The sequence below is a fragment of the Nuphar pumila genome, chromosome 1 (genome assembly GCF_984573655.1).
Source record: "Nuphar pumila chromosome 1, dmNupPumi1.hap1.1, whole genome shotgun sequence".
NCBI lineage: Eukaryota > Viridiplantae > Streptophyta > Magnoliopsida > Nymphaeales > Nymphaeaceae > Nuphar > Nuphar pumila.
In genome coordinates, this window is record NC_143249.1 from 139926137 (window position 1) to 140070315 (window position 144179).

The window sequence follows — 144179 nt, forward strand, 5'->3', positions numbered from 1 at the left end:
TGAATCTTAGAACAAGAGAAAGAAAAAAAAAAATCATTATTAGAAATAATAACAGTCACTACATGAGTCAATCACATACAAATTACAAATACATACAGATCTGTGATAGCCATCAAATGCAAAAATAAATAGAGCCAATGCTTCAGAAAGAGCAAACAACTATTGTTAACAATCGTCTCCATCAGCACAAGAGGCATGCAATTTGTTGTGAAAAGCAATAGTGATAATTCTCTATCTTGCTTTGATTGCAACTTATGTCAACCTGAGCTGTAAAACAGAAAAAAAAAAAACAACATATCCGGAACGGGTATGTTGTGTATGGTGTTCTTGGGTCAGAGAGAAGATGCTCCTGGCTGCTACAATCCAAGTAGGCAAGGTAAACAAGCACACTCATAGACTTTGACCATGGAAAGTGTCTACTCAACAATGATTTAATTGTGTCACTCTAGAAAGTGGTCCAAGATTGGAAGACATATAACCAAAATGGGCTTTACAGCTGCAATTGAGTGGAAACAATCGATATCAAAATATAAGGTGACAAGCACCAAAAATGAATTTGGAGTGGAATAACTAATAAAATTGACGTATATGAGCAACAAATGTGGGATCACTGCTACATAAGTGAAATGATCAAGGAAAGCAAGTCAGATAATATTTCCTGTAGAAAACTGCCATCTACTCTACAAAATTTCTAATAACAAACTGAAAGGTTTGAAGAGGAGGCAACAAAGACTGCTTTCCTCTATGATGCATGCAGAAATCAAACAAGTAAAACATATAGCAAGTCAGGTTGAAGATGATAGTAACAACAAAAGAAGAAAGCACAAAAATGAGACAGAAAAAGTCAATCTCTGGTAGTAAAGTACTACCACAACTGAAAACAGTGCCTCTGCAAACAGCATCTGCAAGACAAATTCTAGTCAGTAGTAAGAGAAAAAGAAGCACAACCACAAATTAAGAAAGGCATAAACAGAGGCAAAGAAGAAACTGAACTGCATCTTTGGACCATGAAGTTCTATTTCACGTTTTCATTACTATAAGCATCAGATGCGATACATTTTTAGCTGATTTACATGATCTAATCACATAGAGTGGCAGCAAAATTCTTGACAGACACTAAGCAAAACATGACAAAATTGTGGAAATACAAAGGTCTAATTGCAAGCTTATTGCCTTTAAAGCTAAAAACTGCAGACTAATCACATTTAAGGCATAAGGAAGGAGGAGAGAAGGTTTTCTTTTCTGAAGAAGATAGCATACACAGAAATGTAGAAACGTTTACATGCATTGACTGTTAACCAAAGAAACAATCAATAAGAATTAACACCTTCATTTTGCAGAAAGTGACTTTTTTTGTCTAAAATGGACCACCCATTGCTAAGAACCATATTGAGAAATGGTTATACCTGAAGAGGTATTCCTGTAATCAAAAGGCGATAGTCGGTGGTGTAGAGCCTCATAGTTTTTGACAAAAGAGAGAGTTCTCATTTTTAATGCGATGGGCCTCATCAATTATAACATAACGCCAGCTAAAACGACGCAAGCATGATTTTAGCTTCGACTAAAGCACCTATGTATATATATACATATATATATATATATATATATATATATATAATGAATCCTAATGGCATATAAACCAGCATATATTACTGTACCTCAGGATGGGGAGCCACGCTTGGTTGCAGGGAGGATGAGCATCGTAGCCTTTTGTCTATTTGCTCCATCTCAAAATATTTCAGTTACTTGAGTGGCCTGAGTTGGTTTGCTTAGGATATAGTTGATTCATCACAAAGTCATGGTGAGACCCAGATTGCGATCCCATGTAACAGTTGGGGAAGATAGAACAACGAAAGGTTCAAGTACTATGTAATTGAAGGGTTTTGAACTCTTCCTCTTGAGCCTGCTAGTTGCTCCGTGGTCAAGACTCATACAGAGCATGTACCCTCTCCAGATGCATACTAAAGCCTCCCTCCCTTGAGTTTTGCAGACACTTTGGAAGGAGGAAGGAGGAAGCAGAAGAAGGGCAGAAAGAGGGATGAAGAATGGATGATACCCGAGCCGAGAGGGGTGAAGACCGATCAGAGAGAATGAAGGAGGATGCTGGGGTGAAGAAGCGGTCCCTTTGGAGGAATAATGGGGTTTGTTAAATAGGGGAAGAGGGAAGAACCAGGAAGGTGATTCGGTTGGCGATGAAGGGCTTAGGGAGGATCCGGGCGATGGAGGATGCGGAGGTTAGCGATGGATGGCTTGGGTGAAGCCTCTGGAGGGTTCGGTGGAAGGAGGAACGCACATGGGGTCAGCCATGGAGGGTTTGGGCGAGGGTTTTGGAGGAAGGGTTTGCGAGAGGGAAGGAGAAGGTTCGTAACCCATCTCACTCCTTTACAAAGAAGAGACCCTCAAAAAAAAGTTTTGTAAAAAGGGTCCTCCAAATTTATAAATTTTCAAGAAAAAGGCTTGTTTCAAAAGTTTATCCTCGAAAAGGGTTTTTCTTAAAGCCATTTTGGTAATTTTCTTTCTGTTTTGAATTTTTGTTGTTTCCTTCATTTTCTATATATATATATATATATATTTGTTTTTTTTTTATATTTTTTGGAATAAAAATCCTAAAATTTACGAAAAAGCAAGGATTTAAACCAATAAATTTTTTTGTATTTTTGGAGAAATATTTACAAAAGAAGGTTTTAAAAGCTATTTTGAGGAAATTTCTTCAAAAAATGGGTTTGGACCCAAGTTTTGAGAAAATGTTCGAGTTTTGAAACTCGAATCAAGAAATACAACGCGATGGACTCAAATGGATGCCGGATGGACTGTTTGAGCTATTTAAAAACTATTTTTGGTATTTTCTGTAATTTTAATTTGAAAATCGAACAACGAGACTCAGATTTGGATCTGGACAATGGATCCGGATCCGAAATCAATTTAAACATATAAAATAAATTTAATTTCACTAAAACTTGAGAAATATATTGGAATTTAGATTTAAAAGTGACTTAATTGCTTAGAAAATGATATCAGGGGCAAAAAAGGGATATTTAAAAGATTTTGAAAAATTTGGGGTGTTCACAAACATGCCATGTTCTCTTTTATGGATGGATATTTCGGCTATAACCAGATTAAGTTGGCCGCCCGCGACCAATCAAAAACTTCCTTTACTACGCCTTGGGGCACTTTCTGCTATACAGTCATGCCATTTGGACTCAAGAATGTAGGAGCAACGTATCAACGAGCAATGGCTGTTATCTTTCATGATCAAATGCCCAAAATCATGGATGCATATGTTGATTATATTCTCGTGAAATCCAAAGAGGAAGAAGATCACATTGAAGCTCTTGATCAAGTGTTTAAATGACTCATTCTTTATAAGTTAAGGCTTAACCCTCAAAAGTGTGTTTTTGGAGTCGAATCAGGCAAACTGTTGAGGTTTCTGGTCAGCAAAAAGGGAATCAAAGTTGACCCAGCCAAAGCAAAGGCTATCATTGATATGTCACCCTCGACAAATCTCAAAGAATTGCGTAGCCTTCAAGGGCGCATGTAATCAATCCGACGATTTATTTCCAACTTGGCAATGAGATGTGAGCCTTTCAACCACTTACTCAGAAAAGAAGTGAAGTTTGAATGGGGACCAGAATGTCAGCAATCGTTCGATCAGATCAAGAAGTATCTCACCAATTCTCCTATATTAAAGCCGCCAGAATTAGGGAAACCCCTTTTGTTATACATCTGAGTTAATCAAGTCGCATGTGGTGGATTCTTGGCACAATACAAAAAAGGCAGCTTGATAGAGCACACCATTTATTATGTGAGTAAGACTTTCATAGACTATGAAAAGAAATACTCTTAAATAGAGAAGACCTGCCTAGCCTTGGTATGGATGTGTCAGAAGCTAAGACACTACCTGCTGACATCTGAAGTCAAAATCTTGTCTAAACTCAATCCTCTCAAGTACATCTTAGAACAACCTTTTCTCAATGGATGAGTCGCCAAATGGCAAGTCTTACTGATGCAGTATGACTTAGAATATGTTTCACAACAATCAATCAAAGGTCAAGCAATTGCAGATCAATTGGCAGATTTTCCTTTGGCAGAAGGAGTGAAAGCCGAAGATGACTTCCCCGATGAGAAAATATGCAATATCCAGCAATATCCTATCTGAAATTTATTTTTCGACGGTTCCAAGAATATGGCTGGAATAGGCATTGGTATCCTATTAATCACTCCTGAGAAAGATATGATTCCATTTTCTCTCAAGTTAGATTTTCAATGCACCCACAATATGGCTGAGTATGAAGCCCTGATTCAAGGTCTAAAGATTCTACTAGATTTCAATGTTAAGAGAGTGCATGCTTACGACGACTCATTACTCGTTGTCAATCAAGTCCGAGCCCAATGGCAAGTGAAAGATCAAAAGCTATTTCCTTATAAGAAAATTGTTTCAGCTCCTGTCAGCAAATTTGAAGAATTTCAACTTTTCCATATCAAGAGAGATTTTAATCAAGTGGCTGATAGTCTAGCCAGCCCAGGCTCCATTATGGCATTCAAGAATGGAAAATCTTGTTGTTCCTTCGAAATTGGCAGACTTGACCAACCTGCCTTCCTTCCAACAGAACAAGTAAACCAAGCTGAACAAAAGAAGAAACCTTGGTATTACAATATCAAAACTTTCATAGAAACCAGTGAATTTCTTCCAGAACTCTCAAAGAAAGAGCAGCGAGCAATCCAACGTATGTCTACCCGATGTTTCATTCTGGCTAATATCCTCTATCACCGTGGATTCAGTTCAGAGTATTCCAGATGCTTAGACAAAGACGAAGCCAAAGAAGTCGTGCGAGAAGCACACGAAGGCATCTGTGGTGGCCACGTCGGCTACCAAACCCTTGTCAAGCAGATCATCAGAGCAGGTTACTACTGGAAGACTATGCAGCAAGACTGTTGCCATTTTGTGAAGAAATATATCCAATGTCAGATACATGCACCCTCTATTCATGCTCCAACAACATATTTGTAATTTGTTGTCTCTCCATGGCCGTTCTCTATGTTGGCCTTTGATGTCGTAGGTCCCATCACTCCTTCTGCTTCAAATGACCACAAATACTTGTCGCAATAGAATATTTCACCAAGTGGGTAGAAGCTATCACTCTCCACACAGTAGAAGGCCGGCACATGGTCTCTTTTATTCACAAGAGCATCCTTTGTCGTTTCGGCATCCCACATGACATCGTGTCAGATAATGATAGTCATTTCAAGAATGAAAGGATGAAGACATTCTGCTCAAAGTTTAAAATCTATCATCATTTTTCTGCCCCATACTATCCTCAAGGGAATGGTCAGGTAGAAGCTACCAACAAGATCTTAATTCGTATCTTGAAGCGAACTGTAGAAACAGGCTGTGACTAGCATGAGAAGATCCACGATGCACTATGGGCTTACCGGACCACCATTCGCACTCCAACAAATGCTACTCCATCAGAATTGGTCTATGGAACATAAGTAGTATTACCTCTGCATGTTCAGAAGCCCGCTTTGAAATTTGCATCACTTCTAGAACTACATCTTGATCAATATCAGCAACATCGATTAATTCAGCTAGACTTGCTCGACGAGAGAAGGCTAAAAGCAGCAGAACATGCTCAATCCTATCGCCAGAGAATAGCCAGGCAGTACGCAAAATATGTCATCGAGAGGAAATTCAAAGTCAATGATCTAGTGTTTCGATCCACAACTTATCTCAAGCATCATACTGGCGGCAAATGGTCGCCAAATTGGGAAGGTCCCTATGTAGTCAAAGAAGCATTACCCCACAACTCATATCGACTCATCAATGCCGATGGGGCAGAATTACCAGATCTCATTAATGCTCGACACTTGAAAAAGTTCTATACTTGAAGCAGTTATTCTTCTTTTGTAATCTTCCTAATCTCTTCAATAAGGATGAAACTTTCTTTTCCCAGTTACACTGGGGCATTTTAAAATTTTTGTTTTGTATGCAGGCAGGATAAACAAAATCCTCATTTTACACACTTGTGCATTCACGCACATCAATTTGCATTTACTTGCATCCAACTGCATTAACATCAATTTGGTCAGTATTGGGAGTTCAACAAACAGTCCCATCACAATTCCTAATTGTTATTCAAAATTGAAAAATAATCATTAGTACTGAACCAAAATCCAGTGCTCGGACTGGTATTATTTCAAAATTCGGTGCTCGAACTGGTATTATTTCAAAAAACCAGTGCTCGAACTGGTACATTTCAAAATCCAACTTTCAAGTTGATCTATATTTTCCTTTGAAAAACCAAGTTCCGACTCAGGTTTTCGTTCAAATTATTTTTCCTTTGAAAAACCGAGTTCCGACTCGAGTTTTCCTTTAAATTATTTTTTCTTTGAAGATTCGAGTTTCGACTCGGGTTTTCCTTCAAATTATTTTTTCTTTGAAGATCCGAGTTCCGACTGGGGTTTTCCTTTAAATTATTTTTTTTTTCTTTGAAGATCCGAGTTCTGACTCGGGTTTTCCTTCAAATTATTTTTCCTTTGAAGATCCGAGTTCCGACTCGGGTTTTCCTTTAAATTATTTTTTTTCTTTGAAGATCCGAGTTCCGACTCGGGTTTTCCTTTAAATCATTTTTTCTTTGAAAGATCTTAGTTCTGACTCGGGTCTTTTCTCAAATTATATTTCCTTTGTTGATCTGAGTTTCGACTCATGATCTTTTTACTTTATTCGAGCTCTGACTCGAGCTCTTCATTCTCCTGTGTTGATTCGGGTTCCAACTCGTGATCTCTTTACCTTATTCAAGCTCTGACCCGAGCCATTTATTCTCCTATGTTGATCCAAGTCATTTCGATCCTCAAGGTCAGTCAATTTCTAAAATTTGACCTTTTGCCCACCAATTTCCAATTCAAATCTTTGAATCATTCAAATTTCCAATTTCGACCGTCAGGTCATCCAATTTCTAATTTTGACCTCCAGATCATCCAATTTCCAATTTCGACCTTCAGGTCACTCAATTCTCAATTCTGACCCCCAGGTCATACAACTTCGACCTTTGGGTCAACCAATTCTCAATTTCGACCGTTAGGTCATCCAATTTCAAACCTTCGGGTTACCAATTCTATCTCAATTATTTTCGACTTGCAGGTCACCTTTGCCAATCATGGTCGTATTCATTCCGACTATTGGCCCAATATCCAAATTTCAATCATTTTCTCATGTGAAAGACCCTTTTAGGGAGAGTTCGAGGGAGCTCGTTCTTTTCGCATGCTATCCAATTCGTTCACCTAGCCCCTTTTCAGGGAGAGTTTGAAGGGACTCACGTCCTCGTGAACCGTTTGCAAAACAATTTCTAATTTCACACAAGGAACCCTTTTATAGGGAGAGGCTCGACGGAGACTCGCTTTTCTTGTGACCCCCCAATTTTCATACTAGGCCATTTTCGTCATGGAGGACCCTCTTTTTTCTGGGAGAGTGTAATGGACTCGTTCCTTCATGACCCAATTTTTTGACCTCACTATTATCGGCCCCCTTTCCATAAGAGAAGCCTAATATGAGGGAGCTTTGACAAAAGCTTAATTTCTCTTCGAAAGTTCATTTTGCAAACACCTCCTCTTCAGGGAAGAGAGGAGTAACTTCCATTTCCCATTCAGGTAAGGGCTAAGCCTGAGTCTTCTCCTTTGGGGAAAGGAGAGGATAATTTTCGTCACGGATGTGTTGAGCCGGATCTCAAATGCTCTCTTTCACCAAGGATTTCAAGAAAATTTTGTCAATTTGTCAATCAATTATTTGTTGATTTCAGAATCTTTACTCAGTTTACCTTCAGTAGTACTTCCAAAAGAGCGAAACTTTTGCGAGGAAAGATTCAAAAATTCAAATTCTTTCCATTGGCCAACCAAAAGGATGAAGGATAAATCCTTGATATGGCCAAAAAAGAAAATTCAATGTTATTGCAAAGCCATAAATGATTGATATTGATCACAGTTATGGCACATCTCTAAAGATTATTCTTGTAAAGATGAGGCAGTGAAAATATCCTGAGCGCTAGAAAAAGAGAGAATTCACCCGTCCTGTCTCCTCAAAATCACCTAAGCTGTAATTAAATATCCGCAAAAGGAATCCCTCAATTGTCGTCAAGATGAAGGCGAATTAAGCGAGTAGACCCTCGGGGCCAAAGAAGATTTGAAACATCTTCAAGATGACGGAGTTTGTGATAGAGCCTTCCAGGGAAAGTCCAAAGCATTGTCGAGATGAAGGCAGATGCGATGAACCTCCCGACAATCCCTAAAAGATATGTAATTTCCGCTATCATCCAAAGATTTTCAATCCATGAGCTAATATCATTAACATGACCCCTGGAGCAAAGAAGGATTGAAACATCTCCAAGTTGAAGGAGTTTGAGACGTACCCTTTCAAAGAGAGAGAGAGAGAGAGGAAAAGAAAGAAAGAAAAGTCAAGACATCTCCAAAATATAAGAGGATGTCACCGAAACCCAAGAGAGCCCAAAAGAGTGCAGAAAGATTATCATGAGAGAAGCTCCCAAGATATCAAACTGCCAAATCTATCAAGAATCTTCTTTAAATTTGTGAAATTCTATTATCAATATCCTTTCATCAATTGCTTTTATAATATCAAATTCTCTTTCCTGTTCATATCAAGGAAATCATTAGCTTCCTTAAAGAATGTCAATCGCAAGCAATTTGAATTCAGCATCTTGATTCTATGAAGTCAATCTCGTTTGGAGGTAATACTTCAGGTAGAAAAAAAGAAATATTCTTGCAACAATGTGCATCATTTTCAAATACTTTGAATCAACAGAATTCTCAACATTTTGACAATATTTTCTAGCTATCCCGACGTGAAGTGAGAGCTTGATGTCCATTTTTGATACATCTTGACACCAATTTTTAATCCCTCTTTAGGACTTGATTACTAAAGTTTTCAAGATTCCTTCCCTTCTTTTTATAATTTGAGAGTGTGAGCTCTCAAATTCGCACACTTCCTTGTGTCCCCACTGTCCCACCATAGATAGTCCCATTTTGGTTCGAGGTCGAACTACCAATCATTTTATCGCAAAAGGCAATTTCAAAAGCTATTTAGTCTCAGCAATGAGACACCCAAGATTAATCCCTTTTCAAGCTTTAGGGACCCCATTTTCCTTTCTTTTGCAAAAAAAAAAACCTGTCGGATTTATTGTGCAAAATCCGAAGGTCCCATCAGGGTTTCTTCCTTTGAGGATTCCATTCATTTTCCGCCCGATCAGGATAAGGGTATAAATCTGAGCCTCATTTGATGAGGTATTCCATTTTTCGCCCGATCATGTTAAGGGTACAAACCTGAGCCTCATTTGATGAAGTATTTCATTTTTTGCCCAATCAGGTTAAGGGTATAAACCTGAGCCTCATTTGATGAGGTATTCCATTTTCCGCCCAATCAAGATAAGGGTACAAACCTGAGCCTCATTTGATGAGGTATTTCATTTTCCGCCTGTGATCATCGCAAAATTTTTTCCTCTTTTGGTATTTCTCTCTCTTCCTTCTCTTTTTCCTTTCTAACCTCTATTTCCTCCTTTTTGAAGGGAGAAAATAAAAGATAGAAAAGAAGAGAAAAGAAAAGAAAGAAGAGAGAGAAACTCTTTTGCAGGGTCTCACTTGACCTTGATTTGAAAATATTTAGCAAATAACTCGCCTCCGTTTTGAAAATATTTGCGGAAAAAATTGGTAGACGGGGCTCGCTCGTCGGTACGAGGTTTGACCGTTCATGGCGCCTTTACGAGGGGTAATCGAACCAAGGGTCAAATTTATGCCTTTTTGCTTTGCTAAAATATCATCCAAGAATTTATTCTAAGTCTAAATGCACAAAGAATCATGCTTATGCAATGCAAGGATGTATGCTCTTTTCAAAAAAATGTTTTGTAAATTTCCAAGTTTTCTGAGATGAACTTGATAATGGAGTGAAGAAATGATTTCTGAATGGTTGAATCTAACTTAGAATTTGAGATAGATCAGAGAAGTTCTAAGTCTTTGAAATAATCAGAGTCGGGAAAAATAAATCTTTGAATCTGAGAAAATTGATTTGAAGATTTAGAGAAAAAGAAATGAAGTTTCAAAGTCAGAAATGAACTTTGAATTTTGAACCTGGATTTAGGAGAGGAGATGAAATTTGGAGTGGAATTGAATTCCATATTTAGAATTTGAAATCAGGATCTAAATGGTATTAAAAATAGAAATGGATTTAAGAAATCCAGATGGGATTTAAAAATGGAATTGGATTTGAAATCTGAAAATTAAGGTAGATTTGGATTTGAAATATGGAATTTGGGAATGGAATTGGATTTGAAATCTGGAATTCAAGATGAAATTTGAATCCAAAGTCTGAGTTTTAAATGGAGTTTGGATCTGAAGTCTGAGATCCAAAAATGGAATTAGATTCTGGATCCTAAAATGGAATTTGTGAAGTCTGAGATCCAAGATAGAGTTGGATTCTGGATCCTAAAATGGAATCGAATCTGAAGTCTGAGATCCAAGATGGAGTTGGATTCTGGATCCTGAAATGGATTTTGGATTTGAAGTCTGAGATCTAAGATGGAATTGAATTCTGGATCCTAAAATGGAATTGGATCTGAAGTCTGAGATCCAAAGAGTGGAGTTTGCTTTTGGAAAGCTGGATCCAAATTGGGATTAGGATCTAACTTTTGATTTTTGGATTTTGAAAGTCCAAATGGGACTTTTGAAGATGGATCTGGGTTTTGAAAACCCAGATTTGAATTTAAAACTTTAAATTTTGAGATTCAGAATCAATCTCAAACTTTGAACTTTGAAGGTAAGACAATAAACTTGATTTTGAATGAATCAGAAACTTCAAAGTTTAATCTGAACTTTGAAGTTTTGAATTGTGATTGAATTGGAAATTGAAGTTTTGAATCTGACATGAAATTGGAAATTTCAAAGTCAATTTGGACTTTGGAATTGAATTCTGAATCTTGAAAATGAGATAGAATTCCAAAGTTGAATTGAACTTGGAAATTTGATTTGAAATTTAGAAATTGAATCTTGAATATACAAAATGAATTTCAAAGTCAAATTGGACTTTGAATTTGGAATCAGAAGATGAATCAGAGATCTCAAAGTTAAATTGAACTTTGAAAATTAAATTTGGAAATGAAATTTTGAATATAAAATTGAATTTGAAATTCCAAAGTCAATTTGGACTTTGAATTTAAAGTTAGAATCTGAAGATAGTATTTGAATTTACAAGAGTTGAAAATTGATTTGAGAAGTGAAGAAGATATATAAAGGAAATCACTTGGATTTCTGAAAAAGAATTTTGAAAATATGATGCAATTCTATCCTAAATCATGAATGAATTTAAAAAATTTGAAATTGGATTTTGAAAAGCATATCTCATTCTTTAAATGAATTTAAAATAAGATTGAAAATATAATACATCCTTGACTATGGTCATTGAATGTACTATATAATAATCATATCTAAATTCAAATGAAGAATAAAATACATTTTGGTGCTTTTATAGAGTTTAGAATGAAATTAATTCTCAATATATCCTGACCATTGATATGTGTATTGAATCAATTTTAGACTAAACTCTGATAAAAGAGGAAAATATTTAAAGAAAATATGATGAATTTTGAAAAGGATCCAGTGTGGATCCAATATTATTTTATAAAAGATAAAAATCCTAAGTTTTGTTACATCCTGACTATGGCCATTGATGTAAATCATCAACTTAGGATTAATTACCTTTTGCAAAATGGTGCACGTGCCATTCATGTTTCACCATTGTGAGATTTTAGAAAATAAAAGGGCAAAAAAAAAAACATGAAAATAAGCAATTTAATGACATTTACAATGCTCATTTTATCTAAAAGCTGGAAATGTAAATTCTCATTAAGACCTAACTTATTACAATATATAAAATTGAATTTGCAACTCCAAGTAATGATATTTTCCCCATATTCCCTGCAAAACACTTGATTAGTATGAAAATGGAGAAAAATTGCACATATCATATGAATATCAATGGTAAAGATGCTCACATGCCAAGGTATTTAAGATCTAAAGTATAGGAATATGAAAGGATGTATACCTATATATATATATGTATATGTATATGGGTGGAATGGTGAGTAGTTGAAACTGGAATGAGCATGGAAGGTGAGTATATGGCATATGAAGGTAACACTGCTAGAAATGTTATAGTGAAGGAAAGGATGGCTGTGATGTGATAATGTGGCAATGTATGAGACTTCTGCAATAGACAACAGTATTAACATGCAATGGAGGCATCAATATGAATGGACAATGTGTTTAGCAGGAAAGAAATGAATGGGTGGGGTTGTATGCTGTTGCAGAAAATATACACAAGGTAAGGTATATATTACAGGTGATAGGTAGCTGAGTATGAGAGATAGGTTCTGGGGAATAGGCAGCAGAAGTGTGCAAGGGTGTTATGGGTATCTATGACAATCCTTGTCCAGTTAAAAGTAACGGGGTGAACTCTAGTGCAAGGGCTGATACAGAGGGCTTGGCAGGAGATTACTGCCACATAGGTGAAAAAAGATGCAGCAGTGCTTAGCGCTGCTGTACATGCAAAATGAGCCACAACAGTACTAAAACACTGTTGTAGGCACATAAGAGGGCCATAGGTGATGGTGGCAATGTAGGATAAGACAATGGTTCATATGGTAGCAGCAGTTGGTAAGCATTTTGGTGAAGGGTGGCTGGAAGAGGATGGCGGCAGGTTGATGGGCAACTGAATGAGATGATGCCACGAAGAGATGTGATAAAGTGGGGGAAGATGGTGGCATGTACAACAGCTCTTTACGTGGCTGCAGGTGTAAGAAGAAGCCTAACAATGCTTTCTTTTTTTGTACTGATGTAGGCTCAAAGAGACTGCAGTGGTGTTGCTGCAAATAATACTGTAGCAGGGTGCTGGTTAAGTGGAAATGTGGCAATGGGTAACGTAAGTGACTGTGGGTATGAGGCAGAGCTGATGGGAACTGCAAATGACTGATATGTGATAAATTGTCCGCGGCATATAGGGAAAATACTGACAGGAATAAAGTGGATATCAGAGGCCATGGTATGGTTTAACATAAAACACTAAATATAGAGAAAGAAAACCAAATGCCAAGAGGCTATAACGTTATATGATGTAAACCTGATGCCTAATCTTAGATCGACTTTTTATTTTGCAGGGAATCAGAAGTATGATGTAAAAAAACTTAATATGATTTACAACAACTTTACATAATATCAACATACCTTGAATGGACACGCCTCAATGTAACTTCAGTCAATTTATCAAGCTTTCTCCAGCCATCACGGCAACTGTTTCTGGTTAGCTATGCAGGCGATATATCAGATTTCAAAATACAAGAAATAGTACAATTGCACTCAAGGTGACGACCTCCCTGAACATGCCTTAGGTTTGATATCCACGAGAGCACAAATTTGCTTCTCATTTATTGGCAGACACTTTAATCACTAAGAGGTCCCTGGCCTTCATTGATTCCGTAAGGAGGATCTCACCAATTGGGAGTTCTAGTGTTTTTGCTTTTTATCAAAGGACCTACAGAAATATCTTCAAAATTTTCCTTCCACTGAAAATCAGTAAGGTCAACATGAGGGGTACCTCCATTGTGCTACAAGTTACATTAATGCCGATACAGATGAGACTTGAAGCCCTGTTGATTGTGATCTTCAGAGGGCCAGAATTGGATTTGCAGGTGGAGATCAATGATAATTGTGAACTAATAAAGAGTTATGACAATCCAAATGCAGAGAACATGCAGGTCCCTGTAACATAGAAGAAAATGGTAAATGTAGAAATAAAAAGCAAAGGATTACAGACTGTTAAAGAAAATAATAGAGAAACATATGAAACAATTTTTTTTAATTAAAGCATTTCACAGTGACTGGCCTCTGTATTTTCATGGTCATGGGTAAGCAAATCTTTATTTAATCGATCAATTTGGGAATTGATTTCCATGTCTGACACTTAGCAGATCAAACCCTTTCGTGAAACATAGAAATTCTAGACTTCTCAAGATATCGGCATTTGATATTAGCAGAGGCAAGGGAGCTCGCAGAGCCTATCTCTTGTGGCCCAAATTAACGCTGGTTTATCCTAATAGCTAGACTTCATGATCGAATCAGTCATTCACCTTCATTCTCAAACTTCACCCTGGAGATTTGGATCTCCTTCGCTTAATCAGAGAGGGAAGATGGAATCAAGCGAAGAGGGGAGGGATAGATATGACAAAACCCATAGAAGTGCTGGAGATACATGAAGTCTTGACACGATGCCCATCGGTTATCAGAGAGATTAATGGAAGATAAACTAGATAAACAATGGATTAAATTGTAAGGTTAAACTAAATATAGAAATTAGGGAGAAGATAAAAAGCAATTTAATGATTTCCCTGAAATACTGCTTTGCATCCTATGGTATACAGGAATAAATAGGAATAGGAATGGCGTAGGGATTGTTATGAGTCGTCAGTTTATAGATAATGTAGTTGAGGTTCGTAGGAAGGGTGATAGAATTTTACTTATTAAATTAGTATTAGGTACGGATATTATTAATATTATTAGTGTTTATGCACCTCAAGTAGGTTTAGATGATTCCATTAAGCATCAATTTTGGGAAGATTTAGATGGAGTAGTACAAGGGATATCTTATGGAGAAAAGCTTTTCATCGGCGGTGACCTTAATGGACATGTAGGCATTAGTAGGGATGGATTTGAGAGTATCCATGGAGACTATGGTATAGGAGAAAGAAATGAAAGTGGAGAAAGGATTTTAGATTTTTGTTTGTCCTATGATATGATCTTAGCAAACACTTGGTTTAGGAAGAGGGAGTCTCACCTAGTAACATTTAAAAGTGGGATTAATACGAGTCAGATAGATTTTTTTCTACTTAGAAAGAGAGATAGGGGTTGTTGCATCGATTGTAAGGTTATACCGGGAGAAAGTGTAGCTACACAACATAGAGTCTTAATTTTAGATCTTAGAATTAGACAATGCTGCAAAAGGGATAGACATAGGATAGATCCTAGAATTAAGTGGTGGGCACTGAAAGGAGCTAAACAAGAAATGTTTGTAGAGCAGGTAGTTAAGGAAGTTGATTGGTGTCTCGAGGAGGATTCAGAATCAATGTGGAATAAGATAGCGGGTGATATGAGAAAAGTGGCTAAGGAGGTATTGGGTGAGTCTAAAGGCGGTGCACCACTAGGTAAGGATACATCATGGTGGAACGAGGATGTCAAATTAGCTATTAAGGTTAAAAGAGAGTGTTATAGAAATCTAAGTAAGAGTCGTGATAATGAGAATTTGGAGAAGTATATGATAGCAAAGAAGGAAGCTAAAAAAGTTGTTCGAAACGCGAGGGCTAATGTATATAAGGAGGTTTATGACAAGTTGGATACCAAAGAAGGCGAGAAGGATATTTATAGGCTTGCAAAGATGAGAGATAGGAAATCGAAGGATTTGGGTATGGTTAGATGTATCAAAGATGAAACGCAAAGGGTTTTAGTCAAAAATGAGGAGATTAAGGAGAGATGGAAAGATTATTTTGATAAGCTATTTAAGGATAGTCATGCTCAAGATCTTGGAGACTTCTCTATTCCTTTTCATGAGATAAATCGTGACTTCATGCGCAAGATTCAAAAGAAAGAAATTGCAGAGGCTTTGAAGAAAATGAAATCAAGAAGGGCAGTTGGCCCAGATGGTATACCTATCGAGGCTTGGAAATGCTTTGGAGAGAAAGGTTTAGAATGGTTGACAAATCTTTTTAACTTGATTTGGCGAACAAATAAGATGCCTAATGAGTGGAGGAAGAGTACTTTGGTGCCTTTATATAAAAATAAGGGTGATATACAAGATTGCACAAACTATCGTGGTATAAAACTCATGAGTCATACTATGAAACATTGGGAGAGGGTGATTGAGTCTAGGTTGAGGAAGGTTGTCATGATATCGGAGAATCAATTTGGTTTTATGCCTGGAAGATCAACTATGGAAGCTATACATCTTCTTAGACAACTTATTGAAAGATATAGAGAGAGGAACAAAGATTTGCATATGGTTTTTATTGATTTAGAGAAGGCATACGATAGAGTACCTAGGGACGTTCTCTGGTGGACAATGATGAAGAAAGGTGTTTCTCTCAAGTACATTAGTATAATTAAAGATATGTATGAAGGAGTAGTAACCAATGTCCGCACTTGTGGAGGGGTGACAACCAATTTTTCGATAACGGTTGGGTTACATCAAGGATCTGCTTTAAGCCCTTTCCTATTTGCGATAGTGATGGATGAGCTTACGAGATCAATTCAAGAAAATGTACCGTGGTGTATGTTGTTTGCTGATGATATTGTTTTGATTGATGAGTCTAGAACTGGGGTTAATGCTAAGTTAGAATTATGGAGACAGACATTGGAAGCTAGAGGTTTTAAGTTGAGTAAGAGTAAGACTGAATATATGGAATGTCGGTTTAGTAAGCAACGAAGTAGTGATGGGAGTGTAGTGAAGCTTGGTGAGCAAGAAATACCGGTGAATGATTATTTCAAATATTTGGGATCCATCATTCAAAAGTATGGAGAAATTGATGGAGATGTAAATCATAGGATAAAGGTTGGGTGGATGAAATGGAAAAGTGCAACTGGAGTGCTGTGCGATCGTAGAATGCCATTGCGGTTGAAGGGAAAGTTTTATAGGACGACTATTAGACCCGCTTTACTATATGGTACGGAATGTTGGGCTGCCAAGATACATCATATTCAAAAAATGAGTGTAGCTGAGATGCGGATGCTTAGATGGATGTGTGGAAATACAATAAAAGATAAGATTCGGAACGAGGAGATACGTAAGAAGGTAGGTGTTGCACCCATTGAAAATAAGATGCGAGAGAATCGTTTACGGTGGTTTGGACATATTCGGCGAAGGCCTAATGATGCTCCAATTAGAAGGTTGGAGAAATGGGAAAATATATTAGTTAAAAGAGGTCGGGGTAGGCCTAGGAAGACTTGGATGGAGATGATAGGAAAGGATATGAATGCTTTGAACCTCACCGAGGACATGGCATTGGATAGAAATGATTGGAGGAAAAGGATTCATGTGGAAGACCCAAAATGAATTTCTTTTTTGGTTCATATCGCTGACCCCAATTGTTTTGGGATGAAGGCGTAGTTGTTGTTGTTGTTGTATCCTATGGTTCATCGGTAACCAGGCATTCAATACCTGGTTATACCTCCTCCGAAATGCCAATAGCCGAATGCCACCAGGGAAATTCATGAGAAAAACGTCAACCACGAGAGAGAGAATACACAGGATGAGATCGTAAATAAAGTGCAGCAGAAATATCATCAAATGTGCATAGCTAATTGTGATTAACAAGAAGGGAAAGAAAAAAAAAATTGAAGAGAATATGTTGGAACATGGAGTTCCATTTGCTGTTGCACAGAGATGGATCGAGATTGCACAAGCAACTCGATACCACCGATGGTGCGTCCAAGGAAAGAAAAACCAGAAAAGAAAAAAATAATGAAGGAAAGAAAAGAAAAGAAACAGAAAAAAAAAGTAGAGGGGAAAGGTTTCTTACCAGGTTCTTGCAGAGATGCTGAAGGAGGAAGGAGGAAGGAGGAAGGAGGAAGGAGGAAAAAGGATTCAATGATATTGAGAATGGATGAAGTCGATGGATGCATGATGAAGAAATGGAGGCCTGCGGCTCCTTTCTTATAACGGGAAGCCGTTAGAAAATTTTCTAATTGGGTCCCTTCATGTTTTCAATATTTTTACAAAAAGGGGGTCTTTAACAATTTTTGCTAAAAAGTGTTTTTATAAAACTCGATTTTCAAAAGGTGTTTTCAAAAAGGCTATTTTTGTGTTCTTCTTTTTCTATTTTCTTATTTTTTTGTTTTTTTCTTGACATTTTCTATATTTTTTTGTATTTTTGAAGACAAAACTCTAAAAACTAAGGAATTTAAACTACTTTTACAAAATTTCAAAATATTTACAAAAGAAGGGTTTTTTTGAAAAATCAGGGTTATCTTGGAGAAATTTCTTCGAAAAATGGGTTTGGATCCAGGTTTTGAAAAAATATTCGAGTTTTGAAACTCGAATCGAGAAATACAATGTGATGGATCCAAACGGATGTTAGATGGACTGTCCGAGTTATTTAAAAACTGTTTTTGGTTTTTTCTGTAATTTTAACTTAAAAGTTGGACAACGAGACTCAGATTTGGATCTTGACAATGGATCCGGATCCGAAATCAAGTCAGATATATAAAATGAATTTAATTTGAGTAAAACTTGAGAAACAAACTGGAATTTAAATTTAAAAGTGACTCAATTGCTCAGAAAATGAAATCAGTGGCAAAAAGGTGATATTTATAAGTTTTTTGAAAAATTTGGGGTGTTCACACCGCCCAATCCGGTTAAGGGTACAAACCTGAGCCTCATTTGATGAGGTATTGCATTTTCCGCCCGATCAGGATAAGGGTATAAACTTGAGCCTCATTTGATGAGATATTTCATTTTTCCGCTCAATCGAGATAAGGGTACAAACCTGAGCCTCATTTGATGAGGTATTTCATTTTCCGCCCAATCAGGTTAAGGGTATAAACCTAAGCCTCATTTGATGAGGTATTTCATTTTCCACCCAATCAGGATAAGGGTATAAACCTGAGCCTCATTTGATGAGGTATTCCATTTTTCGCCCTATCAGGTTAAGGGTACAAACCTGAGCCTCATTTTGATGAGGTATTTCATTCCCCAATCAGGTTAAGGGTAAAACCTGAACTTTTTCCCATACGGGGCATTTTCTGTCCCATCTAGGTTAAGGGCAAAAACCTGAACTTCACCACCACAGAGAAAATATTTCCTCTTCGTTCTCCATTTCATATCTACCAACTTCATCAGGGCTAATTTCCTCGTACCTAGTCAGATCCTTCTAACTGGGGCATTTTATATAGCTCAAATTTGATGTGTTTTCTTTGCCACTAAGCTCGGCCACAAGCTGACTTAGTAGCAAAGAGGGGCATCTGTAAACACCCCAAATTTTCACTCACCTTCCTGACATCTCCACCAATCATCACGTTTTGGTTCTTCGAGATCACTAAAGGGCAGAATGGTCATTTTCTGAGTTTAGACCTTGCAGAAAGTCTAAAATTTCATTTCTGAGTCTCAAAATTTCTATATTTAGGCTCAGAAACATCTTCAAACTGCAAATTTTCAAAATCCTATTCTTGACAAGGAGCTAGAATTTCTAATTCCTGATTCAGAGTGGCATTTCATGATACATGTCTTTGCATAACATCACATGAGCATTCCATATCATTTCACTGCACAGCATGTCATTTTGAGATCCAGAACTCCTGATTTTCAAAATTATCAATCCAGATTTGAGTTTTAAATATTTCAAAAGTGATTTCAAATCCCTGGGTTTTTCAAAATAGTCAGTTTCCCTCTTCCTAACCCCCAGGACCCCGAATTACAAAAGTTTTCTCAAGAAAACAATATGGATAGTTTTTTTATTGATTTTCAAATCTCGTCAGTTGGAAAGAAGGGGACACAATTTTTAATTTAGAAGACTTTATTTCCAACTTTTGCAAAAAGACTCTGAATTTCTTTACAAATTCTCTGCATTTTTTTAAACATTTTGCCCTGAAAGACCATTTTTTTTATTTTCTAAATTAGCCTTGTATAAAAATCCCAAAAAAAAAGAATTTATGTTGCTTTTTTTCAAATAAATGACGTGGGACCCGCCTTGAAGCGGTGTCACACTCAGATTCTCAAGTATTTCTCTTATTTTCAAAACAATGCCCACCCCATGGTGGCACCAATTTATAAAACCCTTTCTTTAATTTTCAATTATATTTATTTTAATAAAATAATCAGTGGGCCCACACATAGGTGGCACCTCACTAAAATTCCCTGCAAAGAAAAATCAAACAAAAGAAATTTTTTTATTTAAAAAAGAATTCTCTTAAACCGGATGAGGTGGCACCACCTTAAAAAAAAAGACTTGTTTTACTCACCCTCTTTCTTTTTACTTTTTTCTTCTTTTTTTTTTTACCCCAAAAGAAGCCACCGTGAAAACCCTATTTTTACCTAAGCTTTGAACTCAATTTTTTTTTTCAGAAAAGAACGTCGTCCTCTTCTCAAAGATTGGCGAGTTTCAAAATTTTTCAAAAATTTGTTGAATATTTTCAAATGCTTTCAAAATCCGGTTTAGAAAATCTCAAAAGGGTCGAATTTTCTGTAAAACCTCCTGATGATCTTTAAAAAGGGAACGACGTCGGAGGAAAGGGGGATCCCGATTTGGAATATCCGGCTTCTCCCATCTGTCAAACCCCCTTTCTTCTTCCCTAATCTATCTTTCTTCCTTCTGTCCAACAGGAGAAGAACCCACGACCCCAGCTCTCCCATCTCTCAAATCCCCCTAATTTTCTTCTTCTCTCCCCTTTCTCGTGGACCCCCTTTGTGGTTTCCTGCTTCCATCACCATTCCACAAAAGAGCCAAGAAATTCAGAAGATCTGCAAGGCCCAGAAGAAATATCATCTTCTTGCAATCGACCCTGGACATTGAGTTGCTTTCCTTCAATATATCGGTCTTCAAGAGCTGGCATTCGAGAGGTGTATAGCCCAAACAATCAGGTGAAGAGCTATCTTATATCTGCCATTCTGAGAATCCTGCATCATGCTCATGTCATACAGCTTGCAAATTCGTTGTATTGGTGGATGCATTTTGCATCCAAGGTCATCTAATACTTCAAGGATCGATGATGCCTCGCAATGGCATCATCGATTCCTTTGAATAGCCTGCTTTTAATAGAATCATCCTTTTTTTTATGATGTTTTACTTGATTATGGAACAACATTTTCGTTTCAACTTACAGTTTTCAAACTCATATTTACCCCATCTCATTTAGCATATCATTGATTTTATCCGAGCATCTGAAATTCCTTTTATAAAGGATAACGATTTCACCCATGTTTTGGTTTCTGCGCAGTAGACGAAACCTGGTTGGATTTTCTGTTCTGGCATGACACCCCTTTTATCATAAGCTTCTCTTTGCAAGCTTGCTGTCTTCACATGTCTCCCCCGTTTTCTTACACTTTATTTCCTTTTTTTTTTACAGCAACGTTACTTAGCTTTCCTACCCACTGGTTCCTGCACTTCATTGTTTTCTACGTATTCAAAAAGTTTTGAGAAATGCGACTGTATGTCATCACCTAAATCGATTGTCCATGAGAACATATCGTATATCAAATGAGTGCCATTGACCAGAGCACTACACATAGATTCAATGTTAAGCTCAAATATCATATCAATATTGATGTCTGTATGTTTTCATATTCCTTGATCTCATGTATTCCTCGTTTTTTTTTGTTTTTTTTATTTATTTTCGGTCATGTGTCCATAGGTTCTATGCTTTTCCATTCATACACAATTAAGCATTGAGGATCTGATTACCTTGTTTCATGATCTTTTGATGTAAATTTGAAATGTTGTAATATCAGTCCAAGTTTCCTGCTAAGTTATGGTAGGGGTCCATCTATCTTTTGCCTTTTTTTTATACGCTATGGCATTCATTGACGCATCCTCATTGAGCGTTAGCATATGATTGCTGGTATTGTCAGCATCCAGATGAAACCACTGTATGGTCATTTCATTTATGTGGAATTGCAGTTAAACTCGGTGGGACTTATATATCGTTTAATTCAGATATTCAGGTTACTGTGTAGCTTTTTAAGCCAATTCAAGATAGCAATTAGATAGTTATATGGATTCAATCCATTATCTTCTTGCTGAAATATATTTTGCTGTAAGTTGGCATGTTGTTGGTTGAAGAGAACTTATCATATTGCTCTGTTGAGATGAATGAACTCAAAAGTTCAAAATGGTACATGAATTTTGTTGGCTGTGTGAATCAGACTTTAGATTGAGAAGTCATTTTGCCTATGGCAGACACAACTTGGTGATAGCTTACTGTGCATTTAATGTATAGTCTCTTCTCTAGTTTTTGCACTTGATTAGGGCCCCTATTTATCATGATATATCTGCCTTTCCTCTCGTGAACTCCAGGGTTACTTTCAGCCAGATAGTGCGTTCTGCTAAACTCTTTATTAAAGTTTGTTTATATAGTTAGTAGGTTTCAGTTGTACATGATGTGATCTAGTCTAGGTAAGATTGATTTGTAGGCTCATGTTGTATGAAAGTTTACACTGCATCATGACAGGCTACTTAGTGTATATAAGATCAGGTTAATTTTTGTACATGTTGTATTTTTTTTTCTGCGTTTGGTGGTCCCTTATAATTTCATACTTCTATTTTAGTCACCTATGCCAATTCTGCTACCCGTAAATCTTTACCCCCAACACTATTTATATATTCCTTGAATGCTGCCCACCTTATTACCCAAGGCCCCTGTATTTGATAACCCCAAGTCATTAGTTTACCTTAGTCCACTGACTGACTGAAATTAAGCTGATAACAGGGGAACAAAAGAGTTTTTCACCATAGTCAATTGTAAATTTCTCATTCAGCAGCCCAATGGTACATACCATGTCAAAAGGACATTATGTCCTTACTTTAGTTATGAGATTTTCCACTGCTAAAATGTGTATATACAACCTTCATTTACAGGAAAGGGTCATAAGATACCATACAATGGGATCTCATGACTTCTTTTGCCAATCCACATTGTCATCTTGTATTAAAATTTCCCCTATGCATGCCTATATACCCATGATCATATAGATTCCTGTGTATCACTCCCATTACCTGTATGATGCTATTGGTATATTATATGTACGAATGTGATTATTATATACGTTTTCAGTTTTGAGGACATTTATATATATATATATATGTACCCTCCTGCACATTTTGTTTTGCATAAATCATTAGGTACATATAGATGTATATTCCTCATTTAGCTTAAATATAGCTCTTGGATGTTCTCATACATAGTCTGTTCATATTCTCGATACCACAATTCGAGTATAATCACTGGCATATTGTAATTATTGGGTGAGAAACTGATTTCCATTTTTTGCCTGAGAAAGAATTTTCCAACTCCAAAACATTTTCTAAGCATACATCATGTTTTCTAACTTGCATTTTACAAAATTTCATAGCACATGCCTGAATTCTCTGTGCATTTAGGATAGAACACGATTTTGATAATTTAGCTTAAGTCAAGCACACATTTGGTCCTTGGTTCGATTACCCCTGTTAAAGGCGGCAGAAGCGGTCGGACCTCGTACCGATAGGTAGAGCACCATCCCATGGATTTTCCTGTTATTTTAAAAAACGGAGGCGAGTATTTTAAAACAATTTTCAAAACTCTGGTCAAGTTTGATTCGCGAAAGCGTTTCCCCTCTCTCCCGCAGGGAAGGGAAAATTTTTGCGATGATAACAGTAACCCGCCTGTATGTGAATCATATAAGTAAATAAATCAGTGTTGAGCACTGAAGGTTGATATAGATTTTGTTGGGTATCCTCTTACAATCGGCATATACCAACAGTTAGTGTGCTGACATCATGTAGTGTGTATTAATGTGGGCTAACAGTTAGTCTATGCTATTATGTTAGCAGTCAGTAGGTTAGCAAGCCCGCATCAGAGCATAGGTCAGTCTTGGCTAAGCAACATGCATTAATCTATGTTAGGTATCATGTGTTAGTGAATTTGATCAGGCACAATTAGAGGTAAGAATATATCAGTGATTCTGTACTAACAGTATATCAGTGTTGAGCAAAATAGCGCCAGTGCGTGAGGTTAGGATATATTGTCTATTGAGGTCGGAGTGTCGATTTGTATGCACGATGGGTCAGTATAGGTTGTGTTGATATAAGTATTGATAGGTAGTATACATCAGTATCCTAACATTCAGTTATAGGTCAGATTGATATGAATTGTCTGGCATGTCATTAGACCATTTCTACATAGTCCCTGCATTCCTGATTGAGCACCACCTACTGCCCTTGTACCTCCTGCAACTCTTCACATGATCAAGGCACATTACCTTCCCCACTAGATATCTCTCATATCTCTCATAATACACATACACGTTATGTTTATATTCCACTAGCTGCATCTGTATCCCATACAAAAGCATCTGCCATTCCCCTGTTACCTATGCAATCCACTTTCAGTACACACCCAGTGCTGCACATTTTCATTGTTATTCGGTATATTTCACTTATTGGATGCCTTTCAGTTTTGGGTGTTTATGTTTGTTCAAATCACCAAGTATCTTCAGCTTGTATAGTAGCTAAACACCAAATGTTCCATTTGCATGTACTAAATCCCTGCGTGTTTCCCAGTTCACATATCAAGCAATGTATTTACATTTGCCAATCATTAAACACGTCATATTTTGTATATTAGCATTTTTTTTATAACCCCTGTAGCACCTTTTCACTATGTCACGGCATATCACCTCAAAGTTCTGTAATCACTGTCATGGCTTCATTAAAAACACTATCACCATCCCACTGCTACAATATTCCCACCACACTCACCACCTGTCAGTCATACATTCATCTCTCAGCCACCAATTACATCAAGATTGAGTGTTGTATGAAGCTACTGAGCATTAGCTTTTCACAAGGAAAATCAGATTTCTTATTTATTTGGTAACATCTCTCTGAGTTAATGTGAAACACCTATTTTTGGCAATCATGAAATAAAGTTCCTGATTTACTGTGGGATTTGCTGAGAGGAAACCGGATGTCTTATTGATTCAAGATCAGGTTTCTAAACTGCTATAAAATATATAGTTTGTTGAGTTAAAGTAGGTTATCCTACTTACTCAAAACCAAGACTTGATCCACAGCAAAACCTGTGCTTTGTCAATTCAAAAGTCAAGTTTCACACATATCCTGTTATCATGCATCCTCACATGTACATTTTTTCTATTAAGCATATGCATTACCTTGGGCAAAAATCCATCGGCGTAATCTCTGAAGCATCCCAGCATCCGTATATCAGCCGTTGCCTTATGTCTCATAGTGCATAAGCATCAGACCCAGCCTTAGCATAGGTAGTTCCCTTTTTAGCAGTACAGTCTTCTGTTAAGTGCATATTGGACTTCCCCATGACTGTCATGGTTGTATCTCACAAGTAATAGCAATCTATGAGCTGCCATGCCTTCACACACAACAATCCCGAATAGCTAAAGCTTCATGCACAGCAGTCCAGGGGACTGCTACTGTCCCCCATATACATCTCTTCATAGGCATCTTTCCTTTGCCTAAGGCATAACACCTTAGGCAAAAAAAAAATGGGTAGGGTTGCATCTAGTCCAAGGCATTGGCATATGTCTCTCTCACATAGATCTTCACTATACATATGCGTACGTTTTCTCATTAAACATAAGGCCTACCATATGCATTTTCATTTTAGGTAGAACATCTTGTACATATCCTCTTCATTAGAATAGGCATAACCACATGTCTTTTTAGTGTTTCTCATGTTTTGCATTTCTGCTTTATGCTAACCCTGTTTTGCAGGGAATGTATGAAAATGTCATTTCCTTTCTGAGCTTAGGATTTGTAATTTCAAATTCAATTCAAGTTGTAATAGCTAGGTATTAATGAGAACATTTAAATTTTCAATCCTAGATTAGAATGAATGAGCATGTAAACATCATAAATTACTTGTTCCATGTCATCTTGCCCTTATTTTTCAAAAATCCACAAGTGGGAACACGAATGGCACGTGAACCATTTTAATAAGAGGTGATCAAATCCTAAGTTGATGATTTGCATTTATGGCCTTAGTCAAAATGTGAACAAAACTTAGGGTTTTCATCTTTTATGAGATAACATTGGATACACACTAGATCTTCTTTCAAAGATCATCATATTTTCAAATATTTTCTTTCTTTATCAGAGTTTAATTTAAAATTAACTCAAAATATATATCAATGACCATAGTCAGGATATAAATTGAGAGATAATTTCATTTTAAACTCTATAAAGGCACTAAAATATGTTTTATTCTTTATTTGAATTTAAATATGATTATTATATAATACATTTTATAGCCTTAGTCAGAAATGTATTATATTTTCAATCTTATTTCAAATTCACTTAAAGAATGAAATATGCTTTTCAAATATCCAAAATTCAAAATTCTTTAAATTCATTCATCATTTAGGATAGAATTGCATCATATTTTTTAAATCATTTCAAATTTTCTTGAAAAACCCAAGTGATTTTGAGACAATCCTTCAAATACCTTCCTCCTTTCTCAGATCAATTCTCAAATTCAAATTCATCTTCTCAATTCTATCTCATTTCAAAATTCAAAATTCAATTTCAAAGTCCAATTTGACTTTGAAATCTCAAATTCATCTCTATATTTCAAATTCAGTTTCAAATTCAAAAATCCAAATTCAAAGTTCAAATTAACTTTGAAAATTCAAATTCATTGTTTACATTCAAAAGTCAATTTCCAAATTCATTTTCAAGATTCAATTCAATATCCTAGATCAAAATTCAGAGTTCAATTCAACTTTGAAATTTCAGATTCATCTTCTAAATCAAAGTCATTCTTTACTTCAAATTTCAAAAATTATGGAATCTTCTAAGTTTTAAATCTTCAAGATTCAATTTCACTTTGAAATCTAGAATCAGAGTTCTGAGGGTAAAAACTCTAAAATCGATTTTTCTCTGAATTCAAGATCCAAAAATCAAAATCAAGATTTTTTGAATCCAAATCCATCTTCAAAACCCCATCCGAATTTCTAAAAAACCAATTTATCTTCAAGTCCCATTCGGATTTTTTTCAAATCCATCTTGGATCCTAGATCCAAATCTATCTTGGATTTCGAATTTCGAATCCAATTTCATCTTATATTCCTGATTTAAAACCCAATTTTATCCAAGATGTTAGGTTCCAAATCCAAATCCCACCTAGGATTCAGATTTTAAAATCCAATTCTCCAACTTGATTTCCAATTCCAGCTCGGTTCCATTTTTCAACTCTCTCATTTGTTTAAGTCCAAATTCCAATCCCATTTTAAAGGTTCATCTCAATTTCTAGATTCAAACTCAAATTCAAAGTCCATCTTGACTTTGAGAATTCATTTCTTATTTCAAAAATCTAAATTCAAAATCCAATTTTTCTTTTCTCTTCAAATCAAAATCCATTTTCTGAACTCTGATTATCCCGGGACTTGGAATTTCAAGTCTCTTCTTCCAAATTTATTTCAAGTTCTAAGTTAGATTCAGAATCTAACTTTTCCAAACCAATTTCCAGCCTTTGAATCATTTCTTCACTTCATTATTGAATTTATTTCAAAAATTACTTCGAAAATCCCAAATTTTCAAACTGTTTTTTTTTAAAGCATACATTTCTGTATTGCACAAACATGATTCTTTGTGCATTTAGGACTTAGAATAAATCCTTAGACAATATTAAGGCAAAGCAAAAGGCATTTGTTCGATCCTTGGTCGATTACCCCTGGTAAAGGCGCCAGGAATGGTTGAACCTAGTACTGATGAGCAAATCCCATCTCTCCATTTTTCCTACAAATTTTCAAAACGGAGGCGAGTGATTTTTAAAATATTTCTTTAGGTCAAGTGAGACCTTGCAAAAGAGTTTCTCTCTTCTTCTCTTCAAAAAGGAGAAAGAAATGAACGAGAGGAAAAATTTTGCATGACCACAATGAGCCATCGCCGTTGGTTCAGGATCCGACAGTGGATGTCAATATTGGTTCAGAAGATTATCTGAAAATCCTCAAGATTGGTTCCAACTTAAGTTCAGATAAGAAGGAAAGGCTCATCCATTTTCTCAAGCAACATCAAGAAGTCTTCACTTGAACTTATGAGGACATGTCAGGCTTAGATCCCAAGCTGGTCGAGCATCGTCTTGTACTGAAACCAGACTTCAAGCCAATCAAGCAGAAGCTAAGGAAAATGGATCCCTGAGTAGCACCGCAAGTTAAGAAGGACTTGAGGAGTTGTTAAAAGCATCATTCATCAGGACTATTGATTACCCGGACTGGTTGGTGAACATCGTGGCAGTTCCCAAAAAGAATGGCAAAGTCTGAATCTGCATTGACTTCAGGGATCTAAACAAGGCCACCCCAAAAGATGATTATCCACTTCCTAACATCGATCTTTTGATCGATAGCACGGTAGGTCATGCCATGTTTTCCTTTATGGATGGATACTCAGGCTACAACCAAATCAAGCTGGCCGCTTCTGACCAGTCAAAAACTTTTTTTACCATGCCTTGGGGTACTTTTTGCTACACAGTCATGCCGTTTGGGCTCAAGAATGTTGGGGCAACCTATCAGAGAGCAATGATAGTTATTTTTCATGACCAGATGCATAAGAACATGGATGCCTATATGGATGACATCCTGGTCAAGTCCAAATAAGGAGAGGATCATCTTGATGCTCTCGGTCAAGTATTTGAAAGTCTCATTCTGTACAAGTTGAGGCTCAACCCGCAGAAGTGTGTCTTCGGGGTAGAGTCAGGCAAACTGCTTGGCTTTATGATCAGCAAGAAGGGCATAGAGGTGGATCTAGCTAAGGAAAAAGCAATCATTGACATGCCGCCTCCTACCAATCTTAGAGAGCTGAGGAGTCTTCAAGGGCGCATTCAGTTGATTTGGCGTTTCATCTCTAATTTGGCCATGAGATGTGAGCCCTTCAATCACTTGTTGAGAAAGGAAGTGATATTTGAATGGGGATTAGAATGTCAGCTTGCGTTTGAGCGCATCAAGCAGTATCTCCTCAATCCACCCATTCTGAAGCCACTAGAACTTGGAAAGCCACTTCTCTTGTACATTTCCGTCAACCAGAATGCTTGTGGCGGATTTCTTGCACAGTATAAGGAAGGCAGCCGAATAGAGCACGCCATCTACTATGTGAGCAAGACTTTCATTGACTATGAGAAGAGATATTCTCATATGAAAAAGACATGTCTAGCCTTAGTATGGATGTGTCAGAAGCTGAAACATTATCTGCTAGCCTCAGAAATCAAAATTTTGTCAAGACTCAATCCTCTCAAGTACATCCTTGAGCAGCCTTTCCTTACTGGACGGATTGCGAAATGGAAAGTCCTCCTGATGCAGTATGACTTAGAGTATGTATCTCAAAAGTCAGTTAAAGGCCAGTCTATCGCAGATCAGTTGGCAGACTTTCTGTTGACAAAAGAGATCAAGGCGGAAGATAATTTTCCCGACGATCGCATCTGCAACATTCAAGAGTCCCCAATTTGGACTCTTTTCTTTGATGGAGCCAGGAATATGTCTGGCATAGGGATTGGGATCTTGTTGATCACTCCCGAAAAGGAGATGATCCTTTATTATCTCAAGCTCAGCTTTCAGTGTACTCACAACATGGCCGAGTATGAAGCTCTAATACAAGGCCTCAAGATTTTACAAGATTTCAACGTCATGAGAGTACATGCCTTCGGTGATTAATTGTTTGTTGTCAGCCAAGTTAATGCAGAATGGCAGGTGAATGATTCAAAATTGATCCCTTATCAGAAGATTGCCTTAGCTCTCATAGGCAACTTTGAGGAATTTCAGCTCAATCATGTCAAGAGGGAATACAATCATATAGCCGATGGCTTAGCTTGTCTGGGCTTGTATTCCTTCTCCTCCTTTTCGCCTTTCTAGCCCCTATTCCCTTTTTGAAGGGGAATGAAAGATAGAAAAGAGGAGAGAAGAGAAAAGAAAAGAAAAAAGAGAGAGAGAGAGGAACTCTTTTGCGAAGGTATCATCTAACCAAAATTTTGAAAATGTTTTAAAATTACTCGCCTCCATTTTGAAAATTTGCGAGAAAAATAGAGAGACGGGATTTGCTCGTCGGTACGAGGTTCGACCGTTCCTAGCGCCTTTACCAAAGGTAATCGAACAAAGGATCGAATTCATGCCTTTTGCTTTGCTAAAATATTATCTAAGAATTTATTCTAAGTCAAAAATGCACAAAGAATCATGCTTGTGCAATGAAAAATGCAGAAATGCATGCTTTTGATAAAGCAGTTTAGAGACTTGGGATTTTTCCAAGTGATTCTGAAACAAATACGATAATAGAGTGAAGAAAAGGAAAAAGATTTGAAATTGGTTTGAGAAAGTTAGATTTTGAGTCTAACTCAAAATTTGAAATAGATCTGGAAGAAGAGACTTAAAATTCAAAGTTTTTGGAATGATTAGATTTTGGAAAGATGGACTTTGATTTGAAGAGATAGGGAATTTGGAATTGGAATTCTGAGATAGAAAATGAATTTTCAAAGTCCTGACGGACTTTGAATTTGGATCGATTTTCAAGAATCGGAGATTCTGAATTCAAGACCTAAACAGGATTTGAATTTGAACTCAGATTTGAGAAATAGATTTGAAATTGGCCTTGGAAATGAGAATTGGAATTGGAACTGGATTGTAAATCTGAAATAGAATTTGATCCGAAATCTGGAATCCTAGACGAAACTGAATCTGGAATCTTGAATCCTAAATGGAATTTGGATCCGAAGTCTGGAATCCAAAAAAATGGAGTTGAATCCAAAATTTGGAATCTTAAATGAAATTGGATTCGAAATCTAAATCCAAGGTGGAATTAGGTTTTTGAAAATCCAAATGGGACTGATGGATATGGATTTTGGAAATCCATATTTGAATTCAAAAGAGAAAATCAAATTTTAGAATCGATCTCAAAACTTTGATTTTGAATTGAGAATCAAGATTCAATCTTTAGATAGAACTTTGAAAAATAAAGGATGAACTTGATTTGAAGCTTGAGTTTTGAAATCAGAAGATAAATCAAGAATCTCAAAGTTTAATTTAAACTTTGAATTTTGATCTAAGATGTTAAATTGAATTCGAATTTTAGTCCTGGAAATGAAAATGAAATTTGAATTTTTAAAGTTGAATTGGACTTTGAAATTGGTTTTGGGTTGGAAATTGAATTTAGAATACATGAATGAATTTTGAGATCTCAAAGTCAAATTAGACTCTGAAGTTTGAAATTTGAAATTTGAATCTTTGAAATAAGATAAAAGGAGGAATTTGATTTGAGAAATGAAGAAGATACTCAAAATCACTTGGATTTTGAAAAAGGAATTTGAAAATATGATGTGATTCTATCCTAAATGATGAAATGAATTTAAAAGAATTTGAAATTGGTTTTTGAAAAGCATATTTCATTCTTTTAAATGAATTGAGATAAGATTGAAGATATAATACACTTCTGACTATGGTCATAAAATGTATTATATAATAATCATATTTAAATTCAAAAAAAACACATTTTTGGTGCCTTTACAGAGTTTAAAATGGAATTAACTCTCAATATATCCTGACTATGGCCATTGATATATATTTTGAGTTAATTTTAAGCTAAACTTTGATAAAGAAAAAATATTTAGAAAATATGATGATTTTTTAAAGAGATCCAGTGTGGATCCAGTGTTATTCCATAAAAGATGAAAATCCTAAGTTTTGTCCACATCCTGACTATGGCCATTGATGCAAATCATCAACTTAGGATTTAATCACCTCCTATTAGAATGGTGCACGTGCCATTTGTGTCCTTATTCATGAATTTTAGAAAGAAAAAAGAAAATGGTATGAAAACAAGCAATTTCTAAAATATGTATGCTCATACATTCTAATCTAAGCTAGAAATATAAATTTCTCATTAATATTTGGCTATTACAACATTGAATCGAAGTTTAAAAAATCATAAGATTCTTAACCTAGACAAAGAATTTAACATTTTCATATTTTTCCTGCAAAACAGAGTTAATACAAGGCAAAGATGTAAATGTAGGGGATAATGGAGAATATCATACCAAAAATCAAAATCCATGTGGCTAAATGAAGAAAATGTATATGTCATCCCTACGCCAATGAAGGAATGCAAATGGAATTATCCAATCCATTATAGGAATATCTATCCTGATGAGGATGCATGTGAATCAAGGAATATAGCAACCTAATTAATATGACTAAGCAAAATTATGTCATATACAGTAATGTATCAATCTAATGTTATGTCAAAAAAGTACATATATATATATATATATATATATATATATATATATATATATATATATATATATATATATATATATATATATATATATATATATATATATATATATATATATATATATATATATATATATATATATATATATATATATATATGCATATATCCATATATGCAAAAATTCAGAAAGGGGCATACATATGTGAGAATGATACCTAAATGATATTCATTAACTAATATGAAATGCAGGTAAAAGACTAGCATGTTGTGAAAAATGGTAAATGGATGTGGATGATATAGTAAATGCAGCAGGTAAATATTGTGGTGAACAGGGAATGTATTGCGGCAAAATAAAAGATATGTCGATGGTGATAGGGGCTATACTACAATAAACGAAGTGTTTGCTGATTCTGGACAGCAGGGGGTTATTGTGCTAGTGCAGGTGAGGATGTGAAGACAGGTTGATAGATGGAATGCACAGGGGTGTGCAGATCTGTGAAAGTAGATTATACAGAAGTTGTGGCTTGTGAAGATGGTCATATGACTATGACTGGAAATGTAAGGGATCAACTGAGTCACACTTGTTCCATCAGTTGAAGGATGGTGGCTGGATAGGACCATCACAGCTAGTCATTGATAATCAGAGGAATATGCAATAGAATTTTCAAAGAACATATTGATAATGATAAAAAATGTGGAGAAGCAGCTGAATCACAACAATTTTATTTATTTAAAGGATGGTGACACCACGGTATGTATAACTGATACAATCCTTGGTTCAATATCAAATCCATAAGTTTAATATGTAGAACTTTTCATCTGTTCTTTTGAATTCACAACATCAAATGGCATCTACTGGTTCAATCAATCCTTCCATTTATGAAAAAAAATTGCAGGTAATCAATATCTATGTCATCAAGAGGACCTTTCAATGCCCAGGCAGTGGTAGAGCCAGGAGTTTTTCGTTGGGTGGGCAGAACTCGGGTCTCAGGGACAATGCTATGGTCTTGAAGGACGATCCATTTATTCGGATCAATGGCGGAGCCAAAAAAATTTGGTTGGAGGCACAGTTGTTGGTGAAGAGATAAAACTTAAATAAGTCTTTGAATTATATTGAAATCTATTGGTTATCAATGTAAAAAAAATCAGCAATATTTATCACAATATACTCAAATCATTTGAGATCAGTCTTGCATACATTCAGCTCAAATAAATAGCAAGGAACCAGAACATTACGCTGCTTTCCTAAAGCATCTTCTAAAGCTTAAAATGCACAATCCAGAACCTGGTTGAATGCAGATTCGAACTCGAGGAGTGACAGACGCGGGTCCAGATTAGGTGGAAGCTTAGGGTGTATGTGATACCGCTGCCACGAAAAGACATAAACGTGTCAGCACCACTTGCTGATTGTTGTCCTGGGCGAGTGCTCGCCACCTAAAACAAACTGCATCTAAATGACAACACACCATGAACGATAATATCCAGAACAAATTGTTGGATTAAAAGTAAACATACACTTATTTTCTGTTTGTCACACACCAGACAAATTAAAACACACATAGTGTTAGGCATTAGCATACAAGAGTTAAAATCAGATTTTTTGTTTCTTTACGAAATATCACTGGAGGCATAATATTTTTTTTTCGGTTTCAAATTCTGCAGTGGGCGACTGCCCCACCCATGCCCACCCTGGCTCCGCCACTGTGCCCAGGGGTTGAAAGCCATATATATATATATATATATATATATATATATATATATTATTTATTTATATATTATTATTATTATTATTATTATTAAATTTTTTTTTTCATGACTTGGGCTTCAAATGATGAGTTTTATTCTTCATTATCAACGTGTTTGAGGGATGGGATCTTGTAAACACCCCAAATTTTCCTCATCCATTCTCAAACAACCCTTTTCGTGCAGTGCCAACCCTGTTAGGTCAGTGTAGGAGTCAAACCCCTAGTCAGTTTCAGAAAATCATCACTTTACCCATTTTTGTTAGGAAAATTACCATTTTACCCCTAGGTCATCCCAGACCCCAGTCAGTCGGAGTCAACAAAGCCCACTAGTCAGTTCAGAACAGTTAAAATACCAGTCATTTCAAGTTCATCTGAGCTCACAATGAACAGACCCTTTTCATTTCTGACAATTCCTGCCAAAATGGGATCATTTCTTTAGAAATGAGCTCATTTCTCACTCAATTCCAAGTCAATTCTCTCCGAGTCAGTCATTCCCAGTCAGTCATATTCCCCTGAGTCTAGCTTGAGCTCACCAGAAGTTCAAGCGCTCCAGTTTTAGTTCAAATCCACTTTCAAGTGTCTAGGAATCCATTTTAACCCATTTCAGCTCATTCAAATGAAATTGAGCTAAATTCAGTCAGTTGAGCTAGTGTTCGAGCTTTGATTTTAGTTCATGTCAGTATAACTGGTCTTTGTTCTAGCTCAAACCCAGCTCAAATTCGTAATTCACTTTACTCCAGTGACCATTCCGTACCATTTCTCTAAAAATGGTAGCTTTTCTTGAAAATTTAGTCGGAAAGGTCAATCGAGTCAGTGTCTTATCAGTCCAGTTGAGTTCTGAAACTCTAAGACCCATCTCAATCTAGCCCATTTCAGTTCAATCCAGCTCACACCCCAATTTCCAGTGTCACTCTAGCTCGGTAGAGTCCAAAAACCATTTCTTAAACCATTTTGCAAATTTTATCAATTTTAACACCTTTTGAACTGGTACAATTGTCAATCGGGGTTTAACATCCAAATTTCTTCATTGAAGGTCTGCATTTCGCATAGCACTTCATGTCATTTCTCAGCATTTCATCATATTTCATTTTCGAAGTCCAGAACTCCAGTTTTATAAATTTCAATCCAGTTTGAGTTTTAAAAGTTTTTAGAAATCAATTTCAAACCTTGGGTTTTTAAAATTGACATTTTTACCCCCGAGAGTCTAAATTTAGAAATATTTTCTCGAGAGAAACAATCTGAATTTATTTCAAAATCAAATTTTCAAATTCTACACTGGATTTGCTTCGCAATGGAGTATTGAACTTCAAAATCTGAGCTCATTTCAAAAACTGTCAAAAATAGCTCATTTCATCTGGAAATTTTCTGAAAAGACTATTTTACCCCTCTAATCGTCAAAATGAATTTCAAAACTGGAATTTGGACCCTCTCTGAGATGGCCCATCCATTTGCATTTGCCTTTTTAATTTATATATATATATATATAAAAAAAAAGTTTATTTTATTTTAAATTTTTATTTTATTTTTATTCATTATTTAGTTTTTTTTAGGTAGAACCCACAAGGGGGTTGACCCCCCTAGCTCATCTCTTTCCTTTGTTCCTCTCTTCCTTCTTTTCCTTTCCTTTTTCTTCTTTCTTTCCTTTCATTTTTCTTCTTTTTTTTCTTTCCTTTCTTCTTTCTTCTTCTCCTTTTTTCTTCCTTTTTCTTTTCTTTCTTTCTTTTCTTTTTCTTCTTTCCTTCCTCCTTTCCTTCTTCTCCCCCTTGGTCGACACCCCCTTCTTCTCTTCCTTTCTCTTTCCTTTCTTCCCTTCTCTTCTTTCCTTCTTCTTTTCCCTCCTTTCTTTCTTTCCTCTTTCCTTGGTCGGCCACCTTAAAGCCCTTCATTTTCTTACCTATTCCCATAAGGAATTCATGCCAGTCACCTTTGGAGCTCTCTCTCATCTCTCATCTCTCTCCCATTTAGCCCCTAAGCCCTATCTCTCTTGTTCTCTTGGCCCCCATTGCTGCAGCTTCCTCCATCCTTGGCAGCACCAAAGAGCATCTCCAAATCTCTTGCACAACAGCAACCACCTTGAAGCAACCACAACACCATCGAAGTCCCAGCACGTACAAGGTGCTGCCCATCATCTCCATTGCTCCAGCCAGTTGCACCTTCTCCACTCATTGCAAACAAGGATCCAAGCTACACCAACCCCCAGCATCTTCAAGCTTTGCAGCCATTGTAGCAGTCACCTCCTTGGACGTCCAACACCCTCCACGCTACAGCTGCAAGTCTCCAACAACCTTCACTACAATCAATCCCCACCAGCATCACCACTTCTAGCTCCATTGCTACAGCCACCTGTTGCATCCTCCTTCAATTGACGCCAGCACCTTCAACCACTTCCATCCGATTCAAGGTAAGCCAATACTCTTTATGTTTTTTTTGTTCTCTTTAAGATGGTGAATCTAATGTAAAATTCAGTTTAGAATTGAGTTTACATTACTGAAAAAAGGTTGTCTTTAATATTAAGGCTAAGTAACGAAGTAATCCACCCGATGGATCAGGTTCCTTTCGTCAATGGCCAACATCAATCAAATTCATACCCCTCCCTTATTTTCTTTGTTTTAAGTATGGATTTCGTATAAATAGCATGTTTTAGGTATTTTTTTTTAATTAGTTTTGCTGCTTTATAGATATTTTTGTTTAATCTCATCAACTTTGCTTATTAATGTATAAGTTTTCATTCATACATAAAGTCCGTTTGTTATTTCATGTAGGTATTTTTGTTTTTAAATTCTGGAAATTTCGTTGTGAATACCTATAGTTGTCCATAATACCCTGCCAAAAGTTGGAACTAATTTGGGTTTTGCAACCTCATTAAATAAATCGTATGTTATATCAGGTTTTGAACCCCCTGGAAATTCCAAAATTGTTTTTAGCAGACTTGTCGGCCCGAGATCTCCTAAATGAAATATCCGAATCTATCCCTAAAAATTAAAGTAGATTCATGGTGGAATCTACTAATTGTCTGAAAATTTTGGGATCTTTATAAGTAGATTTGGCCTCTGTTAAAAATCAATTTTCTCAGACCGCTGAGAAAATCTTGATTTTTCTTTGTCAGGGTATAGACCGACTCTAATATGGTGTGTCTGTTCAATCCATAAGTCGTCTGTCAAAACTTTCAACACAAAAGTTGTTTTTAATTCATTCCCTTGTCATTTCCCAAAATTTGGAAATTTTTGAGATTGTCCAAGTATTTTTCCCGGATTTATCTTTTTTGTCTGACAGATTCCAATATCCAAAAATTCCAGAGATTCAGGTCTCTGATAACAGTGTGCCCATTTCCAATCCGTAATCCAAATCCCAATACTGTAAAAAAATGAAATTTGCCTCTGTTTGTTAGGGATATTTTGCCACAATTTCAGCCATTTTCCTATCAATCTGCTATTTTTCCTTCATTTTCTTCTGAAACCTTTCTGTTTGCCCTAAATCCTAGAGTCGCCGGATTCCGATCCGACTTGCCGGAGTTGTACAGCTCCGACCATAGGTCAAAACTAGAATGTGTAAAAGGCAAAAACTTTTCCTAACTGTCTTATTTTACCCCCATAAAATTTGGGAAATTTTTATGGAAGTTTGATATCCTAAATCCTATTTAGAATCAATATTTTAGGCAAAATTTTGATTTTTTAGGATTTTTAGCTATTTTCCATATTAAGAAAATAACAAAAAAATAAGCGTTTCAAAACTGGGAAAAATCAGGATATCGAAAGTGCCGAAATTTAAAAATCCGAAAAAGCGGTTTTCACAAAACGCTTAAAAATCAGACCAAACCAACTTGGATCAAACTAAAATTTGGTCTGCAGTTAGCTAACACGTTGATAAAGTGAATAGAAACAGAATTTTCTAAAAATTCAGAATTTTTGCACATGAAATTATGACAGTGCGATGAAACAAAAACCAGACTTTTCTTTCAATGCACTATTCACTCTATGAATCTATTTTACTCACTATGAAGGTAATCTAAATGTAATGCAGATTTAAATGACCCTAAATGATAGATGATATCCTGATATTAACTGTGATGAAGCTAAATGAAGTCTAAATAAAGTATGATATGCATTTCATGACTATGACCTAAATGGGATAATGATGCAAATATCACTAAAGTACTAACACATACCTTTAACTATATGAATAAATAATGCAAGAAATATAAACTACATGCAAATATACTAACTAAATTAGTAATAAAGAAAATTAATAAACACACCTTAAACTAAAAATGAGAAACTTTAACGAAAATGATTAAGCAAGTAACTAAAATAACTATTCTAAAAGTACTATGAATTAAACCTAAAGGGAATGAGGTCACTAAAGAACGATAATGTGCGGATTTTTGAAATAGGACTATGGTCGACCCGACTAGGCTCGGTTGACTTAGGTGGATTCGGCCTTGACTTAGCTAAGGTCGGTTTGGGTTGACTAGGCTTGGGGTGGGTTAGGACTAGGACTTGACTTAGGCTAAGTTGTGACTCGGACTAGGTTTGACTTAGCTAACTGGGTCAACTAAATGGATTAGGTTTGACTACTAAAATAAAAACCTAAAAATTAAAACCTAATTAATTAATAACATTAATGACTCCATACCCTTTACACGCCTACCTTATAAAACCTAATTAGAACTTACCTAACTAATAACCTATTTACTAACCTAAGGTTAATACCATTAACTAATTGATTTAATTCTAGGTTATGCTAATTCACTAGATACTGTTATAGAGAGGGCCCTTTAATGACTGGACACGAATTTGGAAAAAACCAACATCCTCATTAATGGTAATTAAAAATCAATTTAAGAAGTTGTAGAGGCAAAAACGTCCAGCCTAGAGAGGAATTGCTCTCTTTAATGACATTTAAAAAATCAACTTGGAAAATGGAGAAATGAAATCCGTCTAACTAAAGGGAGTTAATACGTTTCCTTTTTGGGTTTTACAAATCAATTTGGGAATTGAAGCGATCCAACCTAGAGATTCACACGATTTTAGTCTTCCAACCAAAACTTTAAATAGCTCTTACTCCTTTCTCAAAATCGTGTGTACCTCTTTTAGAAGGAAATTAGAAAATTTAAATTTTGTTTCTCGAATTAATTGTAAGCATTAATTCCTCTCTACTTTGGATGGATATCCCAATTCAAACCTTCTTAAATTACTTTTCACAAAATTAAAGGAGTTCGATTTTTCCAAAAATGTTTCACAACAGTAATTACCTAATTACCAATTCGCCGTTCCCCGGCAACGGCGCCAAAATTTGGTTGATCTTTTGAAATGATATTTTTAAAACAATGATTTTCAATAAAACTTTGGAAAATCGTCAACCAAAAGTATAAAAACCGAATTTCCACAAAGTGGTAAGTACGGGTCGAATCCTCAGGTAACAGGAATTAATCAGAATATTTCTTTAAAATTTAATTTATTAATTACAAATGTCAATCTACAATTACACAACTAATCAAATTACAATTAAAAAATTTGAAATAGCAATCCAGTCTTCAGTTGCACTCCAGGGGTATTTTGGTCTTTTCACCACTTAGACGATCTTTGCCCTTGGACAATGAACCCTAGAAAAATGAATATGTTTTTCAACCTAAAAACGAAGGAAAATGCCAAGTTAGTACTTTATTCTAAGAATGAAAACTATAAATGAATCTAAGTCTAATTTTTACGAAATTAATAAAACAAGTTCTAAGTATCGAAAAATAATTAAATAAAATATTAAACTAATTCTAAAATTAGCTAAACTAATTCTAATAATGTTGTATGATGATGATGCAGCTCCTAAAATGCAGAAACTACTGAAAACAGTCCTAAAATGTCGAAACTAAAGAAATTACAAAAATGCCCCTATCTAGTGTAAAATAGATTTCTGACAGGTTATCGAAAAACCACTGTTTGACATGGCAAACGAGGTCTGATTTTCCCGAAACTTGTTCTATCATATAACTGACAGATTAAATAATCTGACAGTTTTTACAGAATGAAAAAATAATATTTGGAACTCCAGATATAAGCGTTTCAAAACTGGGAAAAATCAGGATATCGAAAGTCCCGAAATTTAAAAATCCGAAAAAGCGGTTTTCACAAAACGCTTAAAAATCAGACCAAACCAACTTGGATCAAGCTAAAATTTGGTCTGCAGTTAGCTAACACGTTGATAAAGTGAATAGAAACAGAATTTTCTAAAAATTCAGAATTTTTGCACATGAAATTACGACAGTGCGATGGAACAAAAATCAGACTTTTATTTTAATGCACTATTCACTCTATGAATCTATTTTACTCACTATGAAGGTAATCTAAATGTAATGCAGATTTAAATGACCCTAAATGATAGATGATATCCTGATATTAACTGTGATGAAGCTAAATGAAGTCTAAATAAAGTATGATATGCATTTCATGACTATGACCTAAATGGGATAATGATGCAAATATCACTAAAGTACTAACACATACCTTTAACTATATGAATAAATAATGCAAGAAATATAAACTATATGCAAATATACTAACTAAATTAGTAATAAAGAAAATTAATAAACACACCTAAAACTAAAAATGATAAACTTTAACGAAAATGATTAAGCAAGTAACTAAAATAACTATTCTAAAAGTACTATGAATTAAACCTAAAGGGAATGAGGTCACTAAAGAACGATAAGGTGCGGATTTTTGAAATAGGACTATGGTCGACCCGACTAGGCTCGGTTGACTTAGGTGGATTCGGCCTTGACTTAGCTAAGGTCGGTTTGGGTTGACTAGGCTTGGGGTGGGTTAGGACTAGGACTTGACTTAGGCTAAGTTGTGACTCGGACTAGGTTTGACTTAGCTAACTGGGTCAACTAAATGGATTAGGTTTGACTACTAAAATAAAAACCTAAAAATTAAAACCTAATTAATTAATAACATTAATGACTCCATACCCTTTACACGCCTACCTTATAAAACCTAATTAGAACTTACCTAACTAATAACATATTTACTAACCTAAGGTTAATACCATTAACTAATTGATTTAATTCTTGGTTATGCTAATTCACTAGATACGGTTATACAGAGGGCCCTTTAATGACTGGACACGAATTTGGAAAAAACCAACATCCTCATTAATGGTAATTAAAAATCAATTTAAGAAGTTGTAGAGGCAAAAACGTCCAGCCTAGACAGGAATTGCTCTCTTTAATGACATTTAAAAAATCAACTTGGAAAGTGGAGAAATGAAATCCGTCCAACTAAAGGGAGTTAATACGTTTCCTTTTTGGGTTTTACAAATCAATTTGGGAATTGAAGCAATCCAACCTAGAGATTCACATGATTTTAGTCTTCCAACCAAAACTTTAAATAGCTCTTACTCCTTTCTCAAAATCGTGTGTACCTCTTTTAGAAGGAAATTGGAAAATTTAAATTTTGTTTCTCGAATTAATTGTAAGCATTAATTCCTCTCTACTTTGGATGGATATCCCAATTCAAACCTTCTTAAATTACTTTTCACGAAATTAGAGGAGTTCGATTTTTCCAAAAATGTTTCACAACAGTAATTAGCTAATTACCAATTCGCCGTTCCCCGGCAACGATGCCAAAATTTGGTTGATCTTTTGAAATGATATTTTTAAAACAATTATTTTCAATAAAACTTTGGAAAATCGTCAACCAAAAGTATAAAAACCGACTTTCCACAAAGTGGTAAGTACGGGTCGAATCCTCAGGGAACAGGAATTAATCAGAATATTTCTTTAAAATTTAATTTATTAATTACAAATGTCAATCTACAATTACACAACTAATCAAATTACAATTAAAAAATTTGAAATAGCAATCCAGTCTTCAGTTGCACGCCAGGGGTATTTTGGTCTTTTCACCACTTAGACGATCTTTGCCCTTGGACAATGAACCCTAGAAAAATGAATATGTTTTTCAACCCAAAAACGAAGGAAAATGCCAAGTTAGTACTTTATTCTAAGAATGAAAACTATAAATGAATCTAAGTCTAATTTTTACGAAATTAATAAAACAAGTTCTAATTATCAGAAAATAATTAAATGAAATATTAAACTAATTCAAAAATTAGGTAAACTAATTCTAATAATGCTGTATGATGCTGATGCAGCTCCTAAAATGCAGAAACTAATGAAAACAGTCCTAAAATGTCGAAACTAAAGAAATTACAAAAATGCCCCTATCTAGTGTAAAATAGATTTCTGACAGGTTATCGAAAAACCACTGTTTAACAATGCAAACGAGGTCCGATTTTCCCGAAACTTGTTCTATTATATAATTGACAGATTAAATAATCTGACAGTTTTTACAGAATGAAAAAATAATATCTGGAACTCCAGATATAAGCGTTTCAAAACTGGGAAAAATCAGGATATCGAAAGTGCCGAAATTTAAAAATCCGAAAAAGCGGTTTTCACAAAACGCTTAAAAATCAGACCAAACCAACTTGGATCAAACTGAAATTTGGTCTGCAGTTAGCTAACACGTTGATAAAGTGAATAGAAACAGAATTTTCTAAAAATTCAGAATTTTTGCACATGAAATTACGACAGTGCGATGAAACAAAAATCAGACTTTTCTTTCAATGCACTATTCACTCTATGAATCTATTTTACTCACTATGAAGGTAATCTAAATGTAATGCAGATTTAAATGACCCTAAATGATAGATGATATCCTGATATTAACTGTGATGAAGCTAAATGAAGTCTAAATAAAGTATGATATGCATTTCATGACTATGACCTAAATGGGATAATGATGCAAATATCACTAAAGTACTAACACATACCTTTAACTATATGAATAAATAATGCAAGAAATATAAACTACATGCAAATATACTAACTAAATTAGTAATAAAGAAAATTAATAAACACACCTTAAACTAAAAATGAGAAACTTTAACGAAAATGATTAAGCAAGTAACTAAAATAACTATTCTAAAAGTACTATGAATTAAACCTAAAGGGAATGAGGTCACTAAAGAACGATAAGGTGCGGATTTTTGAAATAGGACTATGGTCGACCCGACTAGGCTCGGTTGACTTAGGTGGATTCGGCCTTGACTTAGCTAAGGTCGGTTTGGGTTGACTAGGCTTGGGGTGGGTTAGGACTAGGACTTGACTTAAGCTAAGTTGTGACTCGGACTAGGTTTGACTTAGCTAACTGGGTCAACTAAATGGATTAGGTTTGACTACTAAAATAAAAACCTAAAAATTAAAACCTAATTAATTAATAACATTAATGACTCCATACCCTTTACACGCCTACCTTATAAAACCTAATTAGAACTTACCTAACTAATAACCTATTTACTAACCTAAGGTTAATACCATTAACTAATTGATTTAATTCTAGGTTATGCTAATTCACTAGATACTGTTATAGAGAGGGCCCTTTAATGACTGGACACGAATTTGGAAAAAACCAACATCCTCATTAATGGTAATTAAAAATCAATTTAAGAAGTTGTAGAGGCAAAAACGTCCAGCCTAGAGAGGAATTGCTCTCTTTAATGACATTTAAAAAATCAACTTGGAAAATGGAGAAATGAAATCCGTCCAACTAAAGGGATTTAATACGTTTCCTTTTTGGGTTTTACAAATCAATTTGGGAATTGAAGCAATCCAACCTAGAGATTCACACGATTTTAGTCTTCCAACCAAAACTTTAAATAGCACTTACTCCTTTCTCAAAATCGTGTGTACCTCTTTTAGAAGGAAATTGGAAAATTTAAATTTTGTTTCTCGAATTAATTGTAAGCATTAATTCCTCTCTACTTTGGATGGATATCCCAATTCAAACCTTCTTAAATTACTTTTCATGAAATTAGAGGAGTTCGATTTTTCCAAAAATGTTTCACAACAGTAATTACCTAATTACCAATTCGCCGTTCCCCGGCAACGGCGCCAAAATTTGGTTGATCTTTTGAAATGATATTTTTAAAACAATTATTTTCAATAAAACTTTGGAAAATTGTCAACCAAAAGTATAAAAACCGACTTTCCACAAAGTGGTAAGTACGGGTCGAATCCTCAGGGAACAGGAATTAATCAGAATATTTCTTTAAAATTTAATTTATTAATTACAAATGTCAATCTACAATTACACAACTAATCAAATTACAATTAAAAAATTTGAAATAGCAATCCAGTCTTCAGTTGCACGCCAGGGGTATTTTGGTCTTTTCACCACTTAGATGATCTTTGCCCTCGGACAATGAACCCTAGAAAAATGAATATGTTTTTCAACCTAAAAACGAAGGAAAATGCCAAGTTAGTACTTTATTCTAAGAATGAAAACTATAAATGAATCTAAGTCTAATTTTTACGAAATTAATAAAACAAGTTCTAAGTATCGAAAAATAATTAAATAAAATATTAAACTAATTCTAAAATTAGCTAAACTAATTCTAATAATGTTGTATGATGATGATGCAGCTCCTAAAATGCAGAAACTACTGAAAACAGTCCTAAAATGTCGAAACTAAAGAAATTACAAAAATGCCCCTATCTAGTGTAAAATAGATTTCTGACAGGTTATCGAAAAACCACTGTTTGACATGGCAAACGAGGTCTGATTTTCCCGAAACTTGTTCTATCATATAACTGACAGATTAAATAATCTGACAGTTTTTACAGAATGAAAAAATAATATTTGGAACTCCAGATATAAGCGTTTCAAAACTGGGAAAAATCAGGATATCGAAAGTCCCGAAATTTAAAAATCCGAAAAAGCGGTTTTCACAAAACGCTTAAAAATCAGACCAAACCAACTTGGATCAAACTGAAATTTGGTCAGCAGTTAGCTAACACGTTGATAAAGTGAATAGAAACAGAATTTTCTAAAAATTCAGAAATTTTGCACATGAAATTACGACAGTGCGATGGAACAAAAATCAGACTTTTCTTTCAATGCACTATTCACTCTATGAATCTATTTTACTCACTATGAAGGTAATCTAAATGTAATGCAGATTTAAATGACCCTAAATGATAGATGATATGCTGATATTAACTGTGATGAAGCTAAATGAAGTCTAAATAAAGTATGATATGCATTTCATGACTATGACCTAAATGGGATAATGATGCAAATATCACTAAAGTACTAACACATACCTTTAACTATATGAATAAATAATGCAAGAAATATAAACTACATGCAAATATACTAACTAAATTAGTAATAAAGAAAATTAATAAACACACCTTAAACTAAAAATGAGAAACTTTAACGAAAATGATTAAGCAAGTAACTAAAATAACTATTCTAAAAGTACTATGAATTAAACCTAAAGGGAATGAGGTCACTAAAGAACGATAATGTGCGGATTTTTGAAATAGGACTATGGTCGACCCGACTAGGCTCGGTTGACTTAGGTGGATTCGGCCTTGACTTAGCTAAGGTCGGTTTGGGTTGACTAGGCTTGGGGTGGGTTAGGACTAGGACTTGACTTAGGCTAAGTTGTGACTCGGACTAGGTTTGACTTAGCTAACTGGGTCAACTAAATGGATTAGGTTTGACTACTAAAATAAAAACCTAAAAATTAAAACCTAATTAATTAATAACATTAATGACTCCATACCCTTTACACGCCTACCTTATAAAACCTAATTAGAACTTACCTAACTAATAACCTATTTACTAACCTAAGGTTAATACCATTAACTAATTGATTTACTTCTAGGTTATGCTAATTCACTAGATACGGTTATATAGACGGCCCTTTAATGACTGGACACGAATTTGGAAAAAACCAACATATTCATTAATGGTAATTAAAAATCAATTTAAGAAGTTGTAGAGGCAAAAACGTCGAGCCTAGAGAGGAATTGCTCTCTTTAATGACATTTAAAAAATCAACTTGGAAAGTGGAGAAATTAAATCCGTCCAACTAAAGGGATTTAATACGTTTCCTTTTTGGGTTTTACAAATCAATTTGGGAATTGAAGCAATCCAACCTAGAGATTCACACGATTTTAGTCTTCCAACCAAAACTTTAAATAGCTCTTACTCCTTTCTCAAAATCGTGCGTACCTCTTTTAGAAGGAAATTGAAAAATTTAAATTTTGTTTCTCGAATTAATTGTAAGCATTTATTCCTCTCTACTTTGGATGGATATCCCAATTCAAACCTTCTTAAATTACTTTTCACGAAATTAGAGGAGTTCGATTTTTCCAAAAATGTTTCACAACAGTAATTACCTAATTACCAATTCGCCGTTCCCCGGCAACGGCGCCAAAATTTGGTTGATCTTTTGAAATGATATTTTTAAAACAATTATTTTCAATAAAACTTTGGAAAATTGTCAACCAAAAGTATAAAAACCGACTTTCCACAAAGTGGTAAGTACAGGTCGAATCCTCAGGGAACAGGAATTAATCATAATATTTCTTAAAATTTAATTTATTAATTACAAATGTCAATCTACAATGACACAACTAATCAAATTACAATTAAAAAATTTGAAATAGCAATCCAGTCTTCAGTTGCACGCCAGGGGTATTTTGGTCTTTTCACCACTTAGACGATCTTTGCCCTTGGACAATGAACCCTAGAAAAATGAATATGTTTTTCAACCTAAAAATGAAGGAAAATGCCAAGTTAGTACTTTATTCTAAGAATAAAAGCCATAAATGAATCTAAGTCTAATTTTTACGAAATTAATAAAACAAGTTCTAATTATAAGAAAATAATTAAATAAAATATTAAACTAATTCAAAAATTAGCTAAACTAATTCTAATAATGCTGTATGATGCTAATGCAGCTCCTAAAATGCAGAAACTACTGAAAACAGTCCTATAATGTCGAAACTAAAGAAATTACAAAAATGCCCCTATCTAGTGTAAAATAGATTTCTGACAGGTTATCGAAAAACCACTGTTTGACAATGCAAACGAGGTCCGATTTTCCCGAAACTTGTTCTATTATATAAGTGACAGATTAAATAATCTGACAGTTTTTATAGAATGAAAAAATAATATCTGGAACTCCAGATATAAGCATTTCAAAACTAGGAAAAATCAGGGTATCGAAAGTGCCGAAATTTAAAAATCCGAAAAAGCGGTTTTCACAAAACGCTTAAAAATCAGACCAAACCAACTTGGATCAAGCTGAAATTTGGTCTGCAGTTAGCTAACACGTTGATAAAGTGAATAGAAACAGAATTTTGTAAAAATTCAGAATTTTTGCACATGAAATTACGACAGTGCGATGGAACAAAAATCAGACTTTTCTTTGAATGCACTATTCACTCTATGAATCTATTTTACTCAATATGAAGGTAATCTAAATGTAATGCAGATTTAAATGACCCTAAATGATAGATGATATGCTGATATTAACTGTGATGAAGCTAAATGAAGTCTAAATAAAGTATGATATGCATTTCATGACTATGACCTAAATGGGATAATGATGCAAATATCACTAAAGTACTAACACATACCTTTAACTATATGAATAAATAATGCAAGAAATATAAACTACATGCAAATATACTAACTAAATTAGTAATAAAGAAAATTAATAAACACACCTTAAACTAAAAATGATAAACTTTAACGAAAATGATTAAGCAAGTAACTAAAATAACTATTCTAAAAGTACTATGAATTAAACCTAAAGGGAATGAGGTCACTAAAGAACGATAAGGTGCGGATTTTTGAAATAGGACTATGGTCGACCCGACTAGGCTCGGTTGACTTAGGTGGAATCGGCCTTGACTTAGCTAAGGTCGGTTTGGGTTGACTAGGCTTGGGGTGGGTTAGGACTAGGACTTGACTTAGGCTAAGTTGTGACTCGGACTAGGTTTGACTTAGCTAACTGGGTCAACTAAATGGATTAGGTTTGACTACTAAAATAAAAACCTAAAAATTAAAACCTAATTAATTAATAACATTAATGACTCCATACCCTTTACACGCCTACCTTATAAAACCTAATTAGAACTTACCTAACTAATAACCTATTTACTAACCTAAGGTTAATACCATTAACTAATTGATTTACTTCTAGGTTATGCTAATTCACTAGATACGGTTATAGAGAGGGCCCTTTAATGACTGGACACGAATTTGGAAAAAACCAACATCCTCATTAATGGTAATTAAAAATCAATTTAAGAAGTTATAGAGGCAAAAACGTCCAGCCTAGAGAGGAATTGCTCTCTTTAATGACATTTAAAAAATCAACTTGGAAAGTGGAGAAATTAAATCCGTCCAACTAAAGGGATTTAATACGTTTCCTTTTTGGGTTTTACAAATCAATTTGGGAATTGAAGCAATCCAACCTAGAGATTCACACGATTTTAGTCTTCCAACCAAAACTTTAAATAGCTCTTACTCCTTTCTCAAAATCGTGTGTACCTCTTTTAGAAGGAAATTGGAAAATTTAAATTTTGTTTCTCGAATTAATTGTAAGCATTAATTCCTCTCTACTTTGGATGGATATCCCAATTCAAACCTTCTTAAATTACTTTTCATGAAATTAGAGGAGTTCGATTTTTCCAAAAATGTTTCACAACAGTAATTACCTAATTACCAATTCGCCGTTCCCCGGCAACGACGCCAAAATTTGGTTGATCTTTTGAAATGTTTTTTTTAAAACAATTATTTTCAATAAAACTTTGGAAAATTGTCAACCAAAAGTATAAAAACCGACTTTCCACAAAGTGGTAAGTACGGGTCGAATCCTCTGGGAACAGGAATTAATCAGAATATTTCTTAAAATTTAATTTATTAATTACAAATGTCAATCTACAATTACACAACTAATCAAATTACAATTAAAAAATTTGAAATAGCAATCCAGTCTTCAGTTGCATGCAAGGGGTATTTTGGTCTTTTCACCACTTAGACGATCTTTTCCCTTGGACAATGAACCCTAGAAAAATGAATATGTTTTTCAACCTAAAAACGAAGGAAAATGCCAAGTTAGTACTTTATTCTAAGAATGAAAACTATAAATGAATCTAAGTCTAATTTTTACGAAATTAATAAAACAAGTTCTAATTATCAAAAAATAATTAAATAAAATATTAAACTAATTCAAAAATTAGCTAAACTAATTCTAATAATGTTGTATGATGATGATGCAGCTCCTAAAATGCAGAAACTACTGAAAACAGTCCTAAAATGTCGAAACTAAGGAAATTACAAAAATGCCCCTATCTAGTGTAAAATAGATTTCTGACAGGTTATCGGAAAACCACTGTTTGACATAGCAAACGAGGTCCGATTTTCCCGAAACTTGTTCTATTATATAACTGACAGATTAAATAATCTGACAGTTTTTACAGAATGAAAAATCAACATCTGGAACTTCAGATATAAGCGTTTCAAAACTGGGAAAAATTAGGATATCGAAAGTGCCGAAATTTAAAAATCCGAAAAAGCGGTTTTCACAAAACGCTTAAAAATCAGACCAAATCAACTTGGATCAAGCTGAAATTTGGTCTGCAGTTAGCTAACACGTTGATAAAGTGAATAGAAACAGAATTTTCTAAAAATTCAGAATTTTTGCACATGAAATTACGACAGTGCGATGGAACAAAAATCAGACTTTTCTTTCAATGCACTATTCACTCTATGAATCTATTTTACTCACTATGAAGGTAATCTAAATGTAATGCAGATTTAAATGACCCTAAATGATAGATGATATGCTGATATTAACTGTGATGAAGCTAAATGAAGTCTAAATAAAGTATGATATGCATTTCATGACTATGACCTAAATGGGATAATGATGCAAATATCACTAAAGTACTATCACATACCTTTAACTATATGAATAAATAATGCAAGAAATATAAACTACATGCAAATATACTAACTAAATTAGTAATAAAGAAAATTAATAAACACACCTTAAACTAAAAATGATAAACTTTAACGAAAATGATTAAGCAAGTAACTAAAATAACTATTCTAAAAGTACTATGAATTAAACCTAAAGGGAATGAGGTCACTAAAGAACAATAAGGTGCGGATTTTTGAAATAGGACTATGGTCGACCCGACTAGGCTCGGTTGACTTAGGTGGATTCGGCCTTGACTTAGCTATGGTCGGTTTGGGTTGACTAGGCTTGGGGTGGGTTAGGACTAGGACTTGACTTAGGCTAAGTTGTGACTCGGACTAGGTTTGACTTAGCTAACTGGGTCAACTAAATGGATTAGGTTTGACTACTAAAATAAAAACCTAAAAATTAAAACCTAATTAATTAATAACATTAATGACTCCATACCCTTTACACGCCTACCTTATAAAACCTAATTAGAACTTACCTAACTAATAACCTATTTACTAACCTAAGGTTAATACCATTAACTAATTGATTTACTTCTAGGTTATGCTAATTCACTAGATACGATTATAGAGAGGGCCCTTTAATGACTGGACACGAATTTGGAAAAAACCAACATCCTCATTAATGGTAATTAAAAATCAATTTAAGAAGTTGTAGAGGCAAAAACGTCCAGCCTAGAGAGGAATTGCTCTCTTTAATGACATTTAAAAAATCAACTTGGAAAGTGGAGAAATTAAATCCGTCCAACTAAAGGGATTTAATACGTTTCCTTTTTGGGTTTTACAAATCAATTTGGGAATTGAAGCAATCCATCCTAGAGATTCACACGATTTTAGTCTTCCAACCAAAACTTTAAATAGCTCTTACTCCTTTCTCAAAATCGTGTGTACCTCTTTTAGAAGGAAATTGGAAAATTTAAATTTTGTTTCTCGAATTAATTGTAAGCATTAATTCTTCTCTACTTTGGATGGATATCCCAATTCAAACCTTCTTAAATTACTTTTCACGAAATTAGAGGAGTTCGATTTTTCCAAAAATGTTTCACAACAGTAATTACCTAATTACCAATTCGCCGTTCCCCGGCAACGGCGCCAAAATTTGGTTGATCTTTTGAAATGATATTTTTAAAACAATTATTTTCAATAAAACTTTGGAAAATCGACAACCAAAAGTATAAAAACCGACTTTCCACAAAGTGGTAAGTACGGGTCGAATCCTCAGGGAACAGGAATTAATCAGAATATTTCTTTAAAATTTAATTTATTAATTACAAATGTCAATCTACAATTACACAACTAATCAAATTATAATTAAAAAATTTGAAATAGCAATCCAGTCTTCAGTTGCACGCCAGGGGTATTTTGGTCTTTTCACCACTTAGACGATCTTTGCCCTTGGACAGTGAACCCTGGAAAAATGAATATGTTTTTTAACCTAAAAACGAAGGAAAATGCCAAGTTAGTACTTTATTCTAAGAATAAAAACCATAAATGAATCTAAGTCTAATTTTTACGAAATTAATAAAACAAGTTCTAATTATCAGAAAATAATTAAATAAAATATTAAACTAATTCAAAAATTAGCTAAACTAATTCTAATAATGCTGTATGATGCTGATGCAGCTCCTAAAATGCAGAAACTACTGAAAACAGTCCTAAAATGTCGAAACTAATGAAATTACAAAAATGCCCCTATCTAGTGTAAAATAGATTTCTGACAGGTTATCGAAAAACCACTGTTTGACAATGCAAACGAGGTCCGATTTTCCCGAAACTTGTTCTATTATATAAGTGACAGATTAAATAATCTGACAGTTTTTATAGAATGAAAAAATAATATCTGGAACTCCAGATATAAGCATTTCAAAACTGGGAAAAATCAGGATATCGAAAGTGCCGTAATTTAAAAATCCGAAAAAGCGGTTTTCACAAAACGCTTAAAATCAGACCAAACCAACTTGGATCAAGCTGAAATTTGGTCTGCAGTTAGCTAACACATTGATAAAGTGAATAGAAACAGAATTTTCTAAAAATTCAGAATTTTTGCACATGAAATTACGACAGTGCGATGGAACAAAAATCAGACTTTTCTTTCAATGCACTATTCACTCTATGAATCTATTTTACTCACTATGAAGGTAATCTAAATGTAATGCAGATTTAAATGACCCTAAATGATAGATGATATGCTGATATTAACTGTGATGAAGCTAAATGAAGTCTAAATAAAGTATGATATGCATTTCATGACTATGACCTAAATGGGATAATGATGCAAATATCACTAAAGTACTAACACATACCTTTAACTATATGAATAAATAATGCAAGAAATATAAACTACATGCAAATATACTAACTAAATTAGTAATAAAGAAAATTAATAAACACACCTTAAACTAAAAATGATAAACTTTAACGAAAATGATTAAGCAAGTAACTAAAATAACTATTCTAAAAGTACTATGAATTAAACCTAAAGGGAATGAGGTCACTAAAGAACGATAAGGTGCGGATTTTTGAAATAGGACTATGGTCGACCCGACTAGGCTCGGTTGGCTTAGGTGGATTCGGCCTTGACTTAGCTAAGGTCGGTTTGGGTTGTCTAGGCTTGGGGTGGGTTAGGACTGGGACTTGACTTAGGCTAAGTTGTGACTCGGACTAGGTTTGACTTAGCTTACTGGGTCAACTAAATGGATTAGGTTTGACTACTAAAATTAAAACCTAATTAATTAATAACATTAATGACTCCATACCCTTTACACGCCTACCTTATAAAACCTAATTAGAACTTACCTAACTAATAACATATTTACTAACCTAAGGTTAATACCATTAACTAATTGATTTAATTCTTGGTTATGCTAATTCACTAGATACGGTTATAGAGAGGGCCCTTTAATGACTGGACACGAATTTGGAAAAAACCAACATCCTCTTTAATGGTAATTAAAAATCAATTTAAGAAGTTGTAGAGGCAAAAACGTCCAGCCTAGAGAGGAATTGCTCTCTTTAATGACATTTAAAAAATCAACTTGGAAAGTGGAGAAATTAAATCTGTCCAACTAAAGGGATTTAATACGTTTCCTTTTTGGGTTTTACAAATCAATTTGGGAATTGAAGCAATCCAACCTAGAGATTCACACGATTTTAGTCTTCCAACCAAAACTTTAAATAGCTCTTACTCCTTTCGCAAAATCGTGTGTACCTCTTTTAGAAGGAAATTGGAAAATTTAAATTTAGTTTCTCGAATTAATTGTACGCATTAATTCCTCTCTACTTTGGATGGATATCCCAATTCAAACCTTCTTAAATTACTTTTCACGAAATTAGAGGAGTTCGATTTTTCCAAAAATGTTTCACAACAGTAATTACCTAATTACCAATTCGCCGTTCCCCGGCAACGGCGCCAAAATTTGGTTGATCTTTTGAAATTATATTTTTAAAACAATTATTTTCAATAAAACTTTGGAAAATTGTCAACCAAAAGTATAAAAACCGACTTTCCACAAAGTGGTAAGTACGGGTCGAATCCTCAGGGAACAGGAATTAATCAGAATATTTCTTTAAAATTTAATTTATTAATTACAAATGTCAATCTACAATTACACAACTAATCAAATTACAATTAAAAAATTTGAAATAGCAATCTAGTCTTCAGTTGCATGCCAGGGGTATTTTGGTCTTTTCACCACTTAGACGATCTTTGCCCTTGGACAATGAACCCTGGAAAAATGAATATGTTTTTCAACCTAAAAACGAAGGAAAATGCCAAGTTAGTACTTTATTCTAAGAATAAAAACCATAAATGAATCTAAGTCTAATTTTTACGAAATTAATAAAACAAGTTCTAATTATCAGAAAATAATTAAATAAAATATTAAACTAATTCTAAAATTAGCTAAACTAATTCTAATAATGCTGTATGATGCTGATGCAGCTCCTAAAATGCAGAAACTACTGAAAACAGTCCTAAAATGTCGAAACTAAAGAAATTACAAAAATGCCCATATCTAGTGTAAAATAGATTTCTGACAGGTGATCGGAAAACCACTGTTTGACATAGCAAATGAGATCCGATTTTCCCGAAACTTCTTCGGTTCTATAACTCACAGATTAAATAATCTGACAGTTTTTACAGAATGAAAAAACGATATCTGGAATTCTAGATATAAGCGTTTCAAAACTGGAAAAAATCAGGATATCGAAAGTCCCGAAATTTAAAAACTAGAAAAAGCGGTTTTCACAAAACGTTTAAAAATCAGATCAAACCAACTCGAATCGAGCTGAAATTTGGTCTGCAGTTAGCTAACACGTTGATAAAGTGAATAGAAACAGAATTTTCTAAAAATTCAGAGTTTTTGCACATGAAATTACGACAGTGCGATGGAATAAAAATCAGACTTTTCTTTCAATGCACTATTCACTCTATGAATCTATTTTACTCACTATGAAGGTAATCTAAATGTAATGCAGATTTAAATGACCCTAAATGGTAGATGATATGCTGATATTAACTGTGATGAAGCTAAATGAAGTCTAAATAAAGTATGATATGCATTTCATGACTATGACCTAAATGGGATAATGATGCAAATATCACTAAAGTACTAACACATACCTTTAACTATATGAATAAATAATGCAAGAAATATAAACTACATGCAAATATACTAACTAAATTAGTAATAAAGAAAATTAATAAACACACCTAAAACTAAAAATGATAAACTTTAACGAAAATGATTAAGCAAGTAACTAAAATAACTATTCTAAAAGTACTATGAATTAAACCTAAAGGGAATGAGGTCACTAAAGAACAATAAGGTGCGGATTTTTGAAATAGGACTATGGTCGACCCGACTAGGCTCGGTTGACTTAGGTGGATTCGGCCTTGACTTAGCTAAGGTCGGTTTGGGTTGACTAGGCTTGGGGTGGGTTAGGACTAGGACTTGACTTAGGCTAAGTTGTGACTCGGACTAGGTTTGACTTAGCTAACTGGGTCAACTAAATGGATTAGGTTTGACTACTAAAATAAAAACCTAAAAATTAAAACCTAATTAATTAATAACATTAATGACTCCATACCCTTTACACGCCTACCTTATAAAACCTAATTAGAACTTACCTAACTAATAACCTATTTACTAACCTAAGGTTAATACCTTTAACTAATTGATTTACTTCTAGGTTATGCTAATTCGCTAGATACGGTTATAGAGAGGGCCCTTTAATGACTGGACACGAATTTGGAAAAAACCAACATCCTCATTAATGGTAATTAAAAATCAATTTAAGAAGTTGTAGAGGCAAAAACGTCCAGCCTAGAGAGGAATTGCTCTCTTTAATGACATTTAAAAAATCAACTTGGAAAGTGGAGAAATGCAATCCGTCCAACTAAAGGGAGTTAATATGTTTCCTTTTTGGGTTTTACAAATCAATTTGGGAATTGAAGCAATCCAACCTAGAGATTCACACGATTTTAGTCTTCCAACCAAAACTTTAAATAGCTCTTACTCCTTTCTAAAAATCGTGTGTACCTCTTTTAGAAGGAAATTGGAAAATTTAAATTTTGTTTCTCGAATTAATTGTAAGCATTAATTCCTCTCTACTTTGGATGGATATCCCAATTCAAACCTTCTTAAATTACTTTTCACGAAATTAGAGGAGTTCGATTTTTCCAAAAATGTTTCACAACAGTAATTACCTAATTACCAATTCGCCGTTCCCCGGCAACGGCGCCAAAATTTGGTTGATCTTTTGAAATGATATTTTTAAAACAATTATTTTCAATAAAACTTTGGAAAATCGTCAACCAAAAGTATAAAAACCGACTTTCCACAAAGTGGTAAGTATGGGTCGAATCCTCAGGGAACAAGAATTAATCAGAATATTTCTTTAAAATTTAATTTATTAATTACAAATGTCAATCTACAATTACACAACTAATCAAATTACAATTAAAAAATTTGAAATAGCAATCCAGTCTTCAGTTGCACACCAGGGGTATTTTGGTCTTTTCACCACTTAGACGATCTTTGCCCTTGGACAATGAACCCTGGAAAAATGAATATGTTTTTCAACCTAAAAACGAAGGAAAATACCAAGTTAGTACTTTATTCTAAGAATAAAAACCATAAATGAATCTAAGTCTAATTTTTACGAAATTAATAAAACAAGTTCTAATTATCAGAAAATAATTAAATAAAATATTAAACTAATTCAAAAATTAGCTAAACTAATTCTAATAATGTTGTATGATGCTGATGCAGCTCCTAAAATGCAGAAACTACTGAAAACAGTCCTAAAATGTTGAAACTAAAGAAATTACAAAAATGCCCCTATCTAGTGTAAAATAGATTTCTGACAGGTTATCGGAAAACCACTGTTTGACATAGCAAATGAGGTCCGATTTTCCCGAAACTTCTTCGGTTCTGTAACTCACAGATTAAATAATCTGACAGTTTTTACAGAATGAAAAAACGATATCTGGAACTCCAGATATAAGCGTTTCAAAACTGGAAAAAATCAGGATATCGAAAGTCCCGAAATTTAAAAACTAGAAAAAGCGGTTTTTACAAAACGTTTAAAAATCAGATCAAACCAACTCGGATCGAGCTGAAATTTGGTCTGCAGTTAGCTAACACGTTTATAAAGTGAATAGAAACAGAATTTTCTAAAAATTCAGAATTTTTGCACATGAAATTATGAAAGTGCGATGGAACAAAAATCAGACTTTTCTTTCAATGCACTATTCACTCTATGAATCTATTTTACTCACTATGAATGTAATCTAAATGTAATGCAGATTTAAATGACCCTAAATGACAGATGATATGCTGATATTAACTATGATAAAGCTAAATGAAGTCTAAATAAAGTATGATATGCATTTCTTGACTATGACCTAAATGGGATAATGATGCAAATATCACTAAAGTACTAACACATACATTTAACTATATGAATAAATAATGCAAGAAATATAAACTACATGCAAATATACTAACTAAATTAGTAATAAAGAAAATTAATAAACACACCTTAAACTAAAAATGATAAACTTTAACGAAAATGATTAAGCAAGTAACTAAAATAACTATTCTAAAAGTACTATGAATTAAACCTAAAGGAAATGAGGTCACTAAAGAATGATAAGGTGCGGATTTTTGAAATAGGACTAGGGTTGACTCGACTAGGCTCTGTTGACTTAGGTGGATTCGGCCTTGACTTAGCTAAGGTCAGTTTGGGTTGACTAGGCTTGGGGTGGGTTAGGTCTAGGACTTGACTGAGGCTATGTTGTGACTCAGACTAGGTTTGACTTAGCTAACTGGGTCAACTAAATGGATTAGGTTTGACTACTGAAATAAAAACCTAAAAATTAAAACCTAATTAATTAATAATATTAATGACTCCATACCCTTTACATGCCTACCTCATAAAACCTAATTAGAACTTATCTAACTAATAACCTATTTACTAACCTAATTTTAATACCACTACAACAAAGCAGTAGATTAGCGACGACCACATTCAGTCGCTAATCCGTCGCTAATCCGTCGCTAACCATGTTAGCGACGGATTAGCGACAACGCGGCGACAATATGCTTACGTCGCGAATATTTCGACGCTAACTGGCGACGGAATAATTCCGTTGCCAAGTCCGTCGCTAATTGCTACGGAATAACAAGCGCTATATTCCGTCGCCAATCCGCCGGTACTAAACGGCGACCACGGCGTGGCGACGGATTTAATTCCGTCGCTAAGCCGTCGCTAGATTAATATGAATAGCGACGGAATCATCCGTCGCTAATCCGTCGCAAAAACGAAAAAAAATCAAAAAAAATTTATTTAAAAATTAATTACCGAGAACTGTACAATTTATATTTCCTGTACAATTTATATTTCCTGTAAATAAAAAACAAACCACACAAAAAATTCATATAACAAGTATCTATAATAATTAATCGTTCCACCTTAAAACTAAGAAGTTTAATTATTTACAATTCAACAATTACAATTAGGAAAAATAAAAAAAATAGAACTTCTTCAACACAGTCCTCTAATCATCGCCAAGATTTTGTGCGTCTTCTTGTTCATTGTCTTTATCTGTCCCTTCAGCTCCACTACCCTGATTATCGCTAGCAGCCTACACAAGAAAAGAACAGTCAGTATTGATAAACAAAATATAATGAAATAAATTACACACTATATGTGATTCTATCATGTGCTCATGTGTGATCTAAGGCAATAAAAAAACTCTATATGTGATTCTATCATGCTCATATGTGTGCTAAGGCAGTCAAAAAATTGAATATGTGATTATAGCATGTTCATATGTGTTCTAAGGCATATAAATAAACTCTATATGTGATTCTACCATGCTCAGATGTGCTTTAAGGCAGGCAAAAAACTATATATGTGATTCGATCATGCTCGTATGTGTGCTAAGGCAGTAAAAAAATTGAATATGTGAATATAGCATGCTCATATGTGCTCTAAGGCAGGCAAAGCCAAAATTTTTATATGTGATTCTATCATAAATGATATATAACATGTTCATATGTGTTCTAAGGCAGTTAAAAAACTCTATATGTTATTATAGCATGCTCATATGTGTGCTAAGGCAGTCAAAAAACAGAATATGTGATTATAATATGCTCATATGTGTTCTTAGGCAGTAAAAAAACTGAATATGTGATTATAGCATGCTTATGTGTTCTAATGCAATAAAAAAAACTTTATATGTGATTCTATCATGCTCATATGTGCTCTAAGACAGACAAAAAGTTAAATATATATATGTGATTCTATCATGCTCATATGTGTGCTAAGGCAGTCAAAAAATTGAATATGTGATTATAGCATGTTCATATGTGTTCTAAGGCATATAAAAAAACTCTATATGTGATTCTACCATGCTCAGATGTGCTTTAAGGCAGGCAAAAAACTATATATGTGATTCGATCATGCTCGTATGTGTGCTAAGGCAGTAAAAAAATTGAATATGTGAATATAACATGCTCATATGTGCTCTAAGGCAGGCAAAGCAACTTTATATGTGATTCTATCATGCTCATATGTGTGCTAAGGCAGTAAAAAAATTGAATATGTGATTATAGCATGTTCATATGTGTTCTAAGGCATCTAGAAAAACTCTATATGTGATTCTACCATGCTCAGATATGCTTTAAGACAGTCAAAAAAACTATATATGTGATTATACCTGAGAGGGACCTGGAATCGAAGATCCCCTATCCTGAACAGCGGCCTTGATCTCATTTCGGAGAAAGGGGGCGACGGTGTATTGGAAGTAGTTATTCAGTGATTCATTAATGATCTCGCGTACATCATCACCGGAAAGAATAGTCGGCTGCTTAGAGCTTATGTCGGCGCAAGAAGTCGGTGAGCCATAACTGGAAGAACCAATAACTGGTGAAGTGTTCATATTACTCCCAAACCCGAACACGCGACCTTTTTTGGGTTCACCTGCTGCAGTCACCCATGCTGTAGGATCAAATGATGGATGCTGAGTAGCGTCTTCGCCATATCGCTCTACCATCTGTTGCTCATATGCCTCCTACAAAATAATGTTTAAAGTATTCATTAATAATTAATGATAACATTATGATGACTTGCATATATATTGCAATGATTATTAATAGAATTAATACATACCGTTGTCGTTCTCGCCTTCTCTGATACAAAGACTCCCGTGGTCTTCCGTTTATGTGTTTCTACAAACACATCCTTATATGGTACACTGCTTCCTTTTTCTGCTTCCTGCGAAGTTAAATGACAAAAGATTTAGTACACAAATTTGCAACAATACTTATAAAATTAATATTATATATTGATGAGTTACCATTTTCTTTAGGTGGCTCCCAAATGTCTTAGATCCACCTGTGTGTAGATGGGCTTCAGGCATCTTCGATCGATTTTGTGAAGCCTTCGCAGAGCGATTTTTAAATGCATCTCCCGCCCACTTATCGCACATTTCATCCCAGTAATCTCTCCTGATAGTAATAGGACCATAGCCCTTCCACAGTAATGGATCATCTACTACGCCAGATGCTTTTTTTGCTGCAGTCTTCATAGTGTGCAGCATGTCTGCAAATCGATTGGCAGCCACCTTCTGCCACACCTTCCTTGCATCATTTTCTTCCACCGTAGTTGCAAAGCGATTCGAAGCCTACAAATATTTTCAGAAAGTTAGTAGATATTGCTTAAATAAATTAAATATGAAACACATTAACTATGAGGAACAACTGTATACCATGAATGAGGACCACAATCTGTCTAACACCTCCTTTGGGTACTCTTTCCATTGAGCAACTGGTCCTGGTAGATGTTGAAGAAGTGAATTCCTAATCTCCCGTACTACTTCTTGTGGCTCAAACCTCGTGCTGCACATGAATTGTTACACAGTAAATATCAATATAAAATATTTAAAAGATATGCAATAATTGAAAACAAAATACTTACGGTCGATTATCGATATACACTATTCGAATGAGTCTTCTTGTGCCAGCCTGAGAAGACCCTGTTTCCTGTGTTGGCTGTTGACTTGTGCGATCAACTGGTGTAGGTGGGTCGTGTACAGGCGCAACATCATCTGTAAAAAAATACACACCAAGTTCTCAGAATGTGCATTTGAACTAATCAAGCATCTAATTAGTTATATGATATACCTATCACAGGAGCCCGTGAAGATGAAGGTTGAGCCTGGCTACTACTGGATGAGCGACCACTATAACCTCCACGAACCATATTCTAACAAATAACATATGTCATACAATACATTCAAATAATTCACATCAAGTATTACAATGCATTCAAGTCATTCACATCAAGCATTGCAATGCATTCAAATAATTCAAATCATTGACATCAAGTATTGCACTAATTCAAATCATTCGTTAATTGCATAAATTATAATACATTCAGATAATTGAAATCATTCACATCAAGTATTACAATGCATTCGAATCATTCGTATCAAGTATTACAATACATTGAAATAAAATTTTTAATCATTCACACCAAGTATTGCAATACAACTCACATCAAGTATTACAATGCATTTAAATAGAGGTTTGTAGTATAAGATTTTGCTCACTAGCTTGAGAATTCTTCCTCGTCACTAGTTTGACTTTCTTCTTCTTCTTCTTCTTCTTCTTTTTCTTCTTCATTGTTTGCCCATCCACTTGGTACATCATTTGGATCACATTCCTCTATGAATGTTTCATCAGCCAATGGAGATATGACATGCATATCATGCGCAACATCGTGACCATAAGCGAAGTCACAGACATCATCTGATTGATAGTAATCACTGTCTTCAGCTAACTCATCTTCCTGTAACTGATCATACTCGGGGTATAGTTTGGATTTCACCTTGCAAACTGCCCACCATTCATTTCTATCTGACTTTTTTATACTCGGATATGAAGTATAATAAACTTGTTGAGCTTGCGAGGCTAATATGAATGGTTCATATGTTCCAAACCTGGATTTATGATTCACCTCCACAATGCCTGAAGCTTTGTCGAGTCTTGTTGCAGTTGGATCAAACCAATGACACAAGAATACCATAACCCTGTTATTCATGCCTAAGTAAGTCAACTCCATTATTTCCTCTATAACACCATAATAATCATGTTCATTTTCACCGTAGCTGCTACCCTTGACACACACGCCACTATTTATCGTTGATTTGTTTATACCGTAGTCTTTTGTATGGAATCGATAACCATTTACGATATACCCGTTGTAGCATTGCACAACTTTGGTCGGACCATTTTCTAAATCACATATTCCTTGATCTTTAACATCACCATGGCGAACGTACGCACAGACATAAACAATTATTGTGATCACGATCAATTAAGTAACTTAGTGTTGTTTATAAGTACAAAATTTATGTTAGCTTCTTTACCAACTGTTTCAACCACTCCACAAACTTAGTTTCACGTTCTTTTTGTACTTCTGCATTAGTGAGATGTGAAACTTTGCTTTGCAACTCCAGATCAAATCGTCTGCAAACCACAAATACTTATATTACTGAGCCATGTATCCACATATAGAACATAAAAGGATTTATAATTGAGTTGCATATACATATACTTACTCGATGTATGGGTCGATCGCTGAACAATTAAAATGAATATAGATGTGTGCTCAAATTATACTCGGACTTCAAATTCATTAGTTGAAGAACTGCAGACAAGATAGTGTGACTCTCACAACCGTTCCAAAGTGGCTCATCAGCATCTTTAAGTAAATCATAAAATCTATTAGCTGCATCGTTTGGTGATTCTTCATCTACGGCAGTTCTTACATCACTAGAACTCATAGCAGAACCCAGTTCTGTTCCTGCAGCATCAAATATCAAATTCGTATATGGATTATCGTGCACCACATTCACCCGTGCATCAAAATCGTTTCTAAATTCTTCTCCATGAAACGTCCAGTTCTGATAATCACTCACAAAACCCTTCCTGTATAGGTGATGTCTAACGCCATGAGGTTCTACAAATCGATTATTCTTACAAATCTTGCAGGGACACCTAATCCGACCTGTGGGATCTACCGTACTGACACTCGCTGTTGCAAATTCAATAAAACTATCGACACCATCCATATATTCATGCGATAACTCATTGTCCACTATCCTACGGTACATCCATTCACGGTTTGCAGTCATTCTGTCGTATGATGTTACGAATAGTATCCTAACGAATTAAGAAAAAAACAATCAGAATGCTACGATGAAGAAAATATCAAATTTATCATGCAATATACTATGTCAAACAATAACAAGAATTTTGATGCATGCATTGATAACTTAATATTTTCATGTGCAAACTATTAATGACATGATACAATCATTTGAAGCATGCTTTTATTATAAAATTTCACATGGAAGTCAAAATCAAATTGAAAGTAACTACATGCAAGCATGGATACAATTACATCAAACATTGCAATACATCATAATCATTCATATCAAATAAATGGCAAACATGTACCTGCAGCAAACACACTTCAATATCTCACTAACTACTACCATGCTTAGCATGGACTCCGTACTCCAAAAATAAGAACACTTCCATATTTCTACATTAAAATCATGATCAGCATGATCTCCGAACTCCAACAAAGCAGTCCTAGATATCAACAACTAAGTGAGTGTGTGAACAATAAAGTGCTGCATTCAATAAATTAAATAACATGTGATACGTTTGCATCACTTACTCACCACGGGTATTTACCCGATTTGCATTGTTTTTGTCATTTACTTACCACAGGTGGCCGAGCACGAGTTGGTTCCGTTGAAAAATCTGCACAAAAACAAAACAAATTAAGTAACAAACTAACTAATCATGAAACAAGATGAAACACTAACTAAAAAAATTAAAACAAATTAAAACAACTCTAACTAATTGAAAGAAGAGAAAAGAAAAATAGTATATATGTTAAGCCAAATCTAACTAGAAGATGCTAATTTAACAAACCAGCTATAACATGTTGAACCAGTCGACTAACATAAAGTCATAGACAATTTCTAATCTGAACTACTTAGCAAAGGAATAGTAAATCAATCAATTAGTTTACTAGAAAAGATGTGAACTCCGTTTAACCACCACTATCATAAAGAATTCAAATAGCCCTAATCTAACTAACTGATTGTGAGAACATTAAATACCAATCTATCTAAGAAAAATATAATTATAAAAGATTAATAGATTGAAATACTCTAACTAACCAGATTTCAAGAAAACAAATTGAAGTAAAACTAACTACCAGTAGACATTAACAAACTAACAAATTGATAAAAATTTATGAACTACTCTGACTAGAACAAACTAACAAATTGATAAAAATTTATGAAATACTCTAACTAACCACAGTTGATTAAATCTCAACCTAGCCAGTTGATTTCGATTTGAATTTTTTTTTTATAATTAATTTTTTTTTTGAATTTTAAATCTCAACCTAGCCAGTTAAACCACCTGCCTTTCCGGCAGGGAAGGGGGTTAAACCACCTGCCGGAAAGGCAGTTCCGGCATGGGGGGTTGACCCCCTGTCGTGCCTCTACGGCAGGGGGGGTCGACCCCCTGCGTTTTCGGCAGGGGGTCGACCCCCCATGCCTTTCCAGCAGGGGGTCGACCACCCCTGCCGGAAACGCAGGGGGTCGACCCCCCATGCCTTTCCGGCAGGGGGTCGACCCCCCCTGCCGGAAACGCAGGTTGTCGACCCCCCTGCCGGAAAGCACGGGGAGCGGCGGCTGGCGAGGTCGCCGGTGGCCGGCGCAGTCGACAGCAGAGAGGGGGAGACCTGGAGCGAAGCTCGGGGGCCACTGGGTCGCCGGAACTCAGAGCGGAGGCGAAGAGGTGGCTGCAGGGAGGATCGTCGGTCGTCGGCGGCTGAGGACGCCGGTTGCGAGTCGCCGACGAAGGGGAGACAACACCTCCCGGCAGCAGCCACAGGGAGGAACAGCAGGGAGGAGGAAGAGGTCGGCGGCGGGTCGCCGGTGCTCGGGGTCCCTGGCGCAGCCGCTAGCCAAGCAGGGAGGTCGGCAGCGAGGCGGCGGCGGCCGGACGGTGGCGAGAGCCGACGGGCGGCGGGAGGGAGAGGGCGGCGGGCGGGAGCAATACAGCGAAACAGGAAAAAGAGAAAGAGGGATGGGATTAGGGATTTACGCGATATTTAGCGACGGCTTAGCGACGGAAACATTCCGTCGCTAAGCCGTCGCTAAATCAAAATACAAAAACCGCGACGGAATATATTCTGTCGCTACTCCGTCGCTAATTAGCGACGACAGAGTTCCCTCTCTAAATCCATCGCTAAAATGGTGTTCTTGTAATAAAAAGTAGCGACAAAAAATTTAGTCGCTAATCCGTCGCTAAGTAGCGACAGATTAGCGATAAAATTTGTTTCCTCGCTAATCCGTCGCGAATTAGCGACAGATTCTATCTCTAGCTAATCTGTCGCTAATTAGCGACGGAAAAAATCCGTCGCTAATTTCCGTCGCTAAATAACAATTTTCTTGTAGTGTACCTTTAACTAATTGATTTAATTCTAGGTTATGCTAATTCACTAGATACGGTTATAGAGAGGGTCCTTTAATGACTAGACACGAATTTGGAAAAAACCAACATCCTCATTAATGGCAATTAAAAATCAATTTAAGAAGTTGTAGAGGCAAAAACGTCCAACCTAGAGAGGAATTGCTCTCTTTAATTACATTTAAAAAATCAACTTGGAAAGTGGAGAAATTAAATCCGTCCAACTAAAGGGATTTAATACGTTTCCTTTTTGGGTTTTACAAATCAATTTGGGAATTGAAGCAATCCAACCTAGAGATTCACACAATTTTAGCCTTCCAACCAAAACTTTAAATAGCTCTTACTCGTTTCTCAAAATCGTGTGTACCTCTTTTAGAAGGAAATTGGAAAATTTAAATTTTGTTTTCTGAATTAATTGTAAGCATTAATTCCTCTCTACTTTGGATGGATATCCCAATTCAAACCTTCTTAAATTACTTTTCACGAAATTAGAGGAGTTCAATTTTTCCAAAAACGTTTCACAACAGTAATTACCTAATTACCCTCCTAAAAAAAAATGCCAATACCTAATTAGAGATGTTCTAGGCTAACTAAATTAATTTCTACCTAGGGAAGTGAAAGGTTAGGAATTGAATGACAACACAACTTCCTAAAATAAATAAAGACTACACCTATTTCCAAGACTTACATAAATGGATTCCAAAAAAACATCTACAACAATAAAACCTAATACATTGAATATAGACACCCTAATAAACCTACCTACTTGCAATTAATACCTCCTAAAAAACGGCCTAGAGCTCAATTGGAGCTCTAATGGCTGCCGCCCCACCTTGGGGAAGAAGAAGACCTAAACTACTAAAAAAAAATGATTAACATAAATGACAAGTAGCTTGCTAAAACTAAAATAATATAGAATCAAGAACTCCTACTTACACGAATAAAAACATGAACAACACTATGCATCATGAACATATCACTGAAATAAACATCAAACAATAACCTAAGCTAAAAAATCATAAAACACCTAAAACCACAAATTAGCTAAACGACTATTCTAATGAACAAAGCATGAAAAATCACAACTACTAAGCCTCTTTCAAAAACAATATCTAACTAACATCATATGACGAACCGAAATGACATAAATTTCTGAAATAACAAACTATGTAAGACTCTATAGCCGGCTGGACAATGCTATAAAATAAAAACAACAATAACACTCGATTTTTATAATTTTCCCAATATGATTAAAACACACAAACAATAAAACAATAAAACAATCTTTAGAAATATCCTAAGCTACTGAATTTGACCAACACAACTGTTACGAGACTGTGAAGCTACCAAACACACAAACAAATCACAACTTTAAATTAAAATCACACGCATATACTCGAATTTAACTTTAACTCAACAATTATTCCAAAACAAGTCACACGACAAACCTTTAACTCTATCCTTACTTAAACCGAATATAGATCATACAGGAAACAAATAAACAAACTCAGATCATGAAGTAAAACTACAGAGAAATAAGCAAAACACGCAAATACTAAACTTCCTAAAACGCAAGGATCAGCTAGAAGTAGTCTAGACGATATTTTTTATTTATTTGAATGAAACAATACTCAATCACAGCCAACGACTAAGCTAAATCAACATGAAATTTTCGACATTTTTTTTCTGTAAAAACAACTCACTGAAACACGCTGGACAGGATGGAAAAATCAGCTAGATGAGGATCTAGCCGATTTTCACAATTTAAGTGAAAAATCTTAAAAATCAAAATGCAAACGAATCAAGCAATGACACAAACCTAATCTAACGTGCTGGTCTGTGCATGGGGTTTATTCTAAGGTTGAAACAACAAGAAAAATAAGAAACACACAGAAAATAAGAAAATAAAATCAAACACACAATTTCGGTTTTAGCTAGAAGAGAAGGGAGAAGAAGACCTACCTCTCGGTTGATCCGACGATCGTGGGGATGAAGAAGAGCGGACAGTGGCTTGACCTTGACGTCCCAAACAGTTAGAGGATGCTGGAGCTTCACCAAAAACAACACTTTTACAGCTGCAACACGTTGGAGATCCACCGAGGATGGAATGTGCGCCGATTCTCGATCGGAGGGCGTAGAAAACCGGATGAAGGTAGGGCCGGCTCACCTTGACATGTGTTTCGCACTACGGATCAAGGTTAGTAGTCTCCACCTCTGCTACACCTGCAAAAACACAGAAAAATGTGAAAAACAAAGCAAGGAATAGGAAGAAACGTAAAGAAATCACATGGGAGAGCGAGAGGTGCTTGATTTCCAAGCATAAACCGGTCTTCAATGGCCAAAAACGTGGGGGAATGGAAGGGAAGAAGGTGCTGGAGCTAGAGGCACTATAGGAGGTGTCAAATTTAAGCCAAAGACGCCTAGGGTTTGCTGGAATATTTTATTTATACTTTTGATAGTTTTCAGAAACACTGTTATAAAAAAATAATTTTCTATGCGCCTCTTTCTGGGGGGGTTTCTGCAAAACTTTTTGAAATGGATATAAATAGGCGTGTGGGTTGGATTTTGGGTTTTCTAAAGGTTGATCCAAGGTCCAAACAGCCTAATTGGGTCGGATATGGATCCGATCCACCTCGAAATTTGTGCCTAAACACTGAAATAGCCATAACTCTCATTTTAACTCTGATTTCTCTGAAATTCGAACCATAACCCCTTACTATCAAAATGCATCTAAACATGGGTTTAAAACCTTAAGCTCGTTACAAAATGCATGAAAAACTTGTTAATATGATGTGCATTTCATGCATCATCAGACACCCTTTACTATCCTTTTTTGATTCACTTGTTTTATACGAATTTACATTTTGATCATGAAACTGGAATTCTTTTCTCTCTTGTTCGTGATGTTGAAATTGAGTTTGATTCTAAATTACTTGGAGAAATCCTAGAAATTCCACCTTCAGACACTCTTTCAATACTGTTGAACTAAATGATGAAAGAATTTTTTAACAAATTCTTCTTCCCGGTGCACCTCATTGCCCTCCTTTCAAAAATACTAATCTTCAAACTCGTGCACGCATTGCTGGATGAATCCTTGCCCACAATGTTCTACCTAAAACTGGTTCTTTTGATTATTATTCCACAGATCTATCTACAACTCTTTATGTATTATTTGGAAATATTTCTGTAAATTTGGCCAATGTGTATTTTACAAATTTGTGGAAACAAAAACCATTTCTTCCTTATGGATGTCTTCTAACTCGTATTTTTAGACATTTCAAAGTTTCCTTAACTAATGAAAAATATATTGAGCAAAAAGAGTTCTTTGATCAAACTATTTTTAAAAGGATGAAAATCAAATATCTGCCTCCTTTAAATGTTGATCAAACTGAACCATCTGATCCTACTGAACCATCAATTTCTAAACCCTCATCATCTTCTGCGACACCTTCATCTCAAGCAAAAAGAAAGAAATTTTCTACAAGTCAAGACAATGATGAAGTTTTGCAGCGACTGGAAGCTTTGGAGCTGCATCAACGCACTTTTCATGAAGATGTGACTCAACAAATTTCTTTGATTCAGAAAGATGTGACTGCAATCAAGGACTTGCTCAACTCACTTTTCTGATCTTTATTTTCTATCTTTACTGAACTTTAATACTTTATGAGTTGTAATATTTTAAACTTGTATTTACATTTTGCTTATGCTATTTCTGCCCTTACTCTTTTTTATTATGACAAAGGGGGAGAAAAAGATATCATTTTGCAAGAGAAATGAGAAATTAAGAGAAAAAGGTATCTTCATTTATGAAAAAGATTTAAAAATCATAAAAGACTTAAAAATGCAGGAAGTAATGATGGAAATGCAAACCAATCAATATGTGATATATGTGCTTTGAATGTACTAACTTTTAATATTTTGCAGCATATTGATAGGAGGAGTAAAATCTCCATCTATGCATCTAAATGCTTCATCTTTGATTAAGTTTGTCATCATAAAAAAGGGGGAGTAAAATCTTCATCTATGCATCTAAATGCTTCATCTTTGATTAAGTTTGTCATCATAAAAAAGGGGGAGATTGTTACGACAATGAAGCCGTACATGATATTTCAAGTACAAGGTTTTGATGATGAGCAAGTGAAATCAACTGCATTTCAGCTAAGACATTGAAGAATTCAATGAAGAATCTTTGAAGACTAGTGTGAAAATGTTAAATTCATTAAAAGTCTTAGATTCTTGTAAGAGTCTTACTTAGAGTGCATATTTAGGTTGCATTTCACCTAAAAAGTCTTTAGAAAAACTTTTCTAAAAGAACCCTTCATGAAAATCTTTTTAGAAAACTCTTTTCTTAAATTTTCGTGTTTATTAGTCGACCAATAGACTCACCAGTCGACTAATCCTTTTGCGCCATATTTTCTAAAAAGTCATTTTTGTCAAGTTAATCGACCGAAGGTTTTATCAATTGACTGGATAAAATGTCTGTTTTCTGGAAAATTTAGCAGCAGTCGACTAATGACTTTATCAGTCGACTGGACAGAACATGTGTTTTCTGGAAATTTAGCAGCAGTCGACTAATGCTTTTATCAGTCGACCGGACAGAATGTATGTTTTTCAGAAGATTTTAGCAGCAGTCCACTGAAAGGTTTTTCAGTCTAATGATGATATTAGCAGTCGACTAATTTTATCTCTAGTCGACTAAGTTTCAAAAGTTTAGATTTTCAAACAGCTCGATTAACAAATCAGTCGACTGACGATAACTATCAGTCGACTAATAACTAACTATTAGTTGACTAACTACTGTTTCAGTCGACTAATTTTGTCATTTTTCCTGAAACTTCAAAAAGACATGTCTTTTCATTTTTTAAACGTTTTGATTATTCAAAATGGACTGTTTTGACACCCTTTCATACCCTCAATGTATGGAAACTTTCAACTATAAATATGAGTGCATTTTACACTCAAAAGCACTTCAATTCAATCAATTTGAATCAATTACTCTTTGCTTTTCACTCATATTCATTTTCTCACTCACGTGATATTTTTCACTTCAGTTTTTCACTCAAATTCCTTTAAGAGATAGTGAATTCGTGAGTAGAGTATTCCAACAACCTCAAAAGCCAATTGCATCTCATTTGCATTCAAAAGAAGGGCTCATAGGTTGTGTTGTAAGTTGTTACTTATTTTAATTTTCTGCAAAAGGAAGGACTCATTGGTTTAAAAGAGTTGTTTGCTTTCAGTAGGTGTATTACTGAAAGTGGGACCGAATTTGGTCTATATGATCTTGTAGTTACACAAGATTGATAGTGGAAATCTCAAGCGGGTTTTGCTTGGGGACTGGATGTAGGTCGGGAAAGACCGAACCAGGATAAATTTTGTGTTCTTTGTGTGTTTGCTTTTCAAATTGCAAAATCCGTCAATATTCCGCAGACAATTTTTTAAAAGCACTATTCACCCTCCCTCTAGTGCTCGTTGCCTTGATCCTACTGCACTTTCAGCTAGCACAGCCCATGGTTCCTAGACCCACTTTCACAACTGATATCCCTAGTATTAGGGGCATTGAAGAGGTCAGTTTTGAAGAAAATTTGGGAATACTGCAGATGACAGAACAACCAGCGTATACAAGGGCCATGACTTGATGGAGAGGCCCACAGTTCTTCAAGATTGGAGGACGAATTGACTACAACACACTAAAGGATCATCCTTTGTTCTCCCAATTTATGAAGGCCAAAAAGGGATTTGATCTTTTAGTAAAACATGGTTATCAGCCTTTTCAAGGTCTGGGCAAGAATGGAAATGGCTGCCTCGAGCCAGTAATTCCTCAGCACTATCCTCAAAGAGCCAGGTTGGGTTTCACTGGCAAAAGATCTCAGAAGGGCACTATTTTCATCAAAGGAACGCACTGAGGGCATCTGCTTGTCTTTTCATTTTTATTCTTTTGTTTCTGCACTGGGATGATATCCCATTTCATTTTCATCATTGTCATTTGATCAATTCAATCTTTCAATAAAGTTGCAAATTTCCTTCATCTGTCTGGATGCCATTTGTCTCTTTACTTCTCAATATCAAATCTTTGTAAATTTGTCATTATTTTGCTCTCTTATTTTTCCAATTATTTTCTCAATAAAAGAAATTTGTTTTATGATGGGTGATTTCCCTGAATCAATTTATTCTCCAATTTTCAGAATGTCTTCCCGATCTATCAAGAAGCTCGTTCTTAATCCAAATGCCTTTTCGAAGCCGACAGTGATTCATCAGGTCAAAATAAGAGCAGAATGCAGTCAGACTACAAAGCAGTCAGAAGAACCCGCAGAATTCGATTCAGCTTTTCAAGAATTACCAGAATTTGCATCAATTCATAAACAAGATGAGCCATCATCCTTAGTTCAGGATCCGACTGAGGATATCAATATCGGATCAAAAGATGATCTCAAAACTCTCAAGATTGGCAGCGATTTGAGTCCGGAAGAGAAAGAAAGGCTCACCAATTTTCTCAAGCAACATGAAGAAGTGTTCGCATGGACGTATGAGGATATGCCAAGTCTGGATACCAAATTAGTTAAGCATCGCCTCGTCCTAAAACTAGATATCAAGCCAGTTAAACAGAAACTGAGAAAAATGGATCCTCGAGTGGAGCAACAGGTCAAGGAAGGTCTAGAAGACCTACTCAAAGCAGGGTTCATTTGAACCATTAACTATCCAGATTGGCTAGCAAATATTGTCATTGTTCCCAAGAAGAATGGAAAGGTTCGAATCTGCATCAACTTCAGAGATTTCAATAAAGCAACTCTAAGGATGATTATCCACTTCCTAATATTGATCTTTTAATTGATAGCATAGCGGGTCACGCTATGTTCTCTTTTATGGATGGATATTCCGGATATAATCAGATCAAGTTGGCCGCTCGTGATCAGTCCAAGACATCTTTTACTACTCCTTGGGGCACTTTTTGTTATACGGTCATGCCATTTGGGCTTAAGAATGCTAGAGCCACTTATCAGCGTGCTATGGTCATCATTTTCCATGATCAGATGCACAAAATCATGGATGCATATGTCGATGATATTTTGGTGAAATCCAAAGAAGAAGAATATCACATCAAAGCTCTCAATCAGGTCTTTAAGCGGCTCATTCTTTACAAGCTAAGGCTCAATCCGCAAAAATATGTTTTTGGAGTCGAATCTGGCAAGTTGTTAGGCTTTCTAGTCAGCAAAAAGGGGATAGAAGTGGATCCCGCTAAGGCCAAAGCCATCATTGACATGCCACCCCTGACTAATTTCAAAGAATTGTGTAGCCTTCAAGGATACATGCAATCAATCCGGAGATTCATATCCAATTTGGCCATGAGATGTGAGCCTTTCAATCATTTGCTCAGAAAGGAGTGAAGTTCGAATGGGGATTGTAAACACCCCAAATTTTCACCCTTATTCAGTGCTTACATTTCATGTGTCATTGCTTATCATTGCATGAATTCAGCATACCATTGCATTGCATAGCATAGCATTGCATGTCATTACATCTCATCTTCGAGATCCAACACTCCTGTTTTCAAAATATTCAATCCAGATTTGAGTTTTAAAACTTTTCTTTCAAAAATCAATTTTAAAACCTGGGTTTTTAATCAACATTGTGTCATTTGCCAACCCCCAGGACCTTATATTTTGAAGTATTTTCTCTGAAAACAATCTGGATTTATTTCAAACTCAATTTCAATTGATTTCAATTCTCAGATGAGACCCATTTAGGTGGTGTCGCTTCTGGATTCCTTCATTTATCAAAAATCTCAAAAATTTTAGAGTCCTAATTGGATCAGGACTCTTTTTCTAGAGTCCTAGTCGGATCAAAACTCTACTTTTCACTACCTTTTTACCTGTTTTCGGAGAAAACCTTTCAAAATCTTCTGTTTTGGCCAAAATCTTAGAATCCTAGTTGGATCAGGACTCTTCTTCAAGAGTCCAGTCGGATCAGGACTCTTCTTCAGTGTTTTAATCGGATTAGAACTCTAATCTTTCACAACCATTTTCAATCAAATCTTTCAAAATGAGTCAGAAACTCAGAGTTTTAGTCAAAACAGGACTCTGTTGAGAGAGTCCTAGTTGGATCAGGACTCCGATCCTGATTTCAAATTTTGAAAGAATCTTTCAAAAATCTTTTCATCTATCAAAACTGTTGCGCTTTTATCAAAGAATTTTAAAATTCTGAGGTTTTATCTCAGAGTCCTGATCAAATCATGACTCTACCTCAGAGTCCTGATCGAAGTAGAATTCTATCCAAAATTGATTTTCTCATTTCATTTTCACTGGTTTTCAAAAGCTTTGCTTAAATTCCATCACTTACTTATCAGAAAATCCAACAATATAAGAGTCCTAGTTCAATCAGGACTTTGTTCTCAGAGTCTCAGTTGAATCAGAACTCTGGTTTATTCCAATATTTGTTATTATTTTAACTGTTTTCACAAGTTCTTTCAACTGTTTTTCAGAAAATACCAAAAAAAATCTAGAGTTTTAGTCCGATCAGGACTCTGTCCCAAAGTTCCAGTCCAGTCAGGAGTCTGTTTTGAAGTCTGTTTTTATTCCATTTTCATTTGTTTCCATTCGTTTTCAAAAAAATTAGGTCATTTTGCAGAGTCTAGTTAGTTCAGGACTCTATGTCAGAGTTCTGATCGAGTTATGAGTCTAACCCTGACTGTATTTTCTGACTTGTTTCACCATTTTCTGATAAAATCTTTCAAAAACCTTTCATTTGGATTTTTAAAATCTAAAATCTCAGAATCCTAAGAGTTCAGGACTCTAACCTGGAGTTCCAGTTCGCCTGAGACTCTATTTTCAAAAATCTTGAATTTCAATTATTAATTTTAACCTCTTTTCAAAGGTATTTTCAGTGTTTATTTTAAAATTTGCAAAAATCGATGTGGGCCCACTCAGTTGGAACCATATCCAGAGGGGTTTTGACCCAGTTAGAACCCTATGTCATTTCAAAACTTTTAATTTCAAGCTTACTTTTGAAAACTTTCGCAATTTCAAGTTTTAAAATCATTTTTTTTTAAAAAAACTCAAGTAGGGCCCACTTGGGTTGGCGCCATATTCGAGTAAGTCAGGGCTAGACTAGGGTTAGTCAGTGTCTTGGTTAGTGTCAGAAGTTTAGAAGAGTCAAAACCATTTTGAAAATTAGTTTTTAAAACTAGTGTTTTTAAATGTTTTTAAAGGTGTTTTAAAAACCCAAATGTGAAGGATGCCAACTGGCATCACATTTGGGGGATTTCTAGGATAGACTAGGGGTTAATTAGGCATTAATTTAGATAATTTAGGCTAGGGGTAGGATAGTAACTACACCCCAAAATTACCCCCCCCCCTTAGAGAGTCCAATTTTTTTAAAAAACTTGATTTTTAAACCTAATTTCTTTTTATAAATAGAAAGAGAGAGGGGGACGGTTTTCATTATTCACCTTTGAGGTTTCTTGGAGCTTCTCTCTCCTCTCCAGCCCTTCCTCCATTGCTGCAACTCCAAGGTATGAACTTCTTCACTTTTATTTATTTTATTTAATGTTTTTAATGCTTTAAACCTAGATTTAGCCTTGGATGCTCCTCCTTATGAAGATTCAACCATGATCCAACCTCAAGAACCATCAAGAATGGTCCAAGAAGATGATCTAACCCTGTTTTGTGTGATTTACAGGGATTTTAATCCATTAAAAGTGATTTAAGTATGATTCTTTGCATTATTAACCAATAAAATACATGATTTACCCTTTTAATGGGTCAAATCCATGTGTTTAAGGGTGAAATCAAATTCCAGCCATTGATTCCTTGATTTTATTTTATTTATTTGTTTATTTATGTTTATTTTACGTTTTCCAGCATAGAAATAATTTTTATTTACTGTTTTATGGTTTGTTTTATTGTTTTTCATTAGTTAATGCATGATTTCTTAAGTTTCTTAGATTTCTGTGTGTTTTTTTTAGTTTAGAACAGTAAAAAGCATGCTGTTTCGGATTGAAATATTCGTTGTTTATTTCTAATTTTTTTATATGTGATGCATGCATATCTAAAGAAACTACTGTAAAAAAATCAGAGGTTTTGGACATCGAGAACCCTGTCAGAAAAATCAGACCTCAAATCGGGTTTTTAAATCTTTAAAATCGAAGTTAAAATCAAGAAGGTAACTTGCTGTGATGTTATTTTTCTCATCTTATATCCGATTTTAGATCTGTAAAGTGCCATGGATTCATATTGATTAGATCTAGAGACTGTGAAATTTTCAGAATTTGTTATTTCTGTTTAGTATTTTTCCTCTGTCAGAGATTCTGATTTTCAATTTAAAACTCGTTAGGGTTTACCAAAACCCTAATCAGACTTGTGTTATTCATAAATCCCAAACCACAGATCCGATTCATGATCTGTAAAAAGTGAGTATTATTATTTTTCTATCTAATATTTACTGCTAAAATATCAGATATTTTAGATCATTATTTCTATTTATCCCGAAATTATCAATTGAAAGTATCTGTTTTAACCCCTGTTAGATTTGTTAGATTTTAGTTCAGATTGCCGGACAGGTTTCTCCATAACCAAAGATGATTTTTCCGATCTGTAAATTGGGAAATCTCTGTTTTTCTTCCTAGTTTGTCTCTGTAAAATTTCATAGATTTTCATGAAAGATTGACCCCTAATTCGGGTCTAACTCTGAAACTGGTTGGTGAACTAGGTCAAAAATAACATATTTTTAGGGTTTGATGCAATTTTCGGGTTAATTTAATGTCAAAAAAATATTTGTATAATTCTAATTCAAAATTAGGGTTATAACAAGTGTAAGTACCAAATTTTATGAATTTTGGAATCTGATTGATGGCTGAATTAAGCAAATTGCAAAACCGGGTTCCTGAAAGATCCAAAAACACTGCCAAAATCACAGTTTTTGTGATATTCTTAGATTTTCGTGCATAAGCATATATTTGTAGGGTTTAATCATATTCATAATCATATTAGGATACTTTAGGTCAAATTTGATGTTAATTAGATTTCATTTAGTCCTTAAAACCCAAGTTTTTACCAAAATCTATTTCAGAAAACCCTGATTTCAAGGCCATAGTCTTGCTATCAAGGGCAATTTGGTCATTTGACCTCAATTTCAAAATCCCTAACCTTAGTTTTCATGTGTTTAAGTATGTCATATCATATTTTAGCCTAGTTTATTTGCATTTGAATTTCAAAACTTGCATTTTACCAAATATCTTTCTGAAAACCCTAATTTCAAGGCCATAGTCTTGTTATTAGGAGTATTTTGGTCATTTTGACCCCAATTTCGAAATTTCATATCTTATCTTTCTTATTTATTCAATTTTATTTCATACTTTATCATTTTGATTTAATGGAATCATGGCAAAAAGGCTTATATCTAGCAAAATCCAATAATTTCCTGATATTGCTGGATAAATCTAGAAAAGCCAACATATATTCACTAACCAAGATTTCTAGTTTTGCAGGTACATTGAAGACTTTATTTTTCATGTATTTAAATTTCAATAGTGATGTAAACTAAATTAAACTTTGGAATAAGAATTTACATTTCCTGCTTAGCTTAGGCAGCATTGCATATAGTTTATTTTTTTTAAATAATGTTAATGTGTGATGGATGATGATTCATGCATATTCAAACTCACTATGGTCTACACGAATGTCACATACACTAGCTTTTATGAAGTTTATAAACTTGGTGGAATTCGTATTTATGGCCATAGTCAGAATATGAAGGATATCTAGATTTATGATCTTCACATTAGCCACATTCAGCCTACACTCTTAGGCTAATTTTAAAATGCACTGCATTTCTCAAAAATACAAAGAGTTTTTCCCAATTCCTCAAAATCATATTCATTCATTTCATGAATTTTCCAATTCCAATTCAAATTCCAAGTCAAAGGAATCAAATTCTTCAAAATTTCCTAAGTCTTATTCAAAATCGATTTTCTCAAAATATGGATTTGCCAATGATATTTCAAGTATTTCCCAAGTTCCAAATTCGATTTTCTAAGTTAGATTTTCAATTTCAAAGTTTGAATTCAAAGAAATCGAGTTTTGCAAAGTTATTTCACATTTCTCAAAATCGATTTTCACAAAATCCTTATATTTCTTCAGAAATCGATTTTCACTTTCTCAAATACAGCATCTCAAAAATAATTCCCAATTTTGAAAGAGTTTATTTTCCAAGAATCTTCCAAATATTTTCCAATCTTTGAAGCAAACATCATGTTTTCAAATGTGCATTTTTAGAAATTCATAGCACATGCCTGATTCTTTGTGCATTTAGGAATTAGAATATGGTTAGACAAGTTGAACAAAGCAAAGCATTTGATTGATCCTTGGTTCAATTACCCCTGGTAAAGGCACCAGAAACGGTTGAATCTCGTACCGACAGGCGAGTCCCATTCTTCGAAATTATCCTGCATTTTAAAAACGGAGGCGAGTTATTTTCAAAATCTTTTTCAAATGTCAGTTTGATTTGCAAAAGTAAAATTTTGCGATGATAACAGGTTTGGCGACTGTGATGGGACCTGTCTTCGTCTGATCAATCTAATGCTCTGCTTAGTTCAAATTGTCAAAATCGTATTCCATGGAATGTCAGCTTTTATTTAAATAATGTCATGTGAACCTAGGAGCCTAGACTTGAACCCAGCTGACATGGATTGCATATAGACTAGGCATGGTTTGGTAGGACCATATTGAGAAGAAAATTATTCATGCTCACATAGACTTAAGTCTAATACAACACTCCTCAATCTAGGTTTGTATGAAAACAATGTTTGCTTCTTCAAATTTTTCAAAATCTATCTCTTTAGGACTTAGAGCCTTCTATTTGCTTGCATGTGCTCATATTTTTCAAAAACCACCCCACCTATATTGTCCCGGTCTTCACGTTGCTGGGCTTACTTCCAGAACCATAGTTCGGGACAGAGCCTCACAACTGGGCTACCTATTTGGGTGAAAACCCCCCTGCCACGTACCAAGGGCCATAGTCCAACGTATATCGGCAGGTGCTCAAGGATGTTGGAAAACTTGAACCTAGAACCGGAGGAATTGATTTTATGCCACGTACATCGAGCCTTGGCTTGAGTATATAGGCATAGCATGATTGGACACAGATGATCTGAACCTTAGAGTTAGGATTAAGGTCCTACAACTATTTCAAAATTTGTGCATCTAGAGTCAGCTTTTAGGGAATGCTGTATGTGCATACTTGTTGTAATTGAATATGTTATAGTCATTTCTTTGTTATTTTCCATATTTTCCCAATTTTCTAAAATACTGGACGATTTTTTCAAAAATCCCCAATCCATGTCCATGTACTGTCCATGTTTTAAACCCTGGACGATTTTCATAAAATTTCTCCATTTTCCTAAAAACTCCAGGTGATTTCCCATCTTCCTATCCTCTGGATCTCGAATCTCCTACTTTATTTTATCCTGCCTGCATTTTTTTTCAAAGTCTCTATATTTTCCCAAGTCTTATTCCAAATTTTCCATGTTTTCCAGTCGATTCTGATGGCATCCAGTCAGCTTGATTCAGTCTTCCCCGAGGGTCACATCTCCTACGAGGTGCGACAAGGTCTTCCAGAACATCGAGTCCTCAGCACCAGATCCTTCTTTCCCCGGTGGTATTATTCATGGATCAAAAACTTCTATCGTATGTTTCCGGACCATTTGGACGATTGTGGGCTAGAACTGGCGTCCGCGGTGGGAAAGCAGACAGTCAACGGCAATTTGATCCATGCACTAGCAGAGCAGTGGAATCCGAGCACTTCTACCTTCTGGTTCCCGTGGGGCGAGATGACGGTGCTGCTAGATGAATTTTCAGAGATTATGGGATTACCCGAGCCAGCTGGTCAGCCTGGAGACCCATTGGAGAAACAGTTTCTGATTAATGTTAAGGGTCTGGACCCTAAGGATGCCTTAGCTCGCATGACAAGACGTAAGTCATGGCCCTTGATAGAGGAGGATGGAAACGAATATGTGGACCTGCTCGAAATCTATAGACAGTATGGGACATTTCCAGAAGTCAGTTCGTTGTCTCGAACAGCTCGAGAAAGAATTCAGCATGCGATGGTTCTGTGCACGGTGGGATTAGCTTTCTTTCCCGACGGACGAAATTATATGGATATCAGAATAGTTCAGCTTCTAAGGAGATGGGGAAGTCGACAGACCAGCCGCCTCTCCATTGCCATGGCCGCACTCGCCTTTCTATACCGAGGGTTGACTCGTTTCGCACTCGGAGAATCAATTCTAGTCGAAGGGTGCACTTACGCGTTGCAGTCTTGGTTCCTCCGGCATGTGCCAGCTCGAGCCAGTTCCTTCAGATACAATGGTAAAAAGCTTATGCTAGTTGCGCGATACCGATTTTTGATCGACAACCTTCAGGAGGAAGAAGTCGTATGGGACTACTTTGATCGTCAGGAATCACCTCCCAGATATAATTACGCTTTTGACAAGCGGTTCAGGCTACTTGGTCCATTCTTCTGCGCATACTACCATCCAGAGCGGTGTGTCAGGCAGTTCTCTCAGAGACAAAAACGTGTAGAAATTCGTCCACTATCGGGGGTCTTGCCAGAGTTCGATCTCACATCAGATCAGTGGTCTGGAGCATACCATTCTGCCAGACATGGCTGGGATTCCTTTATTACTCTTACTATTTTTCCTGGTCCTCGAGTGTCCTCTGATTATCAGGAGTGGTGGAAAATTGTCCGTCCCCCTCCCCTTTGTCGAGTCTATTATTAAAAAAATCATGTCTTTTTTTTTATTCAATAAAATTCCTTTAAATTTCATCCTATCTTGGTTTGACGACCTCGCCTAGGTAACAAGGCATATTTTTCAGTTGTTTATTTTTGTAAAGGAATAGCAGCGCAATTGTCGTAATCCCAGCGATGACTCAATCCCTAGTAATGGGATACTCTTTCAATTGTCTACCAAAATTCTCAATAAATATTTTCCTCCAAACCAAATTTCCTTCAAAAGCCTAACCATCAATTCTGCCCTGCAGAGAGCGTTAGCAATCTCCAGAGAGTTGTCGTGACATTCAATGGTTCATACAAGGTCCGAAAAGAAAACCACATCAGTTGAAGGCATCGCGTACTCAGTCGCTTCAGAAGAAGAAATGGACTCACCCCGATCAGCCAAAAGTCAAGGACAGCAGGTGGAGGATGACATGGATCCCCAGATGTACATCATGTTCAAGAAAATGATGACCAAGATGCTGGCAGAGCAAGCTGAAGCCAGTACTGAGCAGACTCAGACCAAGCAGAAGGATAGGGATCACACAGCCAGAAATGTGAAGATCAGTAAAAAGCAGAATCGTCATGAGGAAATGTCTGATGAGTCAGAATCAGCAGATGATACTGACAAAGAATATAAAAACAAGCAAGAATTCAAAAGGTCGACTCAGGGGCAGGGGTCGGCCTACAAATCCAAGAATCAGTCTGTTGACGACCCTACGCAGTCACAACTCAAAGATATGATGAAAATAGTTAAGGATCTTCAAACTCGTGACAAGGGCAAAAGAGTCTTTACAAGTGAAGACTTCTATGATGGACTAGATGGGGATGATGATCTTAATAATCTCCCCAAGAAATTTATCAAGTTTGATGGTTCGGGTGACCCAAAAGCACATCTCGCCCTATTCTTCGCAGAATGTTTCAGGTTCAAGAGGAACAATCGTGCCTTATTTCTCTGCTTTCCTCGCAGTTTGGAAGGTGTCGCAGCAAAGTGGTACTCAGAGCACATTAATCCGATAGAACTGAAAGAATTCGACAAAGTGGTCAATTTATTTATTGAGCGCTTTCTATTCAATGCTGAAGCACTCCCGACTCTCAATCATCTCTGTAGTCTGAGGCAGAAGGAAAATGAGAAGGCCAGGGATTTCATTCATAGATGGAGATCCGCTTACAATAAGATGTGTGAGCCAATAGCAGAAAGACACGTACTATCTTTGATCCTGAGCAACTTCTCGCAACCCCTGAGGGGACTAATTTCTACATCTCCATCGAAGAGCTTCATAGAACTGACAGAACGAGCCGAATGGCTCGAGTTGAGTATGGAGAACGGATCTTATAAGGGTTTTATGTTTATAAAGAATAACAGTCAACAAGAATCAAAGAAGAAAGCCCATTTTACCTACTCTGCCAATAACAGTAAGAATCAGAACAAAGGAAATGGAAAAAATCACAGTTATGCTTCAGGAGGGTCAAATCCCAACAAAAGTGATCAGAAAGGCAAGTCGATTATTCAATATGATAAGCAGCCACAGCAGACCCTCGAACAGAGATCAAGACCACAAGAAAAGCAGAAGCGGGAATGATGGAGTTATAACCGCAAGTTTACTCCTCTAGACCAGTCCCTCGAGACGGTATTAGAATATATGCTCGGCAGTGATACGATTAAGCTTCCAAGGGTAGCTGACCCGCCAGTGGTTATGGGAAAAATGAAAGACAGATTCTGCAAGTTCCACCGAACTGTGGGACATGATACCGAGAACTGTTTCGTTCTCAAAAACATCATACAAGATTATATTGACAAAAATCTGTTGGTAAAAGGGGCTGAAGATGAGAAAATGGAGATTCTAAAATATCCTTTCTTGCAGCACTCAACAACAATGATATCTGATCATCCCTTTCAGCCACAAGATCATATCCGACCATGCCCTAGCAGTGATATCAAGGTGCAACATCAGGTATTAGTGTTGCATAAGGCCCAGTCCAGTTCTCAAAAGATGGACCTCGTTTCAGCATTCAGTAGGCTGAAAGTTTCGAGAGAGCCCGCTAGAGTATCTCCAGAGGTAGCCAAAAGAATGCCGTGGATACCCAAGGGCCTTGTCAAACCTACTTCAGAAAAAGGGAGAACATCAGAAGAAAAGGTCGATACAGTGCAAAGACCAATCACTGCCCTCTCTAATATCCCTATCCTTGAGTTGGCACGTGCCTCTCCTAAGCATCAGCAAGTCCTGGACGATTTACTGCGAAAAATCAAGGTCAAGCCAGGCACCACACCTGAAGACATGGCTCAGATCGTTAATCAGGCCATGACCAATGCTCCCATAACCTTCTCAAATGAGGATCTGCCAAAACCTCACGCATTTCATAACAATGCTCTTTACATTGTGGTGCGAACCCGGGGAATGACTGTACCCCACATGCTTGTAGATGGATGCAGTAGCCTCAACATATGTCCTGAAATGACTGCCAAGGCTCTGGGTATAAAAGAAGAAGAGTACACACCAGATCCGATCACTATTTATGGGTTCGATAATCATGGGCAGACAGCAAAGGGAAAGATCTTCCTGAAAACATTTATCAACTACTCTGTTCATACAGTGTTTTTCCATGTCGTTAACGTGCCACCAACGTATAATCTTCTACTGGGAAGAACATGGATTCATAATGCCAATGCCATACCATCCACTCTGCATCAGTGCGTCAAATGGTCTAAAGGTGGCATGATAACTACTGTTTTGGGGGAAGATCCTGAAGAGAGGCTACCTCAGCCTATGATTCCTAGGCCAACTTATACTGCTGATATCCCCAGCATTAGGGAAAGTGAAGAAGTTGTTCTCAGTGAAAGCCTTGAAATGCTAAAGTTAGAAGCAGCATCAGAGACAAATCACACAGCAGCGATGGTCCAATGGCAAGGACCACATTTCTTTAAGATCGGAGGTCGTTGATGATGCATGAAATGCACATCATGTAAACACGTTTTTCATGCATTTTATATCAAGTTTAAGGTTTTAAACCCATGTTTAGATGTGTTTTGATAGTAAGGGGCTATGGTTCGAATTTCAGAAAAATCAGAGTTAAAATGAGAGAGTTATGGCTATTTCAGTGTTTGGGCACGGATTTCGAGGTGGATCGGATCCATATCCGACCCAATTAGGTCAATTGGACCTTGGATCAATTCTTAAAAAGCCCAAAATCCAAACCACACACATATCCATACCCATTTCAAAAAGTTTTGCAGAAAACCCCTCAGAAAGTGGCGCCTAGTAAAATATTTTTTTATAACCTTGTTTCTGAAAACTATCAAAAGTATAAATTATAGTTTCCAGCAAACCCTAGGCGTCTTTGGCTGTGTTTGGACGCCCCTTGCAGTGAATCTACTCCAGCAACATCTTCCTCTCCATCTTCCCCACGTGTTGGCCATTGAAGACCGGTCTATGCTTGATTTTCAAGCATATTTTCGATCTTTCTTTTGTTTCTTTTCATTTCTTTCTTGTTCCTTGCTGTCTTTTCATCACTTTTCTGTATTTTTGTAGGTGTAGCAGAGGTGGAGACCATTAACCTTGGGCGGGAGTGCGCAACACACCACCAACGTGAGCCAGCCCTACCTCCATCCGGCTTTCTACACCCTCCGATCGCGAATCGGCTCACATTCCATCATCGGTGGATCTCCAACGTGTAGCAGCTGCAAAAGGTGCCGTTTTTGGTGAAGTACAGCATTCTCGAACTGTATAGGATGTCCATCTCCAGCCACGGTCCGCTCTTCTTCATCCCCCCGGTCGTCGGATCTTCCAAAAGGTAGGTCTTCTTCTTCCTTCTCTTCTAGCTAAAACCTAAAGTGAGTGTTGGTCTTCTTTTCTTTATTTTCTGAGTGTTTCTTGCTTTCTTTTTGTTTTCAACCTTAGAATAGAGTCCGTGCATAGACCAGCACGTTAGATCTAGGTTTGTTTTATTGTTTACATGTTTGAGTATCGATTTTCATCATTTTTTAAGAAAAACGGGTAAATCGGCTAGAGTTTCTTCTAGCTGATTTGGGTTGTCTTCTCCAACGTGTGTGACTGTGTTATTTCTACATAAAAAGCATTCAAAAAGATTAGTTTGAGTTATTTTGGGTGTTGGGAGCTTGAACAGAGGCATTTTTCATTAAAAATCCATAAATCGGCTAGAACCATTCTAGCCGATTTTGATTTATTTTCAAGTTTTGCCTTAGTTCGGTTTTTGGCATCAAAGCTGGGTTAGTTGAACCTACGTAGATCATATTCCAGCAAGTTTACTGTAGATTTATTTTGCTTTGAGTTTATGTTGTCTTTTGAATTCTTTTTTTATTCCTCTTTGGTTTAGAATTTTTTTTTTAGAAGTGCGGGTATATTTTGTGTTTCAATTTGTTATTTGTTTGTGTGGTTGACATTTTTACAGTCTAGTAGAGTTGTGTGGGGGTAAATTCAGTAGTTTATGATATTTCTAATGAACGTGTGAGTGTTTTATTGTTTGAGTATTTTAAGCATATTGGAAAATTATCAAAAATCAATTTTTCGTAGAGTTTTGGTTTTATAGTGTTTGTGTAATGTAGTGTGTTTCGGTTTTTCATAAATTTCAGCATAGTATTATTCATGTTTTCATTTGTGTAATTAGGAGTTTTGTTTTAGATCATTTAATTTAGTTTCTCAAATTGTTTGTTATTTAGGTTACTCAATTTTTTAGTTTGAAAATTTTGTTTTTTTTTTATTTATTTTATTAGTCTTCTTCTTCCCCAAGGTGGGGCGGTGATCATGCATATATTTTAGGGATTTTTCATATAAAAATATGCATGATTTCATGAGAAAATGATTTAAAAACCCAATTTTATGTTAGTTTCGAGTAAATGTGCTAAAATGATTTAAAAATAGAAAATGCATGAAAAATAGTTTTATTTTACATTTTAATGCCTATTTTAGTGTTTGACATAATTGTAGTAGTTTAGTTTTTGAAAATCATAAAAAAAATTTAGTTAAAATAGACTTAGTTTTGTATTTTCTAAAACATAGTCATTTTGAGGTATTTTGTAAATAACTTTTTGAAGAGAGGTTTTTGAAATGAAATTTTACAAAGAAGAGGGACCTATGGAGAAAAATTCAAAATTATAAATATGATACGTAGGGGGAAGAGAGGCTTGTCTTCTCTCTTTTGCCCAAGCCCTCTCTTCTTCCCCTTCCTCTCCACCTTTTCTTACCTCTTCTTCTTCTTCTCCCTATTTTCCCTTCTTTTTCTCATCTTCTTTCCGGTGGAGAAATTCCAACAAAGGCTGAAGCAAGAGAGAGGATTCCACCTCTCTTCTAACCCTTCCAGGTTACGTATTAAGTTCTTCTTTTTCTTATCCTCTTCTTCTTCTTCTTCTTTTCTTCTTCTTTTAATCTTTTCTCTGGTTGTTTGATTTACATCTAATTTCTTTAATCTGCTTATAGATAGGCATTTTGAATTCATGTCTGATTAATTTTGTAGAACATCAATGCATTGTTTGAATAAATATTCGATCTGATGATAGTTTCTAAATCAAAATTTGATCGGACTGTGTTTCTTGTTTCTGTTTGTTTCATTTCATTAACAATTTTTCTGTAGCATTAGCATTTTAAATTGTTTTAGCTTTTGTTGTTCTTCAAGCTACGTGATCTGCATAGCATCTAGCGGATCCAAATCTGAATAGGAATGCAGATCATGCTCACTGATGTCCTCCTGCCGTAAATCACATTGCAATTGCTGGCATCAATACAGTCGCCGGAATCACCTTTAGCTGATAAAAATCGCTCTTCAAATCCCTCTTCATCTGAAAGATCCTGTAATCCACCGTGAAGATGTTCATAAGAATAGCGTTTGGCCCAATATCTGTACATCCATTGGAATAGAATTGATCAGATCTTAATCAAGAGAGTTCAGATCTAGTTGATCGTTCTCTTCTTCTTGCCGGAATCCACTCTGCTATTGCCGAAATTTTTTTCTCTTCACTGTGAAAATCTGTTTCACCGTGGAATGGTTGGATTGTTTGATTTCTGGATTGAATAGATGATTTCAATCGATTGATTATCGGTAACATCGGGCTATTCATTTCTGTGAAAGACAATGTCTCATTTGGTTCACAGAAGATGCCTTTTCATCCACCGGAATTCATGTGATTGAGGTCCGAATCTGCTCCAATCTGCCGGAGTAGCACCTCAAAGTTGTTCGTCACCTCATAGTCACAGTGTAATGGCATTCTGGTGTGTTACACAACAGAAGTTGGTTGTGTGAAGGATTATCATTGCATTTGATTGATTTTCATCAGTTTTTGGAAAGAATTTGATCATTCGGTTATCGATTATGTTGTGGATCAGTTAAACCGGATACATGGATCCAGTTAAGTGCTGAGCTAATATTTCTATCAATGTTACTATTTTCTAGAATAAATTGGATTTCTGGTGTGATTTTCAGTTGATTGAGTCAATGTAATTCATTGATTGTTGATCTTTAACTACTGCGGTTACTGATTTTTACTGATTTGTATTGTTTTGAGTGGTAATTTTAGATGTTAGTTAGGTAACTAGTTAAGCTGTTAGTTACTTGAAATAATTACCATCAACTTAGTGAGTTGTAAATAGTTAGCATATAGTTACTTAGGTGTTTAGTATTAGATCATTATATTAGTTTTGGCAATTTAGTTTAGTAGCATTTGATTTGTTAGCATGTGCTTGATTTAACATCTTGCAATTAGACTACTTAATTGACTTGAAATAATTCAAAATTAATAGAGTTTTACTTGTCATTTAGAATTCTTTCATAATTTTTAGCATTTAATCAGTATGTTCTGTTTAGTATATTTTCTATTTCTTTCTCTTGTACTGCTCGTGTCATTTTGACTTGTGCAGGATCGCACCGAAGTGGAGCGAAAGTGATTACACGACACACGAAGTGCAAGAATAGAAGAATTTTTACTTTTCAGTTTATAATTAGGAATTTAATTGGGTTTGTAAATATTGCACTTTACGCCCTCTGCGAAGGGTATTCATTTGTTGTAATAGCTAGTTGTTTTTACTTTTCTTAAACATTTTACATTTCAATAATTCGGCAATAAAGAATAGTTTAGATTTGTGTACTTGAATACAAAATATTCCCGTTCCCTGAGTTCGACCCGGTCTCATCCACTAGTGAGAACCGGTTTTTATTATTTGATGTCTGGTTTTTACATGTTTTTCATATAAAAATCTTTTCAAAATTACAACGATTTAAAAGAAGACATCAGGCGGCAGCCATTAGAGCTCCCCTTGAGCTCTTGGTCGATTTTTTTAGAAAGCCTAAATTGTCATTAGTTGAGTTAGGAAGGTGTCTAGGTTCAATGTATTAGGGTTTTCTTTTCTAGCCGTTTTTAGGGGTTAATTAAGTAGGTTTTGGTAATTAGGGCAGCATTTAAGTTTAGAAAATCGTGTTTTTCAATTAGGCCTTTTCATTACCTAGGTGAGTCTTAAAGTCTTTGGTAGTATATTCTTAATTTAGAGTTGGCGATTTTGAGAGGGGAGGTAATTAAGGTAATTGCATTTAAAAAGTTTTTGGAAAGAGTGGATTCCCCAAAAATCGTGTGGGATATTTAAGGAGGAAATAAATTTTGGATGTGCATTAAAGTAGGAGTTAGTCTTTGATCTTGGAAAGTGTTTTTGAAAATTAAACTAAAATTCCAAATTAAGTCCCACGATTTTTAGAAAGGAATAAATGCTCTTTACTCAAGTTGGGAAAGCAAAAATCGTGGGGTTTTCTTCTAAGTTGGACTTTTCATTTTCCAAAGTGAGAGTTAAATACAATTAAGGAGAGTAACTCCCTCATTAAGTAGGACGGTTTATGGAGAATCCAATTTATTTCAAAGTTTGAGCAATTACCATTATTACCTTATTTTCTCAACCTTCTCCATTAAAATCGTGAACTTTGGATTAATTGTAGATTAATTAGGAGGTTACTACTTTAGTCTAGACCTAACCTAGTCAAACCGAGCCTAGGTCGAGTCAAACCCTAGTCTACACCCCCTTTGAGTCTAGTCAAAACCTAGCCTAGCCTAAGTCAAAGCCTAGACCACACCTAGGTCGAGTCTAAGACCAAAGCCCAACCTTAGTCAAGCTTAGTGGAGTCAACCCTAACCTAAGTTTAGGTCAACCTAGTCTACCTAACCTATCTAAGTCAAACCTAGTTGATTCAAACTTAGTCCAAGCCCACCTAAACCCAACCAACCCTAGTGACTAGGTCAACCCTAAACCGAGTTCAACCTAGTCTTAATAAGCCTAAGTCCAAGACCAAGACCTAACCCGAGTCAAGTTTTAGTCTAACCTAGGGTGAGTCCAAACCGAGGTCGAGTCAACCTTAACCTAAGTCAACCGAACCTAGTTGACTAAGTCAACTCAAAACCGAGTTAACCTAAGTCAACCAAACCCAACTAGTTAGGTCAAACCTAGCCGAGTCCACATTAGTCCGAGTCGAGTCCACCTTAGCTCGAGCCTATCTCTCTCAACCTAGTCAAAACCGAGCCTACCTAATCCAATCCGAGTTCATCCAAACCCAATCCGAACCTACTCAAGTCAAAACCGAGCCTAGTTGAGTTGACCGAGTAAACCCTAACCCTAGCCGTTGTTCTTTAGTGAAGTAAGTCCATTTAGTGTTATTTCTTTTGATTTTTATACTAATTAGTTTATTTATCTAATTTAGTTTTAGTGTAGAAGTGTGTGTACGTATATCGTATTTGTTTAGTATGTGTGAGATGTGTTTTGTGATGGATTGAATGATAGTTAGATATTAGTTAACTTAGTAGTTAGATTGCATTTTATTGTTTAGCATAGTTGCATTTACATGGTTAGTTAACGTAGTTATAGTCATAATTTGCTTATCGTGTTTTGTTTGTCGTGCATTTAGTGTATTCATAATAATCATCTGCATATACACTGTTATACAGTGTCATTTATATTGCATTAGGTTTGATTTGTCTTTTAGAGTGTTAAAATAGATTCTTAAAGTGAATAGTGCACTCAAATAAAAACCAGATTTTTGCCCTGTCGCATTAGCATTATTTTCTGTGCAAAAACTTTGTGTTTTCCAAATTTTTTTCTTCTATTCACTTTATTGACGTGTTATTTAACTGCAGACCAAATTTTAGCTCATTCGGAGTTGATTTGGTCTGATTTTTAAGCGTTTTGCGAAAACCGTTTTTTCTGGATTTCAAATTACAGGACTTGCGATATCCTGATTTTTCCCAGATTTGAAACGCTTATATCTGGAGTTCCGGATACTGTTTTTCAATTCTGTAAAAACTGTCAGTTTGTTTAATCTGTCAGTTGCAGAACAGAACAAATTTCGGGAAAATCGGACCTCGTTTTCCCTGTCAAACAGCGGTTTTCCGATAACCTGTAAGAATGCTATTTTACACTAGTTAGGGGCAGTTTCGTAATTTTCCTAGTTTCGGCATTTTAGACTTGTTTTCAGTAGTTTCTGCATTTTAGGAGTTGCATAATCATCATACAGCATTAGTAGAAGTACTTTGGTTAATTTTAGAATTAACTTAATATTTTATTTAATTTTTGTGGGATAATTAGTATTTGTTTTATTATTTTTGTAAAATTAGAACTAGTTTTAGTTATTGTTTGCATTGTTAGAATAGAATACTAACTTAGCATTTTCTGCATTTTTAGGTGAAAAACATATTTTAGTTTTCAGGGTTATTGTCCAAGTGCAAAGATTCTCTAATTGGCGAAAAGACGGAAAGACCCTTGGTGTGGAGCAGAAGACTGATTGCTTGTTTATTTTCCTTTTAGTGATTAATTGTAGTTGTATTAATTTGATAATTGTAGATTGACATTTGTCATTAATAAATTAAATTTTCTAGAAATACTGTGCTTAATTCCTGTTCCCTGAGGATTCGACCCGTACTTACCACTTTGTGGAAAGTCGGTTTTTATATTTTTGGTTGACGATTTTCCAAAGTTTTATTGAAAATAATTGTTTTAAAAAGATCATTTCAAAAAATCAACCAAATTTTGGCGCCATTGCCGGGGAACGGCGAATTAATTACTTTATTTCTTAGAGTTTGATTTATTATTTTGTTTTAGTTAGTTAATTAGTCATTTTATTTTTAGTTAGTAGGATTAGTAAGTGAATATAGGATTAACATAGTTAGTAAATATAGGATTCACGTTCTGTTCTTTCTAGGATTCACTTAAAAATTCATTCTGCAAGGAGCGATTAGACAGGTGGGTTTTAGAAAAACATAGTTTGTGATTTCCTGTATTTATTTGTTTTAGCATTTTAGAATAGTTTACTTTGTTACTTAATCATTTAGTATAGAATTCTGACATAGCTATATAGCATATCCGTTTGTTTTTAGTTACTGTTATTTGTGTTATTTACATTTTAGTATCTGTGTTAGTTAATTTTTTTTTTAGATTTAGGTCGTTTGCTTACATCTGGTCTTAGTACCAGTGTATGCAGGGTCGGCGAGGTCTAGGAACCCCATTACACCCATTTGTTGACAACCTAGAGAGAATTTTACATTCTCATCGAAGTTCGGCAACAATGGCTGACATGGATCCTCCACCTCCACCCCCAGTTCTTTCACGCCCTCTGCGGGAATACTTCATTCCCACAGACTATGTTCAGGCATCCTGCATTCGGAGACCCGATGTAGGAGCGCCACATTATGAGATTAAGGCCAGCATTATTCAAATACTTCCATCCTTTTATGGCCTTAGTCATGAGGATCCCTACCGACATTTAGATGAATTCCTCGAAATCTGTTCTACTGTTAAGATACAGAATTTCGATGATGATGCATTGAGGTTGACTCTATTCCCCTTTTCATTGAAGGACAAAGCCAAGTATTGGCTAAAGTCCTTAGATTTTGTAGAAATAGAGTCATGGGATCAATTGCAGCAGGAGTTTCTTCGGAAATATTTTCCCATTGGTCGTACGAACCAATATCGTAGAGCCATCACTAGCTTTTCAGAGCTAGATGGTGAGTGCTTTCATGAGACCTGGGAGAGAATGAAGGATCTCCTCAGGAAATGTCCCCATCATTAGGTGCCAAAATGGCAACTGGTGCAGAGCTTCTATGATGGATTGTCTGACAAGAATCGTCAGATGATCGACTCTTCATGTGGAGGGACATTCATGCTGAAGAGCGAGGACGAAGCATGGAGGCTATTTGATACATTGGCTGAGAATTCACTCCACCATGCTTCGAGCTCTCATTCTGATAGAGCCACACCCAGCATTCAGAAGAAAGCTGGTGTTCTTGAAGTTGGTCCACCTACTGCACTACAGTGCAAGGTAGACATGATTGCTCAGAAGCTGAACCAGCTTCTCTCAGGACCATCCACTACACAGCAGGTGTGTACTCTTTGTGCCAGTCCGGCACACGAGATCACTGAGTGCCCTTCGGCAGCTCAGTACCCTGAATTTGTTCAAGAACAAGTTCAGGCAGCTCAGGGTTACGTCAGACCGCCGAATAACCCATTTTCATCGACATACAATCCGGGTTGGCGTAACCATCCCAATTTTTCATGGAAGAATCCACAGTCTTCCATGCAGATGCCTACATCCTCTCAGTCAGTTCGACAACCATCTTTTACTCAGTCATTTCAAAGACCAAACTATTCTCAGTCTTCTTCTTCTTCTGTCACTCCCCCGATTCAACAGGAGTCTGCCCCGCAGACATCTTTTGAGGAGAGACTTCTCCAGGCATTCCAAGAGGTGAAAACCTCTAATCAAAACGCCTTCGAGAAGTGTAGCCAGATTTTGAGTTCGCATACGCAGTCCATTGCGAAGTTAGAATCGCAAATGGGACAGTTAGCTGAGGCTATTAGTAGGAGACCCGAGGGTACATTGCCGAGTCAGGCTGTCATGAACCCGAAGGGCAAGGACCAGATGACTGGAGGCCTATTTCATACTGAGACACAGCAGCAGGCTAAATCAGTTATGGCCTTGAGAAGCGGACGTGAGTATCACGTCGAGAGCAGAGAGCGAGAGAGTAGAGAGAGGATAAAGGAGCCAGAGACCATTGTTTTACCTACGTCGGCTCAATCATCATCATCCCCATCCCCATCATCACCTTCACCAGCTTCATCATCTTCATCCTCAGAGAAGAAGAAGAAGGATAGGAGTGAGCCTTCTCACAAAGAGGAGGAACCAGCAGAGTATATTCCCCCACCACCCTATCCCAAAGCATTAGAGTCTCCTGGTTATAGAGGGAAGCAAGGTGCGAAGATCCAGGACATGCTTGACATCTTCAAGCATGTGCAGATCAACCTACCTTTGCTCGATGCTATTCAGTAGGTGCCGGCATATGCCAAATTTCTGAAGGAACTATGTACGCAGAAGCGTAAATCTAGAGAGCGAGTTCCTAACAGGGTCCATCTGACTGAGCAGGTGAGTTCAGTACTTCAGCATCAGACACCACCAAAGCTCAAGGACCCTGGAGCCCCTATCATTGCTTGTACTATAAGGAACATCCAGAAAGAACGCGCATTGCTTGATCTTAGAGCAAGCGTGAACATTCTGCCCGGATATTTCTTTGATTCTTTCAGGCTAGGAGAGATGAGATCGACTCCGATTATGCTTCAGCTGGCAGATCGTTCCGTCAAGGTACCGAGAGGTGTCTTGGAGGACGTGCTAGTTAAGGTGGATGACTTTTATTTTCCAGTCGATTTCATTATTCTTGATATGGAAGGAGTGGATAGCCAGCACCAGACTCCGATTATTTTAGGTAGACCATTTTTGGCAACTGCCAATGCGTGTATCAATTGCAGAACTGGAGCCATGGATCTCTCATTCGGCAATAGGAAGGTAAAGCTGAATATTTTCAATGCCGCAATGGGACCAGCAGGAGACATGGACTGCTTTCATGTAGACATTGCACAGGAGTTAGTGGAGGAGCAGCCTGAGTTGTACATTACTGAGGATTCTTTAGATCTGTACCATATAGATAAGAATAGTAGTGTAGAGAGTGTAGATATGTCTAGGGTGTCGTCAGAGAGACCACCTTGGGGAGCGGTCAGGGAGCCTCTTCCACCACTTGCGGAGACCCCTGCCAAATCTTCAATTGAGTCACCTCCGAAACTTGAGTTGAAACCCTTACCGGATTCACTCAAGTATGCATACCTCGGAGATGATGAGACTCTGCCTGTGATCATCTCATCCTTGCTCACTGAGGAGCAAGAACAGAGACTGCTGACTATTCTTCGAGAGCACAAGGCAGCGATTGGCTGGGGAGTTGCTGATCTGAAGGGGATTGATCCTTCATTCTGCATGCATAGGATCCATTGTGATGAGGAAGTCAAGCCATTTAGGGATATGCAGAGAAGGCTAAATCCCAACATGAAGGAAGTGGTGAAGAAAGAGGTGGTGAAGTGGTTGGATGCCGGAATCATTTACCCTATTTCTGATAGCCAGTGGGTCAGTCTGATTCAAGTGGTGCCGAAGAAGTCAGGACTCACTGTGGTTGAGAATGAGAAGGGTGAGAGAATTCCGATGAGGACCACTACAGGATGGCGAGTCTGCATCGATTATAGGAAGCTGAATGTGGCAACTAAGAAAGATCATTTCCCATTGCCATTCATTGATCAGATCTTAGAGAGACTCGCAGGACAGAGCTACTACTGCTTTCTAGATGGGTATTCAGGATACAATCAGGTAGCTGTCCATCCTGACGACCAGGAGAAGACCACATTTACATGTCCTTATGGCACCTTCGCGTTTAGACGTATGCCGTTCGGGCTCTGTAATGCCCCGGCTACTTTTCAGAGGTGCATGCTTGCTATCTTCTCGGACATGATTGATGATGTGATGGAAGTTTTTGTGGACGACTTTTCAGTGTATGGCTCTTCTTTTGAAGATTGCCTCCAAAAACTTGCTCGAGTACTAAGTAGGTGTACGGAGACCAATCTCGTCCTGAGTTGGGAAAAGAGCCATTTTATGGTCCAGGAGGGGATTGTGCTAGGACACATTGTGTCCAAGCGTGGTATTGAGGTTGACAGAGCGAAGGTGGAATCCATTTCCTGTTTGACTCCACCCACCTCTGTGAGGCAAATTCGATCATTTTTAGGACATGCGGGTTTTTACAGGCGGTTCATAAAAGATTTCAGCAAAATCTCTCGACCGCTTTGCACGTTATTGGAGAAAGACCAGCCCTTTGTTTTCAGTGAGGATTGTATGAAGGCCTTTGAGATTCTCAAAGAGGCCTTGATTACTGCACCTATTTTGAGACCTCCAGATTGGACTCTCCCATTTGAGATTATGTGCGATGCATCTGATTATGCTATGGTGGCCATTTTAGGACAACGCATTGATAAGAAGCCCTATGTGATCTACTATGCGAGTAGAACTCTGTCTGATGCCCAGATGAATTATACTACGACAGAGAAGGAACTACTTGCGGTAGTTTTCGCATTGGATAAATTTAGGTCCTATTTACTCGGTTCGAAGGTGGTTGTCCATTCTGACCATTCTGCATTGAAATATTTGTTGAATAAGAAAGACACCAAACCGAGATTGATTCGTTGGGTCCTACTACTATAGGAGTTTGATCTCGAGATTCGAGATAAGAAGGGAAGCGAAAATGTAGTAGCAGACCATCTTTCCAGACTGATCGTGGAGACCACGCAGGATCAGAAACCGATCAGCGATTCTTTCCCCGACGAGCAGATCATGTCAGTTAGTACATCGCAGTTACCCTGGTTTGCAGATATTGTGAACTATCTGGTTTCGAGGCAGATACCTGAGCATTGGAACAAGAATGAGCGTGAGAGATTCCTATCTCAGGTGAGGCACTATTATTGGGATGAACCAGAGTTGTTCAAATACTGTGCAGACCAGATCATTAGGAGATGTGTTCCGGAGGAAGAGTACCAGTCCATTCTGAATTTTTCTCATTCATTAGCCTGTGGAGGGCATTTTAGTAGTAGGAAGACGGCTGCAAAGGTTTTGCAGTCAGGATTTTATTGGCCTACACTCCACAGGGATGCTCATGAGTTCTGTAGGCGATGCCTGCGATGTCAGCAGATTGGGAATATATCCAAGAGGGACATGATGCCCTTGCTTCCGATTTTGATAGTCGAGATTTTTGATGTTTGGGGCATTGATTTCATGGGACCATTTCTGCCTTCATTCGGAAATTTATACATTCTGGTGGCGGTTGATTATGTGTCCAAGTGGGTCGAGGCTGTGGCAACCAAGACCAATGATCATAGAGTAGTGCTTAAGTTCATTAAGCACAACATTTTCAGTCGTTTTGGTGTGCCACGTGCGATGATTAGCGATGGTGGCAAGCATTTTAGGAATATACAGATAGCTTCTCTGTTGAGAAGATATTCTGTCAATCATAGATTTACCACTCCATATCATCCGCAGACTAGTGGACAGGTTGAAGTGTCCAATAGGGAGATTAAGCGAATTTTAGAAAAGACAGTTCGTCCGGACCGCAAGGATTGGTCCCAGCGCTTAGATGATGCACTTTGGGCATATAGAACTGCATTTAAGACTCCCATTGGCATGTCCCCGTATCGCCTTGTATTCGGGAAAGCATGCCATCTTCCTGTCGAGCTAGAGCATAGAGCGTACTGGGCTATCAAGAAATTAAATTTTGACCTCACCTAGGCTGGCAAAGAGAGAGCACTGCAGCTATCAGAATTAGAGGAACTCAGGAATGATGCATATGAGAATGCCAAATTATACAAAGCTCGCACAAAAGCATTTCATGATAAGCATATTGTCAGAAAAGTGTTTGAGCCAGATCAGAAAGTGTGGCTATACAATTCTCGTTTACATTTATTCTCAGGGAAGTTAAGATCGAGATGGACAGGTCCATACATTGTGAAAGAAGTATTTCCCCATGGAGCAGTGACATTATTCGATCCTATGACCCAAGGTACATTCAAGGTAAATGGGCAAAGATTGAAGCCATTCATTTCAGATGCCTTGCAGGATGGTGAGTGTGAGATAGTACATCTCACGAAGGCATGAGGATTCGACCAGAGGGATGTATCATATGTACATTATTTATTTTTCATTTCAGTGTTTTCTTTATTTAGTATTTCATTTCACATGTGCTAACTTGTGTTTTGATGTATGCAGGATGAACTTAACATTTAGTGTATCAATTACCAGGTATAGAGAAGAGCTTTCAAAGAACTCAAAGATCAAATGAAACTCAACTTCAGAAGCTCAGAGCAAATCAGGTTGTATCTATCCTTTCTCCCATATTTTGTTAGTGTCTTGTAGTGTGCATGTGCATTACATTTTTACTTATTTTGTATGCCACTAGGGACAGTGTCATTCAAGCATGGGGGGGTGGTTTAGATGCATGCACACAAAAATTTCAAATTTTTTTGTATGACTGGTAATCTAAGTAAGCATTTGAGAGTAAGTTGTAGCATATATGATTGTTTTTGGCATAATCTAACAGTTTAAATTTTTTTTAAGCCCCATAAAAATTGTTATTTTCTGAACTGAGTCAAATAGAGTAGTTGTTTATGAGATAATTCAAAGAAAAGATAGTATTTGATTGTTAGAAAATTTTGAATCACTTTAGTATAAGTATGCACAGTATGTTTTGTGAAAGAATAAGCAATGGAAAGATAGGTTTGAAAAATGAGTTTAAAAGAATAGAGCTACGTTTAGTTGTTGATGTCTTCGTGAATCCTAGAGTGGAATTCAGACACGAGATGAAGTGTTTGAGTATCTTAACGAAAAGGATAACGAAGGAGATCATCTTCTTGTCTAAGTCGATATCTGTGGCCTTTGTAGTTCGAGTAAGTAGAATCTGAAGGGTGTTTTACACCTGGTGCCCCAAAGCCAGCTGGCTTGAGAGCCATCGGTTCGAAAGCTTGTTACATGGACTGCATAGAAAGCCTAAGAGATAGAGACATTGCACATGACGAGAAGAAGACTATACGTAAACTATTAGAATAGAAAGTCTAGTGACTCGAGCAATTCAGTCCGAGGGATACTTTGTGTCTAGTGCCCTAAGGCCGACCAGCTTGGGAGTCACTGACCCAAAGCTCGCTACACGGGTCACAAAAACTGACTATTCGAAATAGTGCTCATATGAGAAGAATGCGCAAAAGATCAAAAGTTGAAAAAAAAAAAGAGTGAAAATGAAAGAAAAAGAATGTGCTAAATGAGAAAATTTTCATTGCTTAGGCATATATGTGTATTACTGTGCATAAAATATACAAGTGAGAATAAATGAGTAAAACATGAGAATACTTGACTTTCAGAGAAAAATCATGAACTAGCTACAATATTAGAAAAGTGAAAGAAAAGAATTTTTATTATGGCGGCATGAGATTTTTAAACTTGTTTTGAGAATGTCAATTACATGAAATATTTGTTCCAACTGCATTCTTAAGAGCCTAATATTTTTGAAAAATCATCCTCGCATTTCATTGGTGTTTGTGGGTAGCATCTCTGCAAACCCTCACGAGACCTTACTCGTCCACTAGTGTAAGCTAGGGGTTTAAAGGGCTTGTTGCATACGCTAAATGCAACCGTGATTCCTACGAAAGTGAGTTAGTATTATGTATTCATGCTTAGCATTTCTTGTCTTCGTTGCATATCATAATTAGGGTTTGTTAAGGGACTAACAAACATTCAAGCATGGGGGTATTTGATGATGCATGAAATGCACATCATGTAAACACGTTTTTCATGCATTTTGTATCAAGTTTAAGGTTTTAAACCCATGTTTAGATGTGTTTTGATAGTAAGGGGCTACGGTTCGAATTTCAGAAAAATCGGAGTTAAAATGAGAGAGTTATGGCTATTTCAGTGTTTGGGCATGGATTTCGAGGTGGATCGGATCCATATCCGACCCAATTAGGTCAATTGGACCTTGGATCAATTCTTAAAAAGCCCAAAATCCAAACCACACACATATCCATACCCATTTCAAAAAGTTTTGCAGAAAACCCCTCAGAAAGTGGCGCCTAGTAAAATATTTTTTTATAACCTTGTTTCTGAAAACTATCAAAAGTATAAATTATAGTTTCCAGCAAACCCTAGGCGTCTTTGGCTGTGTTTGGACGCCCCTTGCAGTGAATCTACTCCAGCAACATCTTCCTCTCCATCTTCCCCACGTGTTGGCCATTGAAGACCGGTCTATGCTTGATTTTCAAGCATATTTTCGATCTTTCTTTTGTTTCTTTTCATTTCTTTCTTGTTCCTTGCTGTCTTTTCATCACTTTTCTGTATTTTTGTAGGTGTAGCAGAGGTGGAGACCATTAACCTTGGGCGGGAGTGCGCAACACACCACCAACGTGAGCCAGCCCTACCTCCATCCGGCTTTCTACACCCTCCGATCGCGAATCGGCTCACATTCCATCATCGGTGGATCTCCAACGTGTAGCAGCTGCAAAAGGTGCCGTTTTTGGTGAAGTACAGCATTCTCGAACTGTATAGGATGTCCATCTCCAGCCACGGTCCGCTCTTCTTCATCCCCCCGGTCGTCGGATCTTCCAAAAGGTAGGTCTTCTTCTTCCTTCTCTTCTAGCTAAAACCTAAAGTGAGTGTTGGTCTTCTTTTCTTTATTTTCTGAGTGTTTCTTGCTTTCTTTTTGTTTTCAACCTTAGAATAGAGTCCGTGCATAGACCAGCACGTTAGATCTAGGTTTGTTTTATTGTTTACATGTTCGAGTATCGATTTTCATCATTTTTTAAGAAAAACGGGTAAATCGGCTAGAGTTTCTTCTAGCCGATTTGGGTTGTCTTCTCCAACGTGTGTGACTGTGTTATTTCTACATAAAAAGCATTCAAAAAGATTAGTTTGAGTTATTTTGGGTGTTGGGAGCTTGAACAGAGGCGTTTTTCATTAAAAATCCATAAATCGGCTAGAACCATTCTAGCCGATTTTGATTTATTTTCAAGTTTTGCCTTAGATCGGTTTTTGGCATCAAAGCTGGGTTAGTTGAACCTACATAGATCATATTCCAGCAAGTTTACTGTAGATTTATTTTGCTTTGAGTTTATGTTGTCTTTTGAATTCTTTTGTTTATTCCTCTTTGGTTTAGAAAGTTTTTTTTAGAAGTGCGGGTAATTTTTGTGTTTCAATTTGTTATTTGTTTGTGTAGTTGACATTTTTACAGTCTAGTAGAGTTGTGTGGGGGTAAATTCAGTAGTTTATGATATTTCTAATGAACGTGTGAGTGTTTTATTGTTTGAGTATTTTAAGCATATTGGAAAATTATCAAAAATCGATTTTTCGTAGAGTTTTGGTTTTATAGTGTTTGTGTAATGTAGTGTGTTTCGGTTTTTCATGAATTTCAGCATAGTATTATTCATGTTTTCATTTGTGTAATTAGGAGTTTTGTTTTAGATCATTTAATTTAGTTTCTCAAATTGTTTGTTATTTAGGTTACTCAATTTTTTAGTTTGAAAATTTTGTTTTTTTTTTATTTATTTTATTAGTCTTCTTCTTCCCCAAGGTGGGGCGGCAGCCATTAGAGCTCCCCTTGAGCTCTTGGTCGATTTTTTTAGAAAGCCTTAATTGTCATTAGTTGAGTTAGGAAGGTGTCTAGGTTCAATGTATTAGGGTTTTCTTTTCTAGCCATTTTTAGGGGTTAATTAAGTAGGTTTTGGTAATTAGGGCAGCATTTAAGTTTAGAAAATCGTGTTTTTCAATTAGGCCTTTTCATTACCTAGGTGAGTCTTAAAGTCTTTGGTAGTATATTCTTAATTTAGAGTTGGCGATTTTGAGAGGGGAGGTAATTAAGGTAATTGCATTTAAAAAGTTTTTGGAAAGAGTGGATTCCCCAAAAATCGTGTGGGATATTTAAGGAGGAAATAAATTTTGGATGTGCATTAAAGTAGGAGTTAGTCTTTGATCTTGGGAAGTGTTTTTGAAAATTAAACTAAAATTCCAAATTAAGTCCCACGATTTTTAGAAAGGAATAAATGCTCTTTACTCAAGTTGGGAAAGCAAAAATCGTGGGGTTTTCTTCTAAGTTGGACTTTTCATTTTCCAAAGTGAGAGTTAAATACAATTAAGGAGAGTAACTCCCTCATTAAGTAGGACGGTTTATGGAGAATCCAATTTATTTCAAAGTTTGAGCAATTACCATTATTACCTTATTTTCCGAACCTTCTCCATTAAAATCGTAAACTTTGGATTAATTGTAGATTAATTAGGAGGTTACTACTTTAGTCTAGACCTAACCTAGTCAAACCGAGCCTAGGTCGAGTCAAACCCTAGTCTACACCCCCTTTGAGTCTAGTCAAAACCTAGCCTAGCCTAAGTCAAAGCCTAGACCACACCTAGGTCGAGTCTAAGACCACACCTAGGTCGAGTCTAAGACCAAAGCCCATCCTTAGTCAAGCTTAGTGGAGTCAACCCTAACCTAAGTTTAGGTCAACCTAGTCTACCTAACCTATCTAAGTCAAACCTAGTTGATTCAAACTTAGTCCAAGCCCACCTAAACCCAACCAACCCTAGTGACTAGGTCAACCCTAAACCGAGTTCAACCTAGTCTTAATAAGCCTAAGTCCAAGACCAAGACCAAGACCTAACCCGAGTCAAGTTTTAGTCTAACCCAGGGTGAGTCCAAACCGAGGTCGAGTCAACCTTAACCTAAGTCAACCGAACCTAGTTGACTAAGTCAACTCAAAACCGAGTTAACCTAAGTCAACCAAACCCAACTAGTTAGGTCAAACCTAGCCGAGTCCACATTAGTCCGAGTCGAGTCGACCTTAGCTCGAGCCTATCTCTCTCAACCTAGTCAAAACCGAGCCTACCTAATCCAATCCGAGTTCATCCAAACCCAATCCGAACCTACTCAAGTCAAAACCGAGCCTAGTTGAGTTGACCGAGTAAACCCTAACCCTAGCCGTTGTTCTTTTGTGAAGTAAGTCCATTTAGTGTTATTTCTTTTGATTTTTATACTAATTAGTTTATTTATCTAATTTAGTTTTAGTGTAGAAGTGTGTGTACGTATATCATATTTGTTTAGTATGTGTGAGATGTGTTTTGTGATGGATTGAATGATAGTTAGATATTAGTTAACTTAGTAGTTAGATTGCATTTTATTGTTTAGCATAGTTGCATTTACATGGTTAGTTAACGTAGTTATAGTCATAATTTGCTTATCGTGTTTTGTTCATCGTGCATTTAGTGTATTCATAATAATCATCTGCATATACACTGTTATACAGTGTCATTTATATTGCATTAGGTTTGATTTGTCTTTTAGAGTGTTAAAATAGATTCTTAAAGTGAATAGTGCACTCAAATAAAAACCAGATTTTTTTCCTGTCGCATTAGCATTATTTTCTGTGCAAAAACTTTGTGTTTTCCAATTTTTTTTCTTCTATTCATTTTATTGACGTGTTATTTAACTGCAGACCAAATTTCAGCTCATTCGGAGTTGATTTGGTCTGATTTTTAAGCGTTTTGCGAAAACCGTTTTTTCTGGATTTCAAATTACAGGACTTGCGATATCCTGATTTTTCCCAGATTTGAAACGCTTATATCTGAAGTTCCGGATATTGTTTTTCAATTCTGTAAAAACTGTCAGTTTGTTTAATCTGTCAGTTGCAGAACAGAATAAATTTCGGGAAAATCGGACCTCGTTTGCCCTATCAAACAGCGGTTTTCCGATAACCTGTCAGAATGCTATTTTACACTAGTTAGGGGCAGTTTCGTAATTTTCCTAGTTTCGGCATTTTAGACTTGTTTTCAGTAGTTTCTGCATTTTAGGAGTTGCATAATCATCATACAGCATTAGTAGAAGTACTTTGGTTAATTTTAGAATTAACTTAATATTTTATTTAATTTTTGTGGGATAATTAGTATTTGTTTTATTATTTTTGTAAAATTAGAACTAGTTTTAGTTATTGTTTGCATTGTTAGAATAGAATACTAACTTAGCATTTTTTGCATTTTTAGGTGAAAAACATATTTTAGTTTCCAGGGTTATTGTCCAAGTGCAAAGATTCTCTAATTGGCAAAAAGACGGAAAGACCATTGGTGTGGAGCAGAAGACTGATTGCTTGTTTATTTTCCTTTTAGTGATTAATTATAGTTGTATTAATTTGATAATTGTAGATTGACATTTGTCATTAATAAATTAAATTTTCTAGAAATATTGTGCTTAATTCCTGTTCCCTGAGGATTCGACCCGTACTTACCACTTTGTGGAAAGTCGGTTTTTATATGTTTGGTTGACGATTTTCCAAAGTTTTATTAAAAATAATTGTTTTAAAAAGATCATTTCAAAAAATCAACCAGTCGTCTCGATTACAGTACTTTCAAAGACCATCCTCTTTTCCCGCAGTTTGTTAGAACCAAGAAAGGATTTGACCTATTACTGAAGCATGGTTATCAGCCTTTCAAAGGATTGGGCAAGAACGGAGATGGCCGGCTAGAGCCAGTGATCCCTGATCATCATCCGCGCAGGGCAGGACTAGGATTCATGGGCAAAAGATCTCAAAAAAATACTGTCTTCATTAGAGGGATCCATTAAAAATTTTTTACCATCTGTCTTTTCTATTTCATTCATTTGATTTCTGCAGTTTGTAGGGACAATGTCCCATTTCAACTCATTTCAAATGTCCTTATTTCATTTCAAGTCTTCAATAAAGTTATCAATTTTCTCGTCTATCTGGATGTCATCTTTCTCTTATTCTTCTGCAATTTGTCTTCAAAATTCATTTGTTCTTATTTTTTTTATTTTTTTTCCCATGCAATTTATGTCATAGTGAAGGAACTTTCTCTAAAAGCTATTCCTTTTCAAAATTTCAGAATGTCTTCTCAACCGATAAAAAGATTAGTCATCAATCCTTCAATCTTATCGAAACCGGCAAAGATACATCGGGTCCGGGCAAGAGCAGAGGACAGTAAGGTCACAAAGCAGTCAGAAGAAATGGCAGAATTTGATTCGTCGCTTCCAGAGTTGCCAGAATTTGCAGTGATTCAGAAACAAGATGAACCATCGACCCTAGTCCAGGACCCGACTGAGGACATCAATATTGGTTCAGAAGATAGTCCGAAAATTCTCAAGATTGGTACTAGCCTAAGTACAGATGAGAAGGAAAGGCTCATTGATTTTCTCAAGCAGTACCAAGAAGTGTTCGCATGGACTTATGAAGATATGCTAGGTCTAGATCCTAAATTGGTGGAACATCGACTCGTTCTGAAGCCTGATGCGAAACCTGTTAAGCAGAAGTTAAGAAAAATGGATCCTCGAATCGAGCAACAGGTCAAGGAAGGATTTGAGGACTTGCTTAAAGCAGGATTCATTCGAGCAATAGATTATCCGGACTGGTTGGCAAATATTGTTGCAGTTCCCAAGAAAAATGGCAAAGTGCGAATTTATATTGACTTTCGCGATCTCAATAAAGTTACTCCGAAGGATGACTATCCACTCCCAAATATTGACCTCCTAGTTGATAGCACGGCTGGGCATGCCATGTTCTCCTTCATGGACAGATATTCCGGATATAATCAGATCAAGTTAGCCGCTCGTGATCAATCCAAAACATCCTTCACTACGCCATGGGGCACTTTCTGTTATACAGTCATGCCGTTTGGGCTCAAGAATGCTGGAGCAACCTATCAGCGTGCAATGGCTGCCATTTTCCATGATCAGATGCACAAGACTATGGATGCATACGTTGATGACATCCTGGTCAAATCCAAAGAAGAAGAAGATCATATCGATGCTTTAAGTCAAGTCTTCAAGCGACTCATTCTTTACAAAATGAGACTCAATCCTCAGAAATGTGTCTTCGGAGTTGAATCCGGCAAATTGCTAGGCTTTTTGGTCAGCAAAAAGGGGATAGAAATGGATGCCGCTAAAGCAAAGGCCATCATTGACATGCCACCTCCAACTACTCTTAAGGAATTGCGTAGTCTTCAGGAACGTATGCAATCAATTCGGAGATTCATATCCAACCTTGTCATGAGATGTGAACCTTTCAATCATCTACTCAGAAAAGGAGTGAAATTTGAGTGGGGACCAGAGTGTCAGCAATCGTTTCAACGTATCAAGAAATATCTTCTTAGTCCGCCCGTTCTGAAGCCACCAGAATTGGGAAAGCCTCTCTTGCTATATGTTTCAGTTAACCAAGCCGCTTGTGGTGGATTCTTGGCACAGTATGAGGAAGGCAGTTTGATTGAACATGCCATCTATTATGTAAGCAAGACTTTCATTGATTACGAGAAGAAATATTCTCAGATAGAAAAGACATGCCTAGCACTAGTATAGATGTGTCAGAAGTTGAGACATTACTTGTTAGCATCAGAAGTCAAGATTCTCTCAAAACTTAATCCTTTAAAGTATATTCTCGAACAACCATTTCTCAGTGGACGGATTGCTAAGTGGCAAGTCCTGTTAATGCAGTATGATCTGGGGTATGTTTCTCAGCAATCTATCAAAGGTCAAGCAATTGCAGACTAATTGGCAGATTTTCCTTTAGCAGAAGATGTTAAAATCGAGGATAGTTTTCCTGATGAGCGGATCTGTAATGTTCAACAATCCCCAGTTTGGAATCTATTTTTTGATGGATCCAAGAACATGGCCGACATAGGGGTCGGAATCTTGCTGATCACACCAGAGAAAGAGATGATCCCCTTTTCTCTGAAACTGGATTTTCAATGTACCCATAATATGGCTGAGTATGAAGCTTTAATACAAGGTATGAGAATTTTGCAAGACTTCAATGTTCAGAGGGTACACGCTTTCGGCGATTCATTTCTTGTCGTCAGCCATGTCAAAGCTAAATAGCAGGTAAAAGATCAGAAGTTGCTCCCTTACCAAAAGATCGTTTTAGCCCTTATCAACAATTTCGAGGAATTTCAGCTTTTCCATATCAAAAGAGAGTTTAATCAAATAGCTAATGGTTTGGCCAGTTTGGGCTCCATTATGTCTTTCAGAAATGGAGAATCCTGTCGCTCTTTTGAAATCGGTAGACTTGACCAACCTGCATTCGTTCCGGTAATGCAAGTCAACCAGGCGGAACAGAAAAAGAAGCCTTGGTACCAAGATATTAAAAACTTTATTGAAACTGGTGAGCTTCCACCAGAACTATCAAAGAAGGAGCAAAAAGCAATTCAGCATATGTTCGCCCGCTATTTTATCCTTGCCAATGTTCTTTATCGTCGTGGGTTCAGTTCTGAGTATTCCAGGTGCTTAGACAAAGAAGAAGCCAAAGAAATCATACGAGAAGCGCATGAAGGTATTTGCGGTGGTCATGTCGACTACCAAACCCTTGCTAAACAAATCATTCGGGCAGGATACTATTAGAGAACCATGCAGCAAGACTGCTATCGTTTTGTGAAGAAGTGCGTTCAGTGTCAGATACACGCACCTTCCATTCATGCGCCAGCCACGTACTTGCAATCAGTCGTGTCTCCATGGCCATTTTCTATATGGGCCTTCAACGTCGTAGGACCCATCTCTCCTTCAGCTTCTAATGGTCATAAATATTTCCTTGCCGCAACAGAGTATTTCACCAAATGGGTTGAAGCCGTCACTCTGCGTACAGTGGAAGGTCGACATGTAGTTTCGTTCATTCATAAGAACATTCTTTGTCGTTTCGGTATACCGCACGACATCGTGTCAGATAATGGTACTCATTTCAAGAATGAGAGAATGAAGATCTTTTGTTCAAAATTCAGAATTCATCATCATTTTTCAGCTCCTTATTATCCACAAGGAAATGGTCAGGCAGAAGCAACAAACAAGAGTTTGATTCGCATCTTGGAAAGAACCATTGAGACGGGTCGTGATTGGCACGAGAAAATCCATGATGCACTTTGGGCATATTGAACTACCATTCGAACCCCAACCAATGCGACTCCTTCAGAACTTGTTTATGGGACTGAGGTGGTGTTACCCCTTCATGTTCAAAAGCCCGCCCTTAAGTTCGCATCTCTTTTAGAGTTACCACTCGATCAGTATCAGCAATAGAGATTGGTACAGTTAGATTTACTCGATGAGAAAAGACTCAAAGCAGCAGAGCACGCTCAGTCTTATCGTCAGAGGATAGCAAGGCAATATGCCAAGTCAGTCATCAAAAGGAGATTCCAAGTTAATGACTTGGTCCTTAGATCAACGGCTCATCTCAAGCATCGTCCACGTGGCAAATGGTCACCAAACTGGGAAGGTCCCTACGTGGTGAAAGAAGCGTTGCCCCGTAATTCATATCGTCTGATTAATGCAGACGGGGTAGAACTATCCGACCCCATTAATGCTCGACATTTGAAGAAATTCTATACCTAGAAAATCTCTATTCTATCTTTGTATTCTTCAAAAATTCCTTTCAATAAATGATCAATTATTCTTTTGTCAAAATATCTCTCTTCCCCAGAATATACTGAGGAATTCTTGTTAAAGTTGCCTTTTATCCAAAACAATCTATGTGCAGGCAGGATCTAATAAATCTCTCATTTTGCACACATGTGCACTCAGTTGCATCCATTTGCATTTGCATGCATTCATTCGCATTCATCTGCATCAATTTGCATTGAATTTCCCATTCAGGATAAGGGATAAATCCTGAGACCCCGGCAAGTCGTCCAAGTCATCGTCAATTGATGACCCTTCAAAACCCAGTGCTCGTACTGGTAATTCTTCAAAACCCAATGCTCGTACTGGTAATCTTTTAAAACCCAGTGCTCGTACTGGTAATCTTTTAAAACCCAGTGCTCGTACTGGTAATCTTTTAAAACCCAATGCTCGTACTGGTAATCTTTTAAAACCCAGTGCTCGTACTGGTAATCTTTTAAAACCCAGTGCTCGTACTGATAATTTTTTAAAACCCAGTGCTCGTACTGCTAATCTTTTAAAACCCAGTGCTCGTACTGGTAATCTTTTAAAACCCAGTGCTCGTACTGGTAACCTTTTAAAACCCAGTGCTCGTATTGGTAACCTTTTAAAACCCAGTACTCGTACTGGTATTTTAATTCGGTCTTTATACTGGTCGCAACATGACTCTCACATTGAGGTTCAGACTCGATGTTAATCTTCAAACCTGCGAACCAAACAATCTGTATCAGACCCTTGGGTCGTTCCATTCTGTTAATCTGACATTCGGGTTGCCGATTTTGTCAGACCTCTAGTCATTCGTGTTATCAAGCAGTTCTTTGAGTTATCAAAAGCTATCAAAATCAATCGTCAAGTATTTCTCTTGCGAGGGACGCTTTTTCCAGGGAGAGTTCGAGGGAGCTCGTTTCTTTTCGCATGTCTTTATTGTTCGTTCGTTGAACCCCTTTTTCTAGGGAGAGTTTAAAGGGACTCGTGCTTCACGAATAGTTTGCAAAACAATCTTTATTGTCACACAAGGAACCCTTTTTCCAGGGAGAGTTTCGACGGAAGCTCGTCCTCCTTGTAACCCTAAATGTCTTTTGTTAGGCCACCCCCGTCGTCGAGGACCCTTTTTCCAGGGAGAGTGTGATGGACTCGTTCCTCTATGATATCCTTTCAATCTTTGTTATCGGCCCCCTTTCCATAAGAGAAGCCTAGAAATAGGGAGTTTTGACGAAAACTCTATTTCTCTTCGAAAGTTCATTTTGCAAACACCTCCTCTTCAGAGAAGAGAGGAGTATCTTTTATTACCCGTTCAGGTAAGGTCAAGCCTGAGTCTCTCTTTTGGGGAAAGGAGAGGAGAATCTAGCCACGGATGTGTCATTTAGATCTCAAGTGATTTCTTTCACCAAGGATTTCAGGAATATTTTGCCAATTTGTCATGAAAAATAGTTGTTGATCTCAAAATCTTTACTGCATAAAATTGTACCTCAGAATACCTTTAGTATTACTTTCGAAAGGACAAAGCTTTTGTGAAAAAGGATTCAAAATTTAAAATCTCTCTATTGGCCAACCAAAAGGATGAAGAATAAATCTGCGATATGGCCAGCAAAGAAAATTCAATGTTGTTGCAAAGCCATGAGTGATTGATATTGATCGCAGTCAATGGCACACTTTTTAAGATCATTCTTGGAAAATAAAAGCAGTCGAAATATCCTAAGTGATACAGAAAAATCCACTCAATCTCCATGTCTCCTCAATCACCTAAGCTGCAATTAAATATCTGCAAAAGAGATCTCTCAACTGTCGTCAAGATGAAGGCGAATTAGACGAGTCGACCCCCGGGGCCAAAGAAGATTTGGATCATCTCCAAGATGACGGAGTTTGTGACGGATCCTTCCAGGGAAAGTCCAGATCACCGTCGAGATGAAGGCGAGTGTGATGGACCTCCCGACAATCCCTAAAAGGTATTTAATTTCTGCTATCATCAAGAGATTCCTAACCAATGAGCCAATAACCGTCAATATAATCCCTGAGAGAAAAGAAGGATCGGAACATCTCTGAGATGAAGGAGTTTGTGATGTACCCTTCCAAAAAAATAAAGAGAAAAAAGCTAGGACATCTCAAAAATGAAGGATGATGTAATTCCCGAAAAATCCAAGAGAGCTCCAATTCTGTTAAAAAGAGAGTGCAGAAAGTTCATCATGAGAAAAGAATCCCAGGATATCAGACTGCCGAATCTATCAAGAATCTTCTTTAATTTTGTGAAATTCTTTTATCAATATCCTTTCACTAATAGCTCTCGCAATATCAAGAATACATTCTTTTCCGTCCATATCAAGGAAATTGATAGCCTCCTTGAAAGAAAGTCAATTGCAAGTAATTTGAATTCGAATCTTGATTCTACGAAGTTAAGTCCAATTGGAGGTAATACTTCAGGTAGAAAAGAGGGAATATTTTTCATATATATATGTGCTTATCATTCTTGAATTAACTACAATTTTTTATCTTATTGGCAATCTTTTCAAGTTATCCTGACATGAAGTGAGAACTTGATGTTTATTTTGATGTATCCAGGCATTGTTGTTATCCCTTTTAGGATCGGATGATGGGAGTTGTCCAAGATCCTTCCCTTCTTGTTTTAATCTGAGTGCCTGGGCTCTCAGATTTGCACACTTCTTTGTGCTCCCCACTGTCCCACCATAGACAGTTCCCGTTCAGGTTAAGGGTTAAACCTGAATTTTCTGCAAAAAGGTCATCTGTCTTAAAAGCCATTCAGTCTCAGCGATGAGACGTCCAAGATCAATCCCTTTTCAAGCTTTAGGGAACCCCCTTTCTTCCTTTTGCAAACCCCTCTCGGATTTATTGTGCAAAATTCGAAGGTCCCATCATGGTTTCTTCATTCGAGGACTCCGTATATCGTCCCCTTTCAGGTTAAGGGTTAAGCCTGAGCCTCGTTTTTCCACGAGGTATCGTCCCCCTTCAGGTTAAGGGTTAAGCCTGAGCCTCGTTTTTCCATGAGGTATCGTCCCCTTTCAGGTTAAGGGTTAAGCCTGAGCCTCATTTTTCTACGAGGTATCGTCCCCTTTCAGGTTAAGGGTTAAGCCTGAGCCTCGTTTTTCCACGAGGTATCGTCCCCTTTCAGGTCAAGGGGTTAAACCTGAGCCTCATTCTAATGAGGTATTTCATTTGTCGTCCCATCCAGGTTAAGGGCTAAGCCTGAGCCTCATTTTCAATGAGGTGAATCTTCTTCTTTATTCTTTATGCTATATCTACCACCATCATTTGAACTAATTCTTTCATACCCAGTCAAATTCATCTAACTGGGGCATGTTTATAGTCTGAATTTGGTGTGTTTTTCTTTGCCACTAAGCTCGGCTTACAACCGGCTTAGTAGCAAAGAGGGGCATCTGTAAACACCCCAAATTTTTACCCTTATCCAGTGCTTACATTTCATGTGTCATTGCTTATCATTGCATGAATTCAGCATATCATTGCATTGCATAGCATAGCATTGCATGTCATTACATCTCATCTTCGAGATCCAACACTCCTGTTTTCAAAATATTCAATCCAGATTTGAGTTTTAAAACTTTTCTTTCAAAAATCAATTTTAAAACCTGGGTTTTTAATCAACATTGTGTCATTTGCCAACCCCCAGGACCTTATATTTTGAAGTATTTTCTCAGAAAACAATCTGGATTCATTTCAAACTCAATTTCAATTGATTTCAATTCTCAGATGAGACCCATTTAGGTGGTGTCGCTTCTGGATTCCTTCATTTATCAAAAATCTCAAAAATTTTAGAGTCCTAATTGGATCAGGACTCTTTTTCCAGAGTCCTAGTCGGATCAAAACTCTACTTTTCACTACCTTTTTACCTGTTTTCGGAGAAAACCTTTCAAAATCTTCTGTTTTGGCCAAAATTTTAGAATCCTAGTTGGATCAGGACTCTTCTTCAAGAGTCCAGTCGGATCAGGACTCTTCTTCAGAGTTTTAATCGGATTAGAACTCTAATCTTTCACAACCATTTTCAATCAAATCTTTCAAAATCTTTCAAAATGAGTCAGAAACTCAGAGTTTTAGTCAAAACAGGACTCTGTTCAGAGAGTCCTAGTTGGATCAGGACTCCGATCCTGATTTCAAATTTTGAAAGAATCTTTCAAAAATCTTTTCATCTATCAAAACTGTTGCGCTTTTATCAAAGAATTTTAAAATTCTGAGGTTTTATCTTAGAGTCTTGATCGAAGTAGGATTCTATCCAAAATTGATTTTCTCACTTCATTTTCACTGGTTTCAAAAGCTTTGCTTAAATTCCATCACTTACTTATCAGAAAATCCAACAATATAAGAGTCCTAGTTCAATCAGGACTCTGTTCTCAGAGTCTCAGTTGAATCAGAACTTTGGTTTATTCCAATATTTGTTATTATTTTAACTGTTTTCACAAGTTCTTTCAACTATTTTTCAGAAAATACCAAAAAAAATCTAGAGTTTTAGTCCGATCAGGACTCTGTCCCAGAGTCCCAGTCCAGTCAGGAGTCTGTTTTGAAGTCTGTTTTTATTCCATTTTTATTTGTTTCCATTTGTTTTTAAAAAAATTAGGTCATTTTGCAGAGTCCAGTTAGTTCAGGACTCTATGTCAGAGTTCTGATCGAGTTAGGAGTCTAACCCTGACTGTATTTTCTGACTTGTTTCACCATTTTCTGATAAAATCTTTCAAAAACCTTTCATTTGACTTTTTAAAATCTAAAATCTCAGAATCCTAAGAGTTCAGGACTCTAACCTGGAGTTCCAGTTCGCCTGAGACTCTATTTTCAAAAATCTTGAATTTCAATTATTAATTTTAACCTCTTTTCAAAGGTATTTTCAGTGTTTATTTTAAAATTTGCAAAAATTGATGTGGGCCCACTCAGTTGGAACCATATCCAGAGGGGTTTTGACCCAGTTAGAACCCTATGTCATTTCAAAACTTTTAATTTCAAGCTTACTTTTGAAAATCTTTTGAAAACTTTCGCAATTTCAAGCTTTAAAATCATTTTTTTTTTGAAAAACTCAAGTAGGGCCCACTTGGGGTGGCGCCATATTCGAGTAAGTCATGGCTAGACTACGGCTAGTCAGTGTCTTGGTTAGTTTCAGAAGTTTAGAAGAGTCAAAACCATTTTGAAAACTCATTTTGAAAATTAGTTTTTAAAACTATTGTTTTTAAATGTTTTTAAAGGTGTTTTAAAAACCCAAATGTGAAGGATGCCAAGTGGCATCACATTTGGGGGATTTCTAGGATAGACTAGGGGTTAATTAGGCATTAGTTTAGATAATTTAGGCTAGGGGTAGGATAGTAACTACACCCCAAAATCGCCCCCCCCCCTTAGAGAGTCCAATTTTTTTAAAAAACTTGATTTTTAAACCTAATTTCTTTTTATAAATAGAAAGAGAGAGGGGGACGATTTTCATTATTCACCTTTGAGGTTTCTTGGAGCTTCTCTCTCCTCTCCAACCCTTCCTCCATTGCTGCAACTCCAAGATATGAACTTCTTCACTTTTATTTATTTTATTTAATGTTTTTAATGCTTTAAACCTAGAATTAGCTTTGGATGCTCCTCCTTATGAAGATTCAACAATGATCCAACCTCAAGAACCATCAAGAATGGTCCAAGAAGATGATCTAACCCTGTTTTGTGTGATTTACAGGGATTTTAATCCATTAAAAGTGATTTAAGTATGATTCTTTGCATTATTAACCAATAAAATACATGATTTACCCTTTTAATGGGTCAAATCCATGTGTTTAAGGGTGAAATCAAATTCCAGCCAATGATTCCTTGATTTTATTTTATTTATTTGTTTATTCATGTTTATTTTATATTTTCCAGAATAGAAATAATTTTTATTTACTGTTTTATGGTTTGTTTTATTGTTTTTCATTAGTTAATGCATGATTTCTTAAGTTTCTTAGATTTCTGTGTGTTTTTTTTAGTTTAGAACAGTAAAAAGCATGTTGTTTCGGATTGAAATATTCGTTGTTTATTTCTGATTTTTTTATATGTGATGCATGCATATCTAAAAAAACTACTGTAAAAAAATCAAAGGTTTTGGACATCGGGAACTCTGTCAGAAAAATCAGACATCAAATCGGGTTTTTAAATCTTTAAAATCAAAGTTAAAATCATGAAGGTAACTTGCTGTGATGATATTTTTCTCATCTTATATCCGATTTTAAATATGTAAAGTACCATGGATTCATATTGATTAGATCTAGCTACTGTGAAATTTTCAGAATTTTTTATTGCTGTTTAGTATTTTTCCTCTGTCAGAGATTCTGATTTTCAATTTAAAACTCGTTAGGGTTTACCAAAACCCTAATCAGACTTGTGTTATTCATAAATCCCAAACCACAGATCAGATTCATGATCTGTAAAAAGTGAGTATTGTTATTTTTTGGTTTACTGTTTACTGCTAAAATATCAGATATTTTAGATCAGTATTTCTATTTATCCCGAAATTATCAATTGAAAGTATTTGTTTTAACCCCTGTTAGATTTGTTAGATTTTAGTTCACATTGCCGGAAGGGTTTCTCCCTAACCGGAGATGATTTTTCCAATCTGTAAATTGGGAAATCTCTGTTTTTCTTCCTAGTTTGTCTCTGTAAAATTTCATAGATTTTCATGAAAGATTGACCCCTGATTCGGGTCTAACTCTGAAACTGGTTGGTGAACTAGGTCAAAAATAGCATATTTTTAGGGTTTGATGCAATTTTCGGGTTAATTTAATGTAAAAAAAATATTTTTATAATTCTAATTCAAAATTAGGGTTATAACAAGTGTAAGTACCAAATTTTATGAATTTTGGAATCTGATTGATGGCTGAATTAAGCAAATTGCAAAACTGGGTTCCTGAAAGATCCAAAAACACTGCCAAAATCACAGTTTTTGTGATATTCTTAGATTTTCGTGCATAAGCATATATTTTTAGGGTTTAATCATATTCATAATCATATTAGGATACTTTAGGTCAAATTTGATGTTAATTTGATTTCATTTAGTCCTTAAAACCCAAGTTTTTACCAAAATCTATTTCAGAAAACCCTGATTTCAAGGCCATAGTCTTGCTATCAGGGGCAATTTGGTCATTTGACCTCAATTTCGAAATCCCTAACCTTAGTTTTCATGTGTTTAAGTATGTCATATCATATTTTAGCCTAGTTTATTTGCATTTGAATTTCAAAACTTGCATTTTACCAAATATCTTTCTGAAAACCCTAATTTCAAGGCCATAGTCTTGTTATTAGGGGTATTTTGGTCATTTTGACCCCAATTTTGAAATTTCATATCTTATCTTCCTTATTTATTCAATTTTATTTCATACTTTATCATTTTGATTTAATGGAATCATGGCAAAAAGGCTTATATCTAGCAAAATCCAACAATTTCCTGATATTGCTGGATAAATCTAGAAAAGCCAACATATATTCACTAACCAAGATTTCTAGTTTTGCAGGTACATTGAAGACTTTATTTTTCATGTAATTAAATTTCAATAGTGATGTAAACTAAATTAAACTTTGGAATAAGAATTTACATTTCCTGCTTAGCTTAGGCAGCATTGCATATAGTTTATTTTTTTTAAATAATGTTAATGTGTGATGGATGATGATTCATGTATATTCAAACTCACTATGGTCTACACGAATGGCACATACACTAGCTTTTATGAAGTTTATAAACTTGGTGGAATTCGTATTTATGGCCATAGTCAGAATATGAAGGATATCTAGATTTATGATCTTCACATTAGCCACATTCAGCCTACACTCTTAGGCTAATTTCAAAATGCACTGCATTTCTCAAAAATACAAAGAGTTTTTCCCAATTCCTCAAAATCATATTCATTCATTTCATGAATTTTCCAATTCCAATTCAAATTCCAAGTCAAAGGAATCAAATTCTTCAAAATTTCCTAAGTCTTATTCAAAATCGATTTTCTCAAAATATGGATTTGCCAATGATATTTCAAGTATTTCCCAAGTTCCAAATTCGATTTTCTAAGTTAGATTTTCAATTTCAAAGTTTGAATTCAAAGAAATCGAGTTTTTCAAAGTTATTTCACATTTCTCAAAATCGATTTTCACAAAATCCTTATATTTCTTCAGAAATTGATTTTCACTTTCTCAAATACTGCATCTAAAAAATAATTCACAATTTTCAAAGAGTTTATTTTCCAAGAATCTTCCAAATATTTTCCAATCTTTGAAGCAAACATCATGTTTTCAAATGTGCATTTTTAGAAATTCATAGCACATGCCTGATTCTTTGTGTATTTAGGAATTAGAATATGGTTTAGACAAGTTGAACAAAGCAAAGCATTTGATTGATCCTTGGTTCAATTACCCCTGGTAAAGTCGCCAGGAATGGTTGAATCTCGTACCGACAGGCGAGTCCCATTCTTCGGAATTATCCTGCATTTTAAAAACGGAGGTGAGTTATTTTCAAAATCTTTTTCAAAGGTCAGTTTGATTTGCAAAAGTAAAATTTTGCGATGGTAACAGGGATTAGAGTGTTAGCAATCATTTAAGCGTATCAAGAAATATTTGCTCAATCCTCCTGTATTAAAACCGCCAGAATTGGGGAAACCCCTATTGCTATACATCTCAGTTAATCAAGTTGCTTGCGGCGAATTCTTGGCGCAATATGAAGAAGGCAATCTGATTGAGCATGCCATTTACTATGAGAGCAAAACCTTCATTGATTACGAGAAGAAATACTCTCAGATAGAGAAGACATGTCTAGCTCTGGTGTGGATGTGTCAGAAATTGAGACACTATCTACTGGCATCTGAAGTCAAAATTCTATCCAAATTAAATCCTCTCAAATATATTTTAGAGCAACCTTTTCTCAGCGGACGAATTGCCAAATGGCAAGTCCTTCTGATGCAGTATGATCTGGAGTATGTCTCCCAGCAATCCATCAAAGGCCAAGCAATTGCAAATCAATTGGCAGATTTCTCTCTAGCATAGGATGTTAAAGTTGAGGATGATTTTCCCGATGAGCGGATCTGCAATATTCTGCAATCTCTAATTTGGAATTTATTCTTTGACGGTTCCAAGAATATGGCAGGCATAGGAATCATGATTCTGCTAATCATACCAGAGAAGGAGATGATCCCCTTTTCTCTCAAACTGGATTTTCAGTGCACTCATAATATGGCTGAGTATGAAGCTTTGATACAGGGTCTAAAAATTCTACAGGACTTCAATGTCAGAAGAGTGCATGCTTATGGTGACTCTTTGCTCGTTGTCAATCAAGTCCTAGCTGAATGGAAAGTGAAGGATCAGAAATTACTTCCTTATCAAAAGATCATCTTAGCTCTTGACAACAAATTTGAAGAATTCCAACTTTTCTATATCAAGAGAGACTTCAATCAAGTTGCAGACAGCTTAGCCAATCTGGGATCCATCATGTCTTTCAAGAGCGGAGAATCTTGTCGCTCCTTTGAAATTGGCAGACTTGATCAATCTGCTTTCGTCCCAGTAGAGCAGATAAACCAGGTTGAGCAAAAGAAGAAGCTATGGTATCATGACATCAAGAATTTCATTGAAACTAGCGAATTTCCTCCAGAACTCTCAAAGAAAGAGCAACGAGCAATTCAGCGTATGTCTGCTTGATATTTTATTCGTGTCGACGCCCTTTATCGTCGTGGATTCAGTTCTGAATATTCCAGATGTTTGGACGAAGAAGAAGCCAAAGAAGTTGTGCGAGAGGCACACGAAGGCATTTGCGGTGGTCATGTTGGCTACCAAACTCTTGTCAAACAAATCATCCGAGCAGGATATTACTGGAAAACTATGCAACAAGATTGCTATCGTTTTGTAAAGAAGTGCATTCAATGTCAGATGCATGCACCTTTCATTCATGCGCCAACAACATATTTGCAATATGTCGTCTCTCCATGGCCATTTTCTATGTGGGCCTTTGATATGGTAGGCCCTATCACTCCTTCTGCTTCAAATGGCCACAAATATTTTCTTGCCGCAACAGAATATTTCACTAAATGGGTAGAAGCAGTCACTCTATGCACAATAGAAGGTCGACATGTGGTCTCATTCATCCACAAGAATATCCTAATGTCGCTTTGGTATACCGCATGATATTGTGTCAGACAATGGCAGTCATTTCAAGAATGAGAAAATGAGGACATTCTGCTCAAAGTTCAGAATCCATCATCATTTCTCTGCTCCTTATTATCCTCAAGGGAATGGTCAGGCAGAGGCCACCAATAAGATTCTGATTTGAATCCTGGAGCGAACTTTGTAAACAGGTCGTGACTGGCATGAGAAGATTCATGATGCGTTGTGGGCATACAGAACCACCATTCGAACTCCAACTAATGCTACTCTATCAGAACTTGTCTACGAAACTGAAGTAGTACTGCCCCTACACGTTCAGAAACCTGCTCTGAAATTTGCATCACTTCTAGAATTACCTCTTGATCAGTATCAACAACAACGGCTAGTACAACTTGATTTGCTAGATGAAAGAAGACTCAGAGCAGCAGAGCATGCTCAGTCATATCGTCAAAGGATAGCCTGACAATATGCAAAATCTGTCATTGAAAGAAATTTTCGAGCCAATGATCTAGTGCTCAGGTCAACGACTTATCTCAAGCACCGCCCGGGTGGCAAGTGTTCACCAAATTGGGAAGGTCCCTATGTTGTCAAAGAGACATTACCCCGCAATTCATATCGGCTCATCAATGCCGACGGAGTGGAATTACCAGATCCCATCAATGCTCGACATTTGAAAAAATTCTATACTTAAATTGTTCTTTGTAATTCCTCAAATTTTTTTCAATAATGATCAAATTCTCTTTTCCCAGTTACACTGGGGCATTTTTAAAATTTTGTTTTTATCTACAAATATCCTGTATGCAGGCAGGATAAACAAATCTCTCATTTTGCACGCATGTGCACTCATTTATATCATTTTCATATTTGCATACATCTGCATTCATTGGTATCGGCATTCATTGGCATGCATCTGCATCAAGTTCATTACCCGTTCAGGATAAGGGATAATCTTGAGACCCCAATAATCATTCTCGTTATAATTCCCAAATACTTTAAGAGCATAGGCCTCTTTCAAAAATTCAATTCTCAATTTAAAAATAAGGTATCTTTTCAAAATCCAGTACTCGAACTGGTGTGTTTTCAAAATCCAGTGCTCAAACTGTTACATTTTTAAAATCCAGTGCTCGAACTGGTACATTTTTGAAATCCAGTACTCGAACTGGTACACTTTCAAAACCCAGTGCTCGAACTGGTATATTTTCAAAATCCAATGTCTATGTTGACATATTTTCAAAACCTGGAATTCGTACCAGTGTTCTTTCAAAATTGAGCACTTGTGTCAGTGTCTCACTGGTTGGTCGTGTCAGTCAACCTCTTGGGTTCAGTCTTTGTGCTGAGCATCCATCAGAATTCAAGTTCGGTACAAATCAACCAATTTTCAATTTTGACCTGCGGGTCAATCAATTTCCAATTTTAACCTTTGGGTCAATTAATTTCCAATTTCCAATTTCCAATTTCCAATTTCCAATTTCCAATTTCCAATTTCCAATTTCCAATTTCCAATTTCCAATTTCCAATTTCCAATTTTCAATTTCCAACTTCCAATTTCTAATTTCCAATTTTCAATTCCCAATTTTTAAATTCTAAATTCCAAATTTCAAATTCCAATTTCCAATTTCGACCTTTTTGGTCACTCAATACAAATTTCAGTCATTTCCTCTTGCGAGAGACCCTTTTTACAGGGAGAGTTCAAGGGAGCTCGTTCTTTTCGCATGCTATCCTTTGTTCACTTAGCCCCTTTCCAGGGAGAGTTTGAAGGGACTCGTGTCTTTGTGAACCGTTTGCAAAACAAAATTCCAATTTCATACAAGGAACCCTTAGCTCAGAGAGAGCTTCGACAGAAGTTCGTTTTTCTTGTGACCACAATTTCATACTAGGCCACTTCATCATGAAGGGCCCTCTTTTTGGAGAGAGTGTGATGGACTCGTTCTTTCGTGACCAATTCACCGACCTCACCATTACCGGCCCCCTTTCCATAAGAGAATCCTAATGTTAGGAAGTTTTGACGAAAGCTTAAATTTTCTTCGAAAGTTCGTTTTGCAAACACCTCCTTTTCAGGGAAGAGAGGAGTAATTTCTATTTCCCATTTCTGAATCTTCTCCTTTGGGGAAAGGAGAAGAAAATTTTTGTCATGGATGCGTTGAGTCGTGCTTCAAATGCTCGCTTTTACAAATGATTTCAAGAACATTTTGCCAATTTGTCATTACATATTTGTTGATTTCAAAAATTTTATTGCACAAAAACATTATCTCAGAATACCTTCAGTATTACTTCCGAAAGGACAAAGCTTTCGCAAAGAAGGATTCAAAATTCAAAATTTTTCCATTGGCCAACCAAAAGGATGAAGAATAAATCCTCGATATGGCCAGCAAAGGAAATTCAATGTTGTTGCAGAGCCATAAGTGATCGATATTGATCGCAGTCAATGGCACATTTTTAAAGATCATTCTTGGAAAATAAAGCAGTCAAAATATCCTGGGTGATATAGAAAAATTCACTCAATTTTCATATCTCCTCAATCACCTAAGCTATAATTAAATATCTGCAAAAGGGATCTCTCAATTGTTGTCCAGATGAAGATGAATTTTGCGAGTTAGACCCCCGGGGCCAAAGAAGATTTAGATCATCTCCAAGATGAAGGAGTTTGTGACAGATCCTTCAAGGGAAAGTTCAGATCACCGTCAAGATGAAGGCGACTGCAATGAGCCTCCCGACAAACCCTAAAAGATATTTAATTTCTGCTATCATCAAGAGATTTTCAACCAAAGAGCCAATAACCATCAATATAATCCCTGAGAGAAAAGAAGGATCAAAACATCTCTGAGATGAAGGAGTTTGTGACGTACCCTTCAAAAAAAAAAGCGAGAGAGAAAAGTCAGGACATCTTCAAAATGAAGGATGATGTAATCCCCCAAAACCCAAGAGAGCTTTAATTCTGCCAATAAAAAAAAGTGGGCAAAAAGATCATCATGAGAAAAGAATCCCAGGATATCAGACTGCCAAATCTGCCAAGAATCTTTTTTAAATTTTGTAAAATTCTATTATCAATATTCTTTTACCAATTGCTCTCACAATATCAAGAATTCTTTCTTTTTCGTTCATATTAAGGAAATTGATAGCTCCCTTGAAAGAAAGTCAATTGCAAGCAATTTGAATTTGAATCTTCATTCTACGCAGTTAAGTCCAGTTGGAGGTAATACTTCAGGTAGAAAAGAGGGAATATTTTTTTACCAATGTGCATCACTTTCAATCAACAATAATTTTCAACATTTTGACAATATTTTCTAGTTATCCTGGCGTGAAACGAGAGCTTGAGGTTCATCTTTGACACATCTTGACACCATTTGTTATCCCTTTTAGGACTTGATAACGGGAGTTTTCAAGATTCCTTCCCTTCTTTGGTATAATCTGAGCGTCTGAGTTCTCAGATTCGCACACTTCCTTGTGTCCCCACTGTCCCACCATAGACAGTCCAATTTCGACTTAAGGTTAAGCCACCAATTGTTTTCTCGCGAAAGATCATCAATTTTAAAAGTTATTTAGTCTCAGCAATGAGGCGCCCAAAATCAAACCCCTTTTCAAGCCTTAGGGACCCCAATTTCATCCTTTTGCAAAACCCTTATCGGATTCATTGTGCGGAAGTCCGAAGGTTCCATCATGGGTTCTTCTTTCGAGAATCTCATTATTTTCATTCCCGGTCAGGTTAAGGGTTAAACTTGAGCCTCATTTTGATGAGATATTTCACTTTCCGGTCAGGTTAAGGGTTAAACCTGAGCCTCATTTTAATGAGGTATTTCATTTTCCGGTCAGGTTAAGGGTTAAACCTGAGCATCATTTTGATGAGGTATTTCACGTCCCGATGAGGTTAAGGGTTAAACCTGAGCATCATTTTGATGAGGTATTTCACTTCCCGATCAGGTTAAGGGTTAAACCTGAGCCTCATTTTGATGAGGTATTTCACTTCCCGGTCAGGTTAACGGTTAAACCTGAGCCTTATTTTGATGAGGTATTTCATTTCTCGATCCGGTTAAGGGTTAAACCTGAGCCTCATTTTGATGAGGTATTTCACTTCCCGGTCAAGTTAAGGGTTAAACCTGAGCCTCATTTTGAGAGGTATTTCATTTCTCGGTCAGGTTAAGGGTTAAACCTGAGCCTCGTTTTGATGAGGTATTTTATTTCCCGATCAGGTTAAGGGTCAAACCTGAGCTTCATTTCTACATGAGGTATTTATCGTCCCATCCAGGTTAAGGGCAAAACCTGAATCTCACTTATCTGAAGTAAATTTTTCTTCTTCATTCTCCATTTCATATCTACCATTTTCATCAGGGTAAATTTCTTCATATCAAGTCAGATCCTTCTAACTAGGGCATTTTTATAGCCCAAATTTGGTGTGTTTTTCTTTGCCACTAAGCTCATCCTCAAGCCGCCTTAGTAGCAAAGAGGGGCATCTGTAAACACCCCAAATTTTCCTCATCCATTCTCAAACAACCCTCCTCGTGCAGTGCCAACCCTGTTAAGTCAGTGTAGGAGTCAAACCCCGAGTCAGTTTCAGAAAATCATCACTTTACCCATTTTTGTTAGGAAAATTACCATTTTACCACTAGATCATCCCAGACCCCAGTCAGTCGGAGTCAACAAAGCCCACTGGTCAGTTCAAAATAGTTAAAATACCAGTCATTTCAAGTTCATCTGAGCTCACAATGAACAAACCCTTTTCATTTCTGACAATTCCTGCCAAAATGGGATCATTTCTTCAGAAATGAGCTCAATTCTCACTCAAATCTAAGCCAATTGTCTCTGAGTCAGTCATTCCCTGTCAATCATATTCCTCTGAGTCTAGCTTGAGCTCACCAAGAGTTCAATCACTCCAATTTTAGTTCAAATCCACTTTCAAGTGTCTAGGAGTCCATTTTAACCCATTTCAGCTCATTCAGCTGAAATTAAACTAAATTCAGTCAGTTGAGCTAGTGTTCGAGCTTTGATTTTAGTTCATGTCAGTATAACTGTTTGTTTTGGAAAATTAAAATATGCTGGAAAATTGATTGGAAAAGTGCTTGAAATTAGAATTCTTGGGAAAGTTATTGAATTTCATTGGAAATCAGAAATTGGATTGGAAAATGAATTCTCAAGAAAACTTGAATCTTGGGAAAATTGATTTTTGAGATTTGGAATTGCTTTTCTGAGAAAATGGATTTGAGAATCTTGAGAAAGTCAGGAAGTTCATTGGAAAATGACTCTTGAAATGGAAAATGGATTCTCAGGAAAATGGGAACTCTAAGAAAATCGATTTTTGAAAACATGGGATTTTGAACTTTGAGAATGTTAAAACATTGAAAAATCTTGATTTGAACTTGGGAAATGCATTGAAATGTCATTTGAAAACTTAGGATTCTGAGAAAATCAAATCCTGAGAAAGACTTGGAAATTCTTGAGAAAATTGATTTTCTTGAATTTGAAATTGAAAAATGAATTTGAAAATAATGCAATTTGAATGATATGAATGAATGAATATGAATTTGAAAGAGAATTTCAATTGAGGAATTGAGAAATCTTTTTGAAACTTTGAGAAATGCAGTGTATTTTTGAAGTTAGCATAAGTGTGTAGGCTGAATGTGGCTAATATGAAGATCATAAATCTAGGTTTTCTTCGTATTCTGACTATGGCCATAAATACGAATCCCACCAAGTTATAAACTCCATAAGAGCTTGTGCACGTGCCATTCGTGTCAACCATAGTGAATTTGAAATAATGTGCATGAATCATGTATCAGACATCAGAATTTTGCAGAAATTAAACTATATGCAATGCAGTCCTATTCTAAGTAGAAATATAACTCTTATTCCAAATATTACATTAATTTTTACATTGAATCGAATAAAATAAAGAAATAAAGTAACTAATCCTTCTTCTTGAATGTTCCTGCAAAACTAGAAAACAGTGTTAGCACAGAAATGTAGGTTTTTCTGAATTTATCCGAAAATATGGGAAATTATCGGATATTATTCAGATATAAACCCAAATTATACCCCCTTTGATATAAACATGATAATTAATGAAAAAATTTCGAAAATAAACTTGGAAATTTGAAATTGGTGTCAAAATGACCAAAATACCCCGGATAACCATAAAATCAGGGTTTTCTGAAAGAAATTTTATAAAATTTGGAATTTTGAAAATCAAATGAAATAAATCAAATACAATATGATAAAATATGATGATATGCATGAAAATTTATGGAATTAGAAATTGGAATTTCGAAATTTAGGTCAAAATGGCCAAAATACCCTTGATAACAAGACTATGGCCTTGAAACCAAGGTTTTCTAAAATAAATTTTGCAAAATTGAAAAATATGAAATGCAAATGAGATTGAAATTAACCCTAATATGACTCTACATGCTTATGTACATGTTAAAAACCCTAAAATAACGAAAATATCATAAAATATCAAATCTAACCTGATTTTTGCCTAATTTTCGCTTCTGAATTTAAAGATAAACTAACACAAGGAGCAAATAAACTTGTAATTAAGTTAAATTTGGCATGGACACCTAAAATAACCCTAGAAACAGAATGAATCTCGAAAATATATTTTTTTGTATTTTTTTAATATGGAAAATAGTTAAAATCCTAAGAAAATCAAAATTTTGCCTAAAATGCTGATTCTAAAGGGGATTCCGGATATCAAAATTTCATAAAAATTTGCCACATTTTATGGGATGACAGACAACAGTAAGGCAAAATTTTTTGCATTTTACACTTTTTGGTTTTGACCTATGGTCGGAGCTGTACAGTTCCGGCAAGTTGGATCGGAATCCGACGACTCTAGGATTTGGGGGAAACAGACAAGTTTCAGTAGAAAATGTGGGCAAAATAGTAGACAGATGGGAAAAAGGCTGAAACTGTGGGAAAATGTTCCTGACATAAAGGGGAAAATTTTATCTTTTTACAGAACTGAGATTTGGGTTATGGTTTGGAAATACGCACATTGTTATCAGAGACCCAAATCTCTGGTTTTTCTGGATATTGGAATCTGTCAGACAGAAAATAAATTTTCAGGAAAAATACTGAGACAGTTCCAAAAATCCCCAAATTTTGGGAAATGACAGGAAAATATGTTATGAATAACTTTTGTGTTGAAAGTTTTTGCAGACGGACTACGGATTGAACGAACTAGGTGCATTAGGGTCTGTCTATACCCTGACGAAGGAAAATCGAGATTTTCCCAAAGAGCTGAGAAATCTGATTTTTGACAGAGGTCAAAACTAATTGGAAAAATATCAAAATTTCCAGATCATTATTAGATTCATATATAAATCCACTATGATTTTTGGAGTACAATCCGGATCCCCCACAAGGGTGGTGCCGGAGGTTCTTGTCTACTAAAGCGCAAATTGGAAGTTCAAAAAGACAGAAAACCCGAAGTAGGGTTTGATCGGTTTAGGTGGGTTCCAAAACCCAAACGAACCTGGGTTTTTGACAGAATATCACTGATGCATAACCTCAACTGACATAAAAAAAATGGATTTAACGATAAATAAATAAACGTAAAATAACAGTCGGACTTTGTCTAAAACTAAAATTCTGTAGATTTTAAACTAAGTAACAATGAATCCTATGGGAATAAAAGAAAATGAATTAATCTACATGTATTTCTAAAATAAAACATCATGAAATATAAAATTAAAATGCACATCAATGGGGATACAACATATTCTTTGTTGTTGGCTTGCGAAACGGAAGATCTAATCCCTTGAATGGATGGATCTTACCGTTTAATTAGCCCACACATGTAGTATGTATGCTTTTTTTTTATCTTTTTGGAATAAAGAACACACAAAACAAAAGTAAATATTAACCTACTAAACTGAAAACATTCAAATTTCTAAACTCTTCATATCATAGCATTGGATTCACATATGGTGGTTCATTCACAAAAAGGAAAAAAAAAAGGCCCTACCTTCGATCGTTTGGGAAGAGGCGGGGAAGATGGCTTGGGTGTTGGCCACTTGGAGGTGGAAGCTACTTCAAAGTGGATCTGCTGGCTGGAGCAGCTGGGCTTAAGGTAACAACAGTGGTTGCTGAAACCAATCTACTGCGATAGAGGTGGCTGAAGGAGGCCAGTTGTTGGAGCCGGCTGGAAGGAGTGGCATCGGCTGGAACTACCTTAGAGATGATTTGTTGCTGCTTGGCTTCAAGGTGATGACAAGGCTGGTGGCTGCAAGGTGGGAATGGCTGAAGATGGTCTGGAGCTGCTAAGGAGAGAAGAAGGGAGGTAAAGAGAAAGAGAGAGAGAGAGGCTGCTGAGTGTGTAATCTCTCTTGTGTGATTACTTAGGGAAAAATAGAAAAACCCCTAAGTTTTGTTAATGAAAGGTGGGTTTAATGTGTGAGGGAGATGTGCGTGAGACTAGAGAGTTTCAACGTGTATTGGTTGGAGGCTGGGGAAAAAAAAGGAAGGAAGGGAAGAAGGAAAGAAAGAAGGAAAGAAAGAAGGAAGAGAAGAAGGAAAGAAAGAAGAAAGAGAAGAAGGAAAGAGAGAAAGGAGAAAGAAAAGGAAAGAAAGGGGAAGAAGGGAAAGGGAAAGAGGAAGGAAAAGGGGGTCTGGACTCCCATACGTGAGTGGAGGGAGATGAAAGAAAAAGGAGGAAAGAAAGAAAGAAAAAAAAAGAAAGAAAAAGGAAGAAAAAAGAAAGAAAAAGGAAGAAAAAAGAAAGAAAAAAAGAAAATGGAGGAAAAAAGGAAAGGAAGTGGGCTGAAAGGTGGGCTAGGGTGGTCGAACCCCTTGTGGGTCCCACCTTAGGAAGAATAAAATAATTAAAAAAAATAAAATAAAACAAACAAAAAATAAAGAAAAAGATTTTTTTTTTCTTTTCTTATAAAGTAAAACAAGAAAATGCAAATGGATGAGTCATCTCAGAGCGGGTCCAAATTCCACTTTTGAAATTTATTTTGACAATTAGAGGGGTAAAATAGTCTTTTCAAAAAATTTCCAGACGAACCGAGCTATTTTTGGCAGTTTTTGAAACGAGTTCGGATTTTGAAGTTCAATACCCCGTTGCGAAGCAAATACAGTGTAGAATTTAAAATTTAAATTTTGAAAGAAATCCAGATTGTTTTTCTCGAGAAAATATTTCCAAATTTAGACACTCGGGGGTAAAAATGTTATTTTTGGAAACCCAGGGTTTGAAATTGATTTCGAAAGCTTTTAAAACTCGATTTTGATTGAAATTTATAAAACTGGAGTTCTAGACTTCGAAAATGGGATGAAATGTTATAAAATGCTGAGAAATGATATGAAATAATGAGAAATGACATGCGAAATGCTCACCCTGAATGAAGAATTTTGGATTTTAAACCCCGATTGGCAATTGTACCAGTTTAAAAAGCATTAAAAATGATAAAATTTGCAAAATAGCTCAAGAAATGGTTTTCGGGACTCTACTGGGTCAGAGTGACACTGAAAATTGGGGTTCGAGCTGGATTGAACTGAGATGAGCTAGATTGAGCTGGGTTTTAGAGTTTTAGAACTCCAATGAGTTGACAATGATACTGACTCAATTGACTTTTCCGACTGAATTTTCTGGAAAAGTTGCCATTTTTAGAGAAATGGTACAGAATGGTCACTAGTGTGAAGTGAATTACGAACCTGAACTGGGTTTGAGCTGAAACAAAGATTACTAATACTGAGATGAACTAAAATTGAAGCTCAAACACTAGCTCAATTGACTAAACTCAGCTCAGTTTCAGCTGAAAGAGCTGAAATGGACTAAAATGGGCTCCTGGACACTTGAAAATGGTTTTGAACTAAAACTGGAGCACTTGAACTCCTAGTGAGCTCAAGTTCGACTCTGGGGAATATGACTGACTATGAATGATTGACTCAGAGACAATTGGCTTGGATTTGAGTGAGAAATGAGCTCATTTATGAAGAAATAATCCCATTTTGGCAAGATTGGTCAGAAATGAAAATAACATTTTCACTGTGAGCTTGAAATGACTGATATTCTAACTGTTCTGAACTGGCCAACGAGCTTGGTTGACTCCAACTGTCTGAGGTCCGAAATGACTTAGGGGTAAAATGATAATTTTCTTAATAAAAATGAGTAAAATGGTGATTTTCTGAAACTAACTCGAAGTTTGACTCCTACACTGACCTAACAGGGTTGGCACTGCCTGAGAAGGGTAGTTTGAGAATGGATGATGAAAATTTGGGGTGTTTACAGATGCCCCTCTTTGCTACTAAGCCGGCTTGAAGACGAGCTTAGTGGCAAATAAAAACACACCTAATTTGGGCTATAAAAATGCCCCAGTTAGAAGGATCTGACTGGATATGAGGAAATTAGCCCTGATGAAAATGGTAGATATGAAGTGAAGAATGAAGAAGAAAATTTTACTTCAAAAGGAAGTGAGATTCAGATTTTGCCCTTAACCTGGATGGGACGGGAAATACCTCGTGTAGAAACGATGCTCAGGTTTGACCCTTAACCTGACCGAGAAATGAAATACCTCATCAAAATGAGGCTTAGGTTTAACCCTTAACCTGATCGGGAAATGAAATACCTCCTCAAAGGCAGCTCAGGTTTGTACCCTTATCCTGATTGGGCAAAAAATTAAATACCTCATCAAAGGAGGCTCAGGTTTGTACCCTTATCCTGATTGGGCGGAAAATGAAATACCTCATCAAAGGAGGCTCAGGTTTGTACCCTTATCCTGATTGGGCGAAAAAATGAATGGAATCCTCGAAGGAAGAAACCATGATGGAACCTTCGGATCTCCGCACAATGAATCCGATAGGCGTTTTGCAAAAGGATAAAATTGGGGTCTCTAAAGCTTGAAAAGGGGTTTGATTTTGGGCGCCTCATTGCTGAGACTAAATAACTTTTGAAATTGGTGACCTTTTGCGAGGAAATGACTGGTGGCTTAACCTCAAGCTGAAATTAGACTGTCTATGGTGGGACAGTGAGGACACAGGGAAGTGTGCGAATCTGAGAGCCCATGCACTCAGATTATACCAACAGAAGGGAACGAATCTTGAAAACTCTCATTATCAAGTCCTAAAAGGGATAAAAACTGATGTCAAGATGCACCAAAGATGAACCTCAAGCTCTCGCTTCACGTCAGGATAGCTAGAAAATATTGTCAAAATGTTGAAAATTATTGTTGTTTTGAAAATATTCCCTCTTTTCTACCTGAAGTATTACCTCCGACTGGGCTTAACTCCGTAGAATCAAGATTCGAATTCAACTTATTTGCAATTGACTTTCTTCCAAGGAAGCTATCAATTTCCTTGATATGAGCAGAAAAGAGAGTATTCTTGATATTGTGAAAGCAATTGATGAAAGAATATTGATAATAGAATTTCACAAAATTTAAAGAGGATTCTTTGGCAAATTCAGCAGTCTGATATCCTGGGATTCTTTTCTCATGATGATCTTTCTACCCACTTTTTTTTTTATTGGCAGAATTAGAGCTCTCTTGGGTTTTTGGGAGATTTATTACATCATCCTTCATTTTGGAGATGTCCTAACTTTTTTTTCTCTCTTTTTTTTTGGAAGGGTACGTCACAAACTCCTTCATCTCAGAGATGCTCCGATCCTTCTTTTCTTTTCTTTTTTTCAGGGATTATATTGACGGTTATTGGCTTTTCGGTTGAAACTCTCTTGATGATAGCAGAAATTAAATATCCTTTAGGGTTTGTCGGGAGGCTCATCGCTGTCGCCTTCATCTTGACGGTGCTTTGAACTTTCCCTGGAAGGATCCGTCACAAACTCCTCCATCTTGGAGATGATCCAAATCTTCTTTGGCCCTGGGGTTCTAACTCGCATAATTCGTCTTCATCTTGATGACAATTGAGAGATCTCTTTTGCAGATATTTAATTGCAACTTAGGTGATTTAGGAGATATAGGGATTGAATGGATTTTTCTGTATCACCGAGGATATTTTGACTGCTTTATTTTTCAAGAATGATCTTTAAAAATGTGCCATTGACTGCGATCAATATCGATCACTTGACAATGTGCCATTGGCTTTGCAACAACATTGAATTTCCTTTGCTGGCCATATTGAGGATTTATTCTTCATCCTTTTGGTTGGCCAATTGAAAGATTTTGAATTTTGAATCCTTTTTCGCGAAAGCTTTATCCTTTCGGAAGTAATACTGAAGGTATTCTAAGGTAATGTTTTTGTGCAATAAAGATTTTTGAAATCAACAAGTATTTAATGACAAATTGGCAAAATTTTCTTGAAATTCTTTGTGACAGCGAGCATTTGAAGCACAACGCAACGCATCTATGACAGAAATTTTTTTCTCCTTTCCCCAAAGGAGAAGATTCAGAAATTGGAAATAGAAATTACTCCTCTCTTCCCTGAAGAAGAGGTGTTTGCAAAACGAACTTTCGAAGAAAAATTAAGCTTTCGTCAAAACTTCCTAACATTAGGCTTCTCTTATGGAAAGGGGGGCGGTAATGGTGAGGTTAGTGAATTGGTCATGAAGGAACGAGTCCATCACACTCTCCCTGAAAAGAGGGTCCTCCACGATGAAATGGCCTAGTATGAAATTGTGGTCACAAGGAAAGCGAACTTCCGTCGAAGCTCTCTCTGAACTAAGGGTTCCTTGTATGAAATTGAAATTTTGTTTTGCAAATGGTTCACAAAGACACGAGTCCCTTCAAACTTTTCCTAAAAAGGGGCTAAGTGAACAAAGGATAGCATGCGAAAAGAACGAGCTCCCTAGAACTCTCCCTGTAAAAAGGGTCTCTCGCAAGAGAAAATGACTGAAATTGGTATTGAGTGACCAAAAGGTCGAAATTGGAATTTGGAAATTTGGAAATTGATATTTGGAAATTGATTGACCCGAAGGTCGAAATTGGAAATTTGGAATTTGAAAATTGGAATTTGGAAATTGATATTTGGAAATTGATTGACCCGAACGTCGAAATTGGAAATTTGGAATTTGAAAACTGGAATTTGGAATTTAGAAATGGGAAATTGAAAATTGATTGACCCGAAAGTCGAAATTGGAATTGATTGACCCAAAGGTCGAAGTTGAAAATTTGGAAATTGATTGACCCGAAGGTCGAAATTGAAATTGATTGACCCGAAGGTCGAAATTGGAAATTTGAAAATTAGAATTTTGAATTTTAATGAATGATCAACACGAAGACTGAACCCGAGAGGTTGACTGATACGACCAACCAGTGAGAGACTAACACAAGTACTTAATTTTGAAAGAACACCAGTATGAATACCAGGTTCTGAAAATATGTCAATATAGACATTGGATTTTGAAAATATACCAGTTCGAGCACTGGGTTTTGAAAGTGTACCAGTTCGAGCGCTGGATTTTAAAAATGTACCAATTTGAGCACTGGATATTAAAAATGTACCAATTCAATCATTGGGTTTTGAAGATATACCAGCTTGAGCACTGAATTTTAAAAATATACCTTGTTTTTAAATTGAGACTTGAATTTTTGAAAGAGACCTATGCTCTTAGAGTATTTGAGAATTGTAACGAGAATGATTGTCGGGGTCTCAAGATTATCCCTTATCCTGAATGGGTAATGAATTTAGTGCAAATGCATGCCAACGAATACCGACACAAATGAATGCAGATGTATACAAATATGAAAATGGTATAAATAAGTGCACATGCGTGCGAGATGAGAGATTTTTTTATCCTGCCTGCATGCAGGGTATTTGTAGATAAAAAAAAATAAAAATGCCCCAGTGTAACTGGGAAAAGAGAATTTGATCATTATTGAAGAAATTTTTTTTGAGGAATTACAAAGAATAAGACATGATTTAAGTATAGAATTTTTTCAAATGTCGAGCATTGATGGGATCTGGTAATTCCACTCTGTCGGCGTTGATGAGCCGATATGAATTATGAGGTAATGCCTCTTTGAAAACATAGGGACCTTCCCAATTTGGTGACCACTTTCCACCTGGGCGGTGCTTGAGATAAGTCGTTGATCTGAGCACTAGATCATTGACTCGAAATTTCCTTTCAATGACAGATTTTGCATATTGTCTGGCTATCCTCTGACGATATGATTGAGCGTGCTCTGCTGCTCTGAGTCTTCTTTCATCCAGCAAATCAAGTTGTATTAGCCACTGCTGCTGATACTGATTAAGAGGTAATTCTAGAAGTGATGCAAATTTCAGAGCAGGTTTCTGAACATGTAGATGCAGTACTACTTCAGTTCCGTAGACAAGTTCTGACAGAGTAGCATTAGTTGGAGTTCGAATTGTGGTTCTATATGCCCACAATGCATCATGGATCTTTTCATGCCAGTCACGACCTGTTTCTAAAGTTCGCTTCAGGATTCGAATCAAAATCTTATTGATGGCCTCTGCTTGACCATTCCCTTGAGGATAATAAGGAGCAGAGAAATGATGATGGATTCTGAACTTTGAATAAAAAGTCCTCATTCTCTCATTCTTGAAATGACTGCCATTATCTGACACAATATCATGCGGTATGCCAAATCGACATAGGATATTCTTGTGGATGAATGAGACTACATGTCGACCTTCTACTGTGCATAGAGTGACTGCTTCTACCCATTTAGTAAAATATTCTGTTGCGGCAAGAAAATATTTGTGGCCATTTGAAGCAGAAGGGGTAATGGGGCCTACAACATCAAAAGCCCACATAGAAAATGGCCATGGCGAGACGACAGATTGCAAGTATGTCGCTGGCGCATGAATGGAAGGTGCATGCATCTGGCATTGAACACACTTATTCACAAAACTATAGCAATCTTGTTGCATAGTTCTCCAGTAATATCCTGCTCGGATGATTTGTTTGACAAGAGTTTGGTAGCCAACATGACCATCACAAATGCTTTCATGTGCTTCTTGCACAACTTTTTTGGCTTCTTCTTCATCCAAACATCTGGAATATTCAAAACTAAATCCACGACGATAAAGGACGTCAACAAGAATAAAATATCGAGCAGACATGCGCTAAATTGCTCGTTGCTCTTTCTTTGAGAGCTCTGGAGGAAATTCGCCAGTTTCAATGAAATTTTTGATGTCATGATACCAAGGCTTTTTCTTTTGCTCAGCCTGATTTATTTGCTCTACTGGGATGAAGGCAGGTTGATCAAGTCTGCCGATTTCAAAGAAGCGACAAGATTCTCCGCTCTTGAAAGACATGATGGATCCCAGATTGGCTAAGTTGTCTGCAACTTGATTGAAGTCTCTCTTGATATGGAAAAGTTGGAATTCTTCGAATTTGTCGGCAAGAGCTGAGACAATCTTATGATAAGGAAGTAATTTTTGATCATTCACTTGCCATTCAGTTAAGACTTGATTGACGATGAGCAAAGAGTCACCATAAGCATGCACTCTTCTGATATTAAAGTTTTGTAGAATTTTCAGACCCTGTATCAAAGCTTCATACTCGGCCATATTATGAGTGCACTGAAAATCCAGTCTGAGAGAAAAGGGGATCATCTCTTTCTCAGGTGTGATTAGTAGAATCCGGATTCCTATGCCTGCCATATTCTTGGAACCGTCAAAGAATAAATTCCAAATTGGAGATGGTTGAACATTGCAGATCCGCTCATCGGGAAAATCATCCTCAGCTTTAATATCCTCTACTAGAGGGAAATCTGCCAATTGATCTGCAATTGTTTGGCCTTTGATAGATTGCTGGAAAACATACTCCAGATCATATTGCATCAATAGGACTTGCCATTTCGCAATCCGTCCGCTGAGAAATGGTTGCTCGAGAATATACTTGAGAGGATTTAATTTGGATAGAATCTTGACTTCAGATGTCAGCAGATAGTGTCTCAATTTCTGACACATCCAAACTAGAGCTAGACATGTTTTCTCTATCTGAGAGTATTTCTTCTCATAATCAATGAAGGTTTTGCTCACATAGTAAATGGCATGCTCTATCAGACCGCCTTCTTCGTATTGCGCCAAGAATCCTCCACAAGCGACTTGATTAACTAAAATATACAACAGTAGGGGTTTCCCCAATTTTGGCGGCTTTAACACAGGAGGATTGATCAAATATTTTTTGATACGCTCGAATGATTGCCGACACTCTGGTCCCCATTCGAACTTCACTTCTTTTCTGAGCAAATGATTGAAAGGCTCACATCTCATGGCCAAATTGGATATAAATCGCCGGATCAATTGCATACGTCCCTGAAGGCTACGCAATTCTTTGAGATTAGTCGGGAGCGGCATGTCAATGATGGCTTTGGCCTTAGCGGGATCCACTTTTATCCCCTTTTTGCTGACCAGAAAGCCCAACAACTTGCTTGATTCGATTCCAAAAACACATTTTTGTGGATTGAGTCTTAGCTTGTAAAGAATGAGCCGCTTGAAAACTTGATTGAGAGCTTCGATATGATCTTCCTCTTCTTTGGACTTTACCAGAATATCATCGACATATGCATCCATGATTTTGTGCATCTGATCATGAAAAATGACGGTCATAGCACGCTGATAAGTAGCTCCAGCATTTTTAAGCCCAAATGGCATGACCATATAACAAAAAGTGCCCCAAGGAGTAGTGAAAGACGTCTTGGATTGATCACGAGCGACCAACTTGATCTGATTATATCTGGAATATCCATCCATGAAAGAGAACATAGCGTGACCCGTTGTGCTATCAATCAAAAGATCAATATTAGGAAGTGGATAATCATCCTTAGGAGTCACTTTATTGAGATCTCTGAAGTCGATGCAGATTCAAACTTTGCCATTCTTCTTGGGAATAGCGACAATATTTGCTAGCCAATCTGGATAGTCAATGGTTCGAATGAACCCTGCTTTGAGTAGGTCTTCCAGACCTTCCTTAACTTGTTGTTCCACTCGGGGATCCATCTTTCTTAGCTTCTGCTTAACTGACTTGACATCTGGTTTTAGAATGAGGCGATGCTCAACCAATTTGGTATCTAGACCTGGCATGTCCTCAAACGTCCACGCGAACACTTCTTCATGTTGCTTGAGAAAATGGGTGAGCCTTTCTTTCCTTTTCGGGCTCAAACTGCTGCCAATCTTGAGAATTTTAGGATCGTCTTCTGATCCAATATTGATACCCTCAGTCGGATCCTGAACTAAGGATGATGGCTCATCTTGTTTCTGAATTGCTGCAAATTCTGGTAATTCTTGAAGAGCTGAATCAAATTTTGTAGGTTCTTCTGACTGCTTTGTAGTCTGACTACATTCTGCTCTTATTTTAACCTAATGAATCACTGTTGGCTTCGAAAAGGCCTTTGGATTAAGAACGAGCTTCTTGATAGATCGGGAAGACATTCTGAAAATTGGAGAATAAATTTATTTAGGAAAATTGTCCATCATAAAACAAATTACTTTTATTGAGAAAATAATTTGAAAGATAAAAGAGCAAAATAACGACAATTTTGCAAAAATTTGATAATGAGAAGTAAAGAGACAAATGACATCCAGATAGACAAAGGAAATTGTCAACTTTATTGAAAGATTGAATTGATGACAATGATTGAAATGAAACGGGATATCATCCCAAATGTGGAAAGAAAAGAATAGAAATGAAAAGACAAGCATATGCCCTTAGTGTGTTCCTTTGACAAAAATAGTGCCCTTCTAAGATCTTCTGCCATTGAAGCCCAATCCGGCCCTCTGAGGATAGTGCGAAGGAATTACTAGCTCGAGACGACCATCTCAATTTTTTTCCAGGCCTTGAAAAGGCTGATAGCCATGCTTTACCAACAGATCAAATCCCTTTTTGGCCTTCATGAATTGGGAGAATAGAGGATGATCTTTGAATGTGCTATAGTCAATTCGTCCTCCAATCTTGAAAAACTGTGGGCCTCTCCATCGAGTCATGGCCACTGTATGATCTGGTCGTTCAGCCGTCTGCAGTATTCTCGAATTTTCTTCAAAGCTGACCTCATCAATGCCCCTAATGCTAGGGATATCAGTAGTGAAAGTGGGCCTAGGAACCATGGGTTGTGCAAGCCTCTGTTCCGGATCCTCGACTGTTGTGATCATCCCACCCTTTGACCACTTAACATATTGATGCAAAGTAGATGGCACAGCGTTCGTATTGTGAATCCACGGGCTCCCGAGAAGCAGATTATAGGTGGGCGGCACATTGACCACATGAAAGAGAACATAGTGGACTGAATAGTAAATAAAAATCTCTAGGAAGATTTTTCCTTTCGCTGTTTGGCCATGATTATCAAACCCATAGATGGTGATTGGGTCCAGAATATATTATTCTTCTTTGATGCCCAAAGCTTTGGCTGTTATTTATGGGCATATATTGAGGTTGCTGCCTCCATCTATCAGTACATGAGGAACAATCATTCCTCTGGCTCGAATCACAACATACAGAGCTTCGGGAGGTCTTCATCTGAGAAAGTGATCAGAGCATTTGTCATGGCCTGATTGACTATCTGGGCCATGTCTTCAGGAGTTATTCTCGGTTTCACTTTGATTTTTCGCAACAGATCATTCAACACCTGCTGGTGTTTGGCGGAAGCTTGGGCTAGATACAAAATTGAGACGTTAGACAATGCAGTTATCGGCTTTGGTGCAGATGTCTCACTTTTCTCCGGGGCGGGCTTAATAAAGTGTTTGGGGAGCCATGGCATTCTTTTAGCCACCTCCGGAGATACTCCAGCGGGTTTGTCAGATACTTTCATTTTACCAAAAGCTGCAATGAGATCCATTTCTGAGCTTTGGACTGAGTATGCTGCAATACAAGGACCTGATGTTGGACTCGCATATCCTTTTTAGAGCATGGCCTGATATGCTCCTGCGGCTGAAAAGGCTGTTCAGAAATGACCGTTGTAGAATGATGGGGAAAGGGTTTCTTCAAAATATCCATATTTTCATCTTCGGCACCCTCTACCAGAAGATTCTTGTCGATGAGATCCTGAACGATATTCTTGAGAACGAAGCAGTTCTCAGTATTATGTCCCACTGTTATGTGAAATTTACAAAATTGATCTTTGAATTTTCCCATGGGAACGGGGGGATCGACCAGCCTGGGCAGTTTGACCATCTCCTTGGTCAACATATATTCGAGCACTGTCTCGAGTGATTGGTCCAGCGGAGTGAATTTCCTGTCATAACTCTACCCTTTATGCTTCACTTTTTCTCGGGGCTTTGGTCCCTGCTCTAGTTGAAGTGGCTTATTGAATTGAGGGACTGACTTGCCTTTTTGGTCATTCTTGTTTGAACTTCCTGCCTCATAACAGAAATCTCTGTTCTGCCCCTTACGGTGGTTCCAATTATTATTTATGACAGAATGAGTGAAATGAGTCTTCTTCTTCGGCTCATTTTGACTATTATTCTTGGTGAAAGTGAAGCCTTCGTAGAAACCAATCTCCATGATCAACTCGAGTCATTCGGCTCGCGCTGTCAACTCAATGAATGTCCTTGATGGTGCAGTAGAGATGAGACCTCTTAGAGGCTGTGAGAAGTTACTTAGAATTAGGGATAGAGCATTGTGAACACCCCAAAATTTTCAAAATCTTTTAAATATTCCCTTTTTGCCCCTAAATTCATTTTTTGAGCAAATGAGTCATTTTTAATTTAAATTCCAGTTAATTTCTCAAGCTTTATTGAAATTAAATTCATTTTATATGTTTAAATTGATTTCGGATCTGGATTCATTGTCCAGATCCAAATCTGAGCCTCGTTGTCCAACTTTTAAATTAAAATTACAGAAAATACCAAAAATAGTTTTTAAATAGCTCGGACAGTGCATTCGACATCCGTTTGGATCCATCATGTTGTATTTCTTGATTCGAGTGTCAAAACTCGAACATTTTCTCAAAACCTGGGTCCAAACCACTTTTTTTGAAGAAATTTTCCCGAAATGGTCTGAAATTCTCAGAAAAATACTTTTATAAATATTTTTTAGAAAAATACAAAAAATTAGGGTTTAGTCTTTGTTTTCTCGTAAAATCTTAGATTTTCATTCCAAAATATAAAAAATAAAAATATTGAGAAAAGAACAAAAAAATCAAAAATAAATGAAGGAAATTACAATAGTTTTTGAAAACCCGTTTTTAGAAAAATCTTTTTATAAAAGACCTCTTTTTGAAAAAAAAAGTAAAACCCTTACAAAACTCACAAGTCGAGTTAGGGTTTCGGGGAGGAAACCCTCTCGAGTTTTCTCTCTCTGGCCCGAAACCCCCATCGGCGAAATCTCCTTCTCGAAGCCTCCATGGCTTCCAGCTGCAACAACCTCCCTTCTCTCCTCCGCCCATCACCAACCAAACCCCCCCATCAACCGTTGATCTCCAACAACTCGACCCCTCCGGATTCGACTTCTTCTTCTTTAAGAAGGGGTTGCATGTGCCTCTTCAAAGGACCGCTTCTTCACCTCCCCACTTCTTCTTCACGATCGTGTTTCACCCCTCCATACGCCTCTTCTTCGTTTCCCTCTTCTCTCTCCTCTGGATCCCCGAGTCTTCCTCTTCCGATCAACTGAAGGAAGCCAATCAATCTTCACGCCAAGGCCAAGGTAAGTGACAATCCTTTTCCTTTTCTTCTCCAATTTTGTTTCCTTCTTCTATCTTATTTTCTGATTTTCCTTTCTTTCTTTATTAAAACACACATATAGAATCGATCTGTTTGCAATATGATCGACCTATATACGTGCAACAGAAATGGAACACTTGTGTTCCAACACTCTCTATCCTATTTATTTATGAATCTTTGTTTTAGTTTATCCTGATCCGTGTCCCCTTTTTTTTATTTTTTTCCTTTTCTTTGTTATTTTGTTCCTTTCCTTTTTAATTTCGTTTTGTTAGCAGTAATTAGTTGTTCTTTTACTCTTTGATTTTCGGTTTAAGTTTTCTTTCTGGTTTTACTCTCTTGATTTTACTTTGATTCTCTCTTTCTTCTTTCAATTACTGTATTACAGTTGATTCTCAATTCCCCTCTATTGATCCGTTTATATTCTGATTGTTTCACTCTTATTTTTATTTTATCGACATTTTCCATTACGGCGTACCTGCATCGATTCAGTATATGGCCTTTCTTTTACTCATTTTCCTGTAATTCATTTCTTTATTTTCCTGCAATTTCATTTGAATGGCCTACCATTCGAGTTGCAAGTTTGATCCCCTATATAAAATTGGTTGTTGGAATTAATGTATCGTGAGTAGATCACTACATATGCTTTTTGTATCTTGAGTTACATTGTGTGTATTATAATTTCAATATTTTGTCGATTTCAATAGAAATATCTTTTGTTTTAGGATCATGTTCTTCATTTTTTTTGTTGTTGTTTTATTTCTCTTTTCTTTCCCCTGTTCCCATTTTATGGCATTTCATTTTAATCCTGTTTTGTTACAATCCTTCCATTTTAAGTTTCTCGACTGCCTGTTTATATCTCTATTTTCCTTCTGAATCCTGATTTCTCGTTTACATCTTTATCATTTCTCTTGACGTTTAATTTCCTGCTTTTGTTTTAATCGGCCATCATTTTGATTTTGTGTTGTGTTTTCTTCCCACATTCATCCTGATCTCCGATTGACATTTGACTCAGTGTTTCACATCGGCCATTGCATCATAATTATTTAGCCAGCATCCGTAGCTATTTTTCTGTAAACATTCATACATTCTCGATGCACATCCCTATTTGCATCCCTTCTTCTGGAATTGCTGCATAACATCCAGAACTTCCAGGTAGCTGTACCTATATCACGGTATGTATGGCTTTGTTTTTCCCTCTTATGATACGAGTTATGGATTATCCTAAATTCACTCTGTCATATCATACAGGTTATTAGTATTATTCATTTTAACATCATATGATAGGTCTCGCTCATCACTTTGCTACTTGTTTGTTGTAAGACAACATGGAGGGCCTAAGCAAATTCTTGGTGTTGGCTAAATTTGAGGAGTTGCATGGCAAATTAATTTGATATCGTCAGGGTGTTGATAATATATTCATTATCAACCATGTGTCATTGATGGTGACAGTTTAAGACAAGAGAACAAGTAAGTATTGTCTTCTTTCGACTCTGTTGTAATTAACAAACCTTGTTGTTTATATCTATTGAAATATATGTTTCCACTGTACCAATTTGGTCGTCCCTGTGGTTGTAAAAAAACAGGTGATTAAGACTATTTTGCCCAAATGATTGTTTTCCTAAGTATAATGGCAAAACCTATGCACTTTTAGGTCTACTGAAGGTACATTCTGTTGAAGACTCGCATTACCGGAAATTAGGAGATTCAAAGCCCTGTCCGGGTCTCTTCATTTTAGAAATTAAATGTGTTAGCAGTAAAAACTCAAGAAGAAAATGTTGTTTCCTGAAACTGGTTTACCGGTTGCCCTGTGCTTGAAGTTGCATCCTAGCTCAACTGAAGCATTGAAATTGCTGGTCAATCAAATTCCTTGTTATCTGGTTAAGAGAATGGCAGCAAGATCAACAAGAAACCTGCTTGTTGACTTCAAAATTTTAGTTATGATGGTGTTCATGCATAAAGAGAATTATTTTTCTATATGCTGGCTTATTGCGTTTGTTATCACTATCATCTTCATTTGCTAATCTGAAGAAGGTCAATTTAGTATGTTGTTGTTCGTGCTTCTCAAATCTGAGTAAATAGTGTATATCGAAAATCCTGATCCGTGGCTATCTTAAGACTGACCAATCTTTCTACCGCAGATGAATATATATATTCATCCTACTTGCTGAATATTGCTCAAGGTCATTTCCTCAACCCGATTTTCATTGTCAAAAACCCTTCAGTGTTGACATAACCCATCATGCTTGCCATTCAATCACCCAATCCCAGCACAATATCAACCATGCATGCTTCTGCACCGGTTATATAGCCACGTGCATTCACCATCTACAACAGTATTTGGTATTGCTGTAGTCACTGGCACGCCTATAGCAGTGCCCATGTGCTGCTATGACCCTCTTTGGCTACCCATTTCATATATATAGCATTTCCTATATACATTATGCCCGTTACACTTGTCACTTTTACAACAGCATTTACACTTACATTTTCACATATAGTTCCATTATTCCATCACAGCCCCACTGCCAAGTAATGCCATGATTTCATTATTGCTGTGTCCACCCCTGCATCACCTTACATAGCACATTGACCTGTTCCATTCATACCCATTCAATTACTACCACAAGGCACTCGCTCAGGGCCTCCATTGACCAAGCCACAATATTTTGTTGCTTCCAGCTGCACATCACCCCCATTTCATCTAGCTTACCTCCATTTCTTACAAAATCATCTAACCTCCAGCATCCCTGCAGCCTCTGCTGTTGTGCAATTTCTGCTAAACACCCTTTTCGCTTGCCGCTGCATCTTTCTCTGCTTGACTGGGCACAATATTACAAAACAATACCACCCTTGTTGCCCAGCACAAACTACCATTAATTTCCCTGTGCTTGGGGCATAGTCTCCACAACACTTGTTACCTTGCCCAGGATAGCAGCCTTCACATGTGTCCTTGTAACCATAGCACTTGTTACTATTCACTGGTTGCATGCCACATTATGCACATACATCCTATACATTTGCACTCCTTCCTTACCTGCTGTTGTATTCCACCTCCCATGCATTTGTTGTATTTTCACAAATACCCACCCACTTAGATATCATCTTTAGATGAATGTATATGAATTCAATCCTTGCAATAGGTCTTAGATTTTGAGTATCATCATTAATTTGGATATTTCCATCATAAAATAAGTATAATCATGTACCTTTCTCATTAGGTCTAAGTCTTATCTTTAAAATACGTATATTCTATTTCTCCATGTATATATGGATTCTCACACACATCTTAGATTCATTTCACCATTTGCTTTCTTGATTTCATGTAATATTGTCATCTTTCCTTGTATTCGTATTAACCCACTTTTGCAGGAAGTAAGTTAAAAATATTAGTTTAGCTTAGTTATGTTAAATTCAATTTCAAATTCAATTCAATGATGTAATAGCTAAATTTTAATGAGAATTTACATTTTCTGCTTTAGGTAGAATGAATGAGCATGGCAAATGTCATGAATTGCTTGTTTTCATGCATTTTCGCATTTATTTCTCAAAGTCTCACAATGGTGAAACACGAATGGCACGTGCACCATTTCGTAAGAGGTAAATTAATTCTAAGTTGACGATTTACATCAATGGCCATTGTTAGGATGTAAACAAGACTTAGTATTTTTATATTTTATAAAATAACACTGGATCCACACTGGATCCTTTTCAAAATTCATCATATTTTCTTTAAATATTTTCTTCTTTTATCAGAATTTAACTTAAAATCAACCCAAAATATATACCAATGTCCATAGTCAGGGTATATTGATAGTTAATTTCATTTTAAATTTTATAAAAGCACCAAATGTATTTCATTCTTCACCTGAATTTAAACATAGATTATTATATAATACATTCAATGACCATAGTCAAGGATGTATTATATCTTCAATCTTGTTTTAATTCATTTAAAGAATGGAATAGCTTTTCAAAAATCCAATTTCAAATTCTTTAAATTCATTCATCATTTAGGATAGAAGTACATATTTTCAATTTTTTTTTTCAAAACTCCAAGTGATGTGAATATCTTCTTCAAACGTTCTTCAATTATTGTAAAATCCAATTCATCTTTTCATTTTCAATTCTATTTTATTTTTCAATCTCAAAAGTTCAATTTAACTTTGAGATTTTGAATTCATTTTATATTCAAAAACTCCAATTCAAATCAGATTTCAAAGTTCAATTTGACTTTAAAATTCCAAATTCATTTTTATATTCAATTCAAAACAGATTTCAAAGTTCAATTTGACTTTGAAATTTCAAATTCATTTCAAATCAGATTTCAAAGTCCAAGTTGACTTTGAAAATTCCAAATTCGTTTTATATTCGAAAATCAAAATTCAAAATTCAATTTAACTTTGGAATTCTTGATTCATTTTCCAAAATTCCAAATTCAAGCTCCAAATTCAGATCCACTCTATTCTAGGGTCCAGAATTCAATCACACTTTGGATCTCAGACTTCAGATCCAATTCCATTTTAGGATCCAAAATCCAATTCTACTTTTGGATCTCAGGCTTCAGGTCCTATTCCACTTTAGGATCCAGAATCCAATCTCACTTTAGATCTCAGATCCATCATCCATTTAAGATCCAGAGTCCAACTCTACATTGGATCTCAGACTTCAGATCCAATTCCACTTTAGGATCTAGAATCTAATTCTACTTTGGATCTTAGACTTCAGATCCAAATCCACTTAGGATCCAGAACCAAATTCTACTTTGGATCTTAGACTTCAGATCCAATTCCATCTTAGGGTCCAGAGTCCAACTCTACATTGAATCTCAGACTTCAGATCCAAATCCATCTTAGGATCCAGAACCCAATTTTACATCGGATCTCATATTTCAGACTCAAATCCATCTTAAGATCCAATTCCATTCCCAATTCTAGATTTCAAATCCAAACTCCATTTTCAGATCCATTCTGAATTTCAAACTTCAAAAATCTAAATTCAATTCCATTTTAAGTACTCACTTCCTTTCCTAAATCCAAGTTTGAAACTCAAATTCACCTTTAAAGTCCATTTCTGACTTTAAAGCCTCATTTCTTTATCTCTCATCTTCAAATCTTTCCTTTCAAAATCAAGATTTATTCTTCCAACTTTGATTTATTTCAAAGACTTAGAACTTCTCTGATCTACCTCAAAGTTCTAAGTTAGATTCAATCATTTCTTCACTCCCTTATCAAGTTCATTTCAGAATACTTGGAAATTTTTCAAAACATCTTTTCAAAAGGAACATACATCCTTGCATTGCACAAAGCATGATTCTTTGTGCATTTAGATCTTTAGGATAAATTCTTAGATGATATTTAGGCAAAGCAAAAGGCATAGATTCGATCCTTGGTTCGATTACCCCTGGTAAAAGCGCCAGGAACGGTCCAACCTCGTACCGACGAGCGAACCCCGTCTCTCCATTTTCCCGCAAATATTTTCAAAACAGAGGCGAGTTAAATTTCTAAATATTTTCAAATAAAGGTCAAGTGAAAACCCTCAAAAGAGTTCCTCTTCTTTCTTTCTTTCTTTTCTCTTCTCTCTTTCTTTTCTTTCTTTATTTTTCTCCCTTCAAAAAGGAGAAAAATAGAGGTTAGAAAAGGGAAAGAGAAGGAAGAGAGAGAAACCACAAGAGAGAGGAAAAATTTTTTGCGATGATCACTAGGTTTGGCGACCGTGATGGGACCCGTCTTCGTCCAGTTGAATCTATGCCTTTGCTTTGCTTTTATATAATCTAAGTCTTTATTCTAACATATGTCAGCTACATTTCCATGCAAACCTTAGGAGCCTAGACTCTGTCCTAAGCTGACATTATTTTGCATGTAGGATCTAAGTATGGTTTGGTAGGACCATATTGAGGAGATTATATCCATGTTCACATTAGATTTAGGACTGAAATGCAACACTCCTCAATTTTAGGGATTGAATGCAAACAATGTATGCAAGTGTATGCTTCTTTTTATTTAAATCTATCTCTTTAGGACTTGCATTAGAGCCTTCTGGTTTTATCTGCATGTCGATCATGTTTTTGAAAACATCCCTACCTATATTGTTTCAGTCTTCACGTTGCTGGGCTGTCTCACTGAACCATAGTTTGGGAGAGAGCCTCACAACTGGACCACTTATTTGGGTTCGCTCCCCCCTACCACGTACCTAAGGGCCATAGTCCGAGGTATATCGGTAGGTGCTCAAGGATGTTGAGAAGCCTTTACCTTAGAACCGAAGAGATATCTTTATGCCACGTACTTCGAGCTTCGGCTTGAGTATATTGGCTTACCTTGATTGGAATCAAATGATATAAATCTTAGAGTTAGGATTAAGGTCCTATCAGCCATTTCAAATATTGCATATAGAGTCAGCTTTAGGGAGTGTTGTTTGCGCATCCTTGCTTGTATATCTGTGATTGTATGATATTTTATATGTTCCTTATATTTTCCAAAACCCTGGGTATATATTTCAAAATTTTCCTTTTGTTTCTAAAAACCCAGGTGTATTTTCCTTTCTCTTCTTCTAAATTTCTTCAAAATTCTTTTGATCCTACCTGCAAGTTCTTCAAATTTTAAATCTTTACCATTTGTTCTCAAATTTTCATTTATTCTCTTATTTTCTTCTGATTTTGTATTCATGTATATATTTTCATAAAAATCTCTTTCCGCCAAGAGATATCCTTTTCAAAATGGTATTTTCTTTCATATTTTTTTGGTTACTCTCCCTCGTAGAGCAAACAACACAATTGTCACAAATTTTGTGGCGACTCAATCCCTAGTAATGGGATACAATTTTTTTTCAGATTTCAACCTAAATCCTTCCTCTTGTCAAAACTTCTCCAAAAAAGTTTTCTTGGTCTAAAAACCTCCACTTTCCTCTACAGAAAGCGCTAGTATTCAAAAAATGGTTCAGACAAGAGCTGGAAAAGAAACAGTTCCTCAACTCAGCGACAGTGAGGCAGAAGGGATGAGCTCTCCTAAATCAGTCAGAGGACAGGGTCAGAACAAGAAAGATGACATCGACCTCGCTATGTATGATATGTTTTAAAAGATGATGGCAAGGATGATGTCGGAACAAGCCGAGGCCAAGCTGAAAGAGGCAGTTCCTAAAAGCAAGCTGAGGAAGAAGCCTGTAAAAAAGCAAGTCAGAATCATCAAGAAGAAAGTACAGTCGGACACTACTTCTGAGGAATCAGAGTCAGTCGAGGAAGAGTCAGAAGAAGAAGAGCAGATTGTCTATAAACAGAATCCTCCAAAACAGTCTACAAAGATAGTTGCAGAAGAGCCCGAATCCGTCAACAAGCCCAAGTCTGGGGCTCCAGCAGAGGACCTGATGAGCAAGCAGATGAAGGAGATGAATCGAGCAATTAAAGACATTCAAGCCAAGGGTAAGGGCAAGCAGACTTACACCGGCGAGGATTTCTACGATGGTCTAGATGGGGACGATAACCTGGAAAATCTTCCTCGCAAGTTTCTCAAAATTTGATGGAACTGGCAACCCTAAAGCCCATTTAGCCATATTTTATGCAGAGTGCAGCCGTTTCAGGAAAGACAACAGGGCTTTATTCATTTGCTTTCCCCGCAGTCTAGAGGGTGTAGCAGTCAGGTGGTATGCCGACCACATCAATCCTATCGAACTATGAGAGTTCGATAAGGTGGTAAATTTGTTCATTGAGCGCTTCCTATTCAATACTGAGGTTTCCCCTACGCTCAATCACCTTTACAACTTAAAGCAGAATGAGACTGAAAGAGCAGGAGAATTCATCCACAGGTGGAGAAGTACCTGCAACAAGATGAAAGTTCCCATTC

At 36.3% G+C, this 144179-nt stretch overlaps 1 non-coding gene across 1 annotated transcript; it reads right to left on the bottom strand.

The window, feature by feature from the left end:
* Positions 1-90405: 90405 nt before the first annotated feature.
* LOC149849184 (small nucleolar RNA R71) lies at positions 90406-90508 on the bottom strand. The gene has a single exon (XR_016426494.1). It is a non-coding gene; the product is annotated as a small nucleolar RNA R71 (small nucleolar RNA).
* Between the last annotated feature and the right edge of the window lie 53671 nt (positions 90509-144179).